This window comes from Pseudorca crassidens, chromosome Y (assembly GCF_039906515.1).
Source record: "Pseudorca crassidens isolate mPseCra1 chromosome Y, mPseCra1.hap1, whole genome shotgun sequence".
NCBI classification, from domain to species: domain Eukaryota; kingdom Metazoa; phylum Chordata; class Mammalia; order Artiodactyla; family Delphinidae; genus Pseudorca; species Pseudorca crassidens.
Window position 1 is genome coordinate 15,982,784 of NC_090318.1, and position 122,740 is coordinate 16,105,523.

The following is a 122,740-nucleotide window of genomic DNA, read 5'->3' on the forward strand; positions in this document are numbered from 1 at the left end:
ACAAAACACAAAACATAAAAAAGAAAGCAGAGAAAACATCATAGAAAACCACCAAACCAAAATGGCAGACAGAAACATAATGAAAAAGAAACAATGGAGATATAGAACAAAAAGAAAACAAAAGATATAACTGTGGTACTAAGTCCTCATCTACCAAAGAGTATTGAAGTCACTAATAAAAGACGCATTGTTGAATGGATTAAAAATCAAGACCCAACTACATGCTGCCTCTAGGAGACTCACCTAGTCTAATGGCAAAGATAGGCTCAAAGTGAGGGAAAGGTAGATGACACTCCAAATATCAGACAAAATAGATGTGAAGTCAAAAAAATAATAACAGGAGACAAAATGGGTGCTATGTAAAGACAAAGGAGACAATGCACCAAGAAGACATAACAACAATAACAAAAAGACATAACAGTTACAAATACATATGCACCTGATATGGGAGCATCAAAATATATAAAGCAATTATTAACAGACCTAAAAGGAGAAACTGACAGCAACACAATAGTAGTAGGAAACTTTAACACCCCACTTACATAAATGCGTAGCTCTAGATCATGCAGACAGAAAGTCAACAAAACAACAACAACAAAACCAGTGGTCTTAAATGAAACATTAGACAGGTGGATTTCAAAATTCATGCCAAACATTCTGTCCAAATGCAGCAGAATACACATTATTCTCAAGTGCACATGGAACTTTCTCAAGGATGGACTCCAAGTTAGGAGGAAAAAACAAGTCTCAGTAAAAAAGTGTTGATAAAGACTGAAATCATGTCAAGCATCTATTCCATTCACGATGGTATGAAACTAGAAGTCACCTACAAGAACAAAACTGGAAATACATGGAGAATAAATAACATACTACTAAATAACTATTGGGTCAACAAAGTATTCAAAGGAGAAATCAAAAAATACCTAAAGACAAATCAAAAATAAAATATGCCATACAAAAATGTATATGATGCAGCAAAACAGTACCAAGAGGAAAGTTTATAGCAATAGAGGCCTACCTCAATAAACAAGAAAAATCTCAAACAATCTAAACTTACATCTCAAGCAATTACTTAAACTCCTGGGAAAAACTGAAGAGGAGGGAACACTTCCCAAACTCATTCTATGAAGCCACCATCACCTTGATACCAAAACCAGACAAAGTTGTCACAAAGAAAGAACACTACAGGCCAATATCACTGATGAACATAGATGCAAAAATCCTCAACAAAATACTACCAAACACAATCCAACAGCACATTAAAAGGATCATACACCATGATCAAGTGGGGTTTATCCCAGGAATGCAAGGATTCTTCAATATATGCAAATCAATCAATGTGATACACCATATTAACAAATTGAAGGAGAAAAACCATATGATCATCTCAATAGATGCAGAAAAAGCTTTTGACAAAATTGACCCCAATTTATGATAAAAACCCTCCAGAAAGTAGGCATAGAGGGAACTTACCTCAACATAATAAAGGACAGATATGACCCACAGTCAACATCACTCTCAATGGTGAAAAGCTGATACCATTTCCTCTAATATCAGGAACAAGACAAGGTTGTCCACTCTCACCACTATTATTCACATAGTTTTGGAAGTTTTAGCCAGAGCAATCAGAGAAGAAAAAGAAATAAAAGGAATCCAGCTCGGAAGAGAAGGAAAGCTGTCACTGTTTGCAGATGAATGATACTATACATAGAGAATCCTAAAGATGCTACCAGAAAACTTCTAGAACTAATCAATGAATTTGGTAAAGTAGCAGGATACAAAATTAATGCACAGAAATCTGTTGCATTCCTATACACTAATGATGAAAAATCTGAAACAGAAATTAAGGAAACACTCCCATTTACCATTGCAACAAAAAGAATAAAATACCTAGGAACAAACCTACCTAAGGAAACAAAACCTGTATGCAGAAAACTATAAGACACTGATGAAAGAAATTAAAGATGATACAAACAGATGGAGAGATATACCATGTTTTTGGATTGGAAGAATCAACATTGTGAAAATGACTCTACTACCCAAAGCAATCTACAGATTCAGTGATCCCTAGAAAACTACCAATGGCATTTTTCACAGAACTAGAACAAGAAATTGCACAATTTGTATGCAAACACAAAAGACCCCCGAATAGCCAAAGCAATCTAGAGAAAGAAAAACAGAGCTGGAGGAAACAGGCTACCAGACTTCAGACTACACTACAAAGCTACAGTCATCAAGACAGTATGGTACTGGCACAAAAACAGAAATATAGATCAATAGAACAGAACAGAAAGCCCAGAGATAAACCCACACACATATGGTCACCTTATTTGTGATAAAGGAGGCAAGAATATACAATGGAGAAAAGACAGCCTCTTCAATAAGTGGTGCTGGGAAAAGTGGACAGCTACATGTAAAAGAATGAAATTACAACATTCCCTTACACGATACACAAAAATAAACTCAAAATGGATTAAAGACCTAAATGTAAGGCCAGACACTATCAAACTCTTAGAGGAAAACATAGGCAGAACACTCTATGACATAAATCACAGCAAAACTCTTTTTGACCCACCTCCTAGAGAAGTGGAAATAAAAACAAAAATAAATGGGACCGGGGTTCCCTGGTGGTGCAGTGGTTGAGAGTCTGCCTGCCGATGCAGGGGACAAGGGTTCGTGCCCTGGTCCAGGAAGATCCCACATGCTGTGGAGCGGCTGGGCCCGTGAGCCACGGCTGCTGAGCCTGCGCATCTGGAGCCTGTGCTCTGCAACGGGAGAGTCCACAACAGTGAGAGGCCCCTGTACCACAAAAAATCAATCAATCAATCAATCAATCAATCAATCAATAAATGGGACCTAGTGAAACTTATAAGCTTTTGCACAGCAACGGAAAACATAAGGCGAAAAGACAACCCTCAGAATGGGAGAAAATATTTGCAAATGAAGCAACTGACAAAGGATTCATCTCCAAAATTTACAAGCAGCTCAGTATGAAAAAACAAACGACCCAATCCAAACATGGGCAGAAGACCTGCATAGACATTTCTCCAAAGAAGATATACAGGTTGCCAACAAATACATGAAAGGATGCTCAACATCACTAATGATTAGAGAAATGCAAATCAAAACTACAATGAGATATCATCTCACACCAGTCAGAATGGCCATCATCAAAAAATCTACAAACAGGGCTTCCCTGGTGGCGCAGTGGTTTAGAGTCCGCCTGCCGATGCAGGAGACACGGGTTCGTGCCCTGTTCCGTGAAAATCCCACATGCCGTGCAGCGGCTGGGCCCGACAGCCATGGCCACTGAGCCTGCGCGTCTGGAGCCTGTTCTCCGCAACGGTAGAGGCCACAACAGTGAGAGGCCCGCATACCAAAAAAAGAAAAAAATCTACAAACAATAAATGCTGTAAAGGGTGTGGAGAATAGGGAACCCTCTTGCACTGTTGGTGGGAATGTAAATTGATACAGCCACTACGGAGAACAGTATGGAGGTTCCTTAAAAAACTAAAAATAGAACCACCATACGACCCAGCAATCCCACTACTGGGCATATATCCTGAGAAAACCATAATTCAAAAAGAGTCATGTACCACAATGTTCACTGCAGCTCTATTTACAATAGCCAGGATACAGAAGCAACCTAAGTGTGTATCGACAGATGAATGGATAAAGAAGATGTGGCACATATATACAATGGAATATTACTCAGCCATAAAAAGAAATGAAACTGAGTTATTTGTAGTGAGGTGGATGGACCTAGAATCTGTCATACAGAGTGAAGTAAGTCAGAAACAGAAAAACAAATACCATATGCTAACACATATGTATGGAATCTAAAAAAAAAAAAAGAAAGAAAAAGAATTGGTTCTGAAGAACCTGGGGGCAGGACAGGAATAAAGACACAGACATAGAGAATGGACTTGAGGCCATGGGGAGGGGGAAGGGTAAGCTGAGACAAAGTGAGTGGCATAGACATATATACACTACCAAATGTAAAATAGATAGCTAGTGGGAAGCAGCCACATAGCACAGGGAGATCAGGTTGGTGCTTTGTGACCACCTAGAGGGGTAGGTTAGGGAGTGTGGGAGGGAGATGCAAGAGGGAGGAGATATAGGGATATATGTATATGTATAGCTGATTCACTTTGTTGTAAAGCAGAAACTAACACACCATTGTAAAGCAATTATAGTCCAATAAAGATGTTAAAAAAATTAATAAAAAGTAAAATAAAAATTCCAACACAGGGGGGCTTCCCTGGTGGTGCAGTGGTTAAGAATCTGCCTGCCAATGCAGGGGACATGGGTTCGAGCCCTGGTCCAGAAAGATCCCACATGCTGTGGAGCAACTAATCCCATGCACCACAACTACTAAGACTGTGCTCTAGAGAGCCATAACTACTGAGCCCATGTGCCACAACTACTGAATCTCACCTAGAGCCTGTGCTCCACAAAAAGAGAAGTCACTGCGATGAGAGCTCATGCACAGGGAAACTGAAGAGAACTGACTCTTGGATTAATATTTCCACTTAGGACTCCTGCACTGGACTGGCCTTTAGTGAGAACTGCTGGCCTGAAAATCACCTTAAAACAATACTCAAGCAGAAGAGAAACTACCAGACAAGGATAAGAAGACATTTGAAGTAGATATCTAACCCAAGATGCCAGATTAGGGCTATATACCAATTACTTTGATAATTGCTCACCTTTTTTTCTTATGAAACAAATGTATTTCACAATCTTATGCAGAGTTTCGAATTAATCCAGTTGTGTTTATGGTCAATGACCTATATCCAGTACTTCTCTGTTACCTTCGTGGATTTCTCCAGTCCAAGGTTCTAACTGCATGGTCCTTAGGAAATTATTCCAGAAGAAGTAAATCACAGTTCTTTTCAGGCCACTACCAATATTACTAGGTGGACAATTAATAGTACCTGATTTGACCTTGACCATAAACATGAATTTTCTATTATGATAACTCAAGCTCAGTCAGAACAAGGAGCTGAATCTCAGTCAAAAACTGAAACTCCTGATTAGAAGGAAACCTCTCACAATTAAGGGATGGCTTTATATGGTTAACACCAGGCTATGGTCATTTAAGTTTAAAGGGTCCTTTATGTTGGGAAGAATTAAATCATACTAAGGATAATCAGCCTAGCAGCACTAGGAAATTAGGCTGGGTGCCTTATGAACAATGCCTACATATCATTATCTTAGTGACAGTCTGGAACAGACTGAGTCAGAAGACCAGAGATTCACTGGGTTGCACATAATGGAACTGAATAGATTTGTGGTACTCATTTATGGCCTTGACCTCCCACAAGATGGATAGGAAGATGTGCCCTAGGATTCCCTTGGACTGAAGATCATTTATGTAATAATTTAGATATGGCCCCAGCAAATTTATAATTCATGCAAGCTTAATGGGTCAAGAGATCCGTATTTCGCTGGTATGACTATTTAGCAGTCATTTTTGTGCCTTCAGTAGAATTGGAGAATGTAACTGATCAGACCAAAGCCTAAGTTCACTCACAGGTCTTAAATAATGGTAATCAGGCTATTAGCCTACTGAATTCTGAGGTCTCTGGCGAGAAAAGTGGTGCCACAAAACCACGTGGGCCTTGATATCCCTACAGCATCTCAGGGAGGCCTCTGTGCCATAATTCAAACTGAATGCTGTGTTTTCATACCCAGTTAATCCTCTAATATAACACACTTAATGAACCATATGAAAAATCAGACCCTAGTCTTGGTAACCTATTCAGAAGTTGTTTTGATATAGCAAGCTCTTGGTTTAAATATTTACCTATACGTCTATTAATGCTCTTAGCTATATTATTTATATTTTGCCTGTCTTACAAAATGTTGTGTCTTGCATTACCAGATATGTCACCGAGCCTCTGATAAAATGACTAGGCAACTTGAAGCAGTTGACCAGATATGTAGTTCTGTATGTGATCACTGATGGTATTGGTATTAGTGTAACTCTAAATATGAGAAGAAGCTATAACAGGGGATCTTTTCCTGGAACATAACAAAATAATAAAACAGGTGGTCCAGAGATTTCTGGCTACTGTTAACAGGGCCTAGTCCACTAATAGCACATCGAGTGGCCTATCAGTGGAATCCTTGCCGGACTTAGGAATGAGAATTCCTAGCACCCTTGGGACAAAATGGTCATGGAACGCCTCCTAAACCATAGTTGAATCTGTGATCATAAGGGGGCCCTGCCAACTAAAAATTTCTGCTTTCCATCTGGTTCTACAAGGATTAGGTCACTGGTCACTGCTGTCTCTGACCTTTGCCACTCCCAGAAAGTAGAGATGAGGAATGATGCACTCTGTGCTCTGGGAAAAACTGGCCAAACAGGCCTTCAGATAGTTAGATATTTTCAGGAGATTTTATGAGCCCAATGCTTGCATCTCCTCATAACTAGAAAAGCACTAAAATCATTAATGGTGACATCTGCTCCTCAGGACTAGCAGCAAGGCTCTGCCAAAATGTGTGCTTGACTCCAAATACCCGCCCACTGCTTCACTAAAATCGTAGATAATACTGACCTCTCCTCCTGCCTCTTCAGAGCAGGTACCTCACAGCTATCTGAGATGCTTCTCCCAGGCTATAGTCCTCATTTCCCACCCCCCACCCCAACCCACAATAAATCTTAACTCACCACTCTCATTTTGTACTTTTTTTTTTTTTTTCTGTCAACAAAGTTAAATTCATTTGTTCAGATGACTAAGGCTTTACTACTTGTAGAAAAGACTTTTAAGGTTTCTATTTGCACTTGATTAGCCCTAAGGAAGCTGTGAATTAGATTTTGGGTGAGGGAGCCTTTCCAGTGGTTTGAGCTTGAAAAGGCCTTTTCCTTTTGGCTTCAAGTTTTACCAGGTTGAGCTAATTAGGCTCAGTCTCAGGTCATTGTGGGCTGTATTTACATTTCTAATTTGCAGAGATTTGCAAGACAAGGCAGTTGCTTTTAATTCTCCAAAGAACTGGTCTGCCACCCAACGATAATAAAAGATTGATTTGCCCAACTGCTTTTCCTTTAATTTGCTTTTATAAGGTATCAGTAAGATTTCCAACTAAAAGTTTGCCTTCAAAAGTTTGCACAAACTACATTGTAAAGCAACTATACGCCAATAAACAAATAAATAAATAATATATGTGATTCTACGGAGAAAAAAATTTCCACAAGACATTCAACAAAGGCCCTCTTTCTGAGTGCATAGGTTAGACCCAGAGCAAAATCACTTATTTTTATTAGCCCCTGAATGTTAAGTTCCCAGTTTTTACTTATTTGTATGGCTCAGGTAATCCTATTGGTTTCCTTTAGTATAATTAATATTGTCTGAGGGGCAGATTTATATGCCCTGTCTTACAATACCAGGCAGGGGAAGCATTCCCCAATGAAACATTTCTACCCTAGAATATAGTTAGGCAAAAGAGATGTAACCATCTTATATAAATCCATTTAAACATACAAATTTTATACACCTTGATCTCAATTCTATAAATTTCTTTACTTTTAACATTAGTTTCCCACAGGATCCCATCAAGAAGCCTTGGTTTTACAAGTCCAGGAATCAACACTTTTTTCTTTTTTTAAATCCCCTGATCATTTAATCTGTTTTTCTATGAAACAGTTGGGGTCCCTAGTGAGGGGTTCAGTCAAGGGACTCAAGCCCTTTTGTCAATCTTTAACTTGATTAATTGACCTATTCCCTCAAGCAATTACTGGTAAGGTATCAGAATGTAATTTTTTCAGCCTTTTTTAACTGGGGTAAATAGAGCTGACTTATTTGGGGCCCTTTAGTGTTGGGGACCAATAAGGGGGTCCCCTTGGTCCACCCAACTTTAGATAGAAGTCTGAAAAGATGTTTTATCAAGCTGTCTTTCTCTAACTTAACTGCATATGCAATAAAAGTGCCCCATCTTCATCACTTTCAGGGCAAGGTTTCCTTTATCCCAATTAAGCAAGTACAAACCTGGCTGGCCTGTTAGTTGGAGGGTGGCATTCTGTCAATCCTCTTCTTTTGTTTTGAAAGCTTTGTTCCCCAACTGGTTTGTCAAGACAAAAATCACTAGTGACAATCATGTTAAGGCAGGAGTTAGATGGGCTCCAAGCTAGACATTTACAACCAGCCTCCTGTTTGCATTTCCTCAAGAAGGAGGCAGGTGGGTTCTAGGCTAGATATTTACAACCAGCCTCCTGTTTACACTGTGAGATGGAAATAACAGGGACAGGAAAAATAGCTGGACTTTGTTTCCTGTGGTCACTTTAAGATAACAGTTAAGGCAGGGACAGAGGGGCTAAACCCTGTTTAAGTAATAGATCAAGAAGTCACACATTTCCCATTCTTGGGGCAAGGGAGACACTGCGCACGCCCAGAAAGGCTCCTTGGAGGTGAAAAGGAGGGGCTGTATCTCTGCCTTGCTTCAGTCTTAAATAACAAACTGCTTCTCCGGGTGCTCTCTCACTTCTTGTGCTATGCCTCTAATAATAAACTTTGCACCTGTTTTTAGAATTTTTGTCTTCTTAAAACATTCTTGCTTTCAAATGCAGGCAAGAGCCAGGGAAAATTTGCTTCTAGCCTCTGGACCTTGCTGTTCTAATGGCTAGGATTCCTGGTTTTCAAGGATACACAGGTTCAAAATTTCTGGGCAGGGAACTAAGATCTCGCTTCAAGCCACCACTCACTGCTGCCTCTCTGAGATCCATGCAGTGGGCCAATGGGCTGTTTGTGAGCTTAACTCCTTTATGTTTTACCCTAGATTTCTTTCAGCTCTATTATGCATCTGGGTTTTTCCCTCACGTAGTATAAGACCACTGTGGGTGCTCAGATCACAGAGTAGGCAGCTCCTGTGTGCGTCTCCAGCAGAGCCAGTTTTTGATTAAAGTGAGTGGGCTTCCCTTATAGGACAGCAGCATGATAAGAAGACTTGCATTCACCACTCTTGAAAGCTGCCTGAGAAAGCCAGGAGGAGGCATCCCTTCTTCAGAGCTGAAAGCTGTCATGAGATATCTTCACTTTTATTTAAACAAACCTGATTAATCTAGACAATTCAAAGGCAAATGACAGGCCATTCTTTCACCTAATTACCCAGCCCAACCTCTACTCAGTGTTTTTTAACTGAGCAAAGTACTCCCAGTCTTTCAACTGAGGATAAACCACTATGTGTCTAAACTGAGCAAAAATCTTCCCAGTTTCTTTCAACTGAGGATAACGCAGGTACCACTTCTAAAAGGTAAGTTTCAAGGGAACCGACTCCTCTAGGGAGTTTAACACCACTGATAAAACTTAGTATCATTAGCTAAAAACAGCAAATCTGAGAACCAGGAGACAATGACCTCAGTTCACCTGGACACTCCATGGAGGTGCACAGACACAAGAGGACTCTGCTGTTTCCAAGGCCCCAGATCCTTACAGAGTTCAGTGAAAGAGAGAAGTTTGCTCTGTGTGCCTTCGTTGGTGACCAGACCATCAGACTGAAAAAAAAAAAGCACAACCTAAATGCTGACAATTATGATTTATTCAGCCCACTTACTCAGGACTTACTGAGGACTATAGCCCAAGAGGGGCAATTAGCTCTTAAAGAGTGTTCCGAAGAAGTAAGGGGGAAGTTTTGCAAAAAAACAAGCACAGGTAGTCAGAACATGAAACAATTACCACTAATTTAAAAAGACATCTTGAGTTAAGGAATTTAGTGCTTTTCTCTGAATGGGAAAATGCAAACCTGGACCAAGTGAAATCATTCCTAGATATGTATCTTAACCATCTTAGGGCAGTATCCTGTTTTTCTCCACCCTAAATTCCCTTACATGGCATATATGCAGGTGGCTGCAGAGGCTCATATTTCCATTTCCTCAGCATCCTTCCATTACTAAGACAGCAGGTGACATTTTCTGCCCACATTTTCTGCAAATAAATGGATTTCCTTACATCTGCTTTTTAAACACTTTCTTTGCGCACTCCATATCCATCTGAGTGCACTCTAACACCACCACACAAAAACGTCCCCTGCCATAGCGCTCAGAGACCCAAGATACCGGCTTGCTTTCGCCATACCTACGCAACGGAGCCCTCCATTAACCTTTCCGCAAAAGGCGTCTTTCCCTCCGCCCCGTCACCCCAAAACGCCCAAAACGGAAGTGGCTTAGCCTTGAGCGTGGCCAGCAGGTTAGTACATGGTCTCCTCTGGGTCAAGTCTGGCTGGGATCCCAAGCGACCTCAGCTTATAAAATTAAATTACGTAAATTGGTAAAGACCATTCCCTTTACGCCACTCTTACACGCAAACTAAGATCCCCTGACCCTGGGAAACCCTTCGGGCCATCCACAAGTAAAAACGGAAACGGCCGCTCCCTTGCCAGCAGGAGCCTGGGTTGCATCACCCACCCAACAAAGGTCCTTTTATGGGGCTGCCCTTAGCATTGCCTGCACAAATATCCAAAAGGTTTGCTACGAATACATCCCTAAACTTTGCCTCTCGTTTTGTCGTCAGCTTTCCTGCAGGTAAGGTGTAAAGTCAGGCGAAATAAGTTCACGCAGCGACCTCTCTGGAGCATCGATCATCCTCCTCTCTCCGGCGTGCGACCTAGTCGACCCTCCAGCCTCCGCAGCTGCGCCTCCGCACAAGAGGGCATGCGAACGGTCAGGCAGTCCTCTGGATGACTTACTTCTTCTCCCGGCAAGATGGCGGGGGGCGAGGCTTGTGTGACTTCGGGACAGCCACATCTTTCTCGCCAGGATCTCGCCACATTGGTAAGGCTTCCCTGTAGGTGGATTGGAGTGAGCTCAGGAGTGGGGATGACCTGGCCTCCGGGAGGCGTTGAGTCATGGCAATACCTGGCTGTCGGTAGCCTGGGTTAGGAAGGAGACGCGAGCCCGGGCTTTCTCAGGAGCGCTCCAGCAGGGCTGCGACTTGGGCATGGGGGTGTAAATGAGGTCGTGGGACCTGGAAACCCCGAAGGTTTCGGCTGGAAAGTCATAGTTTTAAGTGCCATTAAGGTATTTTCCTCTGAAGATCTGGAAAAAGAGTGTGTTAGCATCTTTAATTATAGGAAGGAACTGTTTACATTGTCCTTGGTGTTAATTCTCCTAAAGTTTGGGACTCCGGCCTTCCAAATCTTCTAGAGTTAGTGAAAATAATAGTCTCTTTTGTAAGTCTAAAGGCCTTTTAGGACTTATTAGCCCCAAAATTATGACTCTGGAATAAAGAATGCCTTAACAAGAAAGATATTTTTTGGAAAGCAGTGGAGCGTTGAGTAGATGGTGGCAAGCTGTAGATACAGAACGTGAAATCTAAGTTCTGGTTTGTCTTTTGTTAGGTAGTTTAAACTAAAATGTTTCATTGCAGGACGTTGCCAGGTTGACTCCACTCTCGCAGGAAGTTATCAGCAGACAAGCCACAATTAATATAGGTAAGCATAAATTATTGCATAGAGTGTTACTTTTCTGGAGGACTGACTTGGTTGCTTTTCCATGATGATTTTTGATTTCTTCACTTTCCGTTAACTGAATTATAGGAGGATTCGGATATATAAGGAATAGATTTCGGCTCTTATGAGCAAGCACCTGCTCGATTTCTTGGGAAACACAGTATTCTCCATTAGAATGGGAAGGCATAGATACACGTAGAGGTATATGCATGTGTAGCAGAAGGTTAAAGAAGAGGTGAAAATGCTTTTTGTACAGGATTATTTTAAAAACAGTGCCCTTAACAGGGTCTGAAAAGTTTTATTTGATATCTAATCTATTATTAGAATAATCTTTTATTTATATTATTAGTTGACACTTTTGTAATTTTGAAGAGAACTTAATTGAGTATAAACCTCAGATATTTTAGCATCTGTATTGGCACTAAAACCTATTAAGTCTTATCTACAGTTATGAAAAAATTGTAAAACGTTGTATCATTCTTAACATGTATTTAATTCTTGTAATTAAACTGATGTTGTTTTCTAATTTTCATGGATTCCTTCTCTTTTTTCCCCCCGCTATGGGATTTTCATGTATGTTTACCTCAATCAAAATACTGGCGGTCTTCCCTGGTGGCGCAGTGGTTGAGAGCCCGCCTGCCAATGCAGGGGACGCGGGTTCGTGCCCCAGTCCGGGAAGATCCCACATGCCGCGGAGCGGCTAGGCCTGTGAGCCATGGCCGCTGAGCCTACGCGTCCGGAGCCTGTGCTCCGCAACGGGAGAGGCCACAACAGTGAGAGGCCCGTGTACAACACACACACACACACACACACACAGTGGCAAGTTTCTAATTATACAAAATTTTGTGTGTTTTTCAATGAATGTTTATTTCAAGTGAACTATTCTTTTTGAGAGTAATAAGTTGAGTAGCTTATGTTACACTAAGTATGATTTTTAAATAAAGTTTTCAGGTACATGGAAAGTTATTTTTGGTCATGTTTCAGAAAAAGTTTTGTGTTGAAAAGAATACATGGAGGTGGAAAATGAAATCACTGGTGGTTGTAGGTTGAACTATTTACAATGAGTTATGCCTTTTGTTTTTCTAACTTTACTGAAATATTTGGTGTAATGGAATGCATGTAAATTAATTTTATTTGGTCTTTGTAGGTACAATTGGTCATGTTGCCCATGGAAAATCTACTGTTGTAAAAGCTATTTCTGGAGTTCACACTGTCAGATTCAAAAATGAACTAGAAAGAAATATTACAATCAAGCTTGGGTATGCTAATGCCAAGGTACATAGTATACTGTGGAAGGACAAATCATTTTACTTGAATTTTTAGATGTGCAAGTGACAAATTCAGTTTTTTCATTGAAACTTTTAGATTTACAAACTTGATGATGGAAGTTGTCCTCGACCAGAATGTTATAGATCTTGTGGAAGTAGTACACCTGATGAGTTTCCTACAGACATTCCAGGGACCAAAGGGAACTTCAAACTCGTCAGGTGATCATTTTTGTGTTAAACACACTTTTTTGTCTTGTGCTCATGGAACAAATTAATTGAGAATGTAAACAGTGATTCAAACCTAAGCTTGATACAGATGCATTTTTGCCAAAACATTTTCTAGCTAAGAAATTTACAGTTTACAGTAGTCACTAATTACTTTTTTAAGAGTTCATTGTTATGCACTTAAAGCTAGAAAAATAAATTGAGAGGCCAGTTAGTTAAATCTAAGCTAAAATATGTACATGTGGGTTCTATAAAGAATTACCAGAATAAAATAATTACGTTTAGTGGGGTTTTTTTTTTTTTCCAGGCTTCCTTTGTTTCTTTTTCTTCAGAGGAGACCAAAGACTTTCTTAATTATGTTTTTTTAATACTTTTGTCTGTCTCTATCTGTTTTTGGAATGTTTTTGTGTGTCTTAATTCCTCAGAACCCTGACATCCACCAACCAACACATGTAGGTATTAGAATTACCCAAAGAAGTTTTAGATCATAAGGACGTGAATATTCAATTTTTGAAAATGGTAACAGTTTTGAAAGCATAGTTATTTTTGTTCGTTGGACTGCCCTGAATTAGGCTGGCAATTTCACTTAGTCTTTCAAGACACTAGGAACCCTTGAGCAAACTTCTTTTTTGAATGACAATTTTCATTCTCATAACACAAATGTGGTTTCTTTAATGTTTTATTGTTTGTTTGTTTAAACAATTTGTTTTGCTTCACATGACTACAGTTTTACGCTTTCTATGAAAACATCAAAAATCTCTTAAACTTTTTTCATACAAATTTTAAAAACTAAAATTACTCAAAATCTATATGCTTCTATGTTGCTGAATTTTTTTTTTATTAAGATTAGGCTAGACCTAAAATTATTAATCATTGCAAATGTAACACTTTCTTTCATTTTCCAGCAGCTCTGCTCCATGTTTTCATTTTTAATTTTGAAATAATTATAGTATAACAGGAAGTTGGAAAGATAACATAGAGGACCTACATGTCTTTAACTCATTTTGCCCTACTAGTTAATAGTACTACATCAAACTACAGTATAACATCAAAACAAAGAAATAACTGTTGATATAAAGTATGTATATGCATCTACCTTATTTTGTCACATTTCCATTCCTGTAACCACCAGTACTTTCTGGATAACAGATATTACACAAAGATCGCTCCATTTTCCCCCACTATTCTTAATGCCTGGGAAATACTAATTGTTATCTTAACTGTAATTTTCTTATTTCAGAAATGTCGTATACATTAAATACAATATATTGCTTTTTGAAACTGACTTTTCCACTCATTACAATATTTTTGAGAGCTGTCCAGGTTTTTGAGCATGTCCGTAGTTCATTCTCTTTTTTTTTTTAATAGACTTTTTTAGAGAGTTTTAGATTGAAATCAGTATTGAGCAGAAGGTACAGAAGATTTCTCATCCTCAGTGTACAAACATAGCCTACCTCATTTTCAGCATTCCCTACCAGAGTGGTATATTTTTTACAGTTGATTCACCTGTTTTGACAAATCATTATGATCTAGAGTCCATGGTCTACGTATGGTTTACTCTTGATGTTTTACATGCTGTGCATTTGCAAAAGTTTTTGACACGTATTCATTGTTATACTGTGATACAGAGTGGTTTTGCTGCCCTAAAAATCCTCTGTATCCTGTGTATTCATCTTTCCCTCCTTCGTAACCCCTGGCAACTACTGATTTTTTTAATTGTCTGCATAGTTTTCCCTTTTCCAGAATAGTAAATAGTTGGAAACATGCAGTATTTAGCTTTTTTAGATTGGCTTCTTTTACTTAATAGTATGCCTTTATTTTCCATATCAATTTGTAACTGGTAACTCGTTTCTTTATACCACTGAACAATATTTTGTTCCCTGGGTATATCACAGCGTATGTATCCATTCACCTACAAAAGGACATCTTGGTTGCTTTTAAGTTTTGACAGTTATGAATAAAGCTGCTGTAAATCTGCATGCAGGTTTTTTTTGTATGTGGACATAGGTTTTCAACTGATTTGAGTAAATAAATACTAAGAAGTGTATTTGTTGGTGCAGATGGTAAAAGGATGTTTGATTTTGTGAGAAAGCACCAAACTCTTTCAAAATGGTTGTCCTATTTTGCATTCCGTCTAACGAATGAGAGTTGCTGTTTTTCCACATTTTGCAGCATTTGATGGTGTCAGTATTAGGAATTTAAGCCATTCAAACAGTTTTTTACGTGTTTATTTTTTTAATTTGTATTTCTCTGATGACGTGATGTGCAGTGTCTTTTCATGTGCTTAATTTCTGTCTGTATATCTTTAGTGGGGTTAAGTCTGTTCGGGTCTTGAACACATTTTTTAACCTGTTCCTTATTTTGAGTTTTAAGGGTTATTTGTGTATTTTAGGTACTAGTTTGTTGTCAGATATGTCTTTTGCAGATATTTTCTCCCAGTTTGCTTGTCTTTTCATTCTCTCTTTTTTTTTTTTTTGTGGTGCACGAGTCTCTCACTGTTGTGGCCTCTCCCGTTGCGGAGCACACGCGCAGGCTCAGCGGCCATGGCTCATGGGTGCAGCCACTCCGTGGCATGTGGGATCCTCCCAGACCGGGGCAAAAACCCGTGTCCCCTGCATCGGCAGGCGGGCTCTCAACCACTGTGCTACCAGGGAAGCCCTTTTTCATTGTCTTGACAGTGTCTTCACAGAGCAGAAATTTCCTTTCCTTTTTTTTTTTTTTTTAATTTTTTTTGGCCACACCTTGCGGCATATGGGATCTTAGTTCCCTAACCAGGAATTGAACCCACACTCCCTGCGTTGGAAGCGCAGAGTCTTAACCACTGGACCACAAGGGAATTCCCAGAAATTTCAAATTTTGAGATGCCCAGTTTATCAGTTCTTTTTTTTTGTGGTTTGGTATTGTGCCTGAAAAGTGATCACCTTATTCAAGGTTATCTGTGTTTTCTCATATGTTATTTTCTAGGAGTTTTATAGTTTTGTGATCCTTTTGAACTCATTTTTCTACCAGGCACAAGATCTCTGCCTAGATGCATTTTTTTTGCATGTAAATGTCCAGTTGGTAAAGCACCATTTGTTGAAAAGACTGTCTTTGCCCTTGTTCCATTTTGAGAGATCAGTTAACTCTATTAATGTGGATCTGTTTATTGGGTCTCTGTTCTGTTCCATTAATATGTTTAACTGTTTTTCAGATACTGCAGTTTCTTGATTTCTGTACCTTTATACTAAGTCTTGAAGTGGCCTAGTGTCCTCTAACTTTGTTATTGTTGTTCAGTACTGTGTTGGCTCTTCTGAGACTTTCACCTCTGCATATAAACTTTAGAATCAGTTTATTGATATCCACAAAATGATTGACTGGGATTTTAATGGGGATTGCATTGAATCTGTAGATCAGTTTGAAAAGAACTGACATCTTGACAATGTAGAGTCTTCCTACCTATTAACATGTGATATCTGTCTTTTTATTTAGTTCTTTGGCTTCATTCATCAGAATTTTGTAGTTTTCGTCATATAGATCTTATACATATTTTCTCAGATTTATACCTAAGTATTTTATTTTTGGGGATGCTAATGTAAATGATTTGTGTTTTTAATTTCAAATTCCACTTGTTCATTGCTGCTATTTAGGAAAGTGATTAACTTTTATATATTAACCTCAAATCTGTAGTCTTACCATAATTGCTTATTAGTTTCAGGAGTTTTTTTTGTCGCCTTTAACAATGTCATCTGCAAACAAAGGCAGTTTTATTTCTTCATTTCTAATCTGTATACCTTTTATTTCCTTTTCTTTTGTTTTTATTATACAAGCTGGGACTTCCATTACTGTGTTCAAAAGCATTGGTAGGGGCTTCCCTGGTGGTGCAGTGGTTGAGAGGCTGCCTGCCGATGCAGGGGACACGGGTTCGTGCCCCGGTCTGGGAAGATCCCACATGCCACGGAGCGGCTAGGCCCGTGAGCCATGGCTGCTGAGCCTGTGCATCCGGAACCTGTGCTCCGCAGCGGGAGAGGCCACAACAGTTAGAGGCCCATGTACCGCAAAAAAAAAAAAAAAAGCATTGGTAAAAGGGACATTTTTGCTTTTTCCTGATCTTAGTGGAGAGCATTGCGTTTCTCACCATTAAGTATGACATCAGCTATAGGGCTTTTGTAGATACTCATTATCAGCTTGAGGAGGTTACCCTTTGTTCCTAATTTGGTGAGAGTTCATGAATGGGAGTTGAAGTTTGTCAGATACTTTTCCTGCATTTGTTTATTTGATTATGTGATTTTTCTTTAACCCGTTGATGTGATGGCTTACATTAATTGATTTTCAGGTATTGAATCAGCCTTGTATACCTGAGTTAAAACCCACTTGGTTGTGGCATGTAATTCTTTTATCCATTGTTGGATTAGATTTGCTAATATTTTGTTGAAGATTTTTACATTTATGTTCATGAGAGATATTTTCCATTAGTTTTCCTTTCTTGTAATGGCTTTGTCTGGTTTAGGTATTGGGGTAAAGCTTGCCTCATAGAATTAGAAAGTGTTTCATCTGCTTCTATCCTCTAAAGAGCAAGTAGGGTATTGGTGTAATATCTTCCTTAAATGTTTGGTAGAATTCACCCAGTGAACCCATTTAGGCCTGGTGTTTTCTGCTTGGGGAGGTTATTAATTGTTGATTGAACTTCTGTAATTGATATAAACCTATTCAGATTGCTCAAGTTGATATACAGGTTTAATGCAATCCCTATCAAAATCCTAGCAAGGTTTTTTTTTTGCATAGATAAAATTATTTTAAGAAAAGATAATTAAAGGTTACAGATTGGAAAGAGAAAAAATCTTGCTTCATAAGCAGGGTTGCAGGATACCAGGTCAGCACACAAAAGTTGATTATATTTCTGTGTACCAGCAATGGACGTACACACAGCAAAATCTAAACTGCTGTACTTAAGTCTCAAAAAGATGAAATACTTAGATGGAAGACACTATCTCTTTAGAGGATAGAAGCAGAGGAAGTCTATGAGGAAAGCTTTACCCTATACCAAAAGCAGAAAAAGGCATTACAAGAAAGGAAAGCTATGGGAAAATATCTCTCATGAACATATATGCAAAAATCTGTGAAAATTACGAAGTCAAAGAAAATCTAAATAGATACACTCTGTTCGCACATTGGAAACTCCAGAGAATAAAATGCTAATTCTGTTTAAACTGATATACAGGTTTAATACAAATTTTATCAAAGTGCCAGCAAGGGCTGGCTGATTAAAAGAGCTGAACTGCATGAATTTTCTAATTCCCATTATTTCTCCTTAATATGTTACTTCTCCACTTTTTATTTCCTTTCACTCACTAAGTCATTTGAGAGTTATGGCTTTGCAGGTAGTTGTAGTGTGTGTGTAAGGGAATATACATGTGTAGAGTTTTGATTAGTTTAACAGTCCACTGATGAAAAGAACATGTTAGAGCAATGTAAAGTAATCTACTTGAAAATAATTGTATATATTACCTAACTCCTAGTGTAGGGCTGGTTCCAGCAAGTAACAAGCAAGTTTTACAATTTTAATGTTTTGGCTTTTTTAATTCATCTTAATTATAGTTTTGTATGTTACTCTTATTTAATGTAACTGCTATTTTATTGATTTCTTCTGTATTTCCCTTTTGGATTTTGTAAAACAGAAGTTTAAGACCACAAGTTAGAAGAAAGGTCACATATTTCAAACACAAATAGATGGGGCTTCAAAAGATTTGTATTCTGTGCTTGAACTTGAATGGCCTTAAATCTGTTTCAGCTTTAACAATAGAATTTTACTTGGGCAATAATTGCCCATTCTGGTGTAACTTATGTGACTCCAGTGCTTAACAGCTGCTGTTGAAGCTAGTATTCTTATTCAGTTCTGTAGTGTTAGAATACCTTTTGTTGTTGAAGATGTGAATGAAGTGTGCATGTGCATAGACTGTTGAATTCACTTTTGTGCCATTTTTGTAAATACAGTAGTTTTGCACAAAAACAAAAAAAGTTCCAGCAAGGTTTATTGTTGGTGTATATAAAGTTATTTTAAAATTTATTTGGAGAGATGAAATTAAATAGCTACAATTTTGGTAAAGTTAGAATATAGAAAGAGTTAGTCTGCCTGACTTCAAAGTGTATCTAGCTGTAGTAATCAAGACTATGTATTGCTGGTGAAGGGAGACACAGATCAGTGGAACAGAGTTAGAAAACCCAGATATGGACCAACTCCAATATGTCCCAACTGATTTTTGACTAAGGTGCAGAAGCAGTTCAGCAGAGGAGAACAGGCTTTTCAACAAACAGGTGATGGAACAATTAAAAATAATTCTAGTTTTAAACCTAATGCCTTGCATTCAAAATGTACATTTTCTTTTGATGTTTGTGTGTACTCATACATTTTGAGTGCATACTCGAAATATAGACACATTTGAGTATTAAATGGATCAGATAAAACCATAAAAACTTCTAGAAGAAAATGTAGGTAAAATTTTTTGGACAAGGGACTTGCTCTGATGTGTTTAGATATGGCAAGGTACAGTCCATGAAAAAAATTAGTAAATTGTTGTACATCAAAATTAAAAAGATATTGCTCAGCAAAAGATCTGTTGGAAGGGTCAAAAGACATACTAGTGACCCAGAGATAATATTTGTGAACATGTCCAGAGGGGACTATAACATACAGCTTTCAACTTAACAGATGAAATAAATGATCCCACTAGACAATGGTCTAAAGATTTGGATATTGTATTTGGTAGGCAAATAAACACATTTCTTATAATTCATTGTTTGGCTTTCAAATCAAGAATATTCCCAGTTTATTATTGTTATTAGTTTATTATTCCTATTTATACACTCTATAAAGTCAGTATCTTTTTCACTTTGATTGGATTGGGAGTTATCCCAAGCTTATTACAGCCTTGTCTTTAGGTAAGTTATATCTGCATATAGTTAATTTTATCTGCTTTGGAATGTATCATCAGTCATTTTAATTTCAAACGGGGAGTGTCATTTCAAAATTCTGGAAGCATCATGTTTTGTAGCCACTTTGCAGCAAGGTTAATTTCTTTCAAAGTGATCCAACTTTTAGAAGTCTGCGACTTGCATGTTTAAATGCTAGTTGATCTTAAAGCTGATTGTTATTTCTTGATTACTAGACATGTTTCCTTTGTTGACTGTCCTGGCCATGATATTTTGATGGCTACTATGCTGAATGGTGCAGCAGTGATGGATGCAGCTCTTCTGTTAATAGGTAAATAACATCAGAATTGGTTTGACAAATTAGTGTGGAGCCGATCCAGTGTGGAATATTTAAAGGGGAAGAAGGGTCTCTAGTGACCATAAATGAGAATAAACTGGTCATCCAAATTAGTATCCATGCCTGCTTGCCAGCAATCATGAAATATTAAGCAAGTTAAACTGGGGCTTATATCTGGTGAAATTCTTGAGTAGTGAGGGAAAAAAATATATTTGTAAGACAGCAATGCATTTTCTTACTATCTTAGAATTTTTAATATAGTAATATGAGGGGGTGGGGAGAAGGGTATTTTTCAAATATCTTTGAGCGCTCCACTGCAATATTGACATAATGGTGTTTTTTAGATGCACATTCATGTGAAATGCTGAAATCAAGAGGTGTGTGAAGGTTTTCAGAGCTGGGAAGTTTTTTGTGCTTTCTCTGTGAGCTGTCAAGAGATTTTATTACTGGAGATTACATGAATTTTAGGGTCAAGTGTAAAGTTAGAGAGCACTGTCTCCACACAAGACCGCTTTTGTTTCTGACACCCAATTGCAAATTCAGGGACTCCTGTAAATCATCTTTAAAATTTGATAATTTATTAGACTTAAAAAACTCACTGAAAGGTGTTTTACTCACAATTACAGTTTATTATAGGGAAAGGTGCAAAATTAAGGTCAGCCAAAGGAAGAGACACAAAGGGCAGAGGCTAGGAGGGTTACAAACATGAAACTTCCATTGTCCTCTGTGTGGAGGCAGAGATTACTCTCTTGGTGTCATTATGTGACATTACATGTGAAATATTGCCAACAAGGAAGCTCACCTCAGTTTTGGTGTTCAGAGTTTTTATTGAGGTTCCATTACATACATATGAGTGATTGATTGCCCATGTGGTTGATTTTAATCTTCAAATCAGCAGAGACCTCATGTCTTCAATCCCCATGGTTGGTGTTTCTGGCATGGCCAGCCTGTTTAAGGCTATCAAGTGTAGCAGCCTCTCTCTTAAGATTTGATGTAGTCTGCTCCTGCCCTGAATAAGGACACTTCTATCAGAGATGACATGGCTTATCTTCAAGAAGCCCAAAGGCAAGAACTAGACGTCTTTTGGGGCAAGGCCAAATGCTTTGTTTTATAAGGCTATGCTTTTTAACAAGCATTCAGAATGGGTTTGGAACAAGGAGATGGGAGATGATCACTGGGGTACTAGACAAAACATAGTACTTTATAATACGTTGTTATTTTTGCAGGTAGTGTTTTTCCCTTTTGTTAAAATGAATAACTGTGTTTGTTGTCTATTGCTATGTAACAGTGTACCTCAAAATGTAGTAAGTAGAAAAACAAACATTTAATCACTATTTCTGTGGCTCAGGAGTTTTGCTGTCTCTGCTCAGGGTCTCATGAAGTTATAGCCATCTGTCAGCAGAATGCAGACTTGTTGCCTCAAGACTTATCTGGTGCTGGAGAGTACACTGGAGTACACTGGAGAGTTCAGTCATGCCTTGGTTTCTCCTCACATGGGCCTCCATAAGCTTCCCATCTGTCCTAGTGATGGATCTTTGTTTGAGAGAAACAAAGAACTTCCAGGTTGGAAGCCAGGGTCTTTGTAACCTACTTTGAGAAGTGACGTTCCATCTCTTTTGCAGTGTTCTCTTCATTAGATGTAGGTCATTAGATCCATCCCACATTTAAAGGGAAAGATTTCACAAGGGTGTGAATGTCAGACATGGGGATCATTGAGCCATTTTTGTGGTTGTCTACATTTGTGGTTGGTTAATTATTGTTCATAAGACTACATTAAGCAACTTTTCTACTCTTAACTATTCTGAAGCCAGAATATCCCAAAGACTACACAGAACCAGAGGGGCATGTGTTATGCCTGAGTAAAAAGCCTTTAGTGCAGTCTGAAAGAAGCCAAACTAGCTGATTCCAAGGATTGTGCATAGCACCATGAATAGGAGCCAAAAGACTGGGGAATCCAGGGCAGTCTGTCATTGAATTTAAATGTGCACACAAAGACACTTGGCACTGGTGTCCAGGAATTTGCTTTAAGACATCCAAAAGTCTCTATTAGGTGTGAACTAATTCTTATTACTCATCTTTTTTGTGTTTTAATTCTTCATAATCAACTTAGCTGGTAATGAATCCTGTCCTCAACCTCAGACTTCTGAACACCTGGCTGCCATAGAAATTATGAAACTGAAGCATATTTTGATTCTACAAAACAAAATTGATTTGGTAAAAGAAAGTCAGGCTAAAGAACAGTATGAACAGATCCTTGCATTTGTACAAGGTAAGAAGCTGTAATTAATAAATGCATGAATCAAGTTTTAAGAATTTAATTATCAAAAACGAAGTGAATCTGTGGGTAGGGTACTGAGCCCTCTTTCTCTGTATCACGTAAGATGTTTGTTGCTTTTAGCCAGTTTATAGAAGCAGTGAAATTTGTTTCTGAGTTTGATGTGCTAAAAGTACATATTAGATAGAAAAGAAGTTATATTCTATGAAGGTTACCAGGTGGGCTTTTTTCAAACGGAAAAACGGAAACATTGCTTTTTTTTTTTTTTTAACTGTATAACAGATTGATTATTATAATAAAAATATGGAGTACTTCACATTTCCATGTCATTCTTGCATTGGAGCCATGTTAATATTGTCTGTATTATTCTAGTTTAGGTATATGTGCTGTCAAAGTGAGCACCAGTCTGATGTTTCTAAAATTCTTTCCCAGTGATAGTAAAATGAATGAAAGTGGCTTTTTTATATATGTTGGTGTGTTTTCAAATTATTTAGACTCTCATTGAGAATCTGTTTCCCAAATTGCAACTGACAATGCTTTCTTTAATCTTTAGTGTCCCTTTCTGTAAAACATACTGTTTTCATTTGGGGCAAGACATGATGCAAATTATTTTTTACATTTGACTTCTCTTTTATTTATTAGATAGGCTGGCTTTATTAGCCAGATTATGTGGTAAAGAAAAGGAAAAGTTGTGTCTATAAAAACTCATTTGGTCCATTCTGTTGACTTCTTGATTGATGTTTAATTAGAGAGAAAAAACACTGTCATCTTTCTGAACACGATGATAGCATGGCATATTTTGCTGACATCTGTATATCTATGTCTGGATATCCATGTAATAATCTTTAGTAGTCTATGGGACAAATTCTGTAAAAATGACAAATTTGGATCTTTCTGAATTTTGTCATATAGGTACAGTAGCAGAAGGAGCTCCTATTATTCCAATTTCTGCTCAGCTGAAATATAATATTGAAGTTGTCTGTGAGTATATCGTTAATAAAATTCCAGTACCTCTAAGAGACTTTACTTCAGAGCCCCGACTTATTGGTAAGGACTTAACCTTTTGGCCTTTAATGGTTGACTCAGTCTTTATGCATTGTTGATTTGCTTTTAAGGACACAGAAGCAATAGTAAATTGAAGTCTTTATGTGCTTTTTTGAATTTTAAAATAGTATTGAGTTTATGAAAACCAAGGACAACATTCCATTTTGAACTCAGTGGAGTGAGTGAAAGTTTATCTATTAAGATAGATTGATTCTAAGATTGTATTGGCAGTGCTACATTGGTTGGGAACAGACTCCTGAATAAAATAGGAACATTAATTTTTTTATTATGTAATTGAGATTAGACTAATACAGTGTTCTTTATGTGGAGATAATGTTTTAGGCAGAAACAGGACATTAGAATTTCTGTACAAATGATTTCATCATACTTCTGGTGAAGATTTTCATGTTCCTTTTACCTTAAGCTTACAGTACCAAAACTGTAATTACATTAAGTTTGTGGTTCTTGCACACAGTTTGTAGAAAACATCAGCCTTTCTGGGCACTCTTCTTGGCCTCCTGTGTGTTTTCTGGAGAGTGTTCTTTTGAGTGATTCTGAAGCACACTCTTTGTTAAGTGTCACTGTTCTTTTTGTAAGTTACATAGTCCTAGAATTATTTTGTAGTTTTAAAACTAAATTTTTATTACGTAAGTTGTAATGTAAAAGTATATAAAAGAATTCAGTCCCACAGCACTGATAACATGTATATTTCCAAACCTCTTTTTGTTCATAAAATCACATAAACATATGTGCATGTGTAGTCTTTTTTTTTTTTAACATTTACTTATTTGGCTGTGCCAGGTCTTACTTGTGGCATGTGGGATCTTCATTGCAGCATGCAGGATCTTTAGCTGTAGCGTGTGGACTCTTAGTTGTGGCACATGTGGGATCTAGTTCCCTGACCAGGGATCAAACCTGGGCCCCCTGCATTGGGAGCACGGAGGCTTAGCCACTGCACCACCAGGGAAGTCCCTGTATAGTCTTTTTTAATGACTAAGATTGTACTCTGGAGATTAATTTCATAGCTAATTCTTTTTGTAATTGTATGTGAGGACCAATGTAATAGTTTGCTAGGGCTACCATAACAAAGTATCACATAATGGGTGGCTTAAACAATAGAAATGTATTTCCTCACAGTTATGGAGGCCAGAAGTCAGACATTAAGGTTCTGGCAGATTTGGTTTCTCCAGAAGCCTCTCCTTTTTGGCTTGCAGAGGGCCACATGATGGTTTTTCTTACATGATTTTTCCTCTTTGTATGTGCATCCCTGGTACCTCTTTGTCCAAATTTCCTGCTTTTATAAGGACACCAGTCAGATTGGTTAGGGACCCTCACTGATCTCATTTTACCTGAATTACCTCTTTAAACACCCTGTCTGCAAATAGAGTCAGATTCTGAGGTACTGAGTCCAAGGGTTAGGGCTTCAGCATGAATTGTGGGGAAGGAGGCCATAATTCAGCCCAGAACAGTCATCCCTTCACTTAACTGTATACATAAAGAGTATTTATTTGTCTTTTCTTTTGTAACAGTCACATTAGACTCCAAAAGATAGATAAAGCTTAAACATGTCACTTAACTGATCAAGTTATTTTCATTTTTCCAATAGTTAAGAGCACAGTAAGCATTGGAATAATGATATTTCCCCACAAACTCAACTCTGAAGTGTAGATCTTAATTGGCTACTTTTTGTAAAAAAAAAATAGTAAGTTAACTTAAACATCTAATTTAAATAACATGATGAGCCTTATGGTTTCTTTCCTTTCTTCCTTATCCCCTTCCCAGTTATTAGGTCCTTTGATGTCAACAAACCTGGCTGTGAAGTTGATGACCTTAAAGGTGGTGTGGCTGGTGGTAGTATTTTAAAAGGAGTATTAAAGGTGAACTTGATTTTGAACTCTTGTTATCTAGAGGGGAAAAAATGGTAAAAACAAAATCTCAAAATTAACTTTAAAAACACTTATTGTTTTGTTTCCTGTTTTATGTTTTAAGTATGTCTTTAAAGCATATATATCTTCTAGGTAATTGCTAGATAATTTAGTGGTTATTGTGTTTGGCAATCTACCAGTGAGGACTCTTAACCATGTAAATGGTAACTGTGTTGCCCCACATATTTTGATTACTCACTTGCATGTTTCAGGTGGGCCAGGAGATAGAAGTCAGACCTGGTATTGTTTCCAAAGATAGTGAAGGAAAACTCATGTGCAAACCAATCTTTTCCAAAATTGTATCACTTTTCGCGGAACACAATGATCTTCAGTATGCTGCTCCAGGGGGTCTTATTGGTAAGGATTTCACTTACATTCTTTTGATAGTGGCTATTCATGTCACTTTGTGTGAAATGGATTATCTGAGAGTCTGTATCTCTGATTAGATATTTTAACTGAATATGAAGGAGTGGATGGGAGGTATACATGTAGTTGAATTGTTGATTATCATTATAAAATGATTTTTTATGTTTGTTGAAAAATACTTTTAGGGAATTCCTTGGCGGTCCAGTGGTTAGGACTGAATGCTTTCACTGCTGTGGTCCTGGGTTCAATCCCCAGTTGGGGAACTAAGTCCCACAAGTCGTGCGTTGCCACAGGGTGGGGTAGGGAAAAGGGGATACTTTTATATATAAAGAATACATTTTAGTTTCATGAATAAGTTCAGTAACCAGGTTTTTATGATTTAATATTGAATATATTATTATACTCTTTTATTTACACTGTTCTTGGTTGCTTTTTATGTAAATTTTTACAAATGGAAGGTTGCCTATAAATTTGCCTGTTTTCTGTATATGATGTGGGTGCAGTTTTTTGTTCGGTTGGTGTTTTTGTTTGTTTAGGAATAGGGACATTCAGAGAACATTTTCTTGTAACTTTTTATTGCATCAATGTACAAACGTAACTTGAAGTAAACATATAAACTTTGTACTTTTCAATCTTTATTAAAACAATATCTTATTAAATGAAATTTCTTTTGAGGTAAGCAGATATCTCATTTACCTTTATAATTTTTTTCTTTATAATTTAAATCAAGAAGATTTTTTTTAGTCTTGAATTTCTAGCAACACTTTTTCCCATTCTTGTATTTTTAGATAAAGCAGGGATTTTAATTAGGAATTTATGGGATTTTGGTTACGTAGCTGTTACATGGTATGAGTTAACAGGGTTACAATATGTAGAGACTTGTTGTACTGGTTTGACTAACTTTACAAACATTTTAAGAAAAAACAAGTTGGAATATGTAATGTTTATATCATGTATTAGGAGTTGGAACAAAAATTGACCCCACTTTGTGCCGGGCTGACAGAATGGTGGGGCAGGTGCTTGGTGCAGTTGGTGCTTTACCTGAGATCTTCACAGAATTGGAAATTTCCTATTTCCTACTTAGACGACTTCTTGGTGTACGCACAGAAGGAGACAAAAAAGCAGCAAAGGTAAATGAGACAAAGTATGATGTTTCAACCAGTTTTGTTTCATTGTCTTACACAGTGGAATTACAAACAAAGAAAAGGTGTATAATCTGGAAGTTTCTTTGTAGCAACCAGCCATAAACCAAGCCAGAGTTTTGTTTTGTTTTTTAATGGAAAAAAGTGTTTGTGGCACATATTACAAAGACTTAATATTTCTAGAATACACTTGACTTCTTTTTAAAAAGTAAGATTTTGTTGGCAAAGATACACAGAAATAAGCACTTTAACCTTTTTTGAGAAAGTATAAATTTGTAATGTATTTAAGTGTGCAAACAGTGTCCCAGCAGTTTCATTTCAGAGTTATTTTAAACAGCAGTAGGAAAACGACATTTTAAAAGGAATCAGATCCATAATACATGTTTTGACATTAAAATATCTGATGATATAATAAGCTTAGGGAGAGAAACAGGTGGCAAAAGAGTGATATAGAATTCTTACATTAACTTTTTAACACTGGGCTTTTTCTAGTAACTAAGTCTTCTTTGTATCTCTTTCTTGCTATCAGATTCTATTCTCCACATTTTCTTTAGGCCTTAGGATTGGTTGATGGGTTGCTTAAAATTTTTACCTTTGTTTCTTGAAAGATTGAGTATCAATCTGTACAGTACTCAAAATTCTGTATGTATGATTGTAAAGTCCTTTTTATGTTATGAAAAAACAATGGTCATGTGAAAGGAATTGTTCTGGATGTGAATTAAGTGCTTATAAAATTTACATGTCAATTTTTTGGAGTTCCTTTAATATTTATATTTCTTACCCTCTGACTTAATGAAACTTGAAGCCCTTAAAAACACTGGTCTGAATTTTGACATGAGACTGTAAGTATAGACAACAGCAGTAGGCAGTGTAACAGTTAATAATTACGGTAGTAGGTGTTATCCAGTTTTATAGCGGCCAGGAAGTTTAAGTACCGAGTTAACATTACATGAATGGAATTAGGCCTTCAGAACCCACTAAACTATGTGTTTTGTTATTATCTTGCTGCACTTTTCAAGAAATATTGAACTTCTTTTTTCTTTTTTTATTTAAATTAATTAATTAATTTGGTTGCACCGGGTCTTAGTTGTAGCAGCTGGGCTCCTTAGTTGCACCACTTGGGCTCCTTAGTTGTGATATGTGAACTCTTAGTTACGGCATGCATGTGAGATCTAGTTTCCTGACCAGGGATGAAACCTGGGCCTCCTGCATTAGGAGCGGGGAGTCTTATCCATTGCGCCACCAGGGAAGTCCCTGTACATTCTTTTTGCTGCAAGTCTCTTCAAAATTTTAAGAGTTTCATTGACTGATCTATGCTATACTAAGTAGCTTAGAATTAGACCTTGTGTATATTCAGTAAATGCCAAATAACTAACATTTTGTTTTGTTTGGACACATATATAGTTCAAATCCCATTATAATGTAATTTGTGCAGAATTTTTTTCCTTCATAGTTTATTTCTAGCAGTATTTGGTAAATTCTCACTTCATTTTGGAAAGCCGTTCCTTTATTTAAGGATTTTTTTCTTAATTTATTTCCCTAGGTGCAAAAGCTGTCTAAGAATGAAGTGCTTATGGTGAACATAGGATCCCTTTCAACAGGAGGAAGAGTTAGTGCAGTAAAGGCTGATTTGGGTAAAATAGTTCTCACTAATCCTGTGTGCACAGAAGTGGGAGAAAAAATAGCCCTTAGCCGAAGAGTTGAGAAACACTGGCGGTAAGTTTGTCAACTTGTCCACCTTTCATTCAAGAGCAACGGCACATTTTCTTCTGGTATATTAGTTCTTAATGATGTATAGACACGCACAAACACATTTGTCCTTGAATTCAGTGGTTCTCATGGCTTTAATTCTCAGGTGTGTATTTGGATCACTAAAATCTATATTTCCAGCACTGATTTATAAAGTTGCAGTTCACTTTTTTACTCCAGGTATTGCAACTGGCTTTCCTTTAATCTCAGACAGAATCTATATAAAATCAAACAATTCCGAATTAATATTTCCATTTTCTTTGACTTTTTATATATGTACACCATTCATATTATTACATGTGCACATACATAAGCATACACCTTAGTTTTTATGAACCACTGAGTAGGTTGCATAACCTAGAGTTATTAATATTTCAGTGTGTATCTCCTAAGAGTAAGGATATTCTCTTATACAGCTAGTTCAAGACTTTTAATGTTGACAAAATACAAAAACCTGAACTCCTCATTCCAGTTTTGTCATCTGTCTCACCATTGTACTTCATTGAATTTTTCTTGCTTCACCCCAGGATCACATATTTCATTTCCTTTTCATGTTCCTATAGTCTCTCTAATATGGAACTTTTTTAAACGTTTTTGTCTGAACATGAATTGACATTTGAACAATACAAGCCAGTTAATTCATAGAATCTTCCTCAATTTGAATTTGATATTTTGTCTTATTAGATTCAGGTTATTTATTATAAACCAAAATGCTATATAGTTTGTGCTGTGTCTTTATCAGGAATCTCAAGGGCACAGAATATCTGGCTGCACCTAGATGGTGAGGTTAATTTTGTTCATACAGTCAAGACATCTGATTTTTCTTTTGTAAAGTTTCTCTTTTTATGCTTGCACTAATGAAGTCTATGATGAGAACCCTTAAGACTGCAAATAGCCTGCTTCTCATCAAATTGCCTACCCCTTTGCCACTTGATTTTTCTTGCTTGAATTGTGCTTTGTTCTGGGGATAGCATAACTCTGTGGTGCTTCTCTACATTTATCATTTGCCATTCCTCTTTTCCTGTTTATTTACTTGTTTACAGTGGGTTATGATCCGTTGCTGTTTGTTTCTATTTTGGTGCTCATAACCCACATTGGCCAGTGGGATTCTGTTCCGCTTCATTCTTTTTTTTTTTTTTGTGGTACGCGGGCCTCTCACTGCTGTGGCCTCTCCCGTTGCAGAGCACAGGCTCCGGTCGCGCAGGCTCAGCGGCCATGGCTCACGGGCCCAGCCGCTCCGCGGCATGTGGGATCCTCCCGGACCAGGGCACAAACCCATGTCGCCTGCATCGGCAGGCGTACTCTGTACTGCTGCGCCACCAGGGAAGCCCTCTGCTTCATTCTTGTGTTCGTTTGTGGGATCTTAGTTCCCCAACCAGAGATTGTATCTGGGCCCAGAGCACTGAAAGTGCTGAGTCTCAGCCACTGGACCACCAGGAATTCCCTGTTCCTATGTTCTTATGACTTCACCCCACCATTTTTCCTTTGTGTATATTCTATAGATTTGTTGTTCTTGTTGTTGGATTACATATAAAAACTTAAACATTAAAACATTTTATTCAAAACTGCTAACAGCTTAACTTCAGTTACATACAGTACCTTACTCTTTTTAAATATTTATTCATGCACTTAATGCTATTGATGTGACAAATGAATTACATATTTGCATATTGTATTTATCATTACTTCTTACATTTGTGTCATTTAGATTCTGTGCACCAGAATTAAATAATACAGGTTTTTATATTTGTGTATTACCCTTTACCAAGTGAGCATTATATTTTCATAAGTCTTTGTGTTGCTGTGTATTTTTTCAATTCAACTTGAAGGACTTATTTTAGCATTTCTTTAAAAGCAGATATAGTGATAATGAATCACTCAGCTTTTATCTGTGGAAGTCTTCATTTCTTCATTTTGAAAGCAGTTTTTCAAGATAGTGTCCTTGGTTGGTAGTTTTTTTCTTGTAGCACTTTGAATATATCATGCCACTGTCCTTCAGCCTGCAAGTTACCTGCTAAGAAGTCTACTGATAATCTTAAGGAAGTTCCCTTATATGTACTGACTGTCTTTTCTCTTGCAGTTTTAAAAGTCTCTCATTGTCTTTGACTTGGACAGTTAGATCACAGTGTGCCTTGATACACTTCTCTTTGGGTTATCCTAGTTGGAGGGTTTTGAGCTTCTTATATATATTCATGAACTATTACAGTCATTATTTCTTCAAATAAACTCTCTGCCCCTCTCTTTTTTTTTTGCTACTCCCATAATGCATGTGTTGATTCTCTGGATGTCCCATAAGTACTTCAGTTGGTGTTTACTTTTCTTTGTTTTTTCTTTTGCTTCTCAGACTCAATAATTTCAGATGACCTATCTTCAAGATTTGTTGTCTGTTTGCTGATACTGTTCCAATCTGCTGTTTTATTAATCTGTTGAGTTTTTCAATTGTCCTTGCATTTTTCAGCTTTGGAACTTCTATTTAATTTTTTTTTCTCTTTATTTTTATAAACTCTCTTTGTTTAAATTCTCTTTTTGTTTGTGTATTTCATTATATTTTTAGGTCTCTATTTCTCCTTTAGCTCTTTGGAAGTATTTAAGACAGTTGTTTTAAAGTCCTTCTCAAGTGGGTCCAAGGCCTATGCATCTTTAGGTTTAGTATCTAGGGATTTATTTTGTTCTCTTGCAGGGGCTTTGTTCATGTTTCCCTGTATCTTTGTATACCTGTGATCTTTTATTTAAAATTGGGCATTTGAAAGGAAGGAAAAGAAGCCATCTCTTATAGTCTTTGAAGACTGAAGGAAAAAATCTTCACTGATCAACCGAGTGTGACTGTTTATTGTCTTCTCAGGCCTTTCTGGGTATGCATCTTCCCTGGAGCTGTGTTCTTTTGTCCAATATTTTCATGTAGACAACTGCTTTATATGTCTTAGTTTCTTCAAGTCTCACCCTTGCTTCTTCTGTGACCTCACTTTACTGTATATCTCTGCTCATAATCCTTTGTTCCCCGGGCACCCTTAGTCCTTCTGAAGGTTTTACTCACCTGGTCTCACACTACCACTTTCTGGAGTCTTCAACCTGATGATGCAACCATGCCACAGCTCTCCAGGTACTCAGAGTCAGACAAGACAGAAACTAGTCCCTTGAGCAACCCCCATACAAACTAGACCTTGGAAAACAAGTTCTGTTCTTTCCCTTCTGTCCCATGGGAGGAACTGGGAATTGGTTGGATTCCTCTTGGCTATGCTGCACTGGGTGAGCAAAATTACACAAATTTTTTTTCTATCTTGCGTGTGGCTTTTTTTTGTTGTTGGGCGTATGCTTGGCTGCTGCAGATGCACAAAACTACTTTTTCAGAATGTTAATTACTTGGTTCTATAGGAGAACAGATATCTGGAACCTTCAAGTTCCCCATTTTTGCTAACTTTCTTCTTCATTTATATTCTTTAGAATTGTATTTTTTACCCATGTTTAGGTGGGTTTTGTTCTAGAAAGTAAAGTTGTGGTATCAATCCAGTCTGGTTGTTGACTAGAGGGGCCTTTGATCCCTCTGCTATTGAGAGTAATTTGTTTATAGACTACCTATTCTAGTTCTTCACTTCTTTCTCTTATTTCCCTTTAAAGCCATTATGATATGTTGAGATGCTGTGAAAGAGGCATTTTTCAAGGAAAAAAGAATTGATAATGAGTTGGGTTTCTTTTGTTGTTGTTGTTTTTAATTTAAGTTGATGTGTTTTGTCTATTGGCATTGTTCATTGGGGGAACTGAGATGCTCTTGTTTGCTGATTCTGAATGGATAGGTATATTTTTTTAGAGAAACATGAGCATATGTGTGACAGAAACTTCTTGTTTGCTTTTCTTGTCATTCCTGATGGCGAAAATCCATGTGTACGATTCTAGGAATCTAAGAAGGTAACATACAGACTTTTTTTAATAGAACATGTTATGGGAACAAGTTTGAATTTAGAGGAGAGTGTAGTAAAATTAGATATATCAACATTTTATAGTAATGCTAATGAAATGGATTTAAAATTCATGATTTCTTTTATTTTCATTTTTCAGTTTAATTGGTTGGGGTCAGATAAGAAGAGGAGTAACCATCAAGCCAACAGTAGATGATGATTGAAGATTATCAGTTAAATAATACATTTGGATGAAGTTAGAATTTCTCTTAGCAGCCTAGTGGTATAATTTCAGAGCAATACTGGGGATACAGTTCATTACATTAGTAGAAACCGTAAGGTTGTTTTCATTTTCTTCTGATAAAAATTAGCCTCTACTACTAAAATAAATAATAGTGTCTATAACAGATGTCAGAATTGGCATGTTGATGGATTTAATCCACATTTTAGCAGTAATTGATCATTAAACTGTCACATTTGTGCATCAATTCAGGTTTGAAATGAAACTGCTGTTACAACCAGCCTTTTCTATAGCATACATACATACCACTGACCCTGTTTGAAATAAAGTTTTTCTCTTATTTTTTCATGATTTGTCTATGAGTATTTCTGGGCCTGAAGGGTTGTTGTACCAGTCAAAACCTGAAGATACAAAGTCTCCTTCAAAACTAGGTTTCCTTTTTATGCCGTATTTTATTTTGCTTTCTCTTTAAAACTTAGAACAAAAATTAACAGCTTCAAATTAAATTGTCCTTTTAGAGCATAGGTGCTCATTTACATGCACAAACCTTTCCCTCCCTTTACTGTGTTCCTAGACTGAAACATAGGAAGCTTAAACCAATTTTATGTTTTATCTTAACTGTTCAGTTTATATAATTATAACATGGATTCTAATACTAGTCTTTTGTTTTCTATCAAGTAGCAAGTATTTTTCTTTCTTAAAATACTCACTAGAAGTTACTGATTATCCAAATTGACATATTGATGATTTTAATCTACATTTGAAAAAAATAAAAATAAGCGGTTTGCCAAAAATAAAAATAAGCGGTTTGCCAAAGGAAGTGTTTAATCTGTTTTTCTTAGCCCACATACATTGAATTGACTTGATCACTAGCCAGTTATGTTTAAAAAGTAATAATTTGAGATATCATAGCCTGGGAGGCTTAACTATTTTCCAATATTGAGTATATTATTTTTAAAAAAGCATAAACACAGTATTAACATTTAGGCTCTTGGGGCAGATAGGTCATAAATTTAAGAGCAAAAACAGTTTTATCTCCCGGAAAATTGCATTCAAGTCTAAAGTTTTGCGTGTGATTTCAGTAGTCTCACAGAGCCACTGGAGTCCTTTCATAAATTCATATTAAAAATTGCTACAATCTAACCTGTGCCTGCAAAAAAACCCCACTACTACACATTTATTGCATGCTTCGCTTGTGCTTTGCACTGTCCCATTTTATATATAGTAATTTGTCACAAAGTTCCACTGAGCTGGGTACAGTTATCACTATTTTACCATTGAAGAAACAGGCATAAGGAAGATAAGAAATTTGCCCAAGTCTCACAGCTAACAAGTAAAGGATTGGAAGTCAAACATGAATAATCTGGCTCCACAGTTTATACCCTTAACCATGAAATTACATGCCTCTTTTGGAAGGTGTATTTTCCAGTTGTTGGGTGCCGTGGTTTATATTTGACAGTGAGATAAACTTTTGTAAATTTGTCATTCAAGAGCTTTTCATTTTTTAAGACTTCTTTTTTCCTCTGCTCCTTTTATTACTTGTTCTCTTACTGTTTTTACCTGCTTATTATAATAATGCTTATTCTGTTACTGTTAAGAGTAAGTACAGATAAAGTAGACTTAAGTGCATCTTTCAACATAAGGAAATAAATGTCTAATACTGTTTTTGGCTAGTATAATTTACTGGCTATTAGTATAGCTGTGCCAGCATAATTTTATTATCTACCTAGCATATCATTTAATATTTGACCTTTGGTTTCAACAGTAATTTTAGCCAGAAGTAAAGTGTTTGGGAATTTTATTTTCATAGAAGATCAGAGAATATTTACATTTGTGTGAGCACGGGATACAATGAACAAAAGCACTTTTAAGTTTGGTTTCTACAGCATAACTAGGATATAGCCTATGGTTTTTTATTCGTTCATTAACAACAAATCAAAGACATGCTACAGATCATAAGCTCCGTATTTAAAGTAGTACTTAGCTGGCAGTAAGATCATTGAGAGAATATGTAGAGCTTTTTTAAAAAATAATCTTTCCTCAAAATGTAATAATTCTTCTGAAGTTAGTTTTGTATGAATTATTTTTGTGTGAAAAATTAATGTAGTTGAAGCATGGGAAGCAAAAGGTCCACTGCTCATTCTGTAATTATCTGTGGCCATGGAAGACCAGTTTTGAAAAATGAAATGAGTTGGAAGGAGGTAGTGATTTCAAAGGCTAATCATGAGGGGAGAAAAAAATAGTAGCTTTCCCTACCATTTCTCCTTTAGTATCTCTGAAAAGTCATGAATTGTGAAAAATGTTACTTTGGATGATGATTTCTTCTGTATTTGTTGTTTGCCTGTTTCTGATACAAGTACAGCAAACTTTTAGGGCTCGTACAGGTAACAAGTGAGCAAAAGGCCCCAAAACAAAAAATTAAGTAAAAGAAAATAGTAACAGATGAAGGATAATTTTACTTGTGATGGTAGCAATGGTGATAATAATTTGGATTCTAAACATCCAAGATAAAATTTCACCTAGATGGGCTTCTTTATTACTTTGCTGTTAAATGATACAACGTAAGTCTAAAACACTGTAGATTTTAGTACTAGGAGTAAAAAAAGTAAAGTTAAGATGTTTATATACTCTCATCAACCTACCTCTCACTCTACACTCAGAGTGGCAGTTTTAAAAATGCTTGTTCATATGTGTGCCTACTCTATAGTTAATATTTCTGTTCTTTTACAGAAAATGATCGTATTAGCTAAAGAACTTTAGACATCTGTTTATGCAGATGTATTAATTGAATGTCCTTTCACTGTTCAGAGAACACAGTCTTCAAAGTAAATCTTCCTGGAAAAATGTGCTTTGTAGAATGGAAAACTAAATGTACTTCATGTAGAATTTTGAAGTATCGAGAGGAGGGAAGAGTTGAGGAGTAATGTTTGTAAATGAAATAATTATTTAGACAAGTCAGGTTAAGTTTGCTCTTTTTTCTAGTTGAGGATTTTCATCTATTAGTATGAATTTTTCTTTTTTTCAGTTAATTTTTTAAATTAGGCATGCTGACTTAGAATGAACTGAAGAAGTATTCTCTCTTCAACATTTTGGATGAATTTGTGCAGAACTGATATTTTTGCTAAAGTGAAGGAAGTCAGTCAAAGCCATAAAATCCATCTGAGTTCTTTTTTTTTCATATTTATGGAAATATTTTTACCTGCAATTTATTTTTTTAAAAATTATTTATTTATTTTTGGCTGCGTTGTGTCTTCATTGCTGTGTGCAGGCTTTCTCTAGTTGTGGCGAGTGGGGGCTGTTCTTCCTTGCAGTGCGCGGGCTTCATTGTGGTGGCTACTCTTGTTGGGGAGCACGGGCTCTAGGCATGCAGGCTTCAGTAGTTGTGACACACAGGCTTTAGTAGTTGTGGCACACAGGCTCAGTAGTTGTGGCACATGGGCTTAGTTGCTCGACGGCATGTGGGATCTTCCCAGACCGGGGCTTGAACCCGTGTCCCCTGCATTGGCAGGCAGATTCTTAACCACTGTGCCACCAGGGAAGCCCTTACCTGCAATTTAAATTCCTTTCTTTAGTGTAAGCTATTCATGAGTGAGTTACGGTAGTTTCTGTCTCAAAAATTTGTTCATTTCATGTAAGTTCTGGATTTTTTGGTAGAAGTTACTCATGAGATTCCATTATCTTCTGGCTACACTTGAGTCTGTAGTGTTATAACTAGTTTCATCCCTGATACTGGTAATTTGAGCCTTTTTTTTTTTTCCTACTCAGCTAGACTAAAGGTTTATGAATTTATTCATCTTATCAAAGAACCAGCTTTGGCTTTTTTCTTTATTGTTTTCCTTTTTCAGTGTTCATCTCTGCACTTAAAAAATATTTTATCCATTTCCTTTTTCTAAATCTGATTTACTCTTCTCTTTTCCTCAGTTGGAAGCTTAGTTTTCTCCCTAACACACCGTTTAGTATTATACATTTCCCTCTATGTACTAATTAAGTTACATCCCACAAATGTGAAAAGTTCTATTTTCATATTTAATTTATATAAAATTTTTCCTTTGTAACTTTCTCTTTGATCCATGAGTATTTAGAAGTATTTGATTAGTTCTCAAATATTTGGGATTTTTCCAGATATCTTTCTGTTACCGGTATCTAATTTAATTTCCTTGTAGCTCAAGAAAGTACATTTTGTTTTTATTTTTAAACTTTGTTAAGGTTTGTTTTGTGGCCTAGAATATGGTATATTTTGAATATTTTATATGCGCTTGAAAAGTACATGTTTAGTGCTGTTAGACAGGAATGCTTTTGATGGAGGGTGGAGGGAATAAAAAGTGCTCACTGAACTGAGAAGGCATCCTGAGAACTAAAAATGAGACAAGACAGCTTCATATAATTAATGGTTCAGTTTATTACAGGGTAACCTAGCGGGTGGGACCTGAATCAGACAGTGGTCCATAAACATTTGCAGCTGCACTCTACACTATCGAGGGGCCATTAGGACAGTTTTATAGTTAATCTAGGGTATCGGGGTACATGCTTAGAAACAGGATGTGCAACCCTAAGTCAAGGTTTACAGTTGGGTAACTAGTCTGGTGTGTGCTGGGAATATGTCAGCAAAGGTCTTCATCATTGTATCCAAGCCATTGTAAACAATATCAATTAACTAAAGCCCCTGACAACAGAAGTGATTTACTGAACCATACTGGGTAGGTTGAGCGAAAGACAGGGGTAATGGTATGGGCGTAAGATGGTATCACTTCTACTAAAAACCTTAATACTTCTTTAACTGTCAATTAGGTCAAAATGACAGTGCTTCATAGGTCTGTATCCTTACAGATATTTTACCTACTTGTTTATTAGTTTTTGAGAGGAATATTGAAGTCTCCAGTTCTATTTGTATATTTGTGTCTCTCCTTTAATACCTATGAAGCTTTTTAAAGATAACTTTATTGAAATACAGTTAACATACCATATAGTTCACCCATTTAAATTATACAAAACAGTGGTGTTTTAGTGTATTCACACCTATGTGAACAGTCACCACAATCAATTTTAGAGCATTTCCGTACCTCAAATATACTGTATTCTTTAGTATTACCCACCATTCCTCTCTCTGTATATCATGCACCCTTGACAAGCCCTAAACACCATTAATTTACTTTCTGTCTGTAGATTTCCCTGCTTTGGACATTTCATGTGAATGGAATCATAATCTGGTCTTTTGTGCATCTTCACATAGCATGTTTCCATCCTTTGTTGCTGTTATAGCATGGACCTTCATCTATACGATTTCATTTTTTATGGGCAAACATTCCATTGTATGACTGTACCACGCTGTGTTATCCATTTGCCAGTTGATAGACACTTGGTTTCCACTTTTTGACTTATAAATAATGATGCTATAAGCATTCATGTACATGTCTTTGAATGGATATATGTTTTAATTTCTGTTGGGTATACACCAAGAAGTGGAACTGCTTGATCATATAATTATGTTTAATCATTTGAGGAACTGAGATATTTTTCCAAAGTACCTGTGCCATTTTACATTTCCACCAGTGATATATGAGAATTCTGATTTCCATACCCTCATCACACTTTTTCATACTTCACTGTTTTATTCTACTGATCCTAGTAAGTGAGAAGTGATAGCTTATTGTGGTCCTGACTTGAATCATACGACTGAAGATTATTTGCTCTTTTTTTTTAATTGATTAATTCGTCTTGCTGAGTTGTAAGAGTTATTTATATACTCTGGATACAAGTGCTTTATCAGGTGTCATTTGCAATATTTTCTCTTATGGGTTGATTTCATTGTTTTGATAGTGTCCTTAGAAGCATATTTTTTCCTTTTTTTCTTCCAGTGTTATTGAGATATAATTGGTATACAGCACTGTGTAAGTTTAACATGTACAGCTTAATGATTTGACTTACATATACCATGTAATGTTTACCACAAGAAGTTCAGTGAATATTCATCATCTCTTATAGATACAAAATTAAAGAAATAGAAAAAACATTTTTCCTTGTGATGAAAACTCAACAACTTTCTTGTATAACATACAGCAATTTTAATTATTTTTATCATTTTGTGCATTTCATCCCTAGTACTTATTTATCTTAAAAATGTTTGTACCTTTTGACCACCTTCAATGAGTTCTTGCTCCTCCCACCCCATCTCTGGTAACCAAAAATCTGCTGTCTTTTTCTGTGACTTTGTTTTTTTTGTTGTTGGTTGGTTTATTTTTGAAATATAATTGACCTACAATATTGTGTTAGTTCCTGTTAGACAACATAGTGATTCGATACTTGTATACAAGTCCATTCTTTCTCCATTGTATAGTCCTGGATTTTTTGTTCAATAGAAATAAAATAGAGTTTTGTATATTGATCTTGTATTCTGCAACCTTGGTGAACTCATATATGAATTCTAATAGATTTTTTAGTGGATTCCTTAAGATTTTCTAACTATAAGATCATGTCATCTTCTAATAAAGTTTTACTTCTTCCTTTCCAGTATGGATGCCTTTTTTCTTGTCTGATTTCTAGAACTTTCTCTTGCCTAGCCACCTAGAAATTCCAGTACAATTTTGAATAGTGGTGAGAGTAAATATTATTTTCTTACACTTAAGAGAACATTATCCAGTATTTTGCCATTAAGTATAATGATTTTGTTGTCTTTTGGTAGGTGTTCTTTATCAAATTTAGGAAGTTCCTTTTTATTCTTTGCTGAGTGTTTCTATTGTGAAAAGGTTTGCATTTTATGTTTTTTTCTGCATCTGTTCAGTTCATCATGTGACTTTTGCTGTTTATTCTGTTGATATTATATATTATATTGATTGAATTAAGATTATATAGTTGACCCTTGAACAACATGGGTTTGGACTGTGCAGATTCACTTATATGCAGATTTTTATCAATAAATATATAGTCAGCCCTCCATATTCACAGGTTTTGAAACCCATGGATGCAGAGGGCTGATTGTACTACATCATTTCTGTAAGGGACTTAAGCACCCAAGATTTGGGAATATGCAGGGGCTCCTGGAACCAGTCCCCCTTTGATACTGAGGTATCACTATTCATTTTCTGCAGCTATCATATAAAGTACCACAGATGAGGTATCTTAACAGAAATTTATTCCCTCATAGGTATGGAGGCCAGAAGTCTGAAATCATGCGTTGGCAGATTTGGTTTCTTCTAAGGCCTCTGCTTGGCTTGCAGAGGGCCACATGATGCTTTCTCCTCAGATCTTTCCTCTGTGTGTGTACCTCCCCGATATCTCTTTATTTTTGTAAATTTCCTCTTATAAGAACACTACACTGGTTTAGGGCCCACCCAATGACCTCGATTTGCTTTAATTGCCTCCTTAAAGGCCTGTCTCCAAATTCAGTACTATTCTGCGTTTGGGGGATGGGGACACAATTTACCCCAGAACAATGTGGTATGTTGTATTGATTAAATGTCATATTTTGATTCATATTTTGAGGTATTGATTTGTCATTTTCTTGTGATATCTTTGGCTTTCTTGTTACTGTAATGCTGGTATTGTGCTATGAATTTTGAACTGTTTCCTACTCATTTTTTGGTAAAAGTTTAAGGAGGGTTTGTGTAATGTTCCCATTTTCATTTGTTGTAGTCGTGAGCTCTGTTTTTTTGTCAGTCTGCCTAAAGTTTTGTCAATTTTATTATCTTTTCAAGAACCAACTTTTGATTTCATTGCTTTTCTCTGTTGTTTCTTCTCTACTGTTACTTTCTTTGTGCTACCAGCTTTTGGAACCTCTGCCTTTTTTATTCCCTAAGGTGTAAAGTTAGATTATTGATTTGAGACTTTTTTTAAAATTTAGGCTTTTACCGCTGTAAATTTCCCCTGATCCCTAGCAACCAGTGATCTTCTCTTTGTCTCCATACTTTTGCCTTTTCCAGTGTGTCTTAGAGTTGGAATCACACAGAATGTATCCTTTTCAGATTGACTTCTTTTACTTAGTGCTTCTATTTAACTTTCGTCCATGTCTTTTCATGGCTTGGTAGTTCATTTCACTGTAGCACTGAATAATATTCCATTGTCTGGGTGTACCACAGTTTATACTAAAGTATGCTTATATAAAGATTATCCCTATTCTGTTGTCTGTTGCTTTCTGAAAGTGTACTTTTTTTTTTTTTGCGGTACACGGGCCTCTCACTGTTGCGGCCCCTCCCGCCGCGGAGCACAGGCTCCGGACGCGCAGGCTCAGCGGCCATCGGCTCACGAGCCTAGCTGCTCCGCGGCATGTGGGATCTTCCCAGACCGGGGCACGAACCCGTGTCCCCTGCATCGGCAGGCAGACTCTCAACCGCTGCGCCACCAGGGAAGCCCTGAAAGTGTACTTTTATAAATACAAATTCTTTTATGAAAATTAAAAGAAGAAATAAATTAGACAAGAGTCATTGTTTTTTCAAAAGATGTCATACCTTTTCAAGAGCTCTTATGGCAAGAACTGTTAACTTTTAATCATACAACGTAAGTCTGTATTACATGGTTTATATATTATATAGACCGATGCAACTGGAACTATGATTTTTGGAGGGATGTAATCTATGAACAGTTTTTCTGACCCATCTATGACAAGATAGTACAAAAATTGAGACTAAGAGCTTAGAAACTTTTATAGCTATTGACGAAGTATTTTTCCTGTCTGAATCTAATTCCCTTCACTTTTAATTTATTATTATAATATTTTACAAAAGCATCAGCCTACAGTAGGTTGGTAAATTAGAAATTAAAGGTAATTCTTTACTGCAGAAAACTTGAGCAGCACTGATAAAGGGTACATTCTCTGGCTTCAAGTGGTATCATTTGATATGAATAATTGGTAAAAACATAGCAATGTCCTGACCCTGGTATCAAAATTTAAGAATACACCAAAATACTTAACTAGTTAGAGAAGAAACAAAAATGAAAATAATGAACTAGTTAGAACCAACAGTTAAAAAAAAAAAGTGGGATTTATCAAAATTTCTGTTTTAAAGCTGAGATTGATCAAAGTTTCTGTTTTAAAGCTGAAGTGCTTGGATAAAGAACTAATAATTTAGTATGCAAGTGATGTACCTCTATTAAAAACCCTGCCAAATATGTTAATAAATACACAGTTTAGATAGGTAGAAATGAAGAACTCTGTTTTTCCCTCATAAATCGATTCATGATTGGGGAATAGTTAAAGGTTGATAAGCAGCCATGCTAAACTTAATATCAGCTTTTTAATTTACATCTCCAGGACAGCTGTAAAAAAAGCTATCACACATCAGCCATCAGAGAGTGTGAAAGAGACCAAGGGTCTGTGCATGCAATTATTTGAAAGGCAAGACCCTGAAAAGACACATAATAGCTTGTTCTGCATTCTATTAGAACTTTGTTTTGTGATGATGAATCAGATAGTATCTTAGGAGACTGGGAAATGTGACTTTTACTTGCAAAGCCATGTGTCCAACTACAATTCTGTTAAAATTATAGATAAAATTGTGGAGAGAAAAGATGTTGGACAATTAGCAGTCTTCTATAAATGACAAAAGATAAATGCATAGAAAAGAGTGAAAAGAAAATATAAAACAAATTTATAAAAGACAGCCAAGAAAAATAATCAAGGATACTAAACATTAATATTTTAAAAGAATGTAAAAAATTGACTAATTGCTTGCATCACTGACTGGTAAATATAGAATTCATAAAGAATAATAGTCATAAAAGAGAAAATGATATATTTGATAAAGATTGAAAAACATGTATATTTTGAATCACTTTATAAATATACATTTTAAAATTCACAAATAGGCCATTTAAAAATAAAATCTGTAGGGCTTCCCTGGTGGCACAGTGGTTATGAATCCACCTGCCAATGCAGAGGACATGGGTTTGAGCCCTGGTCCAGGAATATCCCACGTGCCGCAGAGCAACTAGGCCCGTGTGCCACAACTACTGAACCCATGCCTCTGTGCTCCACAACAAGAGAAGCCACCGCAATGAGAAGCCCATGCACCGCAACAGAGAGTAGCCCCTGCTCCCCGCAACTAAAGAAAGCCTGCATGCAGCAATGAAGACCTAATGTAGCCAAAAATAAATTTATTTAAAAAAATAAAATATATGGAGTTCCTAATGGAATCAAGAAATGAAAATGAAATAAAAATTGATGAATCCTCTACCACAAATACATGCACACAAAGTAGGCTTTATAGCAGAACTTTGCCCAGCTTATAAGAAAACAGTATCTTGTCCTAAATATTCAGATAGTAATTTAAAAGGGAATTACACCCAACCCATGTAAGAAGTTAACCTTTGAGATAACCTTGTTATCAAAATGAGACCTTACACATGAAAAGACAATTAACCAACCATTACTTAAAAACACGAACATGAAAATAGTAGGTGACTTCATTGGAGCAATCAAAGAGTTATGACTGAGTAGAATTCATCATAGCGAAAGGAATAGCTTAACTTTAGTAAAAACTTATAGCAGATCTATATGAACAGAGTAAAGGAGGGAAAGTATGATAATTCAACATTCATTCGTAATAAAAAATTCTTAGCAAGATAGGAATAGAGAGAAATTTCTTTGTTGTGATGTTTAGCTGCCAAAAACTTGTGAAACATTAGCTACCAGATACATTGTGAAACGTTCACAATGGTAAAACTTTAGGAGTTTGCTCATTCTATACAATTCTAATTTCATTTCTTTCATAAAGTAATACTTGTTTTAAAATACACTTTAGAAACCAACTCATTCCTAACAGTAACATAAAAAGATAACTGAGCAGTAAGCCTAAATAAAGATCTTGGTGATTTTTATGAAAAGAAATTGGAAAGTATGTTTAAAATATATGTAAGAAAGGCAGTTTGGAATGATAGATCAAATTCACTTGTGGAAAGGCTCAATTAAGTCTATAATTGTATTACTGCAGTATAAATTCCGTTAGCATATCTTGTGATGTTTGAAATTTTAGATTTATGTTTCCATTTCTAGGACTAAGGAGAACCATTTTGAAAGCAGAGATTAAAACTGGGGGGCGGAGAGATAGGGAAGCGATTAACCTAACAAAATAAAAACTTATAAAAAAGCTACAGTAATTTTTATTTATTTTATTTTATTTTTTTTTTGTGGTACGCAGGCCTCTCACTGTTGTGGCCTCTCCCGTTGCGGAGCACAGGCTCCGGATGCGCAGGCTCAGCGGCCATGGCTCACGGGCCCAGTTGCTCCGAGGCATGTGGGATCTTCCCGGACCGGGGCACGAACCCGTGTCCCCTGCATCGGCAGGCGGACTCTCAACCACTGCGCCACCAGGGAAGCCCTACAGTAATTTTTAAAGTATGGCTTTTATGTAGGGACGAATGAATATATCAGTATACCAGAGGAGAAGCATAGCGACATTTTCATGCAACTATAAATACATACTACTGTGATAGAGTTGGCACCACACATAGTGAAAGGGTATAGTATTCAACAAATGATGCTGAAGCAAGTGGCTTTCCATATAGAAAGAAATGAAAATAAAGTCTTCATGTACACAAATGGATTAAAGAATTAAGTGACAATAAAATTTACTAGAAGATAAAGGAGTTACTATTTAGAGTCCTGGGAAAACTTTGGATTTCTTAAACATGACTTAAAAAAAGGAAACAATGTAAGTTGAAAGTGATTTGATTATATGATAGTTAAAGATTGCACAATCCACCATAAGCCAGTTGACTTTCAAAAGTTTGACCTTTACGTATAGTAAGAGAAATTTTATATAGGCATATCTGAGAGATACCATGGGTTTAATTCCTGGCAACTGCAATAAAGCAAATCAAATTTTTTTAGTGTCCCAGTGCATATAAATAAGTTATGTTTACACTATACTGTTGTCTGTTAAGTGTGCAAATAACATTATATCTAAAAAACCCCAATATACATACCTCAATTTAAAAATAATTTATAACTAAAAAATGCTAGCCATCGCCTGAGCCTTCAGTGAATTATAATCTTTTTTTGCAGTGGATAATATCGAAGATCAGTGATCACAAAGTTTGAAATATTCAAGAATTACCAAAATGTGACAGAGACATGAAGTAAGTAAATGCTGTTGCAAAAATGGCACCAATATAGACTTTGCCAGTACAGAGGTGCCACACACCTTCAATTCATAGAAATATCAATGTGTGCAAAGAGCAAAATTACGAGATATGTATTCCTGTATATATTTTAACCTGTTAGATACCTTCAAAAGTATGAAATAAAGCAAGAACTTTGTAAAATCATCTGCTACTTGCAATGTGCTTTGATGCATTCTGGTACACATAAAGAATGCAACACCCTAGATCTGTGGTTCTTTACTTTGCTACTCATTAATACAATCTGATGGAGCTTTTGAAAAATAAACATAGTCTGAAGTTCCACCCAGATGAAATTAGACTATCTGGAAATTGAATTATGGACAGGTGATTCTGATTTCAATTTGAAAAACTCTGTTAGACCAAGTAGAAGACAAGTGGCTGTGGGATCTACTGTCATGGTTTGCTTTGGGATTACGGGAATTCACAGGGAACAGAACTTTTAGTGTTAAAACTGGAAAGTCCTGAAAATACGGAGGAACTTGGTTTCCATAAAAGGAAGAAGATATTTGTAACATACATAGCAACAAGGGTTTAACATTCGTAATGTATAAAATATTACTACAAATAATAAAGAAAAGAGCAACACGAGAGAGAAAAAAGTATAAAGTTTATGCTAAAGTAATGTCCAGAAGAGTGAAACTAAGTAGCTAATGAAAATAAAAAGATTACCAGATTAAAACAACAGTGTTAGTATTTCATGCTTATCAGATTGACATTTAAAAATTTTTAAAAATATGAGCACATCAAGAATTGGCCAATAGTGTTTAGGATTCCAGGCTTTCACAAAAGGATTGGCTGAGGAGTGGGGGGGGGGGATAAATTAGGAATTTGGGATTAATACATACACACTACTAAATATAAAACAGATAAACAACAAGGACCTACTGTATAGCACAGGGAACTCTACTCAATACTCTGTAATAACCTGTAATGGAAGAAAATCTGAAAAAGAATGTATAATGTGTATGTGTACATATGTATATGTATGTATATAAGCATATACATAATGTATATTTATATATAACTGGATCACTTTGCTGGAGACCTGAAACATTGTAAATAAACTGTACTTCAATTTAAAAAATCAAATTAAAAAAAAGAATTTGGGACTTCCCTGGCGGTTAGGACTCCATGCTTCCACTACAGGGGACATGGGTTTGGTCCCTGGTCAGGGAACTAAGATCCCACAAGCTGTGCAGCACAGCCAAAAAAAAAAAAAAAAATTGGCTATTGGCCAAAGAGGCCACCAATGAGACCAGTATAGCCATGACTATAACTCTGCTCAACCCCTTAATCTTCTACACCAAATATACCATCCTGTCCAACCTGGCCACACCCTGCAACTGCCCACTGCCCCTGTAAGATGATTAGAACATGCCTAGTGTGCCCAGCTACTCGACCTCCAAGGCTCAAGCTTAGCATTGTTGAAGAAACTGTGAGAACCTTTATTGACAGAGGAGAGTCCCCCTTCTGCGTCCCCCTGTAAAAATGTGAACCTCATCGCTCCAAAAAAGAACTAAAAGAACTGTTCAAGAAGTAAAGAATTAGGAACCATCATATTCTACAAAAGAGAATGAATATTAGTGTTGTCATTAGTATAGTACAAATGTGCCAAATCCAGCAATTTTACCTCTTTGTACTCCAAGAGAAGGTCTTATAAATGTGGTCAAAGAGGGTCTTAAAATATGTACTAATATTTTTCAGTGTCTTTGGTGTTTGGGCCATTTTTCTGTATTATCTGTGCTTGTTAAACTTGATTCTTGTCCGTAGAAGTTAGGGCTCTGGAATATGCATCTCTACCAGCATGTTTCCCTTGACAGTTTGAGAACTATTGCTGTTCTCTTAAATATAAGTGGTCTGCTTTTGCTTATTTAGTTATGCTGGTTGTTTTTTTTGTTTTGTTTTTTTTGCGGTACGCGGGCCTCTCACTGTTGTGGCCTCTCCCGTTGTGGAGCACAGGCTCCGGACGCGCAGGCTCAGCTGTCACGGCTCACAGGCCCAGCCGCTCTGCGGCATGTGGGATCTTCTCGGACCGGGGCACGAACCTGTGTCCCCTGCATCGGCAGGGGAACTTTCAACCACTGAGCCACCAGGGAAGCCCAATGGTGATGGTTTTGAAAATATATGTTATGATGTGGGTCCACAGAAGAGTGAAGAAGGCAGCAACCAGTATTGGTAATATTTGCGTCTCTGCAAGAATTCTTTCAAATACGAAGGTAAGAAAAAAATTGATAAATAAAGCAGGTCATTTGTCTTGTCAAATTTCCTACCATCTGGATTTCGTGAATTAATCCCTATGAATCATCATACCCCCATGGTTTTGGCTTCTTTGAACCCTTGTATTTATTGGTAAATAGTTAATTCTACAGGGTTGATCGTATTGAGGTTTGATTTTAGGGTGAGGTGATGAAGGACAAATTACTACATAGGTGGTATTGTGTATAGTCATCACGAGGCAAATATCTAATTGTTCCTCTTTTTTTAAGCAGCCATTGATGATCATTGGTTAGATTAAGGTGAAATATCTACTTCAGTCCTTCTTAATGTATTAGTTGGAATACCTCTGTAAAGACAGAATTTCCTCTTTCATTGTAGGAATGGCTTATAATCATGCATTTTTCAAATAACATGTTCTCTAGCGTTTTCCAAATGAATCTTTTTTTTGTTTTTTAACATCTTTATTGGGGTATAATTGCTTTACCATGGTGTGTTAGTTTCTGCTTTATAACAAAGTAAATCAGTTATACATATACATATGTTCCCATATCTCTTCCCTCTTGCGTCTCCCTCCCACCCTCCCTATGCCACCCCTCTAGGTGGTCACAGAGCACCAAGCTGATCTCCCATTGCTATGCGGCTGCTTCCCACTAGCTATTAGTTTTACATTTGGTAGTGTATATATGTCCATGCCACTCTCTCACTTTGTCCCAGCTTACCCTTCCCCCTCCCCGTGTCCTCAAGTCCATTCTCTAGTAAGTCTGAGTCTTTATTCCATCCTGCCCCTAGGTTCTTCATGAACTTTTTTTTTTTTAGATTCCACATATAAGTGTTAGCATACAGTATTTGTTTTTCTCTTTCTGACTGACTTCACTCTGTATGACAGTCTCTAGGTCCATCCACCTCACTACAAATAACTCAACTTCGTTTCTTTTATGGCTGAGTAATATTCCATTGTATATATGTGCCACATCTTCTTTATCCATTCATCTGTCGATGGACACTTAGGTTGCTTCCATGTCCTGTTGTAAATAGAACTGCAGTGAATTTTGTGATACATGACTCTTTTTGAATTATGGTTTTCTCAGGGTATATGCCCAGTAGTGGGATTGCTTGGTCGTATGGTAGTTCTGTTTTTAGCTTTTTAAAAAGGAACCTCCATACTGTTCTCCATAGTGGCTGTATCAGTTTACATTCCCACCAACAATGCAAGAGGGTTCCCTTTTCTCCACACCCTGTCCAGCATTTATTGTTTGTAGATTTTTGATGATGGCCGTTCTGACTGGTGTGAGATGATATCTCATTGTAGTTTTGACTTGCATTTCTCTAATGATTAATGATGTTGAGCATTCTTTCATATGTTTGTTGGCAATCTGTATATCTTCTTTGGAGAAATGTCTAATTAGGTGTTCTGCCCGTTTTTGGATTGGGTTGTTTGTTTTTCTGATATTGAGCTGCGTGAGCTGCTTGTGAATCTGGGAGATTAATCCTTTGTCAGTTGCTTCATTTGCAAATATTTTCTCCCATTCTGAGGGTTGTCTTTTCATCTTGTTTATGGTTTCCTTTGCTGTTAGAAAGCTTTTGTTTCATTAGGTCCCGTTTGTTTATTTTTGTTTTTATTTCCATTTCTCTAGGAGGTCGGTCAAAAACATCTTGCTGTGATTTATGTCAGAGTGTTCTGCCTATGTTTTCGTCTAAGAGTTTGATAGTGTCCGGTCTTACATTTAGATCTGTAATCCATTTTGAGTTTATTTTTGTGTATGGTGTTAGGGAGTGTTCTAATTTCATTCTTTTACATGTAGCTGTCCAGTTTTCCCAGCACCACTTATTGAAGAGACTGTCTTTTCTCCATTGTATATTCTTGCCTACTTTATCAAAAGTGATCATTTTTTGAAATGTCACTATAAATTCATAAATGTGGACACCATTGATATATTTGACTCTTTTGCAGTTAATATAGTTTTGATACAAATATTCTCATCTTTAGCAAATGGAATCCTCTTTTTATTGGGTTGTGACATGTTTAGAAACACTACTAATTTTTAATACTTTATTTTCTTAATTTATGGTATAAGATGTCCTAGCCAGGGAATTGTCTTTTCTTTAAGGAAAGCTGTTTGCTTTTTGTGGGAAATGATATATAAAAGCCCCAAACCATGTATGAGGGGTGCTTATTGCTGCTGATTATTTTTTCTAGGCTTCATATATTGATTTTTACCTATTTAGTAGTGCTAGTTTTTCATCCCTTGTGACTTATAACTATAAAGTATAATTAAGCTGGTGGTGATTTTTAGAAATTAAATAACCTTATTCAACAAGTGTGAAAAATACTGCTTGAAAGTCACCTCATTGACCATCAAAATTTTAAACTAATTTTATTTGCTGAATATGTATGGATTAAATATGCAGGTTAAAATTTATACTTGATATTATTTTATAGATGCAGCAAATTACAGCACAACATGCAACTTGCTCATTGTCCAAGGTAAATGATAAATTTTTATAAGTCATGCTTAGGGTGATAGTTAATTTTATGGGTCAGGTTGGCTAGGACAGGTTACCCAGATATTTGGTCCAGCATTATTTGACGTGTTTCTGTAAAGGTGTTTTTTCAAATGAGGTTAACATTTTTAGGAAAACAGATTACCCTCCATAATATTGATGGGCTTCTATCGATCAGTTAAAGGCTTGAAGAGGAAAAGGCTGCCTTCAGACCATAGCATCAACATTTTCCTTGGTCTTCAGCCTGCTGGCCTACACTGCAGATTTTGGACTTCTGCAGCTCCATAATCTCCTGAGGCATTTCCTTAAAATAAATCTGTCTTTCTCTCTCTCTGTCTCTCTGTTCCTGTCTCTGTGTCTCTGTCTCTATATGTCTCTCATTCTTTCACTGTTTATCTTTGCTTCTTTTTTTTAATGTTTAAAAAAATTAAATGGAGTCGGGAGGCCAGCAGGGAACTTGCACACTCTGTGAGGTAGCAAGCCCAACAGGAAGAAGAAAGACTTGTCTTCTTTCCTGGCAAGGACTCAGCCAATGAAAACCCCTGAACTCTGTTTACTACAGCACTCCATTACTTCTTTCTCCTCTCTATAAAAGTATTCTCCTTCTTGTGCTACGTGGGATGTACAAATGGCTCGGTCACAGTTGCAGACCCCAAACTAATTTTCTGCTAATTTTGAACAAACCCAAACTTAACTTTTCTTAAAACTGAATTGGACTACAGTGGCTCTAAAATTTCCAAAACTGAATGCAATGCCTCTTTCAGTTTGTATTCGGAAGCTGCCAGAAGTTATCAGCAGTCTAAAATTTCCTCTTTGCAAAACGAGATTTTTAAGATTAACTGAGGCAAGAAAATGATAAAGACAGATAAAATGGTTTCCAAAGCCTCAGGCTTCTCTTCCTTGGCTTCTTTGTCTCAGGCTCTGCCTCCGTGCCATCTTCCTCCTTTTCTTGTACCTATGCCTCCCCTATACCCTCAAATCCTCTATACTAATTCTATTAACCAAACTTCCTTTTTCCCTGAAACTCTCCCCACCCCCTTTTCCTCTGTACCCATCGGCACTTGTCCCTTTAAAATTAAGCCTTCTAAGGATCCAGAAGCTAAACCCTTAATTTCTTATTCTCACTGGACTAAAGCTGAACTGCAAGCCATAGTCAAAGATTTTCCTAACATAACCAAAGACTCTCATAGATTTGTTAACGAAATTAATATATTCATTCAAACTTACCAACCTAGTTTCTCTGATTTATATCAGCTGATAATGTGCTGTGAAGGGCATGCCCAGCCTCAGATGAAAACCCCTAATTGGGAAAGTCCTCAAAGGTCTCTAGAATTACAACTGGGAGATGAGCCCACTAACTTATTATATGATCACGCTTAGACGGTCATCAGGCAACTTCATGGAGAAATTCCTAGGGCTTTTCCAAAGCCTGCTGGTTGTAACGAAATTCAGGCTCGCACACAAAATCTGATGAACCTGTTCATGACTATTACAATTGACTTCAAATAATTGTTGAATTCTTGTTCTTCCTTTAAATGTTGATTCCCCTGGGTAGCTTTTAACTCTTGTTTACTAATGGACTAAATAAGGATTGTTTTCCCCTTGTGGTTAAAAGGACCAAGATGGAATGGGAAACTATGTCCACGCAGATTTAGTTAATCTGGTAAACCAGCTCTCTCACCTTCTAGGTAAGCCACCTAAAAGGAACACTGCTGAAATTCTTCATCTTCAACTCCAGCAAATGAAGTCTCCTAAATGAAAAAAAAAAAAAAAAATCCCTCTAGTTTCTACTGTTTTTGCCAAGAGGCAGAGATTGAAAAAGAGATTGTTAATTTAGGCATTTCAGGCACCTTGACCCAGTAACCAGCCTTTCACGTCCTCCCAGTTCTCAGTGATGGAGCTCTGAGGAACTACAGGGGCTCTTCCCACTCCTCCCTGTTAAGCAGCTTGGGGAAGCAGTTCTCCTCACTCAGGATGAACCTGCTTCCGGCCCTAACTGGCACTGGAGCCACATTCTTGGTGCTCTACCCCTCTACTACCAAGAGCCCCTGCCTTGGATCACTGAAATCTTTCAGAGTGGGATCTCTAACGAACCTCAAGAGGTTCCTGTCTCTGAACCTATGCCCTTTTGTTCGGGAGCTTTGAGAGACACACACCCTTTTCTCACTGCTTCCTCCACCGCTTTTCATGTATTAGGCAGAGACTTCTTACAGGAGCATCATGCTGGAATTGCTCCTCCCCAAAATGGAAACTAATTCTAGAATTGACAGTAGTCATCAAAGTCATCAACCAGGTGAATTAAATGACCCTTTGACATCTTTTATGTGTTGCGTCTCTGTCAGTACGAGAGCACATTCTGGAAAAGCTGATCATTTGTCCCTATTGAATCAGCTACCACCTTCGTATGGGCAAAATCTCCAGCTGGTATTGGCAAAATTCACAGCCACCCCTCCCATCAAGATTCTCATAGGGCTTCCCTGGTGGCACAGTGGTTGAGAGTCCGCCTGCCGATGCAGGGGACACGGGTTCCTGGCCCGGTCCGGGAGGATCCCACATGCTGCAGAGCGGCTGGGCCCGTGAGCCGTGGCCACTAAGCCTGCGCGTCCAGAGCCTGTGCTCCGCAACGGGAGAGGCCACAACAGTGAGAGGCCTGCATACCACAAAAAAAAAAAAAAAAAAAAAGATTCTCATAGATCCCCTCAAAACCTCTTACCAGAATTACTCAATATCCTGTAAGGCCAAGTGTTGCTATTACAAATAACCATGTTTTCATAGAGCAATATTTTCACAGTGCACTCTCTGAAGATGAAGACCTTAAGCATCACACCTTGCAACTTAGAGATTTTGTGTCTTGGAAAAGATACCTTCAGAAAGATTATTTTCAACTCAGTGGAGGGACCTTTATCAGGTACAGCTAAACAACCGTGTGGCATCAATCTCCAGGGAAAGACTCTTGGATTCACGTGGCACACCTAAAAATAAAAAGCACTGAACGCTGACTGGACCTGTGCATTATCCTGTGACCTTAAACTAAAGATTTCTTGGAATAGAAGTAGAAAACATCTGATGAGACAGCTTTCCGAAGACATCCAGACCAGGACTGATGAAAATTTGTCACCAAACCTCTGATGATGACATACTGCTTTAGATGGTCTGCAGTGTCTATGCTCTATGTAACATATGAACTTTAGATAAAAGATCCCTGAGAGTTCTCCTTCCTACCCCTGCCTATTGCTTGAATATGACCTCAGTACGTTTCCAATCTGTACACATTCCGACTGATGTGAGAAAATACACCCAGGAAAGGTCCTTCCTGACCCTGAGGGACAAAACTGCTGAAACTAGAAAAGCTGACTTTTGATCAGTGATGCTTTCAGAAAAAAATCTTGATCAAAAGGGGAAAATGAAAAATTTTAATAAACAGAAACCTCTATATAATGAAGTTGAGAGACTGGAATGGGAAGCTCTCATGCTCTGCAAAAATAGTAGACCCCAGCAGGAAGAAGAAAGAGTCCTCTTCTTCCCTGGCAAGAACTCAGCCAATGAAAGCCCATGGGCTCTCTGTTTACTACAGCCCTCATAACTTCCTTTTCCCCTCTATAGAAGTGTTCTCCTTTGCTTATTGTGCTGGAACTTGTGTGTGGCTCACCCATGGTTGCAGACTGTGAATAGCAATTCTATGCTGATCTCAAAACCCCTCCCCTTTTTTCCTGAAGAAATAACTGGGTTTGTTATAGGTCAACACTGTAGAACACTGACTAATACAGATTATGGGTACTGAGAAGTGGGATGCTGCAATAACAAATCCCTAAAAATGTGGAAGCTTCTTTTTTTTTTTTTTTTCGTACGGTACGCGGGCCTCCCACTATTGTGGCCTCTCCCGCTGCGAAGCACTGGCTCCGGACGCGCAGGTCCAGCGGCCATGGCCCACGGGCCCAGCCGCTCCGCGGCACGTGGGATCCTTCCAGACCGGGGCACGAACCCGCGTTTCCCGCATTGGCAGGCGGACTCTCAACCACTGCGCCACCAGGGAAGGCCAGTCTTTCTAAATTTTCCTTTCGTGTATTTCTTTGTGAAAGTGAAAGCACTTCTGAAGGTTTTTATTGTCAGGCGCAGTTTCTTATATGGAGTTCCCCAAAGGCAAGAACCAAGCACATCTTCGTCACTCTGTGTCCAGAATTCTGTAGGCCCCTCCCCTAATACTAAAACAATGATCAATAATTTTAGTACAAGATAGAATGTAGGAGATCCTTTAAAACTCACGGTGATGTTAGGTGTACTAAAGGTCTTACTGTAACTACTTTAATATTTTATAATGTTAAACAATTTCACATCTCTATTCATACTTATTCATTTTATCATAAGTATCTTGTATTTTTACATGTATTTCTGGTAAAATGATTTGTCATATAGTGGTATTTCTTTACTGCTATCCATAAATGTATTTGAAATACAAATGACTTTGCATTTTAAAAAAGCTAATGTAATATAGTTGACTACATATGTATAGTCATCTATTAAATAATCTTTCTTGAATTCTAATAATGGTCTATCTAACAAATATAATTAGGCCATCACTTGTATCCTATCAAAGGCTAACAATCTTTTAATGTATGAAATATTAAAAGGCTATTATAAAAATAACACTGTCTAAACTACTACTTAACTCTGAAATTAGGAAACATCTTTTTCTTTTTACTGTGGCCACTGTTTTCTTAAGTGCTTTATACTGATGGTCCTACTAGTATTTTTCATAATCATGGGAGATCTAACAAGAATACTGACATTATCTTCTTGTGTTCTGATTATGTTAACTACAGTTGAAAGGATGATGTCAGACCCCATTCTTAGCATACCGTAACATTAAACAAGGCCTTTGGAAAATATTTAAACACTGGTTGTCATTATTTTGAAATTATGTTAATTATATTTGAAGTTAAGCTAGTTCTTTTTCACCTGAAAAAATATTTTTCTTCACCTTTCTGTGAAAATATATTCTATCACAGCCTTTTGTAGTTTTCTATAAACAATGACATGTTGTCTTTTGTGATTTCTGAAAGGATATTTAGTCACTCAGAAAAAACAAAAACAAAACTAAGCTATGGACTTGAATGGAAAACTATCACCCAGAGACTTTCCCAGAGATTTCTAACTGTACCTCTGTTTTTCCTTTTACAAAGCATTTCATGATTTTAATGTATGTGAGGCAAGGACGAGTTGCATTCTGGGAGTTTTGACAATATGTATGATAGAAAACTTAAATATTTGGCCTCTACATTTAAAGAGATTTCTCCACCTGTATTCTGTTGGCTCTGTTATTTTTGTATTCCTTGTTATTTAAAATGTCTTTATCGTTTAGGTCCATACTGAGGAAATACCGCATGTCGGATTCCAGATTAATATAGAGAAAGGCAACATTTTTTCACTTCTTACTACCATCTTTCGAAGTTTGGACCCCAAGTTCAGTATGGAAAGATAGCAGAGAAATTTAAAGTAATAAAAACAGAAAATACATGGTTTTGGAGCTGATAAATGTCTGTTTAATCAAATTTTTCCCTTTCAGGCCTTTTTAACGTTTAAAGAGCTGTTTATGTAGCTTGCTTTAAAAAAAAAAATCCATAGCCAATTCTGCCAGTATATATGTATATTTATTAAAGAATACTGAAATACAAAAAAAAGCGTTATTTATGAAACAAATACACAAGACTTACATTTCAATAGGCTCAGAAATCCTCAAACACAAGGTACATAGAAAATTAACGATACGTTAAAAATTGTTCATTGAAATGTGCAAAATCGCTTTCAAAGTTTAATCCTTTCCCACATTACATTCATATCAGGTTCTCTAACTTTTAAAAATGAAAATATTTGGTAGTTTTAGAACAAGCCCCCTGCTCCTCTTGCCCACAAACCATTCAGAGTGGCAAGTCTATTTTCATTTTATTACAATTTTTTTTTTTTTTCTTTTTAAGCGAAGGAAGGGTACGGCGGGGGTTGCTAAATTTTCTAGCTACAAGGATGAAGAAAACACATTTTCTGCAGGCATGGGTCTTGACAGCTTGCAAACAACTCGAGCGAGTACCTGGGCCACGACCCGCACCGAGACGCGGTACGTCTCTGGGCAGAACCCAGTCCGCCCAGGTGCGGACCTCCTGTCTTTCCGCGGGGTTGGCGGACCGCGGCCCTGCGTGGGTTTTACGGCCGAGGCGGCGGCAGTGGCGCGTGTGCGGCGGCGGCGGCGGCGGCGGCGGCGGCGGCGGCGGCGGGCGGGAGCGCGGAGGAGGAGAAAGGAACGTTGTCAGTCAGGCCGCCGGAGACCCCGCCGCAGCACGGCAACTATACTCTCAGGTTGAAAGGCCTGAGTGGCTTCGACACGAGGCGCCGAGGGACCAACCGGGCCGAAGGGGGGACTTCACCCTTCCGTATTTTCTTGGGTTTCTGTCCCAGGCGGTGACGTGACGTGCTGACGGCGGGCCCGTGCCGGGGAGCTGGGCCGCTTTTTGTCAGCTCCGAGCTCGGCCCCTCCTCCCTCCCTCCGCCCGCCCCACCAGCCGGAGCCCGGCCCAGTGCTCCAGAGAAAGGCCGGCCTGCGGCACCCGCCACCGTCGCCGAGCGCCCGCACCCGGGTCTGGTGAGTCTGGGACGCGGCCGCGGCTGCGGGGCCTAGAGCGAGTGGGACGGCCTGGTCTCGGCCTGGTCGGTGGCCGGTGTGGCGCTCTTATGCGCTAGGCGGGTCGGTGTGGCGTGCGGCGGCGAGCAGGCCCCAAGGAGGCCGCAGTTAGGCCCGGGAAGGAGCCCGGCTGCCCCGAGCAGCGGCGGAGGCGCGCTCTGTTACCGGGCGGGATCTGGGGGAGGGTCTCCCTGTGGCCCGGGAGGCGGCCGAGGGGCATCGGGTTGGCGCCGCGGCCGGCCCGGGCACCGCGCGCGAGTGAGGCCTGGCAAGGAGGCGAGGGCTGTAGGCGGGAGGTGAAGGCCGCTGGCCGGCCTGCCCGATTTTCGCTATGTAAATATAGACGGGGTGGGGGGGGCGAGGGGGGACAAGATGGCGGCGGATTTACGCCTGCTGCAGGGGATGGCTGGGAGGGGGAGCCGCCATCTTGAAGGTAGCTTTTGAAGGCGAAATTCCGCTACAGCCCGTGAGGTGGGGTCGGAGAGCAGACGGCGGCGGCTCGGATGGCGGGTACCGGCGGCCCGGCACGGCAGCGTGTACGCGCGGAGGGGGCGTGCTCGCTGCCTACAGCGGCCGTGGTCCTTCCAGTCGTGATGAGCCCTCGGGCTCCAGGCGCTCGGCGGCAGCGCCTCTTTCCTGCCCTGCCTACCGCAGCTTGCTGGCTGGCTGCAGTTTCCGCTGTATTTTAGCCGAGCTGCTGGCAATCACGACCTCGCGCCTTACCCCCGCCCTTGAAGCCACCCTAGGGCGGTTACGGCCGATGACCGCCTAGGCACCTGAGCTCACGAAGGCAAATGAGAATCTAGGAAATTTTATTTTTACTTAAGTAAAGTCATACATGCACCTTGACGTGCCTATCTTGAGGTTTTCCACCAGTTGCCTCCCTGAGTATCTCAGTAATAAAAAATGAATTTGATGGGAAAAAAGTGCTCGTAACTCTTTTTTGTGCCACAGGATACAGATACTTCGAAAGTGATTAAAAGTCTGAAGTCTTCTTTTCCTTAGCTGGAAAAATTTTGTTGGAAACTTGCGTTTAAGCGACTAGTGATAATTTTACACTGTATATAGTAAGAGTTGGAAATGGGGTTTTCTTACTGAAGTACGATAAAGTGATGCATTATTTACGAGTTTTTGTACCGTGCTGCTGTTTAGATTTTGTCTTATTTGAAAAGTCTTAAGGTACAGTCCCATTCTTTACAGTACTTTACATTGTATATTATTCAGGTTTATTGGTGAACTCTTTAAGCCTGTGTGAGCTTTGCGCTGTACTAGTAAAGATTGAAAAAGTTCCGAAAATCGGATGATGCCTGCAAGAAGTTCACTGCTAAGGTTTCATAGGAATGCGAGGTCTTCATTTGGAGCATTCGGAAAGGGTCCCTGAAGTAGGAGGAATTCTAGGAAGGTACTTACTGAAAATTTGTGGGACTTCATTAGGTGGAGATAGAAGTAGGGAAAGGGCGTATTTTAAGTTTGAAGCTTCTTCAGAAGACAGCACATATTTAAAGTTTGACTAGAGTGGATGTATAGGTAGGGGCATACTGGAAATTGAGACTAGAAAAGGTAGATTCTGAGGTAGACTGATGGAACACCTAAGCTGTGCTTCATATTTATTTAGCAGTTCTGGCTCCAACCATTGGGGAGAACTTTTAAAGTTGAGAAATAATGAAAACTAGTAGTAAGTTGATCAGTGTTTTCTTTACTAGAAAAATTATCGAGTATTGCTGCTTCTTGAATGACTCATGTGTTCTTGACAGCTGCTCCTTTTTTCTTTTCTTTTTTTAAATAAATTTATTTAATAAAGACTGCGTTGGGTCTTTGGTGGTACGCCCAGGCTTTCTCTAGTTGCAGTGAGCTCCCCACTCCCTTCTCTTCCTTGCAGTGCACAGGCTTCTCACTGCAGCAGCTTCTCATTGCAGAGCATGGGCTCTAGGCACGCGGGTTTCAGTAGTTGAGGCACTTGGGATTCAGTAGCTGTGTGGCTCCTGGGCTCTAGAGCACAGGCTCAGTAGTTGTGGCGCACAGGCTTAGTTGCTCCATGGCATGTGGGATCCTCCCTGGATCAGGGATGGAACCCGTATCCTCTGCATTGGCAGGCGGATTCTGAACCACTGCACCACCAGGGTAGCCCGACAGCTGCTCCTTTTTTCTATCCTAAGTTCTAACATCAAGTAACGTTTTGCTGAAAATTATTATATTTCCTCTAGTGAACAAAATTTTAGTTAACCATGGTACAACATTACAGGAATAATTTAGGAAGTAGGTTTGAAAAAACAGAAGAGTAATTCCTAAAAACACAATAAATAACCTTGACATGGCCTTGTGCAAACCTCCTTCCCCTGGTGAAGGCAACCGCATCGTGAAAATAATTTTATTACTCTTCTCTGAACCAAGCTTTAAACTTTGTTTTTTCATTTATGAATGTCCTAGATGCAGGTTTCAGAAAGCATGTGTTTCCTAATCTTTCAACACGTGATGCTCCATGAGAAAGATTATCACATTTATCATGAATGGCCATGTTTAGAAAACTTAGAAACTGGACTGAAGGAGACAGATGGGAAGCAAGTTGCTAATGCAGCCTAGTTGTTGAGGTGTGAAGGATGAACATAAACTGTAGAAATAGTTGCTTTATATCTTGACAGCTGGGAAACAGAAAGAACTCTGAGAAGATAGAATGGTATGCTGCATAGTACAGCAGAAGCAGATGTTCCAGTACAGCAACAAAGGATGTTCAAGATAATGATTATATTAAACTCAAATGTATAATTAAGAAGACAGGTAAGTGTATGACTTTAAAGCATTTCTATCAGAAATGGTTAAATATATGATGTTTTTTGCTTGAAGGGGTAGATTCTGATGACAGGTATTAGCCAGCTGTTTTAATTTATGTGTATTTTTCAAATAGAGGCAGTTTTTTTTTTTAAAAAAGCATACAGCACTTTTTGTAAATGGTTTCTCTGATCCTATTTAATTTGTATTCTCACAGAATAATCTTTGTGTTATTTGTATTTGAGCACATTGTGGCAATTACAAACTTTAAAAAAAAATTCTCTTGTCAACTCCAGTCTTTCAAATTTTTTTGAAGTCTTTTTATTCTTTTACTTAACTGAGAAAGGTAGATGGTCATTTGATGTAAATGATTGTTCTCTTTAGCTTCATGCTTTTGCTCTATTTCTACCTAGGCTTTCTTCCATTTCTTTTACTGCAGTGCTCTCCTTCCAAGCCCAGGTGCTCTGCTTAACCTCTTCCCAGACACTCTGCTGGCTCATTTCTCTCTCCTTAAAATTTTCTTAGGTTCTCTAATCTTCTAAAAATCATCAGTCCTTTTTTTTCCCCCCCACTTATTTCTAAATTCATTATTTCCCAAATAACGAGACTATTCCACAGTACAATTGGTATGTCACATAAAAGTGTTTTGTGTTTCAGAGACTCTGTGCCTTCTGTCTCTGCTGTGGTTCTTTTTAAAACCTCATGTGGAATCTCCCTTGACGTCAGTCCTCTATCCTGTTTTCTCCAGTCTTCTCTGGCTTCGCTGTCTCCTCTTGTCTGAGATTCTCACCTAGCATTTCTCGTTGCCTGCTGAACAACTCATTTGCCTTCCTGACACTCCATACTCAATATGGCTAAAATAAAATGTATCTGATACATATTAAGTGCCCAATAATATGAGCTGAAAAAGCAGTTTCTTCATAGAATCCCTAAAACAACTCCTGCTTGTTGATTTCTTTCTGTTTGTGACTTTATTTTCCCAGGCTTTTCTTTTCGTGTCCCATAGAACAATACAGACATCTTTAACTTACCATTGAAGCTGTTGTATTCTATTAGTTTATATTTTGTTTTCTTGAGGTCCTAACTGTAGAGACAGTTTCTCATCCTGCCTTGTCCCCTTAGCAAAATGATCTGGCGCATGGGCATCATTTCCAATAAATATTATTTGAATAACTGAATGCAGAGATTTATATGGAGTTGAATAACTTTCCAATTGGAATTAGCTTAAACAGTTACTGTGTTATGGACAAGGGTATAAATATTAAGGCATACTGTGTCCACATTATAAAGGTACAAAGTCCAAATGGGAGCTCAGGATAACCTTCCCTGCCTGCTTTATTCTCCTCTTTTTCATATTCTTCACCCGATAGGAATATGGACAGTCCATTCTTATTATTTTTCAGTACAACATTTTATAAAATTATGCAGGAGTCCTGACGTGGAAAAGTTTGAGAAACTCCTAGTCTAATTTCCTGGTAGACTTGTATTTTAATAAGTAAATAGGCCGTGGCTTATTTATTCATTAATAGTTACAGTTAAGTTTTAAGTTGTTTGAATTTTCAAAACAGTGCTGCTCTCTTTGTACATAACTCTTCTCTCTTGGGTTTATGATATAAATGGAATTGGTACACTGAAGTGTATATATATGCATTGTCAGCTCTACTAGGAATTGCCAAGTTCTTTCCACAGTGGTTGTATTTAGTTGATACTAAATTGTGAGTCTCTGTTTCTTCATAGCACTGCCAAAGACTTAACAGTTTAATTTCTTCCAGTTTCCAGGGATTAGATGTTTTCTGATTGTCGCTTTAACTTTGCGTCAGTCAGAATACTAGTGAGGTGGAGCCTTTTTTTCCCACATGTAAGTGAAATCATACAGTATTCGTCCTTCTCTGACTAATTTTACTTAGTCTCATATCCTCTAGGTTCATGCATGTTGTCACAAATGGCAATATTTCATTCTGTTTTATGGTTAACATTCCACACCTTTATTCATCTGTATGGTGCAGTTAGGTTGCTTTTATACCTTGGTGATTGTAAACAGTCCTGCAGTAATGAACATTGGGATGCATGTTTTTCTCTCATTAGTGTTTTTATTTTGATAAATACCTAGGAGTGTAATTGCTGGATCATATGGTAGTTCTATTTTTAATTTTTTGAGGAATCTTCATACTGTTTTCCATAGTGGCTGCACCAATTTACATTCCCACCAACAGTGCATGAGGGTTCCCTTTTCTCCACACCCTTTTGCCAATACTTGTGATTTGTTGTCTTTTGGATACTACTCATTCTGATTGATGTGATGTGATGTGATCCCTCATTGTGGTTTTGATTTGTATTTCCTTAATAATTAGTGATGTTGAGCATCTTTTCATGTGTCTGTTGGCCATCTGTATGTGTTTTTTGGAAAAATGTCTATTCAGATTCTCTGCCTATTTTTTTAAATTAATTAATTAATTTATTTTTGGCTGTGTTGAGTCTTCGTTTCTGTGCGAGGGCTTTCTCTAGTTGTGGCAAGCGGGGGCCACTCTTTGTCATGGTGCGCGGGCCTCTCTTGTTGCAGAGCACAGACTCCAGATGGGCAGGCTCAGTAGTTGTGGCTCACGGGCCTAGTTGCTCCACGGCATGTGGGATCTTCCCAGACCAGGGCTCGAACCCGTGTCCTCTGCATTAGCAGGCAGATTCTCAACCACTGCGCCACCAGGGAAGCCCCTCTGCCTATTTTTTAATTGGGTTGTTTGTGGGGTTTTGTTTTGTTTTGTTTGTTTGATGTTGTGTGACTTCTTTTTACATTTGGATATTAACGCTCTATTGGATATATCCTTTGCAAATATCTTCTCCCATTCATTGGGGGCCTTTTCGTTTTGTTGGTATTTTCCTTCCCTGTGCAAAAGCTTTTTAGTTTGAAGTAGTACCACATCTGTTTATTTTTATTTCCCTTGAGGAGGGAAATAAAAGAAGAGAAATAAAATTTCTCTTTTTTATGTGTGTAAAAAAAAATACTACTAATGTCAAAGGGTTTGCTGCCTGTGTTTTCTTCTAGAATTTTTATTGTTTCAGGTCTTACATTTAAGTCTTCAATATGTATTGAGTTTATTTTTGTGCATGGTGGAAGAGAGTAGTCCAGCTTGATTCTTCTGCATGTAGCTATCCACTTTTCTCAACAGCTTTTATTAAAGAGGCTCTCTTTTCCACATTGTATTATTTTTGCATCCCTTGTTACAGATTAATTACGTGCAAGTATGGGCAGTTCCTTTGTACATAACTTGTTTATAATATTATGTCTTTGTCTTTAACTTTCACCATTTTAATTACACTGTATCTTGATGTGTTCTTCTTTGGGTTAATCCTGTATGGGACTTGCTGTGCTTCCTGGACTTGGATGTCTGTGTCCTTTCCCATTTTAGGGAAGTTTTTGGCTATTATGTCTTCACATATGATCTCTGCCTCTTTTCCTAATCTCTTCTCCTTCTGGGACTCCTGTAATGTGAATATCAGTACACTTGAAGTTGTCCCAGAGGTCTCTTAAACGATCCTCATTTCTGTTCATTCTTTTTCTTTTTTCTGTTCAGCCTCAGCAGTTTCCACTAGTCTGTCTAGTCACTGATATGTTCTTCTGTATCATCTAATCTACTGTTGATTCTTTCTAGTGTGTTTTTCATTTCAGTTATTGTATTATCTCTATTTGGTTGTTTTTTGTCTTCTACCTCTGTTAAAAACTTCTAACTTCTCACTCTGGGAATCCATTCTCCTCCCAAATTCTTTGACTATCTTTATGATCATTGCCTTGAACTCTTTATTGAGTAGATTGCCTATCTCTACTTCATTTAGTTCCTCTGGGGTTTTATTTCTGTACATACGGCAGCTGGCTGTGGAGTATTAGTGGGTCTTAGGGCTATTGCTGACCCACTAGTGGGCAGAGCTGAGTGCTGGGGTCTCTAACTGCAGGGCCAAAGGTGTCCTGGAGTTGGTGTTAGCCAGCTGGTGGGCAGGGCCTGGTTCTGATGGCCAGATGTGAAGTCCCATGAGGTTCCCAGGCTGGGTGGTCCCATGCTAGTGCCAGTGCACTTGTGTGTGTGGTTGATTCCCAGGGCAGCTATGGGCTGAAGAGCCTTAAGATTAGCTGGCCTCCTGGTGGCTGGGGCTGTGTCCCTTCCTGGCTAGTTGCTTGGACTTCCTGGTACTGGTGCTGACAGACTGGTGGCTGGGCCAGGTCCCAGTGCTAATAAGCTAGAGGGACGGCTCCAGAGTGATGCTTGCCAGCACCAGTGTCCACATGGTAGAACAAAGCTCCCAAGAATGGCTGCCTCCAGTGACTGCGTCCCCAGGGTGAGCTCCATTTGTCCCTTCTTTTCCAGGATACTCTCCAAGATCAGGTATCAGCATATGGATCTAACCTGGGTGTCTTTCAAATCACAGCTTCTGTATGTGCCCTTTAAGAATGGAGTCTAGGGCTTCACTGGTGGCGCAGTGGTTGAGAGTCTGCCTGCCGATGCAGGGACACGGATTCGTGTCCCGGTCCGGGAAGATCCCACATGCTGCAGAGCAGCTGGGCCCGTGAGCCATGGCAGCTGAGCCTGCGCGTCCGGAGCCTGTGCTCCGCAACGGGAAAGGCCACAACAGTGAGAGGCCTGCGTACTGCAAAAAAAAGAAAAAAAAAAAAAAAGAATGGAGTCTATTTCCCGCATTCTTCTAGGTCTCCTCAGAGTAAGCCCCACTGGGTTTCAAAGTCAGACATACTGGGAACTTGTCCTCCCAGTGCAAGACCCCCAGGCTGAGGAGCCTACTGAGGTGCTCCAATTCTTTACTCCTTGGGAAGAATCTCTACAATTGTGATTATCATCCCATTTGTGGGTCCCCTACCCAGGGATATGCATAGACCTTGACTGTACTGCATATCCACCACTTCTGTCTCTTTGTGGTTCCTTCTTTGTATCTTTTCTACTAGTCTCTGGTTTTTCTCAACAATACTTGCTCTGTAGATATAATTTTGGTGTGTGTGTGAGAGGAGGTGAGCTCAGGGTCTTCCAACTCCTCAAAATCTTAGTAAGTATTCTCTTATTCTTTGTAGAATTGTTTTAGTTGTCTTTTTCCTTTAACTTTTTTTAGACTCTTTATTTCAGTTGGAAAAATTATTAGATTTTTGTATTTGCATCAAGTTTATACAATATATGGACAATATATGGACATACATATATGCCTTTGATGAACATGGTTTATTTCTGTAGGCTTATTAAAGTCCTTTTATAACATTTTCTCCATCATCATTATCGTCTTTGCCATTGTCATCAAACACTTATTGTGTGCCAGCACTGTTCTTCAGACAGTACTAATATAATAACTTCTAAAATCTCCCTACCATAATTACACATTTCATGTATTTATTTATTTTTGGCTGTGCTGCGTGACTAGTGGGATCTTAGTTTCCCAACCAGGAATTGAACCCTGGCCCTTGGCAGTGAGAGCTCCGAGCCCTAATCACTGGACAACCAGGGAATTCCCAATACACATTTTCTTGTATCCTGAGTTTGCTTTGAAACTTTGAAACCCCAGGGATTGAAACCCATAATCTTAGTGGAGGTAGAATTTTAATTTTACCATCTGGCTCCAGAGTCTACACCTATACCATACTATATATTGCTTTTCATATATGCATTGTTAACTGTATTGTGTTACGTTGTGTAACTTTTGTGGCCATAGTGAATAGCAGTTTTTTAAAAGTAACAATTTCAGTTTATAATTTATAACAGACTCTGTTGACATGCAGAAATCGACTATGCAAACTTTCATTATTAAATGTATGACCATGCTGCATAGATTCTGAGGTGTACTTTCCTCCTTATAGGTCAGTATCTCTGAAATTGAAATGTATTTATCACAGCCTGCAGTATTCAGGAACTACTCATTTTGTATCCCTCCACATGAGTTACAGTCATTATTGGTTACTACATACATTGCTAATACTTATCAGACAGTACTCCTGAAAGTAGAATAAATTGCTCTTGGAAGAGTTGAAAGAAGTTAAACAGCAGTCAGAGCCTGGGTTGTTTGATTCATATTTCAGTCATAGGATACGTGGTCATACATTGAGAGTCTTTTTATCACAAAATTTCCAACTTTGAACAGAAGCTGCTTAACTTACTTTAGCAAAAATGAAATAATGACTTTAGTCAAAAAATAAAGTGCTGGCATCAAAGTTTGAGAAGTAAGTGTCATTGACTTGTAAGAAGATTCTACAGATGATAATTAAGAGATGCTTCATCAACACCTTGTTGTTGGGAGAAAACTGTAGTTAGACATGGACATTGAACAGCTTTGAGCAGAAAAGTGAGCCACAGTAGCACCCTGAATGTGATGTGAAGAAGTTTTAATATTCTAAATGCATTTCTTTTGGTTGTTTTTCACACACATGCCAACTCCAGTATGTATTTTACAGTTATAAATGATGACGAATTATATCATTTTACTGAGCAGTAGTTTTTCTTAGTGGTATGTAAAATAATGGTTCATCTAATAATTAAGAGCATCTTCAGAGTCCATGAAATCCAGTAGTGATACTAGTTAGTGGACTTTTTGCATTTTCTCTGTAATTGTGTTTTCTGTTAATAATGATGTTAGATTCAGTTTTAGTGGTATAGGTACTTGAAAGAGTGTTTCCAGTGTTTTTTTCTTTAAATATTGATACTGCAGTGTTCTCTTAGGTAAATATTCTTTAAATTCTCTTCCTTTAGAGTTTAGAAGTTTTTATTATAAAGAGGAGTTGAATTTGGGGGATGCTTTGGCCTGCATCTGTTGATTTTTTTTTTCCTTTGATCCATTAATGTGCTGAACTTTATTAATGGATTTCCTAACTTTAAATTCTCTTTGAATTTTCTGTGTAGTTAGTATTTACATTTCCATATCATTGAGCTGTAATTTGTCCCTTATTTCTCAAGATCTTTTTAAACACTAGCTTACAAACTAATTCTTTCTACTTCTCTTCTTCCAGTTATTCAACTTAAATGTTAAATATTGCTTAACTTGATTTCAGGTAATGAACGTTAATCAGTATGCTTACCTTCTTTTTAAACTTCCATTTGAGGGTAGGGTTTGCTGACTAGAAGAAAAAAAAAAGGAAGTTTAAAATTCACTGTGCCAGGTAATAAAAAGATTAGCTGAGGGATGGATAAGGGGGAAAAAAAAGATGGTTAGGACTTTACTTAAGATAGAATGAAAGTTAACTTTAAAATATTAGAGGAAAACTAGATAGATTTAAAAGGATAACAGTGAGAGGTTTTTTAAAAATACAATTTTTAAAGTATTAATTAAATTTTTTTTTGAGAATTTTTATATGGAAGAAGGCTAGACTATGGAAAACTAGAATAAGTTTTTTGTTGTTGTTTTTTTGCCACCCTTTGTGGCATATGGGATCTTAGTCCCCAAACAGGCATCGAACCGATGCCTCCTGCAGTGGAAGCATGGAGAGTCTTAACCGTTGGACCACCAGTAAAGTCCCTAGAATAAAGAATTTTTAATATATAGTGATGAAACAGCTTGATATTTTATCTCTGTGAATGAAATTTAAAAATTTGCAATTATATTTGTTTCATCTTTTAAAAACTAGATTTAGTTCTAATTTTAACAGTGCACTAATTCTCCAAATGAAGAGAATAAATAGAGGTGGATTGTATTTTGGCATGATTTTCTGACATAATTGTGAGCCATCATTATATGGCATTTTCACTTCATACTGGAATTGCAATATGAAAATTGTATGTCAGTTTTCTAAGACCTTTGCTAGGCTTAATCTTGTGGATATTTTTGTTTCTCTAGCTGTTAATTAGTCTTCCTATAGATTTTAATTTAAGTCAGTGGCCATGACTGTGACTGAGCATATCTTTTTCATTTTCACCAACTTTTTTACATCTTTTGTGCTTTAAATTTTCACTTTAAATATAATTACTTTGTATTTAGTTTGTATTATTATTATGTTTAAAGAATTGATCTGTCATACTAATCAACAAAGATAATGTGTTTTGAGTGGAAAGCAGAGTTTACAGTTACGTGGAAGAAATGTTTTGAGTTCATTAGTTGAGTGAACTCCAAGCAGTTTTCTTGTTCACCCGTATTGTTAAACTATTGTATGTTTTTAAACATATACAATATAGTCATTTTAATGAACAGCATTTAAAAAAATTATATATAAACAACAGTTCTGTGGGGTGTGCACATATCACTTCAGTGCCAGTGGCACATTAAATACGTTCATTCTTAAGACTTTTGCTTTCTCCTGCAACCATTAGATCTGCTGAGATTCGGGTAATGAACATTCAAACAACTTAAATAGGCTTCAGAAGATACTGTGAAATAATTGAAACTGGAGAATAAGAGTCTTAGAAGGATTAAAAAAGTAAAATAGATAACATGTTTATGAGAAATGAGTAAAGTCCCTTTGTGTCCTTGAGCACATTTCTTAGCTTTCAAAGCTTCAATGTCATTAATTGGAAAATGGGGCTGGTAATATCTACCCCTAGTTCAGGTAAAGATAAAATGAGATAATTTATGCAAAGACTTTAGTACAGTTTCTGAGATCTAGCAAATTATCTGCAAATGACAGCTTTTTAAAGGATGGAAACAGAATAGATTAAAATAAGCATGAATACAAATTAAAAAGTGTACACACTGGACTTTCCTGACTTTGTTAGCTAACAAAGTAGAAATAATGGTAGACTAACATCTAGTACTTTAATAAAACAATGTAAGATCTTTTTCACAAACATATTAAATTTAAGGATTCATAAATTAAAGAAGAGTAGTAGATTGGAAAAAGTTAGTATTTTAAGGATGTCAGTTCTTCCCAAATTGGTCAGTATAAATTAACAGAATCCCAGTCAATCCCCTTTAAAGAGAGGTTTAAATATATGCCAATAAGGACGAATATACCACACACATATACTGATAGGTCTTTAAAAAGTCAGTGAGATAAAACTCAGCTGAGAGATGTATAAAACTCATAAGCAACATATTAACAAAAAAACCCAAACGTTCATTTTTCAGTAAAATTACAAATTTTAAAAATACTAATTTCCAGTGCTCATTGGGTTTTAGGGAAGTGTAGGTACTTTTATATTACTGGTAAAAGCATAAAAATTGTTAGGAGAGTTTTGTGGAGAGCGTCTTAACAATATCGGGGTTTTTTCTGTTTTGTTTTTGCTGTACCATGTGGCTTGTGGGATCTTAGTTGCCTGACCAGGGATCAAACCTGGCCCTGGCAGTGAAAACTCCAAATCCTAACCGCCAGACCGCGAGGATATTCCCTCAAATTTTTATGTGTACAAAACAGTCTGACTCACGTGACCTTCTTTACAGTTTTCCTATAGAATATCCACCAAAATGTAAACGACACAGCAAAAAACCAAAATGTGCTGTCACAGTGTTGCATACTAAAATACTGAGATAGATGCAAGCAGTATTCATGTCTCATTTTGAACTTCGCTAAATTAAGTAAGAGCCTACTCATAACCAACTGAATCTGCTTAAAGGGCAAATTATGGAATTTACCATACTTTTTAAAAATCTAGCAGGAAATGGAGCATCTCTTAATAATTCTTACCTGCTGAGGGAAAGTAGCCCTCTTGAGGAACATTAATCATAATGGTGGTAAGATGTAGAGGTAGTTTATTTAAAATGCATTATTACCTTATCTGATATCGATTGTGTTGGCCTCAAGTATTAAACACATTCACTCATGTGAATAACCATTACCCTGATTTTTTAAATGACATTATGAGTAACAGAGAAGCCTCACTCCTGTCACCTTCCCAGTCAATTATTCCTCCCTTTGCAAGAAAGAACCACTATTCTGACTTCTGTTACCATTGATTTGGTTTTTATTTTTGTGTGTTGGGCTTTCCAGAGCAACATTATGCCTGGAAAAGTTATCCATGAAATTACTTATAGCAGTTAATTCATTCTTATTGTGTATAATAATGAGTTGTATAAATATTCCATCATTATCCATTCTGATATTGATTAACTTCAGAGAGTACTGTTGGAGAATGTACATTTATTGGATTGGCCAAAAAGGTCATTTCGGTTTTTCTGTAAAATCTTAACAGAAAAGTCGGCACGAACTTTTTAGCCTACCCAGTACATGCTTTGGTGCTGGTAGTAAACAGTAATTTGCTAGGATTTTAATTGAATACAGAGGTTAATTTAGGGGAAATTGACATTACAGAGGCAGTGTTTTCTAGAGCAACAGAATTCTCCCTTTGTCTTTTAAGAAGAATCTCACTAGAGTTTTCAGTTAACATAGCCAATCATGTATTTAAGTGGTAAAAAATCTATTGTCTTTAATAGTACTAATTTTGTACTATTCTACTTTTCTGAACTGGTTATGATGATAGTATTTCTGTTGGTTTTTTGGATTTCTTGGATATATAAGGTATAAATCAGAAATTTGACTATAATCATGCATTTACTTATCTTACCTAACTGAATTGGTTAGCAGTTTCCAGTATTAAAATACAATATGTTAAAAGGCATCTTAATCTTCTGACCTTTGTGAGAATGTAGTGTTTCACCCCTAAATTCAAGGTATGCAGTTTTACTTTAAAGTAATGCAAATATCATTCCTCTTTATTATGTGAGCTGATTTTATTTGTGTAATAGAAACCCTTTGTAGCAGGTTAGACTGATTTTGAAATTCTGAAGTGCATAATTATACACTTGTGCACACATTTTTATTGTGATAAGACATATCTCTTTTTCTACTGAGTGAATATTTTTAAGTAAAAAATCAATATTGAATTTCAACTTTTTGACATCTTTAAGAGTATCGTCGTTTTTTTACTTGCAGCCCATTGATATGGACTAATTGGCTCCATCCTGATTTCTTACTTTGTTAAGGGATGTGTTTGTGTGTTTCTCTTTCAGATTATGGATCATATTTGCAAATACTTGAACTGGTGTCATAAGTAATAGAGTTTGGGAGTGGTTTGATTTATTTTATCAGGTTTTGGTTTTGGAGATTTGTTGACTTTGCCAAAGGAATTGTAAAATGCTCTAAAATAATTCATAAAGCTTTAGAATTATTTGTTTTTGGAACTTGTGAAAAAATTCACCTATGAAAGAATTTGGGTTTCAAGCTGTTTGAAATGTTAACATTAGACAGGTTATTGTATTTACTTTTACGATTGCTTGAGTTTTCTATCTCCGGTTAATACTGGTAAATTTTAAAAAATTAATAATTTTTGGCTGTATTGGGTCTTCGTTGCTGCACATGGTCTTTCTCTAGTTGCGGCGAGCGGGGGCTACTCTTGGTTGTGGTGTGTGGGCTTCTGATTGTGGTGGTTTCTCGTTGTGGAGCACGGGCTCTAGGTGGGTGGGGTTCAGTGGTTGTGGTGCACGGGCTCAGTAGTTGTGGCTTGCAGGCTTGTGGGATCCAACTCGCAGGCAAGTTGCTCCATGACATGTGGGATCTTCCCGGACCAGGGCTCGAACCTGTGTCCCCTATATTGGCAGGTGAATTCTTAACCACTGTGCCACCCAGGGAAGTCCCTAGAGGCTATTTTCATCTCCTAGGATCAGGAAATACGGGGCTGAGAGTGAATAATGATCATGGAAATAAGAGAAAGGAACAGATAATTGAGTAGTTGGGAGGGAAAGAATAGGAAAGATCAGACATCCCAACTGACAGGGAAGGAAGAAAAGGTCATAGTGATCACGTCTGGAGGAAGCTGGGTTTTATCCAAATGAAATCTTCAGTAGATAGTGTGGTGGAAGAATTAGGTCCAAGCCTAGTCTGAGTATGTGGATTTGGGGAATTATCTTTCTGCATATGGTAGTTGAAACCATAGGAATAAAGAGAAAGTAGAAGAAGACATGGCTGATTGCACAACCTTGGGCAAGACAGTAAAGGCTGAGGAGTGACACAGTAACCAGAACTTGGGAGAGTGGGAAGAAAACTATGGTGTCACTTAAAGACTGAGAAACAAGAGAATTTCAAAACTGAGGGTATTCTCTCTCAAATGCTAATGGGGTGAATGAGAAAAAGGGTTATTCTTTAACCTACGGTTAACCCTACCATTCGTTGAAATATCATTGACATATAACATTATGTAAGTTTAAGGTGTACAGTGCAATGATATGTTGCCAGTATGCATTGTGAATTGGTTGTAAACACCTCTGCCTCATCACGTATTTACATTTTCTGTGTGTGGTGAGAACATTAAATTTTGACACCTTAGCTGCTTTGAAGTATGTAATACAGTATTGATAACTGAAGTCACCATTTGGTATATTAGATCCCCAGAACTTATACCTGAAGTTTGTACTCTTAGACCAGCATGTTCTCATTTCCCCAAACTCTCCTGCTCCTGATCCTACTCTTTATTTCATTGTATTTATAGATGGGCATACCTGCTCTTACTGTATTTTGCTTATTGCACTTCACAGATACTGAGGTTTTTACAAAATGAAGATTCTGGCAACGATGTGTCAAGCAAGTCTGTTGGAATCATTTTTCCAACAGCATTTTGTCATTTCGTGTCTCTGTGTCACATTTTGGTAGTTCTCTCAATATTTTAAACTTTTTTGTTATTATTATATTTGTTATGATAACCTGTGATCTTTGATGTTACTATTGTAATTGTTTGGCGGCACCAGGAACTGCACCCATATAAGACAATGAACTTAATAAATGTTGTGTGTGTTTTGACTGCTTCACCTCTGGGCCATTCCCCATTCTGTACCTTTTCTCAGGTCTCCCTATTCCCTGGGACACAACAATATGTAATAAAAGTAGACCGGCATGAAAAGATGCTCAACATTGCTAATTACTAGAGAAAGACAAATTAAAACTACAATGAAGTGTCACCTCACAACGGTCAGAATGACTGTCGTCAAAAAGTCTACAAACAATAAATGCTGAAGATGGTGTGGAGAAAAGGGAACCCTACTACATAGTTGGTGGGAATGTAAATTGGTGCAGCCAGTGTGAAGAACAGTATGGAGATTCCTTAAAAAACTACAAATAGAGCTGCCATATGATCCAGCAGTCCCACTCCTAGCTTCCAAAGGAAGCTCTTAATTCCAAAAGATACATGCACCCCACTGTTCATAGGAGCACTGTTTACAGTAGTCAACACATGGAAGCAACCTAAATGTCCATCAACACAAACATGGATAAAGAAGATGCAGTGTATGTACACCAATGGAATATTATTCAGCCATAAAAAAGAATGAAATAATGCCATTTGCAGCAACATGGAGAGACCTGTATACATCATCATACTAAGTGAAGTCAGACAGAGAAAAACAAGTATTGTATGATACCACTTATGTGTGGAATCTAAAAAATAATACAAATGAGTTTATTTACAAACCAAAGCAGACATAGAAAACAAACATGGTTACCAAATCAGGGGTGGGCAGTGGTAAATTAGGAGAATGGGATTAACATGTACATACCACTATATGTAAAACAGATAAAAAGGATTTACTGTATAGCATAGGAAATTATATTCAATATCTTATAATAACATAATGGAAAAGAATATGATAAATAATATGTATACATATTCAGTTATGTACACTGGAAAGTAACACAGAATTGTAAGTCAACTATAATTCAATTAAAAAAAAAAGGAAAGGAAAAAAAATTAGGAGTGAGAAGAAGAGTCACTTGATGAAGTGAACTTTATTGTTTTATTTTAAGAAATTGCCACAGCCCTCCTGCAGCCACCACACTGATCAGTCAGCAGCTATGAAGATCAAAGCGCAAGACCCTCTATGAGCAAAGATTAGGACTAGCTGAAGCCTCATATGATGGTTATTGTTTTTCAGCAATGAAGTATTTTTAAATTAAGATATGTATTTTTTAAAGATATAATGCTGTTACATACTTAATAGACTACTGTACAGCATAAACGTAACTTTTGTATGCAGTGGGAAGCCAAAAAATTCATGTGACTTCCTTTATTGTGGGGCTCAGGACCTGAACCCAAAATATCTCCACGATATGCCTATAACACATTTTCTTTACTCATTCATCACTAAGCTTGTTTCCATATCTGGGCTATTGCAAATAGTATAGCAGTCTCTGCCTTATCTGAAGTTTCACTTTCTAGGGGTTTTAGTTACCCTGGTCAACTGTGGTTGGAAAATATTAAATGGGAAATTCTGGAAATGAACAGCTCTTAACTTTTAGATTGCATGCCATTCTGAATAGCATGTTGAAGCCTCTTGCCATCTGGCTCTGTCTCAGCTGGGACATGAATTATCCCTTTGATCCATGTATCCTGCCCCTTAGTCATTTAGTAGTTTCCTTGGTTTTCAGATCTACTGTCATGGTTTCACAGTGCCTGTTCTCAGGTAACACTTGTTTTACCTAATAATGACCCCAAAGCACAAGAGTAGTGATGCTGGCAATTTGGAAATGCCAAAGACAAGCATGAAGTGCTTACTTAAGGGAAAAGGTAGCAATTTGGGAATGTGAAAAAGAAGCCATAAAATGCTTCAGGGGAGAAGGTGAAAGTTCTGGACATAATAAGGAAAGAAAAAAATTGCTTAGGTTGCTAAGATTTACATTAAGAATGAATATTCTATCCATGTATAAAATATCCTATCCAGGAAAAAAAAGTTCCTCGTGGTTTTACTGTCACACGTCAGACTGCAAAAGTTACAGCCACAATGCATGATAAATGCTTAAAAAGGTATTGAATTCGTACAATAAAATGTTCTGAGAGACCGCATTCACATAACTTTGTTTACAATACATTGTAATCATTCTGTTTTATTAATACTTAACTGTTGTTAATCTCTCACTGTGTCTGAAAGTTACACTTTATCATAGGTATGTACTTACAGGAAAAAATATAGAATGTATAGCTTTGGTACTGTCTACAATTTCAGGTATCCAGTGGGGGCTTGGAACCTGTCCTGGTGGCTAAGAGGGTAACTACTGTTTTTTAGTGAACATGGCACTGCAGATATCTTTTTGACATAGTGATTTTATTTCATTAGGATATATACCCAGAACTGGAATTGCTGGATCTTATGGTAGTTCAATTCTATTAAGTTTTTAAAGTTTATATTACATTGCAGTATAGTTGATTTACAGTGTTGTCTTAGTTTCAGGTGTACAGCAAAGTGATTCAGTTATACATATACATATATCTATTCTTTTCAGATTCTTTTCCCATTTAGGTTATTAAAGAATATTGAGTAGAGTTCTCTGTGCTATACAGTAGGTCTTGTTGATTATCTGTTTTATATATAGTAGTGTGTGTATGTTAATCCCAAGCTCCTAATTTATCCCTCACCCCACTTTTCCCCTTTTGTTATCATAAGTTTGTTTTCTAAGTCTGTGAGTCTGTTTCTCTTTTGTAAATAAGTTCATTTGTATCATTTTTTTTTAAGTTTCCTCCTATAAGTCAGCGCTCCCCAACCTTTTTGGTACCAGGGACCAGTTTCGTGGAAGACAGTTTTTCCACAGATGGTGGGAGGTGGGGGGTGGTTTCGGGATGATTCAACCACATTACATTTATTGTGCACTTTATTTCTATTATTATTACATTGTAATATATAATGAAATAATTATACCACTCACCATAATGCAGAATCACTGGGAGCCCTGAGCTTGTTTTCATTTGCCACTCACTGATAGGGGTTTGATATGAGACTGAAAGCAATTGATTTATTATGTTCTCTGTGCAGTCAAACCTCTCTGCTAATGGTAAACTGTGTTTGCAGCGACTCCCTAGCACTAGCATCACTGCCTCAGCTCTACCTCAGATGATCAGGCATTAGAGTCTCATAAGGAGCATGCAGCCTAGATCCCTCGCATGTGCAGTTCACACTAGGGTTCACACTCCTATGATAATCTGATGCTGCCGCTGATCTGACAGGAGGTGGAGTTCAGGTGGTAATGTAAACAGTGGGGGGCGGCTGCAAATACAGATGGAGCTTTGCTCTCTCGCTCACCACTCACTCACCTCTGTGGACTGGTAATGGTCTGTTTCCCGGGGATTGGGGATCCCTGATATAAGTGGTTTCATACGATATTTGTCTTTCTCTGACTTGCTTCACTTAGTATGATGATTTCTAGGTCCATGCATGTTGCTGCAGATGGCATTATTTCATTCATTTTCATGGCCGAGTAATACTCCATTGTACATGTGTGTACCACATCTTTATCCATTTCTCTGTTGATGGACATCGAGGTTGCTTCCCTGTCTTGGTTATTGTAAATAGTGATGTAGTGAACATTGGGGTGCATCTACCTTTTTGAATTACGGGTTTCTCCAAATATATGCCCAGAAGTGGAATTGCTGGGTCATATGGTAGCTCTGTTTTTAATTTTTTAATTAATCTCCATACAGTGGCTGTACCAATTTACATTCCCACCAACAGTGTAGGGGGGTTCCCTTTTCTCCACACACTCTCTAGCGATTTATTGTTGACTTTTTCATGATGGCCGTTCTCACTGGTGTGAGGGGATACCTCATTGTAGTTTTGATTTGCATTTTTCTAATAACTGGTGATGTTGAGTAAGTATCTTTTTATGTGCTTTATGGTCATCTGTGTGTCTTCTTGGGAGAAATGTCTATTTAGATTTTTCTGCCCATTTTTTGATTGGGTTGTTTGTTTTTTTGTTATTGAGCTCCATGAGTTGTTTGTATATTTTAGAGATTAATCCCTTGTAGATCACATCATTAATAAATATATTCTCCCATTTTGTGGGTTGTCTTTTGATTTTGTTTATGGTTTCCTTTGCTGTGCAAAGCTTTTAAGTTTAATTAGGTCCCAGTTGTTTATTTTTGTTATTATTTTCATTACTTTAGGAGGTGAAGCCAAAAAGATTGCTGCGATTTATGTCAGAGTGTTCTGCCTATATTTTCCTCTAAGTGTTTAGTAGTATGTAGTCTTACATTTAGGTCTTTAATCCATTTTGAGTTTATTTTTGTGTATGGTGTTAGGGAATGTTCGAGTTTCATTCTTTTATTTATTTTCTTTCATTTCTTTATTCATGCAGTTTTCCCAACACCACTTATAGAAGATACTTTTTTCTCCATTGTATATTCTTGACTCCTCTGTTGTAGATTAATTCACCGTAGGTGTATGGGTTTATTTCTGGGCTTTCTAGCCTGATCTGTTGATCTATATTTCTGTTTTTGTGCCAGTACCATATTGTTTTGATGACTGTAGCTCTGTAGTGTAGTCTCAAGTCAGGGAACCTGACTGTTTGGGTGTTTTGTGTTTCCATACAAATTTAAAGTTTTTTTGTTCTAGTTCTGTGAAAAAATGCCATTCTAATTTGATAGGAATTGCAGTGAATCTTTGATTGCCTTGGGTAGTATAGTCATTTAGACAATATTGATTCTTACGATCCAAGAACATGGTATATCTTTCCATCTGTTTGTGCCATCATTGATTTCTTTCATCAGTGTCATACAGTTTTTGGAGTACAGGTCTTTTGCCTCCTTAGATAGGTTTGTTCCTAGGTATTTTATTCTTTTTCATGTGATGGTAAGTGATATTGTTTCCCTCATTTCTTTCTGAACTTCTGTTGTTAATGTATAGAAAGGCAAGAAATTTTTTGCATATTAATTGTGTACCCTGAAAATTTACCAAAGTCATTGATGAGCTCTAGTAGCATCTTCAGGATTTTTATGTATAGTATCATGTCATCTGCAAATAGTGACAGTTTTACTACTACTTTTCCAGTTTGGATTTCTTTTTTTTTCTTCTCTGATTGCTGTGGCCAAGACTTCCAAAACTGTGTTGCATCACAGTGGTGAGTGTCGATATTCTTGTCTTGTTCCTGGTCTTAGGGGACCAGGAACAAGCTTTCTGCTTTTCAGTTGAGTATGATGTTAGCTGTGGCTTTGTCATATATTGTCTTTAGTACTTTGACGTATGTTCCTTCTGTGCCCACTTTCTGGAGAGTTTTTCTCATAAATGTTGAATTTTGTCAGAAGGTTTTTTCCCATATATGTTGAGATGATCATGTGGTTTTTATCCTTCAGTTTGTTAATGTGGTGTATCACGCTGATTGACTTGCAGATATTGAAAAATCCTTGCATACCTGGGATAAATCCACTTGCTCATGATGTATCTTCCTTTTAATGTATTGTTGGATTCAGTTTGCTAGTATTTTGTTGATGATTGTTGTGTCTGTGTTCATCAGTGATACTGGCCTGTATTTTTTCTTTTTTTCTTGGTATCTTTGTCTAGTTTTGGTATCAAGGTGTTCGTGGCCTCATCGAATGAGCTTGGGAGTGTTCCTTCCTCTGCAATTTATGGGAATTGTTTCAGAAGGATAGGTTTTAAGTCTTCTTTAAATATTTGATAGAATTCACCTGTGAAGCTATCTGGTCCTGGACTTTTCTCTGGACTTCTGTTTGTTGGTAGTTTTTTAATCACAATTTCAATTTCAGTACTTGTGATTGTTCTGCTCATATTTTCTATTTCTTCCTTGTTCAGTCTTGGGAGATTGTACCTTTCTGAGAATTTGTTCATTTCTTCTAGGTGGTCCATTTTATCAGCATAGTTGCTTATAGTAGTCTCTTATGAGTCTTTGTATTTCTGTGGTGTCCGTTGTACCTTCTTTTTCATTTCTAATTTTATTGATTTGTGCTCTCTTTATTTTCTTGAGAAATCTAGCTAATGGTTTATCAGTTTTATCTTTTCAAAGAACCAGCTTTTAATTTCATTCATCTTTTCTATTTTCTTCATCTCTTTTTCATTTATTTCTGCTCTGATGTTTATAATTTCTTTCCTTCTAGTAACTTTGGGTTTTGTTTGTATCTTTTTCTAGTTGCTTTAGGTGTAAGGTTCGGTTATTTATTGGAGATTTTTCTTGTTTCCTGAGATAGGATTGTATTGCTATAAAATTCCCTTTTAGAACTGCTTGTGCTTCGTCCCAATCTTCATGTGCTAGGTTTTTGATCTTCATGTTTTTGCTGTCATTTGTCTCTAGGTATCTTTTGATTTCCTTTTGACTTATTCAGTGATCCATTGGTTGTTTAGTAGTATATTGTTTAACCTCCACGTATTTGTGTTTTTTACAGTTTTTTTCTTGTAGTTGCTTTCTAATCTCATAATGTAGTGGTCAGAAAAGATGCTTGATATGATTTCAATTTTCTTAAATTTACCAAGGCTTACTTTGTGTGGCCCAGCATGTGCTCTATGCTGGAGAATGTTCCATGTGCGCTTGGGAAGAATGTATAGTCTCCTTTTGGATGGAATGTTCTGTAAACATCCATTAAATCCATCTGGTCTAGTATGCCATTTAAGGCCTGTGTTTCCTTATTGATTTTCTGTCTGGATGATCTGTCCATTGATGTAAGTGAGGTGTTAAAGTCCTGCACCATTACTGTGTTACTGTTGATTTCTTCTTTTTTTTTTTTTGCGGTACGCGAGCCTCTCACCTTTGCTGCCCCTCCCGTTGCGAAGCACAGACTCCGGACGCGCAGGCTTAGCGGCCATGGCTCACAGGCCCAGCCGCTCCGCGGCACGTGGGGTCTTCCCGGACCAGGGTATGAACCCGCGTCCCCTGTTATCGGCAGGTGGCCTCCCAACCACTGCGCCACCAGGGAAGCCCCGATTTCTTCTTTTTTGACAGCATTTATGTTATATACTGAGGTGCTCCTATTTGGGTGTATATGTATTTTCGGTTGTTATATCATTTTCTTGGGTTGATGGTTTTATCATTAGGTAATATCCTTCTTTTTCTCTTGTAACAGTATTTTAAAGTCTATTTTGTCTGATGTGAATATTGCTATTCTAGCTTTCTTTTGATTTCTATTCGTATGAAATACCTGATTCCATCCCTTCACTTTCAGTATGTGTCGCTAAATCTGAAGTGGGTTTCTCATAGACAGCATTTATAGCAGTCTTGTTTTTATATCCATTCAGCCAGTCTGTGTCTTTTGCTTGGAGCATTTAATCCACTTACGTTTAAGGTAATTATTGATATGTATGTTCTTATTGCTATTTTGTTAATGTTTTGGATTTGTTTATGTAGGTCTTTTTTTTCTGTTCCTCTTTTGTTCTTTTCTCTTGTGATTTGATTATTAACTTCAGTGTTGTGTTTGTATTCCTTTTTCTGTTTTGTATGTATTGTAGATTTTTGGTTTGTGGTTACCATGAGGTTTTGCTGTAGCAGTCTGTATGTACACAAATTTTTTTAAGTTGCTGGTCTCTTAATTTCAAATGTATTTCCTATATCTTGCATTTGTACTGTCCTCACAGTTGCTGGTTTTGGTATCATATTTGTGTGTGGATGATTTTCTACCTTTACTGTATGGTTTTCTTTACTGGTGAGCTTTCCCATTTGTAATTTTCTTATTTTTGTTTGTGGCCTTTTCTTTCCCACCTAGAGAAGTTCCTTTAGCATTTGTTGTGAAGCTGGTTTGGTGGTGCTGAAGTCTTATAGCTTTTGTGTGTAAAGCTTTTGATTTCTCTGGCGAATCTAAACTCTAGAGCCTTGCTGGGTTGAGTATCCTTTGTTGTAGGTTTTTTCCTTTCGTCACTTTAAATATATTGTGCCACTCTCATCTGGCTTGCAGAGTTTCTTCTGAAAAATCAGCTGTTGTTTTCCCTTATTGCTTTTAATATTTTCTCATTGTCTTTAATTTTTCTCAATTTGATTAATATGTGTCTCAGTGTATTCATCCTTGGGTTTAACCTGTATGGGACTCTGCACTTCCTGGACTTGGGTGACTGTTTTCTTTCCCATGTTAGGGAAGTTTTCAGCGATTAGCTCCTTAAATATTTTCTCAGGCCCTTTCTCTCTTCTCCTTCTGGGCCCCTGTAATGCGAATATTGGTGCATTTAACGTTGTCCCAGAGGTCTCTTAAACCACTCTCATTTTTTTTCATTCTTTTCTTATTTTGTTTTGCAGCAGTGATTTTCACAGTTTTGTCTTCCAGCTCATTTATCCATTCTTCTCCTCATTTATTCTGCTATTGATTTCTTTTAGTGTACTTTTTGTTTAACTTATTGTATTTTTTAAAAATTAATTTATTTTACTTATTTATTTGTGGCTGTGTTGGGTCTTTGTTGCTGTGCGTGGGCTTTCTCTAGTTGCGGCAAGCGGGGGCTACTCTTCGTTGTGGTGCACGCGCTTCTCATTGTGGTGGCTTCTCTTGTTGTGGAGCATGGGCTCTAGGGGCGCAGGCTTCAGTAGTTGTGGTACATGGGCTTAGTTGCTCTGTGGCATGTGGGGTGTTCCTGGACCAGGACTCGAACCCGTGTCCCCTGCATTAGCTGGAGGATTCTTAACCACTGCGCCACCAGGGAAGCCCCTATTGTATTGTTTATCTCTGTTCGTTTGTCTTCTATATATTGTAGCTGATTGTAAAGCATTTTTTGTATCTTGGTCTCTGCCTCCATTCTTTTTCTGAGATCTTGGATCATCTTTATCTCATTACTCTGAATGCTTTTTCAGGTAGCTTGCCTGTCTCTACTTCACTTAGGTATTTTTCTGGGGTTTAACCTTTTTCCTTCACCTGGAACATATTCCTCTGCTGTCTCATTTTATAACTTTCTGTGTTTGTGGTTTCTGTTCCTCAGGCTGCAGGATAGTAGTTTCTCTTGCTTCCGGTGTCTGCCCCCTGGTGGGTGAAGTTGGTCTAAGAGGCTTTTGCAGGCCTCCTGGTGGGGGTACTGGTGCCTGCACTCTAGTGTGTGGCATTGGATCTTGTCCCTCTGGTAGGCAGGGCCATGTCAAGGGGTGTGTTTAGAAGTGGCTGTGGACTCAGGAAGATTTTAGGCAGCTTGTCTGCTGATAGGTGGTGCTGTATTCCCACCCTGTTGGTTGTTTGGCGACCCAACACTGGAGCTACAGGCTATTGGGTGGGGCCAGGTCTTGTGTCAAAATGGCAGCCTTCAGGAGAGCTCACACCAATGAGTACTTTCTGGTACCTCCGCCACCAGTGTCCTTGTCCGCACAGTGTCCTCACCTCCCCAGGAGACTCTCAAAGATCAGCAGGTTAGTCTGACCCAGGCTCCTATGAAGTCACTGTCTTTTTCCTGGGTCCTGGTGCACATGAGACCTTGTGTACCTCCTCCGATAGTGGAGTTTCTGTTTCCCCCAGTCCTGTGGAGCTCCTGCAGTCAAGCCCCACTGGCCTTCAAAGCCAAATGCACTGGGGGTTCCTCCTTCCAATGCCAGACCCCTGGGCTGGGGAGCCTGACGTGGGGGTCATTACTCTCCTAAAGGAGAACCTCTGTGATATAATTAGTTTGGAGTTTGTGGGTTGCCCGCCTAGCGGGTATTGGATTTGATTTTATCATGAATGCACCCCTCCTCCCATGTCATTATGGCTTCTTCTTTATGTCTTTGGATGTAGATTTTTTTTTTGGTAGGTTCCAGCCTTTTTTATTGATGGTTGTTCAGCAGTTAGTCCTGGTTTTGGTGTTTTTGTGAGAGGGGGTGAGTTCAAGTCTTTCTACTTTGCCATCTTGTCTCCAACTTTCTGTTTTCTGAAAATATGGTTCCTTTCTTATCCATATAATTGACATAATGTGGTGCTCAAGCTCACACTCGCAGTAGAGTAGAGTAGTACACCAGTCCAGTAAGGTTACTCCTTGTTTATCAGTTGTAGGACATTCGATTTCAGGGTAAAATAGTAACTTTGGCTAAGTGAGGCCTCTTTGGTTTAATGTCAGAGTGTTAAAGGCTTCTCTCCCCTCCCCTTCTCCCAGATGGCTATGCGGAGCTCAGCTGCGGTGCACACCCTGTCTAGCCTGCAGACAGAGTCGCACATGCTATCTCCAGGCCTGGGTCTCTGTCCTTGGGCACCCTCTGGGCACATGCTGAGCTCACCGGGCATTTGGACCCCACTGGGGTCCCCATGGAGCTGTCCTGTTAATTTTTTGAGGAACCTCCATACTGATTTCCATAGTGGCCACAACGGTTTACATTCCCACCCACAGTGTGGAAGCATTCCCTTTTCTTCACGTCCTCACCAACACTTAATCATCTCTTTCAGACTAGCCATTTAACAGATACTAAGTGATGACTCTAACAGATTGCTTTTTGTGTCATATCCAAAAAATTGTTGCAAAGACCAGTGTCAAGGAGCTTTTGTTCTCTGTCTTTTCCTAGGAGTTTTATGGTTTCAGGTTGTAAGTCTTAGTCCATTTGAAGTTAATTTTTTTGAATGGTATATAAGATAGAAGTCTAGTTTCATAATTTGCGTGTGATTATCCAACTTTCTCAACACTGTTGAAAAGACCATTCTTTCCCTATTGACTGTTTTGAACTTCCTTATAAGTTATTGAGTGTATTTACATAGGTTTATTTCTGGACTCCTGATTCTTTTGTGATTTCACACGAATTTTAGGATTGTTTTTTCCATTGCTGTGAAAAATAATATTGGAATTTTAATGCATTGAAACTATGGATAGCTTTGCGAAGTGTTGACATTTTACAATAATTTTTCTTACCTGTGAACACAGCATATCGTTCCATTTATTTGTGTCTTCAATTTCAATTGAAGACAATTTCAATTGTACTTCATCCAACTCCTGAAACTTTACTGAATTTGTGTTTTGATGGAGTCTTTAGGATATTCTGTATATTAAATGTGTCATCTGCAGGTAGAGGCAGCTTTACTTTTTGCCTTTCTAGTTCCATTGCCTTTTCTTTTTCCCTGCCTGATTGGTCTAGATAGGACTTGCAGTACTGTGTTAATGGGAGTGGTGATTGTGAGCACTCTTGTGTCTGATCATAGAGGAGATGCTTACATTAGTTGTGGACTTATTACATAGGATTTTTATTCTTCATTTTGTTAATGTGGTAATCCTTCTAATGTGCTGTCGAATTCAGTTTAGTACAATTTTATTGTGAAGTTTTGCGTTTATATTCATCAGGGATAGTAGTTTTCCTTTCTTGGACTGTCCTTGTATTGCTTTAATATCATAAAATGAGCTTGGTATTGTTTCCTTTTCTTCAGCTTCTTGAAGTGTTTGAAAGGAATTGGCTTAGTGTTAATCCTTCTTTAAATGTTACCAAAACCATCTGGTCCTTGGCTTTTCTGTGTTGGGAAGTTTTATTTACTGATTCAGTCTCCTTCCTTATTATTGGTCTGTTAGATTGTATATTTTTTTCCTGATTCAGTCTTGTTAGGAAATATGTTTCTAGGACTATATCCATTTTTTGTAGGTTATCCAGTTTGTTGGCATGTGGTTGTTCTTAAAGATTGTATTTCTCTAGTGTCAGTGGTAATGTCTCCTTTCATTTCAGATATTATTTATTTGACTTTTTGTTTTTTAGTCTAGCTAAAGGTTTGTCAGTTTTGTTTACCTCATTAAAAAAACAGCTCTTAGGGGCTTCCCTGGTGGTGCAGTGGTTGAGAATCCACCTGTCGATGCAGGGGACATGGGTTCGTACCCTGGTCCGGGAAGATCCCACACACCGCAGAGCGGCTGGGCCCGTGAGCCATGGCTGCTGAGCCTGCGCATCCGGAGCCTGTGCTCCGCAACAGGAGAGGCCACAACAGTGAGAGGCCTGTGTATCGAAAAAAAAAACAAACAAAAAACAGCTCTTCAGTTTGTTTATCATTTCTGTTGTTTTCTGGTGTCTATTTCATTTATTTCTGCTCTGTTCTTTGTTTCTTTCTGCCAACTTTGGGCTTAGTTTGTTCTTTTTATAGTTCCTTGAGGGGTAATGGTAAGTTGTTTATTTGAGATCTTTTTTCTTCATGTAGGTGTTTATCGTCATTTTGCCACATCTAAGTTTTGGTACGTTTTGCATTTTGTTTCCATTTTTGCTTCAGAATATTTTTAAAATTTTTGTATGATTTCTTCTTTGACAAATTAATTCAGAGTTTTTTGTTCAGTTAGTTTCCAGCTTTGTTCCTGGTACTGATTTCTCATTTCATACCATTGTTGCAGGAAAAGATACTTGATAATTTCATTCTTCTTAAGTTTAAGACTTATGACCTATATAATAATCTATCTTGAAGGGTATTCTGAGTGCACGCGCGAAGAATGGGTATTCTGTTGCTGTTGGATGAAATGTTCTATATATGTCTTTTAGGTCCATTTGGTCTAATGTATAGTTCAATTCTAATGTTTCCTTTTAGATTTTCTGTTTGGATGATCTGTCTGTTAAAAGTTGCTCTGTTGAAGCCTCCTCCTATTGTTGTAATATTATTTCTCCCTTCAGATTCGCCATTATTTGGTTAATATGCTGAAGTGGGCCAGTGTAGGGTCCAGTGTTGGTTGCATACATATTTTTGATTTGATATATCTTTTGATGAATTGATCCTTTATCTGTATATAACCTTCTGTACCATTTTTGATGTACAGTTGATTTTGTGTGATATTTGTAGCTACCGCTGCTCTCTTTTCATTGCCACTTGAAAGGATTATCTTTATCCATGCCTTCATTTTGAGCCTGTGTTTGTCCTTACTGCTGCAGTGAGTGTCCTTTAGGCAACATATAGTTGGTAGTTGAGTCTTGTCTCTTTTTTTTTCAAATCCATCTAGCCACACTCTGTCTTTTGATTAGAAAATTCTGTCCATTTATGTTTAGGATGGTTAATGATACTTAGAGATGTACTAATTCTCTCTTACTGTTTCTTGAATGACTAGAAACAGACATGAATTCCTTTTTTCCTTCCTTCTTCTCTTGCTGCTTTCCTTTGGGAACTGACTAGTTTTCATAGTGGTAAGCTTTGCTTTTCTTCTTTTATCTTTTGTGTATCTACTGTAGGTTTTTGCTGTGGTTTCCATAAATTATCTTATGCACATAATGATCAGTTTTAAGCTGATAACAACTTAAAATGTTGATTGAATACAAAAACCCTATCCAAACCCTTCACACTTTGTTTCTGTTGACAGAATTTGCCTTTCTCATATTACATATCTAGCAACAAATTGTAGCGAACATTGTTTCTAATACTTTTTGTCTTTTAATTTATAGAACAATTTATTATTGTCCTGTATGTCCTTCAGAAATGAAGGAAAGGGGCTTCCCTGGTGGCACAGTGGTTGAGCATCTGCCTGCCAGTTCAGGGGACACTGGTTCGAGCCCTGATCCAGGAAGATCCCACATGCCGTGGAGCATCTAAGCCTGCGTGCCACGACTACTGAGCCTGTGCTCCATAGCCTGCGAGCTACAACTATTGAGCCCGCATGCTGCAACTACTGAAGCCCTTGTGCCTAGAGTCCCTGCTGCACAATGAGAAGCCCGTGCACCGCAACAAAGAGTAACCCTTGCTCACCTCAACTAGAGAAAGCCTGCGTGCAGCAACAAAGACCCAACACGACCAGAAATAAATAAATTTATTTAAAAAAATAAACTGTCTAAAATCAAAAAGAAATAGAGAATTTTAAAAGCAGCAAGAGGAAAACGTTCTTTCATAAGGGAACCACCATCATGATATAGGTGGATTTCCTATGGGGGAAAATGCTACCTATTTGGCATGTGGGATCTTCCCAGACAAGGGAGTGCACCTGTGTCCGCTGCATTGGCAGGTGGATTCTTAACCCACTTTGCCAGTTAAGAAGTCCCTAGACAGTTTAATTACGTGTCTTAGAGAAGATCCTTTTAGGTTGAAATTCAGGGGATATATCCAAGTCCTCTACAGTTTGGGGAAGACATTCTTTCCTTAAAGCCATTGTTTCCCCTTGTCTCTGTTGTCATTTTCTGGGATGTCAGTAATATGTAGGTTGTTTTCTTTAATGGTATCCCACAGTTAAGGTATGCTCTCTTTCCTTTTCCATTCTTTTTTCTTTTTTTTAACCTCTGATTGGTTTATATTAAAGGACTTGTCATAAGATTTTTTTCTTCTGCTTTATCCAGTTTTTTGTTGATGCTCTCTATTTCACTTTTTTCCCATTTCATTTCACTGTATTCTTTTAGAATTTCTGTTTGGTTCTGTTTTATGATCTCTGTCTTGCTTTTTTATTTTAATTTTTTTTAATTTATTTTTTATTTTTATTTTATTTTTTTCTGTCTTGCTTTTGAACTTCTTATTTTGTTGATGTATTGCTCTCATTGTTTTCTTGAATTGTTTCTCTGGGTTTTCTTCTAGTTTTCTGAGCTTTCATAAAATAACTTTTGAATTCTTTATGGCACATTGCCCTAAAGATCTCCATGTCTTTGGAGTTGGTTACTTGAAAGTTACTGTGTTCCATTGGTGGTATTGCGTGTCCTTCGTTTTTCAAATTCCTTGAAGTCTTGTGTCATTTTCTTTGCATTAGAAGAAGCAGTCACTTTTCCAGTCTTAACTGTCCTCAGCAAAGAAATACCTTCTTTCATCCCTATGAGGGATTCTGAGGCTTTCTAATACCTTTTCTATGGACATGCCTGTTCCATCCTTTTTGCTCCCTCTTTTGAGGGAATCCTTAGATTGTATGCCTTATTCCTATTCTGCAAAGCCAGCATGGGTGCTGAGAGCCTCAGGTTTCCTTTATCCAGGGCTGTGCTGAATATCCTAATTGGTATGGTTTCTCGCAATCCCATTGAGTCAGACCTGCTCTTGGTACTGTTGACAAGACACAACAGAGAGCCAGCCATACGATGGGAGTGTGTATGGGTAAGGCAGGTATGGGGGTGGAACAAGCAGGGGGTCCCCAGCAGTTCAATGGGTGGGTTTTCTGATAGAGTTGTGAAGCAGGAGGATCATGTTCCTTTGACGCCCCGCAAGAACCCTGGCTACTGTTCTCATAGCTGTTCTCCAGCCCCTAGTCCTGTAGCCACACCTCAGTATTCTGGATGTGGCAAACAAAGTGGATCTCTTTGACAATATTCTGCACCACTGAGGTAGCTGGGTCCTCATTCACAGGCCAAGAAGGACTCTCTTGGCACTGAGCTGTGCTGCCTTGGGGGATGTGAGTAATGTGAAACCATTCTTACTGGCTCCAGTGCATCCAGTTTCAGATTTTTTGCTGAAGGGAGTTCTGGAATTTCTCCACTGACTCTTGAACTTCCACAAAAGCTCACTTATCCATGGATGATTGTCTCAGTCAGTGTTCTTTGGAGTGAAGACAGTAGAAAACTTTTATTGCACCATAATGAATACAAGTTCAACTTCTTCTTTTTTTTTTTTTTTTTGCGGTACGTGGGCCTCCCACCGCTGTGGCCTCTCCAATTGCGGAGCACAGGTTCCGGACGCGCAGGCCCAGTGGCCATGGCTCACGGGCCCAGCCACTCTGCGGCATGCGGGATTCTCCAGGACCGGGGCACGAGCCCGCGTCCCCTGCACCAGCAGGCAGACTCTCAACCACTGCGTCACCAGGGAAGCCCTAAGTTCAACTTTTATTAGAGATAATGAGATTGATTTCTGTAGGGAAACTTTAAGATACCTTAAATAAGATATCATTTTATTTTTTATTATTATGCTCGTAAGATATTTTCTCATTTATCCTTTTATAGTCACATATTGAAAAAAGGAAAAGAAGTACAAGCTAGAAAGTTTCGGGAAGAGGAAGCAGTGACAACTTATTTAGAGGAACTATCTTTTCCATTTTTTTATGGTTGAAAAAATATTACTGTACCTATCATAGCCTTTTTATTTGAAGCATTTTGAATAAATGTCATAAAATACATTATATTTTGAAAATAAATTGGATGTCTTAGGGGTGGCATGTTGGAAATTAATTTTTTTATAGTATAAATTACAACTGAGTAATTCTTACTTGCATAGTTCCTTAGAGACTGTGTCAATATCAAACATTAATAAGAGATATAGGGACTTCCCTGGTGGGGCAGTGGTTAAGAATCCGCCCGCCAATGCAGGGGACACGGGTTCAAGCCCTGGTTGGGGAAGATCTCACATGCTGTGGAGCAACCAAGCCTGTGCACCACAACTACTGAGCCTGTGCTCTAGAGCCCGTGAGCCACAACTGCTGAACCCACATGCTGCAGCTACTGAAGGCCGTGCACCTAGAGCCTGTGCTCCACAACAGGAGAAGCCTGTGCACTGCAATGAAGGGTACCCCCTGCTCACTGCAACTAGAGAAAGCCTGCATGCAACAATGAAGACTCAGTGCAGCCAAAGATTAAATAAATAGATTAAAAAAAGAGATATAAATAACCATGACATATGCTTAAAAAAAAAGAAGAAGAAAGGGATAATCGTGCTCTGGAAATTCAGCAGCAGAGGAAATAGTTGTTTTTAGCATTTTCTTCCTGAGGAAGGACATGTAGGGGATAAATTAGTGCAGGAATAACACGTAAAGGTCATTTACATAGAAGAAATCTGAAACCAAGGATAGAGTTTGGGTCTTATGGAGACTTTGGATATTTTTGTTTGGCTGATGAGAGAGACAGAAACAGAGATTGGGGTAGTGGTAGAAAGGAGGGGAAGATGAAGAAAAATTACGAGAATAATGGAAAGGTTGTCAGAACCAGATCTTAGAGGCTTGTAAGCCTAGGAGATCAGATTTTATTTGGAGAATCAGTAGGGAGTCATTAACATGTTTTGAATTGAGGTCTTACATCATTTAAAGTATGCTTTAGAAAAGGAAGAAGTTTACACTCACATGTATAAGAGAAGGAGAGAGGCATACCGTTCATGAAGGACCACGTAGGGTAAGAAAGCAGAGGAGAAGAGGAGATGCCATAGTCCAGAGCGTTTATTGGGATTCTATAGGGAAGGAATGGGCAAGGAAGAATAGGTATACTAAGTTTAGGATTGGATAGTTTGAACAATGTTAGTGGCCTCTGGGCTATAGGAACTGTCCCTAGTTGTTTGGAATGTGGCCCTGGGTTATTTTAGAGTAAGGAGAATCTTGGCTTAGTAAATTTGGTGGTTAGGGGTGTGGGCTCTGATTGGTTGGTTTTTATATCAAAGGTGCACTCACAGGGAGACTATTGCTGTCAGTAAGCAGTCCCTCCAGGATCAAGGTCACAAAAGAGAGAGAAATATAGTTGGTGCACTACATTACTTGCAGTCTTAATAGTAACAATTTATATGTTGTCAGCAAAAATGATAGAGATTAAAGAAGCTGTATGTGATAGCACTGTTGAAGGTGAGTTAGAAAGTGAGAAAGTGGCGATAGGAAAACCAATTAGGAAGTTTCTGTGGTACTTGCAACATAAGTAAATCATGGCCCCTAATAAACCTCCCCTTTCTACTCCCTCTATCTCCTCACTTGCTTTTTAGGCATGTGCTAGGTTCTTCATATTTTTGTTTTTTAATTTTTCTTTTTTTTTTAAACTGGCTATTTTTTCTACCCTAGGCCATATTTTGTCGATGACCTACCTTCAGGTTTCATGTTTTTATGTTATTGTTTCAGTCACCAGGAGAGAGAGAGAGAAACTCTTGCTTGTGGTTTCAGACATCCTATAGATGGGACTTTGATTTTATTGTGTAAAGATGAATTTATTTTTTAACCTTTCAGCTGGTACCAAGTTATTCGTGGCCTGGAGAATATACATATACTTTGAGAATTATTTCTGCAACTAGATGGTCAATTAAGGGAGGTCACTGTAAGTTATATAGAAATCTTAAGAAGGTTTACCATTGTAATGAATTTTGAATTTTTACCATTTTTGTAATTTATTGGTAGGAGATTGTAGACTATATTAAATTTAAAGATGTAATAAAAATCTTTTAGGAATTCCCTCAGTATTCCACAAAATGTGTTAAAGTTGAACCTTAAAGAGTCATGGCTGTTTATGGAAAGGAGGCTGGAGGGAGTTTTCTGGGGTACAAAAAGTGTTTTATATCTTACTCTGAGTAATGCTAATACAAATTTACACAAATATAAATTTATTAAGCTAAACACTTAAGATTTATGCACTTTAATAAAAGAAACTAGTGAAATATAGCAGGAAAAAAAACAGAGAACAAACTAGTGGTTACCAGAGGGGAGAGGGAAGGAGCAAAATAAGGTAGGGAATCAAGAGGTTAAAAAGTAGTATGTATAACATAAATAAGTTACAAGGATATATTGTACTACACAGGAAACATGGCCAGTGTTTTATAATAACTAGAAATAGAATAACCTTCAAAAATTGTGAATCACTGAAACTTATATAACAATTGTACATCAACTGTACCTCAGTTTAAAAAAAGAAAAAAGTTTCTGCACTTTATGTAGAGTACAATGTAACTAAAACAAAGAGAAAAACCCCAAAACACTGTCAACATGCTTGAGTTAACTTCTCGTACGATACAGCTACCCAAATATAATTGGTAATCATTATGTTCACTTTATTTTACCTTGATAGGTTTTGATAAATCAAGAAATGTGACCATTTCAGAAGTGTAAATATCATGATGACGTTTTAAGTATGTGATACGAAAAAGTTAACGTTTGATATACTTTATTTCCCGGTTTAGGAGCTGTGACTAATGAGAATCAAAGGCCATGGATGAAGATGAACTTGAATTACAGCCACAAGAGCCAAACTCATTTTTTGATGGAATAGGTATATCTATTTCTTGGGTTGTTCCACTTTCCATCTGACAAATTTGGAGTTACCAAGAGGATGTATTGCTAGATCTGTATTGATTTATCCTTAGGTATCTTGTTTTCCTCTCAAAATCTCGTTGCCAACTCAGTCTGTCAGTAATACCATCAGTATCAAAGTCTTGTTATCTTTATTCTAAATTTTCTCAGTTTACTAAGTCCTATTAGTTCTGACTTTGAAAGTGTTTCTTGTTTATTTCTGCTGTTACTGGTTTTCTTTTGTTGCTGTAATGCATTTCCACAAATTGAGGGACCTAAAATACATCAGTTTGTTACCTCACAGATTTGTACGTCAGAAGTTCAGCTACAGTGTGGCTAAACTTGGTCCTTGTGTAGAGTTTCACAGAGTGTTGGCAGGGCTTCATTCTTTTCTGGAGCTAGCAATCCAAACTAGTATTCATTCTGATGGTATAAAGTTTTAAAGAATTTTGTGAATCTCCTTTCTGTGTCATTGGCATTTACCTTATTAGAAAAGAAATCCATCTACATATCCTTCCAAGATAATCCCACTTCTTTTTGACTTCTGCTGAGATGGTTGCAGGACAACGCCCTAAGCTCTTTAGATGCATCCTACTTTGATTAAGGAATCTGTGAGGCACACTGTTTACAGCCTTAGAAAGACATTGTATGACTGAATTCTCAGACCTTTTGCTTTGTCTGAGATTATAGAAGAGTTGTAGTCAGAAACTACTTTTCCTCTAAAAGGTTCTTTCCTGACAGCAAATCACCCCAATTTTAACTCCTTTTTTCTTTGTCATCTGTTGATGCTGAGAATTTCCCCAGTTGTTAAGTCCTGCTACATTTTATTTATTGGTTCTTCCACAATTTATCTTCTTTTCTTGAATTTACCATAAGCGGCAAGAACAAACCAGGTCACATCATCAACACTCTGCTGAAATCTCCTGAGCTAAATATCTGAGTTAACTGTTACAAGTTACGTTTTCCATATAACCTCAGGATACAATTTTGCTAAGCTACTTGTCGCAATGTAACAGGTTTTTCCTTCCTTCAGTTTTGAGTAACATGTTTCTCACTATCTTTTGAGCTTTTACTAGCAATGTCCTTAAAGTCTAGATTTGTATTAACTGTCTGTACATGGTGACTTAGGTATTCTGTAAATTCTTTTAAAATTTTTCTGCTTTGGTTGTTTCTTCCTTCTGAGTTCTCACTAGCATGAGTTGTTAACATCCATATTTCCATTACTGGACTATTCAAGGGAGTATCAAAACCATTACACATTTGTAGGTATTTGTACAGCAGCACTCCACTCTCTGGTACCAAAAATCTGTATTCATTTCTATTACTATTGCTCTGCCAAACATTAAACAAATGTAGCTGTATAACATAGTAAAATTCTTCATCTCATGGTTTCCATACATCAGAAGTCTATCACCACATAGCTATGCTATTTGGTTTGGACTTCATGCGGCTGAAATCAAGGTGTCAGCAGGGTGTTTGTTCCTTTCTGGAGCTTCTGGGGTGAAACTGATTCCAAGCTAATTCAGGTGGTTGGCTAAATTCACTTCCTTAACAGTTGTAGGGCTTAGGTGCCCATTTCCTTGCTGGCTGGCCTTTGCTCCTCACAGCTAGTGTTCCTTCACTTGCTTTTCATGTGCTCCCCATCCTGCCCCACCCAAAGCAATTGGGCATTGAATCTCTCTCATACTTAACGTTCTGCTTCAACTCTCTAATGCCAGCCTAAGAAATTTCTCTGCTTTAAGGGTTTATGTTTATCTAGTAAAATTACCCTATTTAAGGTTCATAACTTTAATTATATCTGAAAAGTATTTATGGCATTAGCCATAATGTGATGTATTCACAATTTCAGCCATTGTGGCATGGACATTTTGCAAAGAGGGTAGGGTGGACTAAATGGGCTGGGGTGGCTGTATACCACACTGCTCTTCATGCCGGTTCTCCCACTTAGCCCAGGCACTATTATCTCATTCTTAACTTATATTAAATTATTTACCTTGAAGTTAGTTTCTTTTTTTCACTACCTGTACCAGTAGAGTACTCATTCTAAAATAACACATGGATGATGTCATTTCTCTGTTCTTCGATGTCCAGGAGATAAAGTATAAACTTGAAATTCTCTGTTTTGATAGTGTCCTACTTATACAGCCCTGTTTCTCAAAAGGCTTTCTGAAAGGAGCCTTCTGCATCAGGCAGATGGAATCTTGCTTCATTCCTCCAACTGCTCAAGGAAAATTATATTCATGAAGTTTTAACAGTGGGAAAAAAAGTATTGACATTTACAGATGGTTCTAAGTACATAATATTGTAAAGTGATTTACACAGCTATTCTTATAAGTTAAAATTTTAAGAATTTTACTCATTGAATTTTATATGATCATATTGCCATATATTAAAGCAACAGTAATTAATTTTACTAAGAAACATGAGGATTTTTAACATGCTTTCTAAATCCTGTGTGTGTGTGTGTGTGTGTGTGTGTGTGTGTGTGTGTTTCTTAAACAATTTGGGATAGTCTTGACTCGTGGTAATTTCTATTTGATAATGGTAAATACATCTTTGGACACTTGAACATATTGAAGTATAATTAATGTTCTTGAAAGAGAGACTGTAAGTTCCTTGGAGAAAAACACATAGGATTTACTAGCTTAAAGCCACAAGCCACAAGCAAGCCTGGGCATGGGTCAAGGGGTAGAATGAAGGGCTTTTTCATTTTAGCTCTATTTATTTAGACTATGTTGTTTGTCTGTCTATGAACAAGTCACTTAATTTACCAGGTCCTCCATTTTTACATGTCCTAATAATAATGAAACCTCTCATTACAGTTTTTCAGAACACTTCCCTTACATTGCCATTTGATCATTACAACACTCCTGTGAGGTATGCACGACAGATATTACTGTCCTCATTTTACTGATGAGGCAACCAAAATTCAGAGGTTAAATGACTTGCCCAAGGTTACAAAATGAATGTGTCTAAACTGTGCTCTGTGATTTAGACCTTTTAATCAGTGCTGTTGCCACTAAGTGCTTTCACAGGTATGTTTTTAAGATGCAGCTTAAAGTCATCTATTGCTTGATGTGAATTATTAGAGACATTGAAGACAAATTATTACTAAGCTTTATGTTGGAGTTTTATAGAAATTAAAGAAGACATTTTCTTGTTATTTTTTCTATGTGTAATGAAAGTGGGTATTAACTGGTTTAAAGACTCCCTGCAGCTTTTATTATTCCTTGGCCCTCGTTGATCATTTTTGTTTGTTGAAGAATCTGTTTGTTTCTCGGAGGGCCTGCTTATTGACACATAGGCATTGGGTTAGGCATCTGCTTAAATTCAGTTTCTCTGAGTCATGACCAGGGACACTAATCAGCCAAGTAGCATTGTAGTTAAGACTTCCATGATTGCTTTTTACTGGACCAAGAGCCAAGATACCAGATTTGTTTTCTTTTATTTTATCTTATGTTTTTGGTAAGGATATTTTACTTCTTTTCCCATTCATGGCATTCATTCAGTACATGTGCTGTGCAAGCAACTGTGTGTGATCTTGGTGAAGTCATTTAATCTCAGGGGGCTCCAGTTGATTCACCCCTCCACCTTAACTACAGAATGGAGTGAGTAGGGTTTCTTATATTCTGAGGAAACTGCCTTGGAGATGGAGTGTACGGGCTTGGGAAGAGGCTAGATGGAGGCAAGATACCCTGGTGAACTCGGTCAGGCTGCACAGCAACTAACCTCAACCTCCACTGCTCCAGTGCAGCTGTACTTTATTTCATCTTCTCTATCCACAGAGATTCTTAACAAGTTGTCTTTCTTTCTCCTTAACTGTGTAGCATTCTATCTCACTTTTCACTGATGCCCAGCTCCTTTTATATGCCAAATTCAGAGGATAAATTTAGAGGATAATTTCTAAATTTCCAGTCATTAAAGAATAATGGTGGAATATTATACCAGAATAGGGTGAGACAATGAAATTTTTTAAAGGAAGGGAAGAAAAGAAATATATATGAATGATTAAAAGTAGAAAACTGTGTTGAATGAGTTGGGGGGGAAAAGAAAAGAAATGGAACAGACAGGAGGGAAAATGGTTCATTAGTTTTCTGAACTTGTGTTACTTAATTTCATAATTATGGCTTAAAATTTTATTTTGGTTGCCTGGTAACTTTAATGTTTGTTTGTTTTAATGAATATTTTTCTTTTGTGACTGCCCTGCATTTTTTGTTTTTCTAGTATTTCTTTACATGTTAATCGGTTAGCGTTGAATAAAACCGTGCTTGTGTTAAAATCTTTTGTTTCTTATATGAATCAGATAGATTCCCTCTTTATTCCTTAAAGCTATTTTAATGTTTGAGAAAGCCAAGGATATAGTCTGTTCTCCTGGTGGTAATTAAAGAACATTTACATCATTTAAGATAGCCATTCATGCCTACCTGAAATTTGTCGTTTTAATTTTTGTTTTTTTAAGGAACTGATGCTACACACATGGATGGTGATCAAATTGTTGTGGAAGTTCAAGAAACGGTTTTTGTTTCAGATGTTGTGGATTCAGATATAACTGTACATAACTTTGTTCCTGATGACCCAGACTCAGTTGTAATCCAAGATGTTATTGAGGATGTTGTTATTGAGGATGTTCAGTGCTCAGATATCTTAGAAGAAGCAGATGTGTCTGAAAATGTCATCATTCCAGAGCAAGTGCTTATTACCTCAGATGTAACCGAAGAAGTTTCTTTAGCACATTGCACAGTCCCAGATGATGTTTTAGCTTCTGATATTACTTCAGCCTCAATGTCTATGCCAGAACACGTCTTGACAAGTGAATCCATACATGTGTCTGACATTGGACACGTTGAACACGTTCATGATAGTGTAGTTGAAGCAGAAATCATCACTGATCCTCTGACAACTGATGTAGTTTCAGAAGAAGTATTGGTAGCAGATTGTGCCTCTGAAGCAGTCATAGATGCCAACGGGATCCCTGTGGACCAGCAAGATGATGACAAAGGCAACTGTGAGGACTACCTAATGATTTCCTGTAAGTGTTGGGGTACAGTGATTGTCCAAGGTGTTTTTGAAGGCTGTCTTTCCTAACTTATATTAGGGTGATGTTTTCTTTTTTTTTTTTTTTATGGTACGCGGGTCTCTCAGTGTTGCGGCCCCTCCCGCTGCGGAGCACAGGCTCCGGACGCGCAGGCCCAGCGGCCATGGCTCACGAGCCTAGCTGCTCCGCGGCATGTGGGATCCTCCCGGACCGGGGCGCGAGCCCGTGTCCCCTGCATCGGCAGGCGTACTTTCAACCACTGCGCCACCAGGGAAGCCCAGGGTGATGTTTTCTTGACTTAAATTTATATAATGTTAAGATAAATCTCATAAGCCTATTTGCAATATTGTTTTAGTGTGGTTCCTATAAGATAAGCTGTAATTAAGGAAAGTGAAATGATACAAAAGTAAAGAGTTATTTATTTCTACATAAGGTTGTAATAGAAAGATAAAGGCTGCAAAGAATAGGACTGAACTATATGAAATCGTGAAGGATGTAATTAGGCTGTTACTTCCCTTATTAGAATTACCACCAAAACTTGAAAGGGTTTCAGTTTGGAAAAAAATCTTCTCTCTTTATAATGCACTCACTTTTGCACTTACTTTTTCCCACACCAATGTCTCTTTTCCCTTTGGAGTAATAATTGTATTTTTAAAAATAAATTCACTTTTGCATTTGGAATTATATTAGTATAACACCTTGAAATAAAGTAGTCATGTACAAGAGCGTAAACAACTAATTTATGTAGATTTTAGATTGATTAGAAATTTAATATCATTGTTTTACATTCTGCTCACTACTCCTTATGGAATGCTGGCTTTCTTCATTGAGCGTACTTTTTTTAATCACCCAGGACATAATTAGACATAGTTTTGCTTATAGCACATATCATAGTCATAATAATTGTTAGTAGAATGCCTCGATAGGTGTCTGATCTTTCTGACTCCAGCTTTTAAATATATTCCTTACATTAATGGGGTTTCACTTTGTTGGCTAGTTCCATTATCTAGCTGTTGATTTAAACAACTTGGTTATCTTAAATTAGCAGCTCATAGAGATAGCTAGGGTCTTTAAAATCAAGTTTTAGTGTACAGGTGGAGTTCAGACTGTTCCCACTGACTCTGAATATAAGTCTTTTTCCCTTGTGTCTTTGAGCATAGCACAGTAAAATTTACTGCACACATTTTGGGGGCAGAGATAGTAGGCATTTATATGTCTCTAGTGTGATCAGGTATATCATCATCGTGGCCCAGCTTTATGATAATGATAATTTTCTACATTCTACAGCCTCCACTGCTCCAGTGCAACAGCACTTTTTTCGTCTTCTCTATCCACAGAGATTCTTAACAAGTTTTCTTTCTCCTTAACTGTGTGGCATTCTATCTCGCTTTTCAGTGATGTACTGTTTGAATTTTATACCACATACATGGATTACTCTTTTAATAAAAGTAAACTAATTGGCAAAAAAAAAAGCCACTGTGAAAGGAAAAATAAGAATAAAAATAAATAATTTATTATCAGGAATCTTTTGATCAGGCTTTAGAATATTGCAAAAGTGAAATGGCAAAAAAAATAGAATTAAACATGATTATGGAGAAAATTGATAGACACAGGAGACAGAAACTAGGAGATAAAACCCAAATACAGAAAAATTCAGTGAACTTTTTAAATACTTAAAAGACAGTAAACCTTGAAAACTAGACAGAATTGGCTCATCACATACAAATGATCTTTCCTCAAAAAGAGTAATGGTGGTTTTCTCATTAGTAAACATGGAGGCTAGAAGGCAATGGGATAATACAGTCAATATGTTGAAGGGACAAAGACGGTCACCCAAGAATTCTGTATCTAGCTAAAGTTTTAAAAATGAAGGAGAAATTGACCTTCCCATATGAACAAAAAAACCTGCAGTAATCAAGACTGATCAGTATTAGTATAAGGATAGACATATAAATCAATGGAAGAGAATTGACAGTGCAGACATAAACCCATACATCTCTGGCCATTGATTGATACACTGATTTTTCACAAAGGTTTCAAGATAGTTCAATGGAGGGACTCCCCTGGGGATCCATTGGTTAGGACTCTGCACTCTTACTGCCAAGGGCCAGGGTTTGATCCTTGGTTGGGGAACTAAGATCCCACAAGCTGCGTGGTGAGGCCGGAAAAAAAAAAAAAAGTTCAATGGGGAGGAAAAATAGTCTCTTCAACAAATGATACTGGGATCTCAGAATTGGAGAAAATATTTGTAAAGCCTGTATGTAACGGTCTAAGAATCAAGGATATTAACCTTTTACAACTCAGTAATAAAAAGACAGATAACCTGATTTTAAAAATGGGCAGAGAACTTGAGTAGACATTTCTTCAAAGGAAAAAGCGTAAGTATATAAAGGATGTTCAACATTGTTAGTCATGAGGGGAATACAAATCAAAACCAGAGTGAGATACCACTACAGACATTCAGATTGGTATTTTAAGAAATGGAAAGTAAGAAGTATTGGCACGAATGGGGAGATTTTGCATCTCATAAATTGCTGGTGGGAAAGAAAACGGTGTAGCCACTTCAGAAAAATTTGGCAATTCCTCAGAAAGTTAAACATGAAATTACCGTATGACACAGCTATTCTACTGCTAAGCATATACCCGGGAAATTTTAAAACATGTCCACACAATAGTTTTTATACAGATGTTTATAGCAGCATTTTTAATGCTAGTAGCCAAAACATGTAAACAACCCTAATGTTCATTAGTAGGTGAATTGACTTTAAAAATGTGGTATCACCATACATTGGAATTTTATTTGGCCATAAAAATAAGAGAAGCATTGATACAGTCCACATCATGGATGAACTTAGAAAGTTCAAGAAATAAGTATATGAAATGTCTAGAATAGGTATATCTATAAGGACAAAAAGTAAATTAGTGATCGCCTAATCTAATTGTGAGATAGTTGAAGATGGGTTGGTAAAAGAGTACAAAGGTTATCTTTTGAGGGCGATAGAAATATTCTGGAATTAGATGGCGATGATAATTGCACGACTGTGAATTTATTAAACACCACTGAATTGTGCACTCTACTCACTATAAAAGGGTGACTGTCATGGTATATAAATTTTATCTCAATATTAAAAAAGAATCATTGAAATCATATGAGGCAATACATTGTAAAAAGAAATTAACAGAATGATAAAACCGTCAAGTCGTAATGGTAGTTACGTTAGTGAACTTTTAGAGGATAAACCACAAAATACTCAATACCATATGATAATCCAACAGGGTCTAAAAATTCTGAGGAAACTATAGTTTAAAAATTTTATACCCAGCCAACTTGTTCTTCAAAACAAAATGACAGATAAGTCATTCTCAGGTACCCAAGATTTCACAGACATTAGGACTCATGAGTGGTGGGGGTTTGCTATTCAGTAATTAATAGAACAATTAAATGAAATACATCAGTAGAAATATCTCAGGAATGGAGGGAAAAACTGGTGTTAATTTAAAACTAGAGTTTGACGTTAGCAGATGCAAACCGTTATATACAGAATGGATAAACAACAAGGTCCTACTGTGTGTGTAGAACAGGGAACTATATTCAATATCCTATAATAAACCATAAAAGAAAAGAATATAAAAATTATGTGTGTAACTGAATCACTTTGCTGAACAGCAGAAATTGACACAATGTTGTAAATCAACTGTACTTCAGTAAAGTAAAAAATAAAAGTAGACTAAACAAATGTATATTTGAAGATCATGCAACAAAGTAATTATGTACAAAGTATTAACTATAAAGTATTTTGGATGGCATGATGTATAAGTGTGATAATTTCTATCTCTCATCACAGATGACAGTAGATAACTGTCCTTAAAATATGATAACCATCTAATAACTATAATACTTTTCCAAGAGGGGTGTTTTAAAATCTACATTTATTGGGCTAATAGACATTTACTTGAAGACCATCACTTATACATTTAGCAAATGGATGTTGAATAGTTACGATGTGCCAGGCAATGTTGTAGGCTCTTTGGATTAGTGAATAAAATGAATGGAAGTTCCTTCCCTTCACAGGGAATGCCTTCTAGCAGAAGTGTACAGGCATAAAATTAATAAGTGAATTATGTGTGTATTAGAAAGTGCTTTGAAAAAGTTAAAATAGCCCAATAAAGAAGATAGTGAGTTGTTATGCTCAGGATGCCTAGAGAAGATGACATTTTATGAAAGACTTCATTTGAGTTTTCTGGTAGACATCAAAAAGGAAATGGATGTGCTAAACTGAGTTCAGGAGATAGTTCTGGGTTAATGATATAGATGGATATAGATTGAGAATTCTTAGTGTATAGATGGAATTTAAACCGTAAGGGTGAGATCACCAAAAGAGGGATTGGTTATGTATAAAGGAAAGAAGGCCAAGAATGAAAATGCGTGAGGTTTTTAAGAGGCAGGGGAAAAGGAGCAGCTATGACAGAAGAATCAAGAGTGTAGGTCAAAGAAGTCAAGAAGGAAAGTCAGTCACAGAGGAGAGTGAACATCTGTGTCAGATGCTAGTGCAAGTCAAATGAGTGCTGAGAATTGGTCATGAGTGACTTTAGTGAACAGTTTTGGTGAAGTTTGGCAGAAGCCTAAGTGAAGTGAGTTCAGAGAATGTGGAATGAGAATTGGAGAAATGAAACTTGCAGAAGTGGGATCAAGATAAGGTGGTTTTATAATTGTTGCTATTTTACAGAGAGAAAGCTTAGTTGTTTGCTGAAAGGAATGTTCCTGTAGAAAATGATGGATAAATTGATGTAAAAGATAATTGTTGAACAGTACAGAGAAAATATAAATTAGTGCTCAAGTCAGAGGGATTGCTTTTAAATAGGAGGAGTACAAATAGTTTATGGTAACATACAGTAAAAATAGAATTTATGGATTTAGTTGTTGTCAAGCGGGTAGAGCCAAATTTAGTGGATTTTTTTTAATGTTTCACTTGTTCTTAGGGAAATAGGAAGTAAAATCAATTGGTAGGTAGTGTTGGAGTTTTGAGGAAAAAATGTGAAATATAATCCATTCACAACAGTTTATGGTCATGTATTTGAAAATGAAACCATAAGAATTATGTGATTTTTAAAAAAAATCCAGATGTAGCTGCATAGATAATAGGTGCAAAGACAAAAGTTACATTCAGCAGGGGTGTGATTCTGCAAATCAAATGGTCAGATGAAGTGAGAGAGGGCCATAGGAATTGGGAGAATATTCAAGGGACTAGAATGGTGAACGTGAAATTAAATTGGCTTTATTGTTGAATTTGTTGTTTAAAAATAACGTTATAGGGCTTCCCTGGTGGCGCAGCGGTTGAGAGTCCGCCTGCCGATGCAGGGGACGCGGGTTTGTGCCCCGGTCGGGGAAGATCCCACATGCCGCGGAGCGGCTAGGCCCGTGAGCCATGGCCACTGAGCCTGTGCGTCCAGAGCCTGTGCTCCGCAATGGGAGAGGCCACAACAGTGAGAGGCTCGCGGACCGCAAAAAAATAAATAACGTTATAATTTTCATTTAAAACATTTGTGTTCATTCTTCCATTCTTTTACATGTATACATGCATAGAGAAATATCTGAACAGTATTCTTGTAACTATTGATAGTTTTAGGTGATGGGGTTAGAGCCTAGAATTTTGACCACTAAGTCCCCAGGGAACTCCCTTTATTGCATATTTTTAAAAACGTAGAAGCAACTAGAAGGATCTTTTACAGCTGCAGGTGAATATGTGACATTTTGCAATTCCAAAATTATTAGATTTTACAGTCCTCAAGAGTTTTATGGTTACCTACAGATTAACATTTATAAAAACATCTAGTGTGAATTTGTAAACACAGGACATTAGGTTTTTCAGTACCTGTTTAAAATGACTTTTTATAAACTTGCCAAAAGAGGGCAACTTCATCTACAAAGTTCTTAGAGGTTAGTTCTCCAAAGAATTATACATTTATTTTGGATTGTCCTGCCTGGTTTGCTGAGATCTCCAGCCCCTATCTCAGTTTGACATTCCAAAGTCACCTTTAAGAACATAATTTTAATTGTCAGTCAGCTGGATATGTCATTAAAAAGACCGCTAGGGCTTCCCTGGTGGCGCAGTGGTTGAGAGTCCGCCTGCTGATGCAGGGGACACGGGTTCGTGCCCCGGTCTGGGAAGATCCCACATGCCGCGGAGCAGCTGGTCCCGTGAGCCATGGCCGCTGAGCCTGCGCGTCCGGAGCCTGTGCTCCGCAACGGGTGATGCCACAACGGTGAGAGGCCCTCGTATCGCAAAACAAACAAACAAAAAAAACGCTATTACACGTCAGACCAGAATTAAGGATATAATGCCTATTTTTTCTTCACGAACTGTATTTATTAAATATTGTAAAGATATTTTAGTTAAATTCAGCGTTTAGGGAAGGGGAGTGTGTGTGTTATTTGTTTATAATTGCCAAGAGTTTAACAAGCTGCGATTTTTGACCCTTGATATCATTAGGTTCATCCTGTACCAGCTCATTCTCCCTCACTTCTCAAGTTCTTAACCCAGTCTACCTTTCTCTTACTTTTAAACCAGAGTCCTTTGCCTCCTCTTGTGTATATCTGGTTGAAACCACCAGTCAGGACTTTTTTTCTTGTTTTCTGCATTTCTAGCTCCTGTCCCCCCAAAACAGGCTAGCTACATTGCTATTGCTGTTTGCTTCTGGGTATCAAAAATAATAGTGTTTACCCTCCTGTATAAGGAAACTGCCTTCATTTTTGCTCCTAGTTTCGTCTTCTCCCTTTCCTTCTGAGGTCTTGATCCAGCAGATTCACCATGCCCTCTTAATTCCAGCCTCTCACTTTCTTTATTACCTATAGACTTTGAGCAGGCTTAAGTATTTTTATCAAACAGTAATCTCCTTGATCCTGCAACCCATTCTGATTACTGCTTCTTTATTCTCCTTTTTTATACTAAACTTAAAGAAATTTACATCCTATATAGAATTCTCCACCCACTTTTGTCTGACCCCATATAGCATTCACTAAAACACTTTTCATCGAGAATATCAGTGACCTCTGGGTTACTATAAACCAGTGTAGATGTTCCTCCTTGACTTCGTATGTGTGTTGTGTTATTCTGTGTGCCATAGTAGGGTTTGCACATTGGTAAAAATATTTCAGGATGCTGTTTGAAAGCAGTTTTATGTTAAGTAATTTATTGGGGATGGGGATGGTCTTGATTTGTAATAAGAAACTAAAGTGTTGTATTTTCACTTGGGAGATACTTAATTTATCTGAATATTCTACGTAAGAATATTCTATAATTCTATGTAAGAATTTGATTAGACAAATGAAATTTTTAGATCTTATAGAGAACATGATGGGGAATTTGGAGAAGTTATTTTAAAGATATCAAAAGCTGAATTCTGTCTTTCTAAGCCAGTGTTAGGAATTTAAGACGTAAAATTACATAGTGGTCAAAACTATCACCATGCCCTTATTTGAGTTGTGCTTGAGTCATGAACTTACTCATCTGATCGCTACTCATGGAAAAACCACCTTCTGTTAATTATACCGTTTATGGATTTTTCAAAAAAATCACCTTAAATCTCATAGAATTCTTAAAATACCTAAAAGTTGATGAATGTTAGCTATGAGTCACATGGATTAGGTTTTGTATTCTGGCTTAGGTCATTACCTGTGTGATCTCAGATAAATCATTCAACTTTCATTAACATAGGTTTCCTGTCCTTTAAAATTTTGGCAGTACTTTAAAACCTCCCTCCTTAAGTATTTAGTTACTAGGTAGGTAATCTCTTAAATGGTAGCTATATCACATTTTAAAATAATCAAATCATCTGTTCATCATCCATTTTCCTACTAGAATACAAACTTCTTGAGTCCATGACTTTTTCGTATTTTATTTGTATCTCTGGTATCTAGCCCAAAGTCGCACTTATAGTTGTGATTCATTGTTGAATTGAATAAAATATAATCGTTCAACGAAAAGGATAATGAAATACGTCTAGCAGAGGAGCACCAGAAGCAAAAAGGAAATGAAAAGGCTTGATGGCAGTATTGAAGACAAGCTAAATTGAAGTCTTCTCTGGGCTTTGGTTCTGCTTCTCTCTGCTTGGTCTTCAGCTTTGCCAAATAGACCACTTGTTGTGTCTAGAGCAGAGAGAACATTCCTTCAATCTTTTTCTAATGCACACAGCGTCAGTGATGAGTTGAATAGTACTAAGTTTTTATCAGTCTTTGCCAAACTTTCTTTTGTGCCAGAGATAGCAGTGCACGAAAGGATATATTATTTGGGAATTACATTTTTGGTATTATTACAATTCAGAATATGTTTCTTTGAGACATTGTTTTTTTTTACTTTTGTTAATTTTCCAAATCCTAAACATAATACTGTACAAATGCTTTTTCTTCTGTTATGAAGTTTAAAATATGAAATGTTTGTTCTGTATTCCCTGAATCTCTACTGTTGGGAACCATGAGAGCCTCTATTGTTAAATAAGGATTTTGGGGTTTTTTTTTCCAAAAATGTAAAACACCCTACCTTCATTAAGGCCTATAAGAGTATGTTTAAATATAGATTTGCTGCATTTGTAAGCAATGACCCAGAATGATTACTTTTATGAACTCAAGTATCTGTGTGTTTGTTATGTGCACGTATATATACCATGTCTGTAAGTATGTGGTTTTACATGAAACAGTTTGATGTTTACATTGACCATTGTAATATACGTTTTTGAAAATCATATTTCGTTTTTTTTTTTTTAATTCAATTCTAATAGAAACATAAGATCAAACAGTATTCAGGAGTAGTGAACATGAGATAACACCGATAAAGCATTTATATTAAATTTAGTGCTTGCTGATTTTACTACTAGGACATTTCCCACAAGATTTTCGAAAATATAATACTGCTTTTACCTTATGCATATAACTATATCCAAAGGTAAGGTATATCATTTCATTACTTTTGTTAGTTTCCTAGGTTACCAGCAGTTTAAGTAAAATAATTTTTACCTTTATATCTCATCTGCTTTTCGAAAATTTTCAAAATGTATTCATTGAATCTTCTGCTTTCTGGGTAGAATCATCCAGTTTTACATGAGTCAGGTTAGAGATTATGTTTGTAAAAAAGGAGTTTTGAAAATGGTAATATTTTATTTAAGCATCTATTACTATGTAATGTGTTTCCTGCCTTTTTAGTGGATGATGCTGGCAAAATAGAACACGACGGTTCCTCTGGAATGACCATGGATGCAGAGTCGGAAATGGATCCTTGTAAAGTGGATGGCACTTGCCCTGAAGTCATCAAGGTGTACATTTTTAAAGCTGACCCTGGAGAGGATGACTTAGGTAAGAGGAAACCTTCAGCATATTATACATCCTGATCAAACACTTCAGCCTAATTACTTTTTGGTGGTTTAGACTGAGAATGTTGTAATCTTTTCTGAAGATAACTTTTAGGAGGGTTCCAATATAACAGAAAAGTATGTAAAATGTAGTAAGTGAAACAGGTGGAAATGAAGTCTTCACATAAATTCTTGGAGCCTTCATCTTCTCTGATAGGTGGCACTGTAGACATTGTGGAGAGTGAGCCTGAGAATGATCGTGGAGTTGAACTACTTGATCAGAATAGCAGTATTCGTGTGCCAAGGGAAAAGATGGTTTACATGACTGTTAACGACTCTCAGCAAGATGAAGATTTAAGTAAGTAGGTGGCCTTTTTGTGGGAGAGAATTTTATGTTTCTATAGGCTTTAAATTTTTTAAAGCACCAGTATTTGAAGAAAATAAGGAGCACTAAGAAGACATTATTGTACTGCTGTATTCCAAAGAAGAATATCAGTGACTCTTGATGTATGCTCAGGATGTCATTTTGTAAGCAAATTATGGTGAAAGCCAAGAAAGTGATGATTCATTGAATAAATATTTATAGTGTATTTACTATGGGAAAGTAATATTCTAGGTATGTAACATTTGAACCTCCTTTCTGTTTAATAACAAAATTGAAATAAAAATATCTTCCCTGTCTGATCTGTAAACTTGGTCACAAAAGTGCTTCTGTTGATTTTCTACTCAGATGTTGCAGAAATTGCAGACGAAGTTTATATGGAAGTGATTGTAGGAGAGGAGGATGCTGCTGTTGCAGCAGCAGCCGCTGCTGCAGTGCATGAACAGCAAATGGATAACAATGAAATCAAAACATTCATGCCAATAGCATGGGCAGCAGCTTATGGTATGTCATGTTGCAGCTTGAAGGATTGCATGGTTCTTGAACATGAATTTATTATTGAAAAACATGTTTCTAGGGTCTTAAGTTTCAGCAATATGACGTACCAGTGTAGTGATTTAAGTAAAAACAGGAAGATGATATAGTCTACCTTTTGCCTTTGCCTTTACCTTTAACAGGAATTTTTTTCGTGCCTATATTTAAGAAGTATGTAGACTTTCAAGCTCAAATTTTTTAATCTTTAGTATATGTGGCTCATGACCTTTGAGTGAGAACGAGAGAATTCATGGGGGAAAATGATGCTATATTTGGAAGCTAGGCATTTCCTACAGTCTTGTATATAAGTAAGCCCAGTAAAGCCTAGTACCTAGAAAGGGAATTTCTGTCATTCATGAGTATCATGGCTTTTCATTGTTGTAGTTTATAAAGAATCCTTAATTCTTTATAATTTATAATACTGTATAATTTTGTTTTTTAATGCATATTGTTAGGTAATAATTCTGATGGAATTGAAAACCGGAATGGTACTGCAAGTGCCCTCTTGCACATAGATGAGTCTGCTGGACTTGGCAGACTGGCTAAACAAAAACCAAAGAAAAGGAGAAGACCTGATTCCAGGCAGTACCAAACAGGTGAGGGCACACGAGTTCCACAGTGCAGCGTGCTCTGCAAGCTCTCAGTTGAAACTAGTATGTATCCCCAGAGGTGTTATGATGGCATTTTAGCTGCTAGAATACAGTAGCTTTTGTGTATTGAATTTGAAAATATAATTTTAAGAATTCACTGATATTCATGAATGATTTCCTTGGATAAAAAATAGATTTTGGATCAGAACCTATTTCAGGAAAAATAAAAATATCAGGTTATTTTAGTGGAAATGCAAAAAAAGATTACTAAAATATTATGTCAGTTAACTTTAAATGAAAAAACTGAAAAAAATCTAGGGACTTCTCTGGCAGTCCAGTGGTTAAGACTCCTCACTCCCAGTGCAGGGCACAAGGGTTCGACCCCTGGTCGGGGAACTAAGATCTCACATGCTGCATGGCTTGGCCAAAAAAAAGGGATCTGTTTCTGTCAGCATGAGGCATCATTCAGAGAGGAGCAGGACAGATACGTCAGTTGTTCATTCATATATTCCTTTTTTGTATATCTTGTATAATGATTTGCATATTAGATTTTTTTATAGGTCTGGTTAAACTTTAAGTTAATGTCAGTTTGGCTTGACATAATAAAAGCTGAAATGTTGAGCTTTATGAATGATTTTCTCTAGATATCTAAATTTATATGGCTTTAAATTGCTACTTTATATATTTTAAACTAGGAATAAGATTGGTACAGTCATAATGAGGTTTCTGGACCAGGTTCTCTTTATTACTAGGTTTCTATATCTTTTGTTGAAAAACAATAAAAGGTATGTTAAAGTAATATAGGTACTTATAAACAGTGTTCAGAACACACACTTTAAATGCTTGAAGAGACCAAAACAGAACTTGGATTGATCACTCATGCTCCTTTCTTTTCCTTTCTTAGCAATAATTATTGGCCCTGATGGACATCCCTTGACTGTCTATCCTTGTATGATTTGTGGAAAAAAGTTTAAGTCGAGAGGTTTTTTGAAAAGGCACATGAAAAACCACCCTGAACACCTCACCAAGAAGAAGTACCACTGTACTGACTGTGATTACACTACCAACAAGAAGATAAGTTTTCACAACCACCTGGAGAGCCACAAGCTGACCAGCAAGGCGGAGAAGGCCTTTGAATGCGATGAGTGTGGGAAGCATTTCTCTCATCCTGGGGCTTTGTTTACTCACAAAATGGTGCATAAGGAAAAAGGAGCTAACAAAATGCACAAGTGTAAATTCTGTGAATACGAGACAGCTGAACAAGGGTTATTGAATCGCCACCTTTTGGCAGTACACAGCAAGAACTTTCCTCATATATGTGTGGAGTGTGGTAAAGGTTTTCGTCACCCGTCAGAGCTCAAAAAGCACATGCGAATCCATACTGGGGAGAAGCCGTACCAATGCCAGTACTGTGAATATAGGTCTGCAGACTCTTCTAATTTGAAAACTCATGTAAAAACTAAGCATAGTAAAGAGATGCCATTCAAGTGTGACAGTTGTCTTCTGACTTTCTCAGATACCAAAGAGGTGCAGCAACATGCTCTTATCCACCAAGAAAGCAAAACTCACCAGTGTTTGCATTGCGACCACAAGAGTTCGAACTCAAGTGATTTGAAACGACATGTAATTTCAGTTCACACAAAGGACTACCCCCATAAGTGTGATATGTGTGATAAAGGCTTTCATAGGCCTTCAGAACTGAAGAAACATGTGGCTGCCCACAAGGGTAAAAAAATGCACCAGTGTAGACATTGTGACTTTAAGATTGCAGATCCATTCGTTCTGAGTCGCCATATTCTCTCAGTTCACACAAAAGATCTTCCATTTAGGTGTAAGAGATGTAGAAAGGGATTTAGGCAACAGAATGAGCTTAAAAAGCATATGAAGACGCACAGTGGTAGAAAAGTATATCAGTGTGAGTACTGTGAGTATAGCACTACAGATGCCTCAGGCTTTAAACGGCACGTTATCTCCATTCATACGAAAGACTATCCTCACCGTTGTGAGTACTGCAAGAAAGGGTTCCGAAGACCTTCAGAAAAGAACCAGCACATAATGCGACATCATAAAGAAGTTGGCCTGCCCTAACAATACTTTCACAGACTTTTGTAGAGATGTTGGCTTTTAAAAGCCAATTTTAAAGCCGATCAGTTTTGTTCACATACAGTACTGTACATTGATTTATACTGTGTACAGATAGGATTATTCCTTCTCGTTACCTTTACATTTTATTCAGTAGTGTTCTGAATCCTATTTAGTTTGTTTAATGAGGAAAAGTAGCAACAAACAAGTTGCTTTCAATAAAATAATCCCTGATTCTGTATTGAATTTTTCCATCTTAGAAGTTTTAACTATTTAAGTATTTACTTTATTCACCTTGATGGTACTCTTCTAAGACGATTAAAGATAAAAACATGATTTAGTAACTCTAAAAGTAATCATTTTGACTCGTTTTTCCCCCACAAATTCTTTGCATTAAATAGAAACATCTGGAATATAAATGGGAGATTTTACTGTCAGTTCTAATTATAACATGAGTCATTTACTTGTCTAGCTTAACATTTTCAAATCACATGACCGTGAAACTTTGCATTTGAGCCTCAACATTGAATATAGTATATTGGCTAAGTTTGTGCTTAGTTTTCATTCTGTTTAACAGGCAAAATATGCTTCTTTCTACTTTCTTTGTAGTGTTTACGTTTTTTTGCCAGCACAGCATACTTTTAGAAGTGGTATTGAAAGGTTTTGCTTTTTCCTGTTTTTCATTCTTCCGTCTGTACTCCTTTGTTTTAGAATAGTTATGTTCTGTAAATGAGACTTATTGTGAACTAAGTTTTGGAATTTTTTAGAGAGAAATGTGGCTCATATGATTTTGCAAGGTACCCTAAATTTTATATGTGCCTGTATGTTGCTTATTTTACATACTTAAACACACAATCCCAAATTCTAAGTCTATGATGAAAAGTATTAAATGTACAATGAACTGAAAGATCCACAGATGTATGAAGGAGCATTTTTGCCAACTTTTTATTCAGAAGGATCAAAATTTAGCTGAAGAATTAGGAAAAAAATAAGAACACTAATATTTTTATAAAGTGAAGTATTATCTTATAAAAATCTTTGGTAATTGGAAAAGAGAAGTTAATGGTATTTCTAGATAGAATGCTTTCATACAGGTTTATCTTCATACCTTAAAAATTTCTGAAAACCTAATGAGTACCAGTAGATATTAATCTCTCTGTTCAGACCGAGAAGCCTGTAAAGAACCTGTCTTCTCACAAAATAAGGCAGAGAGTAAGGAAGCGGTGGCTGTATATACTAGAGAATGGGTGCAAATTAAACTTGACAAGCTCAGCCTGCGTTTTTATTTCTTAGGCAGTTAGCAAACTTGAAAAATATTTAATACTCAAGTTGCCTTTTATTAGAAGACAGAAGTTGTATTTAAAGTACATAATAAAATGTAAGGCTTTATTTGAAATATAAATTCTTTCACAGTTTTGTTTTTTATTTGAGAGTTGAAATATTTTAAGCAGTTAGTGAGTCATAAACATAGATATAAAATGAATTCAGTTAATTAGAATTTGGTTGTGTTAATACAAATTTTGGAGAAAAGGAAACACGTTTTAGGTTGCTCAAATTAGCTATTGGCACATATATACTGGCACACTGTGGGAGATTAGAAATTTTTCTTCCCTTGTGGTAGGTACCTTACAACTTCATTATGGTGCTTTCTTCTACTCCTGTAGAGGTTTTACCTTTCTCTGTGCCATTCATATTCAGAAGTTATATTAATACAGTCAGAAATCTAAGCATTTGGGGTTTTTCACAGCCACTCAAGGCTAGATTAATTTAATCTCGTTCTAAATCAAGTGATTTAGGTATATAGGAATTTAAACCTAATGCCAGCCACAGCCACAAATGGATTTTGGAACCTCTGCCTTCTTGGCCCTCATATATGTCCCCATCTGTTTTATTGTCCATCTGTTGACCTGTTCTGGAAAACTCTTATTTTTGTATGTGAGTATCTTTTAAATCTCCCTCAAATTTGTTATTCCCTGAAGTAACATAAAAGGAAATGTTTAATGAAAGTTTACATTTAAGAATTTTAAAACATTCTGTAAAATTAATATAGATAAATAATTTTATTTTAAAAATACACTGAAAGATAAAGAACAACACTTTACATCATATTTCTCACATTCTGGAGTCATAAACAGTTGTTTTGTTTTTAAGCGCAATATTGAGACCTTTAAAAGGTATTAAGGATTTGGTCAAGTTAATATAAAACATTTGCCTTTATAAAGAAAAAATGAAATTGTACTTACTGTTATGTACTGATATTAATTGAGGTTGTTTTAATTCTTAAAACAATTTGATTAGCAAAGCTAAAAAAGTATATGTTTCAGTTTAGTGTTTAAAGAGGTACCAATTTTTAGAAGAACATAAGTTATTGTTTTGTTGAAATAACCTGTCAGATATTGTATGTTCCCTCCCTCCTTTGTACACATTGTAAAATACTTAAAGTAAAATACTTAATAAGAAATTCATATAGAAGAATGTGACACTATTGTAAATGTGTACTTGAGAGTAACATGCAAAAATAAAAATCAGACTATTTTCCTGATAATCAGTGTTTAGTCTATTTGATACTAGTACAAAGTTAACACTTTCCTGAGAAAAAAAAAGTGCAGCTTTCTTAAATCTAGTAAACATAATACAGTGGACTATTTTTGTTTCCCCATTTCTTAATTCATTCTGTATAGAAGTGGAATGAATGCAAAATGTTTAATTGTGCTTCATTTTTTTGACTTGGTTGGAAATGTTCATCCTGTGAGTTAGCACGTAATATTTTAGAGTAGTTAAGAGCTAATTGGGGGCTTCCCTGGTGGCGCAGTGGTTGAGAGTCCACCTGCCGATGCAGGGAAACGGGTTCGTGCCCCGGTCCGGGAAGATCCCACGTGCTACGGAGCGGCTGGGCCCGTGAGCCATGGCCACTGAGCGTGCGCGTCCAGATCCCGTGCTCCGCACCAGGGGAGGCCACAACAGCGAGAGGAAAAAAAAAAAAAGCTAATTGGTAAGTCCTTTTGATTAGCATGTCCTTAAAATACACTTTTTTCTTTTATCTTTACAAAACATTTGTCGTTTTCCATCTGCAACTACTTCTGAGATAAATGTCCCATGTATAAAGTGGTTGTTTTAGACCACGTAAAGTTCATTTCAGTATAAGACCACAGCAATCAATGATGGTTATTACTGTTTTCATAGCAAAAGACTCTGTCCTTGAGTTACCCTTTTGTGCCCAGTTTGGAGGTCTGTTACAAACACTAACATACTGTAGAACAGGTTATTGTCATAGTAAAAATTAGATAAAAGTTATCAGGAGTTGTCTTAACCATTCAGTATTTCTCACAGTTCCAGAGGCCAGGAAGTCCAAGGTCAAGGCACTAACTTATTCAGTGGGTGGTAAGTGCCACTTTTCTAGTTCATAGACTGCCAGCTTCTGGTTGTGTCTTCACATGGTGGAAGGAGTGAGGGAGGGAATAGTGAGGCACTGTTCCCACTTGTGAGGGCTCTACCCCCATGACCTAATCACCTCCTAAAGACTCCACCTCGTAATACCATGACATTGGGATTCGATGGCACATAAAAACATAATTTTAGGGAGTCAAAAGCATTTAGTCAATAGGAGTTAAAAAGATTGGGACATTCAGATTTTTATTGAGAAAACTGATGTAACATAAAAGTCACTGTCTAAAAGGGTAAAATTAGTGGCCTTTAAACATTGACAGTGTTGTGTTACAATCACCTTTATTTAGTTCCAAAAATCTTAGATTTTTAAAGATAAAGATTCTGCACTTCTTCAACTGTATAGGAATATGTGTTTGCCTAATAGTTCAAACAGTAAATAATAAAAGTTTGAGTTAAATATTAAGAGAATATGGTGAATGTCACTCTGACAAGTCATAAGTCAGACAAGACAACTGCAACTCAACTGAATAACTCATTTATAATAGAGTGCCTTATAAATAACACCTAACCAAGTCTGTGATCCCCCTACTCAGATCATTTATACCCCTGTTCTCTGGAATCTTCGTTTCACTGATTTCCTTTATTTCCCACAAATGGTAGGTTATATAAGGAAAAGCATGACCAGTCAGTATCTTAAGGATGTGCTATTTCAGAATAGTGGGTTTTGAACTTTGGGCCAAGGATGTCTAGTATCAGCATTACTTGGAAACGTGTTTGAAATACAGATTTTTGGGTGCGCTATATACGCACTACATCAGAAACTGCATAGGACCTAGCAACCTATTTTGTTCTTGTAAAAATACACGTAACAAAATTTAACATCTTTAAGTATACACTTCAGTAGTGCTTAAGATTTACTCATATTTTGTTGAGGATTTTTTCATCAATATTCATCAGGAATATTGGTCTGTAGTTTTCTTATAACGCCTTTTTCTGGATTTGGTATCAGATAATGTCATTTCGTAGAATGAATTTGGAAGTATTCTGTATTTGGGGAATATTTTTACTATTATTGGTGTTAATTCTTACAGGTGTACAATTTAAGCGATTCACAATTTTTAAACGTTATACTCCATTTATAGTTAATAAAATATTGGCTGTATTCCTTGTGTTATACAATATATCCTTGTAGCTTATTTTATACATAATAGTTTATACCTTCTAAACCCCTACCCCTATCATGCCCTTCCCCCCTTCCCTCTCCCCACTGGTAACCACTAGTTTTTTTCTCTGTATCTGTGAGAGTGCTTTGTTGTTATATTCACTTGTTTATTGTATTTATTTTATTTCTTCTTAAGTTCTGGTAATTTATGCATTTCCAGGAATTTCTCCATTTCATCTAGGTTGTCTAAATTGCTGGTGTTGAATTTTTGATAATATTAATGTATTTTAACTTCTTTTTTTCTGTGTAAGCATCAGTAGTAATGTCCCTACCTTCATTACTGATTTAGGTAACTTAATGTGTTTTTCTAGCTTTCTTAGTCTACCTAATGTTTCATCAATTTTTTTCAAAGCATGGCTTTTGGTTTTGTTAATTCTGTTATTTTTCTGTTTCATTCATTTCTGCACTAACCTTCATTGTTTTTTTCCTTCTTGCATTGTGTTTAGTTTTGCTATACTAAAACACAGTACTTTAAGGTTTAAACAGTTTATTTATGAAAGATTCTTATTTTTAATGTAGGTGTTTATAGATTTCCCTCTGGGAACGGTTTTCTCTGCATCTATTAAGTTTTGGTTTATTGTATTCATTTTCATTTGACTTAAGGTTTTTTTCCCTAATTTCATTAGTGATTTTTTTTTCCATTGCTTGTTTAATACTATGTCATTTAATTTCCATGTTTTTGTAAATTTTCCAGTTTTTCTTGTGTTACTGATTTCTGGCTTCATTCCATTGTGGTTGAAAAGATACTTTATATGAATTCAACTTTTAAAAAAAATTACTTAGACTTGTTTTATGGCCTAATGTATAGTCTACACTGGAGAATTTTCCATGTGCATGTGAGGGAAAGGTGTAGTTAGCTCTTGGAATCAGTATTCTGTTTATAGAGTGTTCAGTTCCTCCATTCCTTGTTTCATCTTTTTTTCTGGTGTTTTTATCCATTTTTGAATGTGAGCCTGAAGTCTTTATTGGAGAGCTGTTTCTCATTCAGTTCTGTCTATATGTATTTCATATAAATTGGTTTCCTTTTTTTTTTATTTGGTGTGTATCTGATTGTCATATCTTCATATCTGATTATCGATTAACCCTTTTGTCAATATATAATGTCCTTTGTATCTTGTAGCAGTTTTTGAGTTGTTAAAAACTAGACAATAGGTCCAAAATGCAGTGGCTTATGCTAAGCCCCAAATAGAGGTTTAAGTTAATTACAGCTTCTGCTCTCCCAGAAGTGGAGTCTTAAACCAGTCAATTAGGAATCACCTGATCAGCACTGGTTAGATAATCTGCTAGATATACCCTCTGCCGGCTCCTAAAGGAAAGTAACTTTGCAATAACCAACTCATTTTGTTTTTGCAGAGTGTAACTTCTTTGTTCCTTCTGCCTATGAAAGCCTTTCATTTTGTACAGCTACTTTGAGCTCATTTCTGTCTGATGGATGATATGTTGCCTGATTCACATATCATTGACTGAATCCAGTAAGGTCTTGAAAATTTACTCAGTGGAATTTTATTTTGCCTGATACCAGTATAGCTACCGTAGCACCCTTTAGGTCACTGTTTGCATGAACTATCTTTTTTCACCCTTTCATTCTTGTATTTTTGGATGCGAAGTTAATCTGTAGATATCATATAGTTGAACGATTAAAATATTTTAATATATATAAATATATAATATATGAAGTATATAAAATTTTTTTAATTTAATGGTCCAACTATATGCAGTTAGTGCAGTTCAGAAGTAAGATTACTATTTCCCAATTGTCAGCCACAATTCCCTCATCAGTGAAACAAGGACAATGAAAGTACCTATCTCATAGAGTTGTTCAGATTAAATAAATATATTGTAGGAGAATGCCTGGCAAAGTAAGAACTCAGTGAATGGTCTCAATTGTGCAAAGATGAACAGTTCATTTGGCTGTGATGGACAAGAGAAGCAATAGTTGCTGATAGTTAGACCTTAGACCCTCCCTTCTTCCTTCCAGGAATAATAGTCTCATATTTCTTTTAAGTTTTCAAAGTATTCTGTTACACATTCTTTTGCTGTCTGTGTAATCCTCATGAAAATCTTGTTAAGGTGGCTGGGACTGTTATTGTCTCCATTTTGCAGATGAGAAACTGTGACCTTAGTGGTTTAAAACAGCTGCTCTTAAAATTTAGATGTATTTTTGGTTTTGGTTTTGTTTTTGCCATACGCGGGCCTTTCACTGTCGTGGCCTCTCCTACTGCAGAGCACAGGCTCCGGACGCGCAGGCGGCCATGGCTCACGGTCCCAGCCGCTCCGCGGCACGTGGGATCCTCCCGGACCGGGGCACGAACCCGTGCCCCCTGCATCGGTAGGCGGACTCAACCACTGCAGCACCAGGGAAGCCCTGCTCTTAACATTTATTCATCTGGGACACATGGTGCTTTCAGATGGACAAATTTATGTGTAATTCCTTCCATATCTGTACCCTTTTCCCTCCTACTGGAAAACATTTAATGCTATGCAGGCATTAAGAAGGTTAAATAGATAGAGCTATGCATAAGAGATGTGAAAGGATTTCTCTATTGTTGGTGAAAAGAAGGTTGTAAAATAACTTTATAGTAATATTCCATGTATGTTTATTCAGGTATAAAGTTGTTGGAGAGGCCACACAGGAAACTGTTAACAGTACTTAACTATGGAATTGAGGGATAGGAATCTTTAAAATGTACCCAGGATTTAATTTTTAGGTATGACTGAATGATGACACAAAAAGTCAATGCCATTGAAAGGAGAGTTCATTATTTACAGTTCCCAAGAGGAGCAGCATGATATTGGTGATTTAATAAGAAATATATACATTTGGTCTTTATCCTGTTTCTGGCACAGAACTCCTAAAACCCTGGAATTTACTAAGTGATAAGGGGGATAAAAATGTCTTGATATTCATAACAAACTCATTTCAACCACACGTGAGTTTCTGTTAGGTGACCTTTGTAAAGGACCAAAAGTTTGGGCTGACTGCCAGGAGGAGAAGGGGTGGGGAGAATGGTGTGCCCAGAGAGCATGGAAGTTGAGCATGGAGAGGCGTGCTTGCTGTATGCCTCTCTTCTGTCTGGCTATTCCTGAATTCCTTTCATAATAAATGTAATCTAGTAATTAAAATGTTTCTGTGGGCCACTCTAGCAAATTAACTTAACCCAGGAGGAAATCATAGGAACCTCCTATCTTCAGGCCAGCCAGTTGGTGTGAAGAACAGGTCTTGTGATTGGTGTCTGTTGGGGTGGGGGAGGGGGTGATGAGAGAGTCTTATAAGACTGAACGCTTGACCTGTGGGATCTGATGCTATCTCCAGGTAGATAGTATTATAATTGAGTTAAATCATAGGACGCTCAGCTGATGTTGGAGAACTGCTTTGCTTATGACGAAAACCTAAATACATATGATCCCAAACATATTGAGAGTAGAGGAGACACACAGAAGTGTTTTCTGCCCTACTAGGATGCTGTGCCACATAGGGAATTATTAGGATTGGTAAGCAGACATACAGAGCAAGGGGGAAAAATGATGTACTTCTTACTGTATTACCTCTATTATTGTAGAGGTGGAAAGCTGTTAGGTGAGGATGTTTTTGATTGATCAGTTAGTAAAACACAGATGTTGGAGTTTGCATTGGAGGTTTGCAATATGATTTCCATACATCTGTGAAAACCCACGCTGCAGAGAAGAGGTATCCAATGTTTAGGAATCATATCAAGGAAACTGGGGAGTAATAGTGGAAACTTTTAGAGATGAGGACATAAGTTGCCTTAAGCAGTGTAAAACATTTTAAAAATGAGGATAGAAAGGAGCAACACAAATTGAAATACAAGGAGTTTTTTTAGGTTGGTCCATATCTAAGTTTCCCATTTGTATATTATTAACCCATATATGGATCTGAAATTTCCAGGTTCTCTAACCCTGGAGTTGTAAATAGAGGTTAAGACCTGGGGCAAGATGGAGATGCATTTAGGGGTTCATTTGCTGGACTGCAATTTGTAATGGAGTTGTTACAAGAGATGTATTATGTGTTTCTTAATTAAATTGGCTATCTGCATCCTATCAAGAACATAAAACTCCTTGAATGCCTTTTCCAAGAGCCCAGCATTGTGAATTTGACAAGTGAAATGTATGCCTTGCTTATTATCAGTAATGTTTGTAACTCTGAAAGGAATATAGAATGTCCTGGCAAGGCCTTTTACTGTGGCTTTACTATATGTAAAGACATGTATGATTTTGATTTTGATGTATGTCATGTATCTCTGAGGTAAGAAATTCCCAGTTCTTTGTCCTCAAGGGGTAACACTTAGGCAATGGCCCAATAATTTATAATGTAAAGATGGGGAGCACTTGGTAAAGTCACCCAGCACTAAGTTGGCTGAAGTTTGGCCAAGAATGTTGTTTCCTGGGTTCCATCCTTTCTGGGATATGCTGGCTCAAAGATGGAAAGCAGTAACATTCCACAGAGTGCCATTTACTGCTAGTCTACTGACTCCCATTGCTGTTCACTCAGTTAATCCCAAGGGGTTCCCCAGGTAGCCAACTGGTCAGGGGAAGGGTGACCTCCTTTATCACCAGAACATCTGAAAGGGACTAGGACAGGGAGGACACGCTCTCCTGCAGGTAGAATATGTCAGAAGGCCCAGGTTTGGCTGCATCCAATAATAATGAGGCCTCAGTAGCTGTGCCAAGCTTGTGGAATACTATTTCCATGACCCAAAGTATATGTGTAGCTAGGTATGGAGGGCCAGACTCAGGTCCCATGAGATCCTCACTTTCCAGAAGAGCCCAGGATATGGCCAGCAATTGTAGTTGTAATGTTGTATAGCATGGAGCCAAGAGGAACAGCTTCTTATATTAGATAAGTCCTTAGGCTACTATGGCATCATAGGAGGCATGAGAGAAGGTTGCCAAAGTCTTTAGTGACAGAGTCCCTGAGGGCACTAATGGGAGTGCCTATTGATTTTAATGGGAATAGATTTTAGACTCTTTTATTGGAAGGGTCCCATTGAGGGTGGGTTGATGATTTGTAACTAGCAGCATCAATGGGATGAAGTAAAATTTGTTAATACCGAGTATATTGCCCTCAGAACCAAAAAAAGACTAAAAGATGTCAGACTTATGTGTCTGTAATGAGTGTGTCAAGTGAATCTCCTTGGATGAGGATGTTGCCAATGTAATGTCATACCTGTGTTCCTAGTGAAATGTGGCTATCATTAAGATGTCTGCAAAGACTTTCATGGCAAGGCTGTTGGGGTGCCCTTTGTATTGTGACCATTTGCAGATTATTGCAAACTGAAGCTGAGAGGTAAGACATGGAATAGAATATATTACCCAGTTTATAAGAGAGAAATATTTCGTGTTTGTTGTTTGGATAGTCAATAATTTTAACAACATTGTATATTGGATATGAGGCCCCTAATGAATGGTATCATAGCATTAAGGTTGTGGTAATCCACCATGAGGTGTCATATTTTTCATGTTTAGCAACAGGCAAATTGAGCTTTAAATGGAGAAGCAGTGGGAAGAATCACCCCTTTACTTAGGTTTTACAAAATGAGTTATAATCCTTGAAGGTCCTACTTACATTGGGCAACATTAACTATTTTAATTAGAGTTTCCATGGGATTCCATTTTATCAAGTCAATTTGTAAATGCCAAAGTCTTTCTTTAAATATAATTATTCATTGTTTTTAGTGTCTATGCCCAATATTGAATATTTTAGGAGGAGGGGTACTATGACTATGGAAAATTTAGGTATACCCTTTCTTCTCTATTTTACATTTAGTTTTTCTAAACTTTTCCTAATTATGGGGAGTGACAGTGTTTAAACTGGTGTGATCCCCAAGTATAAGTACAATTTGAGTCCCAGAATTGATTAAATCCATGAAGTTTTGTTAATGGGTTATTTTAGCAAATGCTAAAGATAGTTGATAATCTAGGTTGTAGAGGCACAAAGCCAACCAGCACCTGTTTATACTTTTGTATATAATTCCTTTAGTATATAAATTTTATTTTAAAAAATGTGTACATATATGTATTACATATAACTTGTTACATAAATTTTTAGAGAATAAATTTGAGGGTCACATTATGGACCTTTTTTCATTTAGTTATATATTATATATACCTTTACTTAATTTTAAAATTATATATATAAGTGTATATAATGAAAAGTTAAAGGTATATGTGCTATATGTTTATGTGTGTGTATATATACACATATACAATTAATTTAATTATCTTTCATTTCCCTTCTATTTGTTGTGGTTTCCCCATAGCTCCTGCCTTTTTTTTTTTCCTGTTTTAGGCTTTTAACTACCTGAAGAAAAGATTTTTAATTTCTGTCTCTGGAGGAGAGGGAAGAGATTCAGTACCTCTATTCAGCAGATTGTCTCTAGAAAGGTCCCTGTCTGCAGTGAAGTCAGTCCTGTTCCCCAAACATTTCACCTGTACCCCCTAATTTTTCATTTGTTTATTTTTGTTTTGTGTGTCCTTGACCATTTGGTTTTAAATTTTCCTTTGGGTGTTTACCTAATAAATCCCTTGTTGTTTAGAGTTAGCCTCTTCTTTTTTAATAATTTTTCAAGTTTAATTGTACTTTTTTTTTTTAGAATCAATTTTTATTTATTTATTTTGGGTCGCATTGGATCTTTGTTGCTGAGCGTGGGCTTTCTCTAGTGGCGTCGAGCTGGAGCTACTCTTTGCTGCAGTGTGTGGGCTTCTCATTGCGGTGGTTTCTCTTGTTGCAGAGCACAGGCTCTAGGCATGCAGGCTTCAGTAGTTGTGGCTTGTGGGCTCTAGAGCACAGGCTCAGTAGTTGTGGCGCACAGGCTTACTTGCTGCATGGCATATGGGATCTTCCCGGACTTGAACTCGTGTCCCCTGCATTGGCAGGCGGATTCTTAACCACTGCGCCACCAAGGAATTCCCTAGAGTTAGCCTCTTCTGTGAGTGACAACTTCCCTTTCTAGGGTGTACCAATGAAACTCAGAGAGGATGAGGTCCATATCAGAGGAGCAGTGGTAGCAGCATACTGATTTTGTGGTTATTTGGTTTTCAAAATGAGTCTTTTAGCATGCTGAAGACAGCACTTAGGAGTACCTAAGTATGTTAACCAAGAGATATGCAATCTCCTATAAATTGAGAAAACTCCTGTCTTAGGGCAGGGGTCCCCAACCCCGAGGTACAGATCCGCGGCCTGTTAGGAACTGAGCCTCACAGCAGGAGGTGTGCGGTGGGCAAGCTAGCAAAACTTCATCTGCTGCTCCCCATCACTCCCCGCTTGCATTACCGCCTGAACCATCACTCACATTACTGCCTGAACCATAGCCCCCATCACCCCCTCATCTGCCCCCGTTGGTGGAACAATTGTCTTCCATGAAATTGGTCCTTGGTGCTAAAAAGTCAGGGGCCACTGTCTTAGGGGGAAGAAAGTGGGATAAATTATTTCTCCCCCTTTTCCTTTTTCATTAGACATTGGGCCACTGATCTCCACGGGTGGGATCCCTAATATTCCACTGGTTTGGGTGACAAATCATGACAACCTCATGATTTGCTTACCTTAAGGCACCATTTACGTTTGTCTGATGCCATGCCTTTCCATGCTATGACTTTCCATGGGGAGGGCACCCTGTATCTCTCTGACAGCAAAAATGTGTGCCCAAGTACTTATAAAGTCAAATGGGGACTGCCTTAGGATTGAATATTCCAGACTATGTTCTACAAATTCTTAAAGAGATAGGAAATGCCACTGGAGATGGGTTATCTTGGAGTAGAGCAATTCTGTTGATGGTCCTTCCACCTGATGCTGCCAGTTTGGTGAATCAGACTCACCCCTTGGCATCTCAGGGGAAGCTCTCTTGGGCAGAGGAAGCCTTTGCCTTGTAAATTGACCACCTTACATGCCAATGGGGAACAGGGCATGGACACTAGCTATGTGACACGTGGTAGGGATACCAACTGGGGTAATCCCACACTACAGCAATCCTAAAATTAGTAGGTGTCTAGAATTTCTCCCCTTGGCTCATGTGACAATTTAGGGTAGAAAGCCAGACTAAGTAATAGCAGACACAGTCAAAACACAACTTGCCAACGGCCAGAATTGCCTTTCCGGGCAGTGCTTGCTGTTGGGTGTATCCAGTTACTTACCTACAAGCACTCTAGAGGCATGTATTCTCTATCCATTACTGGGTCACTCGGCATACTTCACCAGTTTTGTTCAAATTAATCTGTAAAGTGATTTAATTAAATCACTGGAATTCACTTTACAGGTATGATTGAGTAATGTCACAGGTCATATATATATATAATTGAAAGAAGAACTTATTAGTCATAGTTCCAAGAGGAGGGGAGGCCCCCACACCACGCAGAGTGACCTGTAGAAACAGTAGGAACAGTCAGAAAGCTGAGTGAGCAAGGGGAAAGCATTCATTACCATAATGGCAGGAAGTTGTTAGGTGGAGACGTTTTTGATTGGGCCGGAAATGAAACATAGTTCTTAGGGCTTTGGTTCCAGGGCTTGCTATATGACCTGTCACACCCATGAAAACCCACAGTGCAGTGAAGAGGTAAATAACTTCCTGCAACACCTGGACATACATTCATCAGTTACAGAGTATCAACAATGCTTATTATAGGGAGGTGGTAAATTGGGGGCTGGGGGTTTCACTTTCACGTTATACAATTTAAAACATAAGTGTGTATTATTTTTATAATAAAAATTTAATTCCATTTTGAAAATAAAAGCATAACCATTTGAAAGATTATAAGCATACCTTGAATTGGTTTTGATTTTAAGGAAATCACTCATGAATATTTATAGACTGTCTGTGGAAGAATATTCAAGAAGCTGATGATACTGCTTGCCTCTGAAAAGGAAGTCTGGGAGACTGGGGTTTTGGGGTTTTTTGTTTTGTTTTGTTTTTTTGGCTGCGTGCAGGCTTTCTCTAGTTGCTGCAAATGGGAGCTACTCTTTGTTGTGGTGCGCAGTCTTCTCATTGCAGTGGCTTCTCTTGTTGTGGAGCACCGGCTCTAGGCATATGGCTCAGTAGTTGTGGCGTGTGGTCTCAGTAGTTGTGGTTCACGGGCTCTAGAGCGCAGGCTCAGTAGTTGCGGTGCACCGGCTTAGTTGCTCCGCAGGCATGTGGGATCTTTCCAGACCAGGGCTCGAACCCATGTCCCCTGCATTAGCGGGTGGATTCTCAACCACTGCGCCACCAGCAAAGTCCCAGAGACTGTATTTTGAAGATAAAGGTGGAAGTTAAATGGATTTTCACTGTAAACCCTTTTATAAGATTTAATTTAACAAATGTACATATTATGAATTTAAATAAAAGAAATTTATTAAAAACGTTAGTGACTTATAATTACCAATGAATAGTTTGTAAGTTACCTAGTAACTGATCATAACACACCAGTTCTTCCCACTGATTAGATTCTAAGCACAGTACTGACATTCAAGTCTTCAAGGACTGTAACTCCATTTTACTGCCCAGTGTGGTTGCCTCAGAGCAGCACCCTGCTTCAGGCTCAATAAGCCATGACAATAATTTCATAATTACTATGGCATAAGTGAAATTAACTCCCCAAACAGTCTGGCCAATGACACTTCTGTTATTTCACCCACTCTCTTCTTCCCATTGAGGTGTAACTTAACAAATATAAGTATATATAAGTTGTATATACTA

General features: G+C 37.4%; 2 protein-coding genes and 1 non-coding gene across 9 annotated transcripts; 2 read left to right on the plus strand and 1 right to left on the minus strand.

Moving 5' to 3' along the window:
• Positions 1–10,594: 10,594 nt before the first annotated feature.
• LOC137217856 (eukaryotic translation initiation factor 2 subunit 3-like) lies at positions 10,595–55,163 on the plus strand. 5 transcript variants are annotated; one of them, XR_010940301.1, is made up of 15 exons: positions 10,595–10,768; positions 11,364–11,427; positions 12,593–12,720; positions 12,811–12,932; positions 20,081–20,175; positions 22,292–22,450; positions 23,369–23,503; positions 25,283–25,377; positions 25,638–25,782; positions 26,752–26,921; positions 28,477–28,649; positions 43,946–44,142; positions 44,812–47,146; positions 49,588–49,632; positions 55,009–55,163. XR_010940301.1 is itself a non-coding variant. In XM_067724844.1 (13 exons), the coding sequence occupies exons 1-13, from the start codon at positions 10,700–10,702 to the stop codon at positions 55,052–55,054; spliced, it is 1,446 nt and encodes a 481-aa protein (XP_067580945.1). In that variant the 5' UTR covers positions 10,598–10,699; the 3' UTR covers positions 55,055–55,163. The 5 variants fall into 5 exon arrangements, 3 of the variants coding, with proteins under 3 accessions (XP_067580945.1, XP_067580946.1, XP_067580947.1); XR_010940302.1 differs by lacking the exon at positions 43,946–44,142 and having other exon boundaries at positions 10,602–10,768; XM_067724844.1 differs by lacking the exons at positions 43,946–44,142; positions 44,812–47,146 and having other exon boundaries at positions 10,598–10,768.
• LOC137217922 (U6 spliceosomal RNA) lies at positions 22,754–22,858 on the minus strand. The gene has a single exon (XR_010940314.1). It is a non-coding gene; the product is annotated as a U6 spliceosomal RNA (small nuclear RNA).
• A 576-nt stretch (positions 55,164–55,739) lies between the features above and the next one.
• Positions 55,740–110,990, plus strand: LOC137217855 (zinc finger X-chromosomal protein-like). 3 transcript variants are annotated; one of them, XM_067724841.1, is made up of 9 exons: positions 55,744–56,280; positions 58,959–59,094; positions 90,372–90,460; positions 94,940–95,509; positions 104,712–104,861; positions 105,075–105,215; positions 105,588–105,743; positions 106,229–106,369; positions 107,268–110,990. In XM_067724841.1, exons 3-9 carry the CDS (start codon positions 90,400–90,402, stop codon positions 108,449–108,451), a joined length of 2,403 nt encoding a protein of 800 aa, XP_067580942.1. In that variant the 5' UTR covers positions 55,744–56,280; positions 58,959–59,094; positions 90,372–90,399; the 3' UTR covers positions 108,452–110,990. The 3 variants fall into 3 exon arrangements, with proteins under 3 accessions (XP_067580944.1, XP_067580942.1, XP_067580943.1); XM_067724843.1 differs by lacking the exon at positions 106,229–106,369 and having other exon boundaries at positions 55,740–56,280; XM_067724842.1 differs by lacking the exon at positions 58,959–59,094.
• Positions 110,991–122,740: the final 11,750 nt, after the last annotated feature.

What these genes read in the sequence shown, in the direction of transcription:
- LOC137217856 (XM_067724844.1), top strand. Translation starts at nt 10,700, where the DNA reads ATGGCGGGGGGCGAGGCTTGTGTGACTTCGGGACAGCCACATCTTTCT. An exon ending in ACAAGCCACAATTAATATAG is followed by an intron (nt 11,428 to 12,592) that starts GTAAGCATAAAT and finishes TGGTCTTTGTAG; the next exon opens with GTACAATTGGTCATGTTGCC. An exon ending in GATCCTTGCATTTGTACAAG is followed by an intron (nt 22,451 to 23,368) that starts GTAAGAAGCTGT and finishes TTTGTCATATAG; the next exon opens with GTACAGTAGCAGAAGGAGCT.
- LOC137217855 (XM_067724841.1), top strand. Translation starts at nt 90,400, where the DNA reads ATGGATGAAGATGAACTTGAATTACAGCCACAAGAGCCAAACTCATTT. An exon ending in CTCATTTTTTGATGGAATAG is followed by an intron (nt 90,461 to 94,939) that starts GTATATCTATTT and finishes TGTTTTTTTAAG; the next exon opens with GAACTGATGCTACACACATG. An exon ending in AGCATGGGCAGCAGCTTATG is followed by an intron (nt 105,744 to 106,228) that starts GTATGTCATGTT and finishes GCATATTGTTAG; the next exon opens with GTAATAATTCTGATGGAATT.